General features: G+C 44.2%; 3 protein-coding genes and 1 pseudogene across 5 annotated transcripts; 2 read left to right on the forward strand and 2 right to left on the reverse strand.

Moving 5' to 3' along the window:
- Positions 1-12933: 12933 nt before the first annotated feature.
- LOC311129292 (sortilin-like) lies at positions 12934-31405 on the reverse strand (annotated as a pseudogene). Its single transcript has 21 exons — positions 31021-31405; positions 30627-30689; positions 30031-30107; positions 29789-29891; positions 28897-29064; positions 28259-28332; positions 27790-27836; positions 27537-27673; positions 27153-27236; positions 20899-20959; positions 19271-19426; positions 16842-16942; positions 16622-16721; positions 16113-16287; positions 15541-15734; positions 14814-15006; positions 14309-14425; positions 13919-14045; positions 13389-13495; positions 13116-13236; positions 12934-12948 (listed from the first exon to the last, which is right to left on the reverse strand). The product of its transcript is annotated as a sortilin-like (transcript).
- Positions 31406-62896: 31491 nt separating this feature from the next.
- LOC311129012 (inosine-5'-monophosphate dehydrogenase 1b-like) lies at positions 62897-81710 on the forward strand. Of its 2 annotated transcripts, XM_084161257.1 has the most exons (15): positions 63002-63090; positions 66162-66260; positions 66408-66488; positions 71545-71593; positions 73225-73326; positions 73537-73611; positions 73829-74123; positions 75323-75522; positions 75779-75869; positions 76224-76319; positions 76971-77114; positions 77718-77862; positions 78508-78651; positions 78748-78831; positions 79663-81710. In XM_084161257.1, the coding sequence occupies exons 2-15, from the start codon at positions 66163-66165 to the stop codon at positions 79682-79684; spliced, it is 1626 nt and encodes a 541-aa protein (XP_084017383.1). In that variant the 5' UTR covers positions 63002-63090; position 66162; the 3' UTR covers positions 79685-81710. The 2 variants fall into 2 exon arrangements, with proteins under 2 accessions (XP_084017384.1, XP_084017383.1); XM_084161258.1 differs by lacking the exon at positions 66408-66488 and having other exon boundaries at positions 62897-63090.
- A 2447-nt stretch (positions 81711-84157) lies between these two features.
- Positions 84158-101642, reverse strand: LOC311129182 (proline-rich transmembrane protein 4-like; the record flags this gene model as incomplete). The annotated part of the gene is made up of 2 exons (XM_084161495.1): positions 84158-86208; positions 100436-101642. 2 exons carry the CDS (start codon positions 101640-101642, stop codon positions 84158-84160), a joined length of 3258 nt encoding a protein of 1085 aa, XP_084017621.1.
- A 22357-nt stretch (positions 101643-123999) lies between these two features.
- LOC311129043 (transmembrane protein 53-like) lies at positions 124000-137364 on the forward strand. The gene is made up of 3 exons (XM_084161300.1): positions 124000-124406; positions 135807-136471; positions 136891-137364. Exons 2-3 carry the CDS (start codon positions 135823-135825, stop codon positions 137250-137252), a joined length of 1011 nt encoding a protein of 336 aa, XP_084017426.1. The 5' UTR covers positions 124000-124406; positions 135807-135822; the 3' UTR covers positions 137253-137364.
- Positions 137365-144179: the final 6815 nt, after the last annotated feature.

Raw genomic sequence — 144179 nt, forward strand, 5'->3', positions numbered from 1 at the left:
GAACCCATTTCTGTTGTATGAGACTGACGGAATTGTCAACATTACATTTGAGGGGATAAATTCCTCCGTAACGGTATGAGTTAATTCTGGGGGACTAGTCAAGACTACATATACAGGAAGGGGTGATTCCAATTGTTGTGTGAAACTGTTTTGAATAACTTGTTATATAGAAGAGGTGGCTAAGGGATTTTTAACAGTACCAGCCATGGGAGGCAAATCCTCACAAGAGGTCCCAGAATTTACTGGGGACGAGAAATACATGGAAATTGGAGACAAACTAAATGTGTATTATGGACCTAATTGAAAAAAATAAAAGGCTTTACTGGGCGACTTGATGTAATTAAACTGGAATCCATGATTAAACAGATGCATGTAAATTGTGGTACTGATCTAAATTAAACAGAAAAGAGAGTAATTAAACTAGAGTCCATGATTAAACAAATGCATGTAAATTGTGGTAATGATCTAAAGAAACAGAAAAGAGAAGAACAGGAGGATTCAGAGCTAAGCTCAGGAGGGAGTCAGTATGAGTCAGGAGATGAGAGAGTAGGAGGGGGCCAGTACCCACTGATAGCCTTACCTAATCTATTGGCAGGGGATGAAGGGGCCCCAGCAACCTTAGATGTTAGAGGGCAGGGGGTTTCAGGGGATGCCCAGAGGGCAATTTTGCCATGGGCCGATCACGGAGAGTATGTTGGGAAAATAACTGAATTGTGTAATCGCCTCAGAGAACATTACCATCGTCATGCAGACTTCTCTAAAGTACATGAGTGTAAACAAGATGATAGTGAGACTGTCAGGCAGTACTTAGAGAGGCTTAAAGATGTGTTTAACGCAAACAGTGGCATACCCGAGCCAGACCAGAGACAGGGGAATGATACGCCCTACCATCAGCAATTAAAAATATAGCATTCCTCAGTGGAATGAGACCAGAGATAAGCAGGACCATTAAAAATACTTTGATAGGGTGGAGAACGGCACAGCAACACTGATTGAGGTTAAAAAAGTATGCAGTTTACCAAGAGCAGATTGGGAGAGAAAAAGAGGAGTAAGAGAGACCTTAAGGGAGTGCCAACTCTCGGGGAGATAGTGAGGCCAGAAACAAAGGGGCAGTGTCCTGGAAATCACAGTCAGTTTTTTTTTTTTTCAGTTCTGCTGGGAGTATATTTGATGATGGGGATTTGTGTTGAATGAGAGGCTAGAGACTTCATAAAATAATAATTGGAATAATAATTATATACAGTGGGGGAAAAAAGTATTTAGTCAGCCACCAATTGTGCAAGTTCTCCCACTTAAAAAGATGAGAGAGGCCTGTAATTTTCATCATAGGTACACGTCAACTATGACAGACAAAATGAGGAGAAAAATCCAGAAAATCACATTGTAGGATTTGTAATGAATTTATTTGCAAATTATGGTGGAAAATAAGTATTTGGTCAATAACAAAAGTTTCTCAATACTTTGTTATATACCCTTTGTTGGCAATGACACAGGTCAAACGTTTTCTGTAAGTCTACACAAGATTTTCACACACTGTTGCTGGTATTTTGGCCCATTCCTCCATGCAGATCTCCTCTAGAGCAGTGATGTTTTGGGGCTGTCGCTGGGCAACACAGACTTTCAACTCCCTCCAAAGATTTTCTATGGGGTTGAGATCTGGAGACTGGCTAGGCCACTCCAGGACCTTGAAATGCTTCTTACGAAGCCACTCCTTCGTTGCCCGGGCGGTGTGTTTGGGATCATTGTCATGCTGAAAGACCCAGCCACGTTTCATCTTCAATGCTCTTGCTGATGGAAGGAGGTTTTCACTCAAAATCTCACGATACATGGCCCCATTCATTCTTTCCTTTACGCGGATCAGTCGTCCTGGTCCCTTTGCAGAAAAACACCCCCAAAGCATGATGTTTCCACCCCCATGCTTCACAGTAGGTATGGTGTTCTTTGGATGCAACTCAGCATTCTTTGTCCTCCAAACACGACGAGTTGAGTTTTTACCAAAAAGTTATATTTTGGTTTCATCTGACCATATGACATTCTCCCAATCCTCTTCTGGATCATCCAAATGCACTCTAGCAAACTTCAGACGGGCCTGGACATGTACTGGCTTAAGCAGGGGGACACGTCTGGCACTGCAGGATTTGAGTCCCTGGCGGCGTAGTGTGTTACTGATGGTAGGCTTTGTTACTTTGGTCCCAGCTCTCTGCAGGTCATTCACTAGGTCCCCCCGTGTGGTTGTGGGATTTTTGCTCACCGTTCTTGTGATCATTTTGACCCCACGGGGTGAGATCTTGCGTGGAGCCCCAGATCGAGGGAGATTATCAGTGGTCTTGTATGTCTTCCATTTCCTAATAATTGCTCCCACAGTTGATTTCTTCAAACCAAGCTGCTTACCTATTGCAGATTCAGTCTTCCCAGCCTGGTGCAGGTCTACAATTTTGTTTCTGGTGTCCTTTGACAGCTCTTTGGTCTTGGCCATAGTGGAGTTTGGAGTGTGACTGTTTGAGGTTGTGGACAGGTGTCTTTTATATTGATAACAAGTTCAAACAGGTGCCATTAATACAGGTAACGAGTGGAGGACAGAGGAGCCTCTTAAAGAAGAAGTTACAGGTCTGTGAGAGCCAGAAATCTTGCTTGTTTGTAGGTGACCAAATACTTATTTTCCACCATAATTTGCAAATAAATTCATTAAAAATCCTACAATGTGATTTTCAGGATTTTTTTTTCTCAATTTGTCTGTCATAGTTGACGTGTACCTATGATGAAAATTACAGGCCTCTCTCATCTTTTTAAGTGCGAGAACTTGCACAATTGGTGGCTGACTAAATACTTTTTTCCCCCACTGTATTAACTTGCTCACCCAAACGTAGACATATGTCATGGGTGAGACATAATTAATATAATGTTGTACAAAGCCAATTTAGGGTTTCCATTAAGGAACGTCAATCACTACATTGGATATTAATACTATGGAGATAAATTCAATATATGCTGGTCAACTGCGGCATGTGTTTGGTGTTATTTGTAAGCTACTTAGAAAGGACAGTTACCTATATCTGCTGTATTCTAAACAATGACAGATTGGGGGTTTCATAAGAGGTGGCTATAATTTTAGTTGATAACAGAGGTAATTAGATTTGAGAAATGTTGAAAAGTAATGTTAGATGGAAAGTCATCAATAGAGGATAGAGATTGTACAGGGTTTCCTGTGTGAAAAAAGTAATAGAAATTGGGTGATGAGAAATGTTGAATTGCATTGTTTAAGCAAGAATGGCATTAAATTCATGCTTTCTAGTTATGTGTATGCAAATATGTTATTCGTTTTTGGTGGTGTGTGGATAGAATTTACTAATGCCAGGATTTAGTAAACGAAGCAGAGAGATGTAGTGAGAGCAGTGGAAGGGATACCCCACCCTAAGATGAATCTCCCGAGTGGCGCAGTGGTCTAAGGCTGTGCCACTAGAGATCCTGGTTCGAATCCAGGCTCTGTCATAGCCGGCCGCGACCGGGAGACCAATGGGGCGGCGCGCAATTGGCCCAGCGTCGTCCAGGGTAGGGGAGGGAATGGCCGGCAGGGATGTAGCTCAGTTGATAGAGCATGGCGTTTGCAACGCCAGGGTTGTGGGTTTGATTCCCACAGGGGGTATGAAAAAAAAAAGTATACATATATTTTAAAAAAAAAATGCATTAACTGTAAGTCGCTCTGGATAAGAGTAAATGTGTAAATGACTAAAATGTAAATGTAAGATGGGGGACCACCAGTTCAGAAGAGTTATGGAAGGGCTGACCGCCAGCTTTAAGCTGAATACAGGGGAACTAGAGGGGGCAGTCAGACAGATAGTGTTAAAGGACTGGGCGGCAGTGAGAGGAAACTGGGTTCCCGGAGATGGGAATGTGCTGGTTCTAGAGTGGGCAGAAGGAGGGGTTTATGGAGGTAAATTGGCACAACTCTGTGATAATCTGAGAGAATATTGTCACAGACATGCCGACTTCTCCAAAGTCCACGAGTGTAAGCAGGGAGACAGTGAGACTATTAGTCAATACCTAGAGAGACTGAGATGTGTTCAATACAAACAGTGGATTTATTAAACAATAGGTTTATATTTTAAAAACATCAATGCAACAGGTTGCGATGATTAAATTAATAGAAAGGGGTTATAGGTTTATATTAGAAGGTGTAGTTAACTTAATGAAACGTGGTATTATATAGTGTCTTCCAGGATTGATGGAAGTCTCCTATAGCATTATGTTAAGGGGATGCCTGGGATAAAATATAATGTCTTACTTACACGGAGTATGTGATTGTATTGGCTAATGAATGAAATGACATTTACAGGGGCGACAGGAACAATAGAAGGGGAGACAGATTTTCCTATGGTGTTGATCAAATAATTGATAATGGATCATTTGAGATGAGAACACATGGAGCAGATTTAGGGGTTTAATAATCATTGTGAGATTTAAAGAGGATATGATCTGAAGGGTAATCAATTAAACATAATCATTGTATTCTCGAGGAATTTTGAGTGGTTTTATGGATTAGTTATGAGGAATTAGATTGATACAAACGATTATTGATGAGTTAGGACTGGGGATATCTGTATCATGTTTTGTGTGTACTTACCATCTTTAGATTACTGATGGTAATTGAAGGTTAACAAAATGAATAATTTATCTTCCAGGAGAAAGAGATTTGCTTATCTCATTGGAATGTTGCCCAAGGATAGGGGGAGCAGTTTAGTGGAGTTAGGCAGTATTTAGGTCGTAAAAGTGAGCTACCAAATTAAGTGGGGCCTGGCTATTTTTGGTTGTTGTTTTTCAATTGGGTTTTTCAAATAAAAAACAACACACCTAGTATGATGTTTATAAAGGGTTGTTATTTCAATTTTAGGGGGTTTTCAACAGGTCAAAGGTGATAAGTCTTAAAGGAGCACACACAGTGAATTTTATGGAGTTTTTCTGTTTTGACTGAGTTTAGGGTATACATGATTTCTTATGAGAATAAATGTCATGAGGACTTAATGAACACTTGGGATAAGTAACATTTATGAAATATTTAGAATGATGGTAATGTTTAGTATACTATGGGATGGAACAGTTTGTTGAATGATTTCAATTGCCTCTGAACTCTGTTTTGACTTTCTGGTGTTAATTGATCATCCACACTGGTAAATTCTAAAGGCAGGAGAGGAGGACTTTAAGATAGTTTATTTTACCAAGTTGAGGGTAATTTATAGTACTGTGAAAAGTGTGAAGAAATGTATAATTTGGTAATAATATATATGATTCAAACCATAAAATAACTGAAGAGAGAGAGCTTTCCCTGAATGAGGGATACCTGTTGCTAGTAAATTGTACTAATCTTGGATTACTTTTACGGGATAGAAGTAAGTTGAGGTATTATCAAATGTCGTCAGCAGGGTTAAAACACTTCTCTGGTCCCAGTCAGCTGTCAAAAGAGGAAGTTTCGATAGACAGAGATCTACTTATAGAGAGCTACAGTAGGGCCCAAATTAAGGAAGTTCACAGATGGGTGACGCAAGGCGCAGTAAATAAGGAAGGAATATGGGTCAAAGACAGCTTACCAATTCTCCCGAAATTACTGTTTAGATATGCTGCAATATTGACACACGGGCAGAGCCATGTGTCAACGGGAGGGATGGATGGTAGAGCAGATAGAGAGACAACACTTTGTTGCATATGGGATTACTAATTATAAAAAAAAACTTTTGTTCAAGATGTGTTATCTGTGCTCAAAATAATCACCAGGGCAGACAAAGGGCACCTCAGGGTGAGTATCCTCCAGCTAAGTACCCCTTCCAGCAATTGGAAATTGATTTTATAGAGTTATCACAGAGTGAAGGGAAGACATTTAGAGTAACCCCAGATAAAGATGGGTTATCCCCCTTTGAGAAAGTGTTTGGAAGACCTTACAGAATGCCACAGTTGGCAGGACCAGAACAGGCAGACATAGAACTAGAGAATACACTAGCAGAACACATGGGAAAATTGTTCGTTAACCATACCCGTATGTCTAAGAATTTGTGTCCTACAGAAGAATTAAAGGAGAAGGTGATTCATAGTATATAACCTGGAGACTGGGTGTGGATCCAATCGTTGAGGAAAAAGGATTGAAAGCAGTCACGCTGGGAGGGACCATACCAAGTCCTATTGGTAACTGCCTTCGCTATAAGAATAGCTGAGAGAGCCACTTGGGTCCACGTTACCCACTGCAAAAAGGTAGGCACACATACCAACACCGTTGAACACACACAGAGTTAAAGAGAAGAACTGACCCACTAGGGTTCGGGGGTAAACTCTGTTAACGAAGAAACCCTACTCTGACCTTTCATCACTGTGGGGTGTTTATAGAGGTGTGGGGAAGTACCAGGCAGGTGGGTCAGAGACAGGATTGGGATGGCGGTTTTGGGGATTTTGGGGGACTCATGTTAACCATATTATGGATTAATCCAGGTCAACCTAAACAGGGAAATGATGCACTGATTCGATCTCGTAGAAATACTGAAACCAAAAAGATTATTGGGGGAATTATTATTTTAATAGTTAAAGTCAGTTTAGGACAAGATGGGGGATTCAAGATACCATTCGACTTCTCCCATGAAGAGATAGGAGGTTTTGGGGGCTTTGGTAAGAAGGTGGCGTGTACAAGAAAGTTAGGTCCTAGAAGGTATGGTAAATACATTTGCACTGGGGAACGCTCATGTCCTTGGGCAAGAGTGTTTAAACATACCTGGGGAACATACTATGAGAATGGGATGGACGCAGTACACCGATGGGGAATAAACAAACCCATGATAAATGTAAAACGGAACTGGTGATAACGGTAAAGTCAATTATGCAAGATGACATAGCAAGGAACTATTGGGCCTGTGTTGATGATTTCGGGGCAGATATATGTTTGAGGTTCATTTTTCAGGAGAGAAATGAATCTTCCACCCCCGAGACAGAACAGCAGGTAGATCTAATGTTATCACCAGAGGTACCAAAAACTAGTCTAATACCCCTTGGAAGGCCCTCAGAAGGAATCCTAAATAGCACTAAACCACCAAGGGTAGAATATTTCCTCTTGCAGGAAATGAACCAAGGAGAAGTAGAAGGAATTTCAAATGAGAACTTCTGGTTAAGGTGGATGAACTACACAGCTAGGGTGTTGGGTCAAACTAATTGTTATGCCTGTTCAACAGGTAGGCCAACCCTTCTAACTGCACCTATGCCTCAGACAATGTTCTCTTGTGTGATAGATTTGGGATCAAACCAAACCACACCTAATTGTTCTGATATTAAAATAACCACTCTTAAAAAGGATAATATTAAGGCACCCCAATTCACCATGACCCCCGGAGATTATCAATGTTATAGACACCAAAGTAAAACGAATCACAGATCAAATTGGAGAAGGGTTTACAACAACGTTTTTCTGGTGGGTTACAATTGATAAAAATGTTGACTGGATTAATTACATCTACAAAGGTTTGTTAATTAGACAAGGGATGCAGTGAAGATAATCTCAGGCCAACTATCCACCACCTCACTCATGACCTGCATAATAGTTTGGTTCTCGAAATGCTTTTAGCAGAGAAGGGCGGATTTACAAGATGGTGGGAGGTCATTGTTGTAAGGAATGAAGAATATGACCCACCAGGCTTGGTGGAGGACGACGCGATTCAGATAGTTTGAGACTGGATGTTTTCCTAGAACTATAAATCTCTAGTTTAAAAGTTATTGTAATGATCTTTTGTGTATTAAAGTCTTGTTTTAAGTATGATGTACTAGTTAACCGATGTTGCAGAATTCTAAGCAAATGTTGTTCACTATAGGCTTAGACTGTTGTTTCCAGATAGTGGGTAAACAGGTTAGGTACCATTGCTAAAAAATAACGTTACGCTTTTAATCATGGGGTAACCCTGATCCTGTATTGAATGAGACAATTTGTAATGTGTCCCCTCAATACGGTGCAGTCGTCCTGTCCCCTTTGCAGAAAAGCATCCCCAAAGAATGATGTTTCCACCTCCATGCTTCACGGTTGGGATGGTGTTCTTGGGGTTGTACTCATCCTTCTTCTTCCTCCAAACACGGCGAGTGGAGTTTAGACCAAAAAGCTCTATTTTTGTCTCATCAGACCACGTGACCTTCTCCCATTCCTCCTCTGGATCATCCAGATGGTCATTGGCAAACTTCAGACGGGCCTGGACATGCGCTGGCTTGAGCAGGGGGACCTTGCGTGCGCTGCAGGATTTTAATCCATGACGGCGTAGTGTGTTACTAATGGTTTTCTTTGAGACTGTGGTCCCAGCTCTCTTCAGGTCATTGACCAGGTCCTGCCGTGTAGTTCTGGGCTGATCCCTCACCTTCCTCATGATCATTGATGCCCCACGAGGTGAGATCTTGCATGGAGCCCCAGACCAAGGGTGATTGACCGTCATCTTGAACTTCTTCCATTTTCTAATAATTGCGCCAACAGTTGTTGCCTTCTCACCAAGCTGCTTGCCTATTGTCCTGTAGCCCATCCCAGCCTTGTGCAGGTCTACAATTTTATCCCTGATGTCCTTACACAGCTCTCTGGTGTTGGCCATTGTGGAGAGGTTAGAGTCTGTTTGATTGAGTGTGTGGACAGGTGTCTTTTATACAGGTAACGAGTTCAAACAGGTGCAGTTAATACAGGTAATGAGTGGAGAACAGGAGGGCTTCTTAAAGAAAAACTAACAGGTCTGTGAGAGCCGGAATTCTTACTGGTTGTAGGTGATCAAATACTTATGTCATGCAATAAAATGCAAATTAATTACTTAAAAATCATACAATGTGATTTTCTGGATTTTTGTTTTAGATTCCGTCTCTCACAGTTGAAGTGTAACTAGGATAAAAATTACAGACTTCTACATGCTTTGTAAGTAGGAAAACCTGCAAAATCGGCAGTGTATCAAATACTTGTTCTCCCCACTGTATATGCTTCAATGTGTGTGATTCATTTCTATAACAACATATATTTTGTGAGTATGTGTGTAATATTTAGTCAAAGGGTGGATTGATAGAATAATTATTAATGACTAATTATTACACCCTGAAACTGTGTGAAATGTGTTAGAATGTGTGAGTGTAGGACCAGTAAAGACTATGACATTGAGCTACTATTTAGCAATGTGAGTAAGAGTTAGACCAGACAACAAAGGACAAGGAGAACTGTCTACAGACAACTGAGAAACTAAGATAAAGAGGCCTCCCAATTTAGGGAGGAGAGAAACGGTTAGGCTTTTTAAGGAGTATGAGGACGGCGATAACTAAGGAATGCATGTGTGTGTGTGTGTATGTTTGTGTGTGTGTATGCGTGTGTGTGTGTGTATGTATGTGTGTGTGTATGTGTGTGTGTGTGTGTGTGTGTGTGTGTGTGTGTGTATGAACTGATGGTCAGGAGAGCAGTTTTAAAGTGGAAAACTACAGCCCGCCTAAAGAGGGGAGGGATTTTTGTAAGACGTGTGAGTATAAAAGATGGACTCTGAAATTGTAATGGCAGAATTCTCAATGAATAAATCTCTGACTATGCAGACCGGGACTCTGTCCGTTTCTTGATTTTGGGAGACGCACAGAGACACTGAAATAGTTTGTTAAATAATTTGCATAACATGACCTCCCTTCAACCTAGCATAAGCACCAGGGAAATGGCTTTTAAGCTTCATCCCATCCCATTAAGCTTTTCCATTTGCAGAATCTTCCCTTTCGGAGCCTGGCTACCACAAAATATTAGCAATCTACCTTTTCCAATGAACCGGGCTAGTTTCACTTCACCGATCTCTTTCTCTACAGCATTGGTTAGTCGGATACGGTGTAAATGAGGCCCTATGGTCTCATCAAACACCATCACCACTTTCCACTCCGACACATTATTACTCTTGCTTCCAACCTTGGCCCTCTTTATGCATTCTTTACGAGACACTCCACTGCTATCATTATCATGATCTCTCTTCTTCCTATATATTTCCACTACAGACCATTCAGGTCCATGACCCTCATCCTCCCACTCCATACCATCAGAACTGACACCCATATTGTTCGCATTCCAGCACAGCTGTTGCTTCGCAAACCTTTTCTCCATTTCCTCCATTTCACGGCCTCCCACGGCCTCTCTATTGATCTATTCCTCTTATTTAGCTCTGTGTTTCCACCTACTGTTCCTGAGTGGGAGTTCCATAGCCGCGGGATTTTGTTTTGTTTATCTTTCACAAAATTAGTGGATTAGGCTGTATGTATGAGCAGGGGAAAAATACTCCTCAGTTAAAGTCCCGCAATTAGAGCTAAAAAGCTAATATTTGTGTAAGTTGTAATCTGTTGGTGTCAATTTCATGGACCCAAGATCCATAGGTAAGACTGTACATTGCAATATAAGTATGCCCCAATGCAATTCTGAAGTCTATATACAGTGCATTCGGAAAGTATTCAGACCCCTTGACTTTTTCCACATTTTGTTACATTACAGCCTTATTCTAAAATTGATTAAATATATTTTTTCCCTCATCAATCTACACACAATACCCCATAATGACAAAGCAAAAACAGGTTTTCATACATTTTTGCAAATACAAATAATTTCAGACCCTTTACTCAGTACTTTGTTGAAGCACCTTTGGCAGCGATTACAGCCTTGAGTCTTCTTGGGTATGACGCTACAAGCTTGGCACACCTGTATTTGGGGAGTTTCTCCCATGTTTCTCTGCAGATCCTCTCCAGCTCTGTCAGGTTGAATGGGGAGTGTCGCTGCACAGCTATTTTTAGGTCTCTCCAGAGATGTTCGATCGGGTTCAAGTCCGGACTCTGGCTGGGCCACTCAAAGACATTCAGAGACTTGTCCTGAAGCCACTCCTGCGCTGTCTTGGCTGTGTGCTTAGGGTCGTTGTCCTGTGGGTCCTGAGCGCTCTGGAGCAGGTTTTAATCAAGGATCTCTCTGTACTTTGCGCTGTTCATCTTTTCCTCGATTCTGACTAGTCTCCCAGTCCCTGCTGCTGAAAAACCTCCCCACGGCATGATGCTGCCACCACCATGCTTCACCGTAGGGATGGTGCCAGATGTACTCCAGATGGGTCGCTTGGCATTTAGAATCTTGTTTCTCATGGTCTGAGAGTCTTTAGGTGCCTTTTGGCAAACTCCAAGCGGGCTGTCATGTGCCTTTTACTGAGGAGTGGCTTCCATCTGGCCACTCTACCATAAAGGCCTGATTGGTGGAGTGCTGCAGAGACGGTTGTCCTTCTGGAAGGTTCTCCCATCTCCACAGAGGAACTCTGGAGCTCTGTCAGAGTGACCATCGAGTTCTTGGTCACCTCCCTGACCAAGGCCCTTCCCCCCTGATTGCTCAGTTTGGTCGGGCGGCCAGCTCTAGGAAGAGTCTTGGTGGTTCCAAACTTCTTCCATTTGAGAATGATGGAGGCGACTGACCTTCAATGCTGCAGAAATGTTTTGGTACCCTTCCCCAGATCTGTGCCTCGACACAATCCTGTCTTGGAGCTCTACGGACAATTCCTTCTACCTCATGGCTTGGTTTTTGCTCTGACATGCACTGTCAACTGTGGGACCTTATATAGATAGGTGTGTGCCTTTCCAAATCAGGCGAACAGCCAATTTCACTTTTGTTGCTAGTGCTGTTGTCTATGACACACACGTGAAGTCACATCAGCTCTGATTTTAAAAAAAATAAGAGGGGCAAAGCATAGACACAAGACTTGGGCAAAGACCCTGCAGGAGAGGATATGCTGCACAGCGCCCTCTTGTTTGGGTAGAGTAGTTGAATGAAAAGTGCATCCTTCCTCCTGCATCAGGTAATCATTGATTATTATTACACATGATTGGACAGGTGAATGCAAGGGCACCATCAGATGGCTTTTACCTTTCCAATAATGTATAATGAGTGAGGAAGGAATTATGCACTTTTAAAGAATTGTAACCCACTGGGCGGAGCCCTAGCCCATATAGGAAATTGTACAGGTAAGCAATATGGCAACAACAAAAAAAGAAATAACATAGATACTTTAGGTGAGGTGCTGACTAACAGAAGATAATCTATACAAATAAAAAATAAGTTGCATAGTCATCTCTACTTGCTGTGGATCCGCTCTACATGTCAAATCAATCAACTGTTATTTGTCACATGCTTAAACAACAGGTGTAGACTAACAGTGAAATGCTTACTTATGGGGCCTTTTCCAACAATGCAGAGTTAAAGATAAAGAAATAGTGACGAGGAATAAATGCACAGTGAATAACGAATAACAGTTGATTGTTCGTGCTGAGTAAACACAGAATAATTGAGGTAATCAGGCATTTTATTTCCATTACATCGTTTTTCCAACATTACTGTATTGATTTAATAGGAATGCACATTATTCATGGCCTCATCAAAATACAGACTAGTGAACAGCGGTAATAATAATAGTAACGAATATATGCCATTTAGCAGACGCTTTTATCCAAAGCGACTTACAGTCATGCGTGCATACATTTCACGCACGGGTGGTCCCGGGAATCGAACCCACTATCCATTGTGTTGCAAGCACCATACAAAATCGTGCAAGTTGAAGAAAGTGTTCCACACATAAATCATATCATCAGACGGAGACAAACTGTTCATTCATGAAATACTTAAAAAAACAGACCAGTGAAACTTGAAGTAAACTCAATTCAATGTCTATTCCACGTTGGTTGAACCAGTGTGTGCCCAGTGGGAAGTGTTCTTCGCTCAATAAATAGCTTGGGACATCTGCATACCATCTACATGACATCCGCAATTTGTTCCTTACAAACACATTGCAAACCCTAGACATCTTTCCATTGAGATGCAACAGGTACGTCCGGTGTAATACAACAAGTGGAAGGCCATACATCCAAATGGCCAAGCTCTGGAGTTCATCGTCAAGATATTTAATCTCATGTTGTTCATTCAATAAGATCCTACAAAACGGCGGGGACAAAAGAGGGGTCTTGTAAATGGATCACTGTCATTTCAAACAATTGATGGGCCATAGCGTTGGCCTTAAATGCACAATTTCACACATATTTTGCCTTTTGCTATGCACACAAAATGTCCTAAAAATCATGCTAACGCTAATAACACTCACATCATCTGAATCCACTTGGAAGACTGATGTTCCATTGCTAGTGGTGACGCTTTCTGGGTCGGCGGCAATGGAGCGGTCGTCGTCCTGAAGCTGCAGGAAAGAGAAGCGATACGTTGGCGCCCTGTAGGGGGCGGAGCAGAGCCACAAGGCATGTCAATATTTAGGATCAGAACGGAAGCAGGCATTTGAATGTGCACTTGTACCTGAGCAGTGTGTGTGATTGGGTATGTGCATATGTGCATGCTCGTGCGCATAAACGTGTGTGTGGCTCACCTATTTCCATAGACCATTCTCCTTACAGTATAGACAGCAATGGCAACAGCCACCAGAATGACAATCCCTACTCCAACGCAAACCACGATCAACACCATCTTCTCTCTCTGAAATACAGAGATAGCATTATCATATTTCTGGTCATAATATTCTAAACGCTCAAAAGCTTTATCATTTGACACATTGCATCATCTAATATGTGGGGCTGTATATTCTGATTTAGAAGTACCCAGAGGGTGTGTAGGCTTTTGTTCCAGCACATCGCTGACACAACTGATTCAACTCATCAACCAGTTATCAAGCCATTTATTGATTGAATCAGGTGTGCTAGTACTGGGCTGGAACAAAACCCAGCTCACAATGTGTGTCAATGTGAGATTGAAGAACACTGTTACATTATGCAGAGGTAAGACACACCTTTTACACATTGAGCAATAACAAAAGCACACACTCAAAGGAGACCCACACACGCAGATACACACGCACACTCACACGCACACACACAGGTCACACACACAGGTCACACTCACCGGGGTTTCAGAGTATGGGCTGGCAGTGGGCGGCTGACTGGAGTTCCCACAATGCCTGTTGACTGTTTCCTCTCTACGCAGGGGAGTGAAACCTCCCTCACACCTATCACTGGGAACCTTACGGTACCTACACATGGAGACCACACGGTGAACTGTGTGCGTGTGTTTGGTTTGACTATCCTTGTGGGGACCATATTTCGCCGGTCCCCACAAGGAAAAAGGTTATTTTAGGCTTAGGTGTTAAATGTAGGGTTAGGGTTACAATTAGGGTTAGGGGTTAGGGTTAGGAGTTAGGGTTAGGGTCAGGGTCAGGGGAAATAAGATTTTGAATGGGAATCAATTGTTTGGTCCCCACAAGGATAGTAAAACAAATGTGTGTGTCATAATTACCCTGATGTCCTAAGCTCCTCCTCCTCTCCGTTTAGACACACCTCCTGGGCGTGGTCTGCAGTGTCCAGTTGTCTCATACACTCTGAGCTGTTCTCATGGCGATAGTAACCATAGTCACTGTTTGTAAGGAGAGACACATTAGGCCATTTCAACAACAGACACAGTACAGATGCCTTATTGGCAATGTTATGTTTGACTCTGCCTTTGCCTCAAAGGCACAATTACAGAAAAAAAGCTATTTTGACTAGAAATGAAGTAACCAGGGGCGCAACTTTTGTTTTAGAAGTGGGGGGGACATCACTTATTATTATTTATTTTTTACCCAGTCGGATAAACACTCCAAAGAGCCCACCCGACCGCTCGGAGGCGTCCGCATGGTCCTAGAGCACACCGTTGCCTCATTCCAATGATAAAATTGGGGGGGACACAAATGCAATTTCAGAATGTGGGGGGGGGGGAAAGCCCCCCCCCCCCCCCCCCCCCCCGACCCGACAGTGTTTCTTACCATAGGTAGTCCTCTCTGGTGCAGGGGCAGGGGCTTTTTTGCCTGCTCACTACGTAGTCCCGTCCATTCCTGCAGACGGACAGCTTCCTCAGCCTCCTGAAGATCACCTTGTAGCCCAAGACACACCCTTCTGTGGCCGAGTCCCCACCCTCTGTGGCATGGGCCAACCACTGAACATAGTCCTGGTTACCACCTATAGGAAACCAACGTTAACCAATAGAGAGAGACTAGCGAGACATGCCAATTTGAGTACGTATCGAAATCAGTGTTTTCAATCCTGGTCCCAGTGACCCACAGGGGTGCACACCAGAGAAGGCTGGTGGGAGGGCGAGCTCATTGTAATTGCTGGAATGGAATAAAAGGAACGGTATCAAACACATCAAACATATGGAAACCACATATTTGACGACGCTCTCTGGGTATTCTCACAATAGAAAGCTAGCTACTGTTTCAATCCTTGTGAAATGTCTGTTGTTGGTTTAATGATTATGATCCTTGGGGATATTACATTTGACAACAAACAAATAAGCGTGTGACTCACAGGGGGAATCTCAATCGTCTTTCCTTGATTCCTCATGACCCCTCTCCTCACCTCCTTCTCAAAAAGCATTGGAGGAGAAGATCCAATGTTCCTACCCTCAGACATTCTCTTCCACTGAGTTTTGACAAGTAGACGAGTAGACACAGGATACAAGGAATCAAGGAAATACAATTGAGATTCACCCACACTCTCTGGTGATGAGACTCCGGAAGTCAATGGTGACCACCACCCACATGGGCTGGTCATCGTCCTCGGGCCGGTAACCCCACACGCTGATGTTCATGGTCTTGGTGCCCGGCTCGGACGTCAGGCCAGCGAAGAAGATGGGCTGCTCTGTGAAGTTGTACACCTTCCAACACTGGCCCTCATCTGTGGAGAACCTGGGGTGATGCACAATCACATACAGGGTCGTATTCATTAGTGCACACTGTCACAAAATGCTTTGCAACGGAAAACTAAAACAAGCCTTTCTTATAGGTTGTTTTCTTTCGTTTGGTGCCTAATGAATACGACCCTGTATAAACATCTCCATGTGAACGTGCAAGCACACACACATGAAGTAGACAGACACGTTCACAGCCACAACTTCATAGGGAGAGAAGAGTGGATAAACACAGACACACACAAAACACTCATAGGACGTCGCTTGCATGCCATGGGTGGGGGTGTGAATACAAAGCAACTTCTTTACACCCAATATTTCTACACCCCAACGACTGTGTGTGTGTGTGTGCATGCGTGTGTGTGGTGTTCAGTACTTGATGGTGTTGATTTGGCCGTCCCTGGGGTGGGCCTCCACAGCCACGACGAGCCCCCCAGAGTCCAGGATGCTGTAGTGATGGGCCCCCCTCAGCGCACCCCTCCACTTGTACCCCCCGTCCTCCGACACGTACACATCAGGCCGTGCTGACGAGATGGAGTCCCCCACACTGCCTGGGAGGTCAAAGGGCAGAGGGCCGAGGTCATAGAAAGGTCACACACATTCTGGGACAGCTAGAGGGTGGGGGCTGTGTCCGAAAATATGTTTTATCTGTCAGTCATCCGGTCCCAAATGTCTCCCTACCCCTCCCTTTAGCCCTTACCCTCCAATGTTGACCTATTTTGTAGTGGTGACCAAATTATTACGGGGGGGAAAGAATTTCCTGTATAGTCCAATCAAGATTCCCTACAATGCAAAATGTTGTGCGCAACATCATGTACACTACGGTAATACAGAAGTATCACAATGCAACGTGTCTTTGATATGTATGATTGACAGTTTGGTTACCGTGGGCGATGACAAGGCCAACGGCGGTGGGGTCAGAGAGAGGCAGCATGGGAGTTATGCCGTTGTAGTGACTGTGCTCGCCGTGGATGTGCAGGTTACACTGACACACACACACACACACACAAGAATGCCATTGTTCACACTCATATAATAAGCATCAACACACCCACGACTTGATGTTATTTTCATTGTCAGAGGAGGGAATTAAGTTAGTTCTCACATCATTTCTTGAATCCTCGCCACACTCAACATTCTGGGGCTTGTTGAGGAGTTTCCACTCGCCCCCTCGGTTAAATGAAATGACTGTCCGAATGCGGCCGTCTGTCAAAAACAATACCAAGGAAAAAACTTTAACTTGGATTAATAATTGTCATATTTTTGGAACTAAAAAAGACATGCATTCATGGTTGAAAACCCACCAACAAACTAGAAAAAACACAGAGGGCAGTTCCCAAGATTCATCCTTAAAACCCGCCTACAAACTGGGAAAAACACAGTGGTCAGTTCCCAAGATTCATCCTTAAAACCCGCCTACAAACTAGGAAAAACACAGAGGTCAGTTTCCAAGATTCATCCTTAAAACCCGCCTACAAACTGGGAAAAACACAGAGGTCAGTTCCCAAGATTCATCCTTAAAACCCTACAAACTGGAAAAACACAGAGGTCAATTCCCAAGATTCATCCTTAAAACCCGCCTACAAACTAGGAAAAACACAGAGGTCAGTTTCCAAGATTCAACCTGAATAGAAATACAGTTGCCAGGGTGATATTCATTAGTGCACACTGTAGCAAAACTTTATGCAACCGAAAACAAAAACAAGCATTTCTTAAGTTCATGCATCAATCAATCAAATGTACAGTACCAGTCAAAAGTTTGGACACACCTACTCATTCAAGGGTTTTTCTTTAATTTTACTATTTTGTTCATTGTAGAATAACAGTGAAGACATCAAAACTATGAAATAACACATATGGAATCATGTAGTAACCAAAAAAGTGTTAAACAAATCAAAATATATTTTATATTTGAGATTCTTCAAAGTAGCCACCCTTTGCCTTGATGACAGCTTTGCAAACTCTTGGCATTCTCTCAACCAGCTTCATGAGGTAATCACCTGTAATGCATTTCAATTAACAGGTGTGCCTTGTTAAAAGTTAATTTGTGGAATTTCTTTCCTTCTTAATGCGTTTGAGCCAATCAGTGGTGTTGTGACAAGGTAGGGGTGGTATACAGAAGATAGCCCTATATGGTAAAAGACCAAGTCCATATTATGGCAAGAACAGCTCAAATAAGCAACGAGAAACGACAGTCCATCATTACTTTAAGACATGAAGGTCAGTCAATCTGGAACATTTCAAGAACTTTGAAAGTTTCTTCAAGTGCAGTCGCAAAAACCATAAAGCGCTATGATGAAACTGGCTCTCATGAGGACCACCACAGGATAAATGCTTCAAATAAACCACCCAAATAAATGCTTCAAAGAGTTCAAGTAACAGACACATCTCAACATCAACTGTTCAGAGGAGAAAGTGTGAATCAGGCCTTCATGGTTGAATTACTGCAAAGAAACCAGAGACTTGCTTGGGCCAAGAAACATGAGCAATGGACATAGACCAGTGGAAATCTGTCCTTTGGTCTGATGATTCCAAATTTGAGATTTTTTGTTCCAACCGCAGTGTCTTTGTGAGACGCAGAGTAGGTGAACGGATTATCTCTGCATGTGTGGTTCCCACCGTGAAGCATGGAGGAGGAGGTGTAATGGTGTGGGGGTGCTTTGCTGGTGACACTGTCAGTGATTTATTTAGAATTCAAGGCACACTTAACCAGCATGGCTACCACAGCATTCTGCAGCGATACGCCATCCCATCTGGTTTGCGTTTAGTGGGACTATCATTTGTTTTTCAACAGGACAATGACCCAACACACCTCCAGGCTGTGTAAGGGCTATTTGACCAAGAAGGAGAGTAATGGAGTGCTGCATCAGATGACCTGGCCTCGACAATCACCTTAACCCAATTGAGATGGTTTGGGATGAGTGTGACCGCAGAGTGAAGGAAAAGCAGCCAACAAGTGCTCAGCATATGTGGGAACTCCTTCAAGACTGTTGGAAAAGCATTCCAGGTGAAGCTGGTTGAGAGAATGCCAAGAGTGTGCAAAGCTGTCATCAAGGCAAAGGGTGGATACTTTGAAGAATCTAAAATTTTAAATATATTTTGATTTGTTTAACACTGTTTTGGTTACTACATGATTCCATATGTGTTATTTCATGGTTTTGATGTCTTCACCATTATTCTACAACGTAGAAAATAGTAAAAATAAAGAAAAACCCTTGAATGAGTAGGTGTGTCCAAACTTTTGACTGGTACTGTATTTATAAAGCCCTTTTTACATCAGCAGTTGTCACAAAGTGCTTATACAGAAACCCAGCCTAAAAAAAAAGCAATGCAGATGTAGAAGCACAGTGGCTAGGAAAAACTCCCTAGAAAGGCTGGAACCTAGGAAGAAACCTAGAGAGGAACCAGGCTCTGAGAGGTAGCTAGTCCTCTTCTGGCTGTGCCGGGTGGAGATTATAAGAGTCCCTCCCCGTTTCGGACTGTTTATGTTCCTAATGAATACGACCCAGATTGTGTTGATGCGTAGTTGCGTACCCTCCTCCAGTATGTTGGTGAGGTAGACTCCTCTCATGGAGGTGACATTGGTGAAGTCGCTCTTCCCTTCCCCACCAAACAGGTGGCGTTCCAGAGACTTAGAGTACACGATGCCCCGGTCATCTGACGTGTACACCGTCCCAAAGTAGCTTTCCTCTGGAGAATAGAAGAGAGTGGAGTATGGTAGAATAGAATAAAAAGTCAATAGAATTAAACATTATTATATAGTAGGAATGGTAATTTATCATCTACTCTATCCTGACCCCATGAGACAACACACACACACACACACACGGATGGTAGAAATACAGTGTCTTCTGTAGGCATGGGAACAAACCCAACTGCGCTGACAAAGCCCTCTATGAGTCGGCATAGCAATAAGGGGCTGTCAACATCAATAAATGGTGTGAAGAACACTCCTGACATCAAAGATGTAGAAACAACTTAGGTCAGGACTTAGTGGTAAATAGTATGCATATGATCTTCTGGCCTTAAAATCCCCTTGTAACATGTGCTGCTGTGTGTGCGTGTGTGTGTGTGTGTGTGTGTGTGTGTGTGTGTGTGTGTGTACCCTGATGCCCAGAGCTGTGTCAGCTGTCCTTCTAGCCTAGTCAGGTGTCTGTCTACCTCTTCCCCCTCTCAGATAAAACCCCTCTCTGTTCCTTCTTATCTGCTCCATTCATCTGAATGGGACAAAAGCCTCAGGCCTCTACCCGTACACGCTTACTGTATACACTGACCCAGAAGAGACACACACACAAACACAGCCTGTATGATTGGATGATTTGTCAGCAATACTGAGAACTTGTGAAACCAGTCTTTCCTCTTTCTCTTTAACACACTCAAGCCTTTCCATTGCAGCAAGAAGGGTTAGCAGGGCGGAGACAGACATAGCAGGGTTAGGGTTAGCAGGGCTGAGACAGCCATAGCAGGGTTAGGGTTAGCAGGGCTAAGATAGCCATAGCAGGGTTAGGGTTAGCAGGGCTGAGACAGCCATGGCAGGGTTAGGGTTAGCAGGGCTAAAACAGCCATAGCAGGGTTAGGGTTAGCAAGGCTGAGACAGCCATAGCAGGGTTAGGGTTAGGGTTAGCAGGGCTAAGACAGCCATAACAGGGTTAGGGTTAGCAGGGCTAAGACAGCCATAGCAGGGTTAGGGTTAGCAGGGCTGAGACAGCCATAGCAGGGTTAGGGTTAGCAGGGCTGAGACAGCCATAGCAGGGTTAGGGTTAGCAGGGCTGAGACAACCATAGCAGGGTTAGGATTAGGGTTAGCAGGGTTGAGACAGCCATAGATCTAGATGAGATAGATGTACAATTTCAGACACGATCAGTGCTGAGCAAAATACATGAGTAAACTTAAAAGTTAACTTTAATGTTTAATCTAAAGATGGATCCATGTGGCTCATATGTCCTATGTCTGTACTTGAAAAGCATGTGTGAGTGTGTGAGTTAGAATGTGAGAGAGAGAGAGAGAGAGAGAGAGAGAGAGAGAGAGAGAGAGAGAGAGAGAGAGAGAGAGAGAGAGAGAGAGAGAAACAGAGACTAGAGTGTGTGCGTGTGACAGAGTACGTGTGAGATGTGTGTGTGTGAGTGAGCTGTGATGAAGTTCCCTCCTTTCCCCGAGAGTACCTCCCGGATTGTCCACATGCATGAAGATCATATCCTCATCCCCATCCAGAACAGAGTAGAACTGGAAACACACACACATATATATACAGGTGAAAAAATTAATCATTAAGGCATGTGTGCAACTGTTCGATTCATTGTAATGCCTCCCCCAATTAGGTATATATGTGTGTGTGTGTGTGTGTGTGTGTGTGTGTGTGTGTGTGTGTGTGTGTGTGTGTGTGTGTGTGTGTGTGTGCTCTCCCATTCCTAAGACTTTAATCATCATGAGAGAATATCCTTGTTTCTGTGTCGTCAGCAAGATACAATTTGGGAGAGAGTTGAGGGAGAGAGAGGAGAGCAGGGGGATGGTGTGTGTGGGTGTGTCTTTGTCTGTGGAAAGACCAGTAGTGTGCATCTGTCGTTAAGTTATGTGTTGAAATGGAAAAAAAGTTGCCAAAATATTTGTTCATGATATGTGCGAACGTCTTTCACACCCCTACTTCCTCTTTCAAGAGCTTATAGATAAGACCCTCTGTGACAGTTACTTTATCTTGTAGTTACTTTGTCACAATGTGGTTTTTAATCTGTACTATGTCTTGTCAATTGTTGTGACAGATTATTTACCTTGTACTTGTCTTGTACAGATATGACAGGGGTTCTTAATGACAAAATGATGTCACCCTGACCTGGAATTCTTTGAATTTTTAAAATGAAATAGGGTTCAGGATAAGGAGTAAAATATATATTGATGAGTGGGGGTGGGGGGGGGGGGGGGGTAGGAGTACATGGTTATAGGGGGAGAGGGTAGGGGGACAGTGGGACAGGGGAAGAGGGAGACAGGGAGAGAGAGACAGAGAGAAGGGTACAAGGCAAAACAGAAGGACAGTTGGACAAGGACACAGAGCGACAGACAGAACAGGGGGAACAGAGAGACAGGAGAAGACAGGGACAGGAAGACAACAGTACAGAGAAACAAGAGAGATGGACAGGGGTAGAGCTGTTGCGGTCATGAAATGTTGTCAGCCGGTGATTGTCAAGCAAATAACTGCTGGTCTGATTAACATAAACTCCTGGCTTCTACGCATTGCCTACAAGCCACTGATGCAGACCTTTGGAACATCTACATTTAAAAAAGTCTAAGAAATCAATTTAATATAGCATACACCATCACAATAAATCGATTATTGATTTTAGACAGGTCTAAAGAAACATGATATGAAGAAAATGTAGTCTATTTCAGAAGAACAGAAGAACATACTCTGAATTGTCCTTATGTTAGGCCCTGATCTGACTATGCCATATGGCTGTGGGCTACACTAGTTCATTTAGCAGACAAGATTTTCTTAGAATTCCGTGGCATTATTTTTTATTATTTTATAGTATGAAGAACACAATTGAACATAGCTGAATAAAATAGAAAGGATGTTTTCTCCAAACGATTTCAAAGGAAGTGCGCACATGCAGCTATTGTGTGTTGAACGGTTAAAAAAGAAACTGGTCCTCTTATATGCTTACTTTAGAGTTATTTATGCAACTTTAGTTGTGATATAAACGTTGGGCTATAGGTTTAGATTTTTAATACATTCTAAGGCTGTATGATGCGACTCAAATATTGATTTGAAAAATTGTCGCATGAAAGGCATGAGCTCTGATTTGTTTCTTGTTCAAGCTGCACACACTTCATTAGTCTCTCATTCACAATTTGACAAGCACTTGATAATAATCTCACCAAGCCTCGAATTTCCCACCTCTGACTCACATTGCTCTCTCAGATATCTCAATTCTTATTAGCCAATGCCCGTCACGTGATCGGGTCCTTCTCACAGGCATTTCAGCTAAGAAGTAGGCTACAAGTGAATGAAGACCCACACATCCGGGACGCAACTCTGAATTCCCAGGCGCATATTGTAGATATTAGAACTGTCCACATTTAGCCTACTTTTTGTCAGCCAACAAGATGAGTAGGCCTAACGAACAGCAAAAGTACTAGCCTATGTCAATCTACTATCCCCCATAGTACAAATTAATAGAACCACTCGCGTCAACAAAAAAAAGTTAAAGCAATGAGGCTGATGCAACAGATCAGAACGTTTAGCTTAAAATGTTAATAAACTATTAGGCTATTTCTTCACATTATAAGCACAGCAATGCGCACACGGCAGTAGGCTATAAGTGCGAATGTTCCAAAACGCAATCAATTAGCGGGAAAACACTGTCCTTGAAAGTGACGGCAAATATGATTATGCATGTAATGCTGTATTATAAAGGTGCATTTTTATGGTGAAAATGATCTTCTCCAAACTTGAAACTATGTCACGACCGTCTTCAAAAGGAGCAGACCAAAGCGCAGCGCGTTGAGTGAACATGACTTTATTAGAGTAAAGACACGAACGACAAAACAATAAACAAAGACGGCTAGTGAAGTCCACAGTTACAAATACTGAATACGGAACAAAAACCCACAAACACAAGGTGAAAACACACAGTTTAAATATGGCTCCCAATCAGAGATAACGAGCCGACAGCTGACACTCGTTACCTCCGATTGGGAGTCATATGACTAACAAGAACAACCAAAACCAAGCACACCCAAATACCCAACATAACCAAACCAAACCCAACAAAACGAATACACCCTGGCTCAAATACAAAGTCCCGGAGCCAGAGTGTGACATAACCCCCCCCTTAAGGTGCGAACTCCGGGCGCACCAGCATAAAGTCTAGGGGAGGGTCTGGGAGGGCGTCTGTCCACGGTGGCGGCTCTGGCCCAGGTCGTGGTCCCCACCCCACCATAGTCACTACCCGCTTACGTAGCCTCCTCCCAATGACCACCCTCCAATTTAACCCCACTGGATTAAGGGGCAGCACCGGACTAAGAGGCAGCACCGGACTAAGGGGCAGCACCGGACTAAGGGGCAGCACCAGGATAAGGGGCAGCACCAGGATAAGGGGCAGCACCGGACTAAGGGGCAGCACCGGACTGAATGGCGGATCCTGGCTGGCTGGCTCTGGCGGATCCTGGCTGGCTGGCGGATCCTGGCTGGACGGCTCTGGCGGATCCTGGCTGGACGGCTCATGGCTGGCTGACGGATCTGGCTGCTCATGGCTGGCTGACGGATCTGGCTGCTCATGGCTGGCGGAAGGCTCTGGCTGATCCTGTCTGGCGGAAGGCTCTGGCTGATCCTGTCTGGCGGAAGGCTCTGGCTGATCCTGTCTGGCGGAAGGCTCTGGCTGATCCTGTCTGGCGGAAGGCTCTGGCTGATCCTGTCTGGCGGAAGGCTCTGGCTGATCCTGTCTGGCGGAAGGCTCTGGCTGATCCTGTCTGGCGGAAGGCTCTGGCTGATCCTGTCTGGCGGAAGGCTCTGGCTGCTCCTGTCTGGCGGAAGGCTTCGGCTGCTCCTGTCTGGCGGAAGGCTCTAGCGGCTCCTGTCTGGCGGAAGGCTCTAGCGGCTCCGGTCTAGCGGACGGCTCTGAAGGCTCATGGCAGACGGGCGGCTTTGCAGGCTCAGTACAGACGGGCGGCTTATGCAGCGCTTGGCAGACGGGCAGTTCAGGCGCCGTTGGGCAGACGGGCAGTTCAGGCGCCGTTGGGCAGACGGGCAGTTCAGGCGCCGTTGGGCAGACGGGCAGTTCAGGCGCCGTTGGGCAGACGGCAGACTCTGGCCGGCTGAGACGCACTGGTGGCCGGATGCGTGGTGCCGGAACTGGAGGTACCGGGCTGAGGACACGCATCTCAGGGCTAGTGCGGGGAGCAGGAACAGGACATGCTGGACCCTGGGGACGCACATAAGGCCTAGTGCGTGGTGCCGGAACTGGTGGTCCCGGGCTGAGGACACGCATCTCAGGGCTAGTGCGGGGAGCAGCAACAGGACGCACAGGACTCTGGGGACACACAGGAGGCTTGGTGCGTGGTGTAGGCACTGGTGGTACTGGGCTGGAGCGGGGAGGTGGCGCCGGAAATACCGGACCGTGCAGGCTTACTGGCTCCCTTGAGCACTGAGCCTGCCCAACCTTACCTGGTTGTATGCTCCCCGTCGCCCGACCAGTACGGGGAGGTGGAATAACCCGCACCGGGCTATGTAGGCGAACCGGGGACACCATGCGTAAGGCTGGTGCCATGTAAGCCGGCCCGAGGAGACGCACTGGTGGCCGGATGCGTGGGGCCGGCTTCTTGACATCCGGCTCAACGCTCAATCTAGCCCGGCCGATACGTGGAGCTGGAATGTACCGAACCGGGCTATGCACGCGTACAGGAGACACCATGCGCTCTACTGCGTAACACGGTGTCTGCCCGTACTCTCGCTCTCCACGGTAAGTACAGGGAGTAGGCGCAGGTCTCCTACCTGACTTCGCCACACTCCCTTTAAGCCCCCCCCCAATAAATTTTTGGGTAGTACTCTCGGGCTTCCAGTCTTGCCTCCGTGCTGCCTCCTCATATCGCCTCCTCTCGGCTTTAGCTGCCTCCAGCTCTTCACGAGGACGGCGATATTCTCCCGGTTGTGCCCAAGGACCCTTTCCATCCAGTATCTCCTCCCATGTCCATGAATCCTTTATAGGCGTCCATGAATCCTGTGTATGTGGGTCCTGTTGCCGCTTGACACGCCGCTTGGTCCTAGATTGGTGGGTTTTTCTGTCACGACCGTCTTGAAAGGGAGCAGACCAATACGCAGCGCGTTGAGTGAACATGATGACTTTAATGAGTAAAGCACGTAAATACAAAACAAAAGACGATAGTGAAGTCCAACAGTGACAAAGACTGAACCTGGAACAAAAACCCACAACACCCACAGGACAACATACAGATAAATATGGCTCCCAATCAGAGATAACGAGCCGACAGCTGACACTCGTTACCTCCGATTGGGAGTCATTGAACCCAACAAAGAAATACAACACATAGAACCACCCAACCAAACAAAACACCACGAAACGAACACACCCTGGCTCAACACACAAAGTCCCGGAGCCAGAGCGTGACAAACTATGCCAGTTAGGCTCTACACCGGTTGTAAAGCGGATTAATATGCCACATTTTAAGAAGTTATTTGGCCACTTTAGTTGTGATACAAACATTATCAAAACATATAGGCTTATGGGCTAGGCTACATGAGGTGTGTGACTATGATAAAAAAAAAAAAGCCATGCTCTGTTTCTTGCCTTAAGCTGGGCATCATTCACAAGAGATAATATATAATTCACAAGTGATAGGCTAATATTGTCTCCATCAGACTATTCTTAATTTAATGTTGTCTTTACATACTAAATAATATACACTACCGTTCAAAAGTTTGGGGTCACTTAGAAATGTCAATTTTTTTGTCCATTAAAATAACATCAAATTGATCAGAAATACTGTGTAGACATTGTTAATGTTGTAAATGGCTATTGTAGCTGGAAACGGCTGATTTTTTATGGAATATCTACATAGACGTACAGAGGCCCATTATCAGCAACCATCAGTCCTGTGTTCCAATGGCACGTTGTGTTTGCTAATCCAAGTTTATAATTTTAAAAGGCTAATTGATCATTAGAAAACCCTTTTGCAATTATGTTAGCACAGCTGAAAACTGTTGTGCTGATTAAAGAAGCAATAAAACAGTCTCAACGTCAACAGTGAAGAGGCGACTCCGGGATGCTGATCTTCTAGGCAGAGTTGCAAAGAAAAAGCCATATCTCAGACTGCCCATCTTAATCTTGTACGAGATCTTCAGTTTCTTGGCAATTTCTCACATGGAATAGCCTTCATTTCTCAGAACAAGAATAGACTGACGAGTTTCAGAAGAAAGTTATTTGTTTCTGGCCATTTTGATCCTGTAATCGAACCCACAATTGCTAGTCTCAAGAAGGCCAGTTTTATTGCTTCTTTAATCAGCACAACAGTTTTCAGCTGTGCTAACATAATTGCAAAATGGTTTTCTAATGATCAATTAGCCTTTTAAAATGATAAACATGGATTAGCAAACACTACCTGCCATTGGAACACAGGATTTTCGAGTACATTTGCATTGATGTCAGAGTGATTAGATGGTCAATAGAGTGCTGAGTACCAGGCAGTTAGCAATTTTTGTAGGCTACTAATGACCATCAGCAGCATCAGAGCTTGGAGAAGCCTAATTACCGTGACTAAACGATCACTTGGAATTTGACTGCCGTCATGACCTGTGACCACCGGTGACTGGGGACAATAGAATGAAGTGAGGGCAGAGGGGACATAGTGGGGTACAGAGGGAAATAATGGACAGACAGACAGACAGACAGACAAGAGCCTGTCCTACCTGCTCGGTGGAGGCGGAGGGAAGCTGGGCCTTGTTGAAGTGGTCCCCTTGGTCTGAGGACACATAGATAACACGTGGGGCTCCCTGGGAGAGAATCACTTAGTCACAACACAGATCTAACCAAGGCTCCCTGGGAGAGAATCACTTAGTCACAACACAGATCTAACCAAGCAAGATCCACAATGTGGTGTAGGACTGTTCACTGACTGGACCAATGAAAGGCAGAGTGAGTCTAAATAACACAGATTTTGAGTGATTTCGTGTTTGTAAATTATATGTTGGCTTATATGTTGATATGCGTGTTTGTTTGTTTGTGTGTGTGTGTGTGCATGCATGCGATTGCTTGCATGAGTATGCAGGCTTGCATGTGTGTGTGTGTCTCACCAGTGTCTCTATGACTGAGGTGAAGAGGAAGCCTCCTACATAGCCGAAGGAGAAGATGCTGTGTAGCACGGTGGTGAATGTCTTCCCCAGGTCCTCTGTCCTCTTCAGGAGCAGCTCTCCTCTTCTGTCTGCCTCCACTAACAACACAACACAATAGACCAGCGCCCTATTCATTAGGCACCAAACAGAAGAAAACCGACCAACACAGGGAGGGATATCTGAAGTTGTCGCTCGTTTTTTGGTTTTCTCTCACCTGTTCCTTTGGGACTGAAGCTGAAGAAGAGAGTGATGCCGGAGCCCCTGGCAAAATAAGGGGAGGGAGGGAGGGAGGGAGGGAGGGAGGGAGGGGGGGGGGGGGGAGGAGAGAGAGAGAGAGAGAGAGAGAGAGAGAGAGAGAGAGAGAGAGAGAGAGAGAGAGAGAGAGAGAGAGAGAGAGAGAGAGAGAGAGAGAGAGAGAGAGAGAGAGAGAGAGAGAGACTGAATGAGTTGATTTTCTGCCACACAGAATGTCCAACGAATGGACACTGGGGTTTATTTTGTCTTTGAGACTATTTGGCTGTTCGTGTTGACAAGATGTGCTGTTGGCAATTATGTTCTCTATTCAAAACACTAGAATAGTTTCTAAAGCAGTTTGATAGTTTGGAATTATCATCTGGCTTGTGTGTTCTGTTAATGAAATGCTGTGGATAATGTATGTGTGTGTGTGTACTGTTTGTTCTCACCACGTGAAAGATTGTGTTCCCTCGTGAACCTTTGTCCACACAGCCCCAAAGTCAAGAGAAAGCCACAGGCCGCCCTGTAAGTGACAAAAGCATATGAGAATGTGTATTTAATGCTTCAATATGTAACTTTTTGGGCGACCCAACCAAATGCACATAGAAATGTGAGTTATAGATCTGTCATTCTCATTGAAAGCAAGTCTAAGAAGCGGTACATCTGTTCTATATGCGCTATTTCTATGCTTCCCGTTCTTACGTTTCGTTTTTGCTTCTTTTACTTTCGGTTTTGTACACAAGCTTCAAACAGCTGAAAATACAATATCTTTGGTTATTGAAAATATATTTCACAGTGGTTTAGATGGTACATTGATTATCTACACTATACTTGCTTGTTTGGTCACATAAACTGAAATTAGGCGAACTATTAGAATTTTTGCAACTAGGAAATGGCGGAGTGATTTCTGCATATTGCACCTTTAAGAGCTGAGTTAAAGGTGTGTGTGTGTGTGTGTGTGTGTGTGTGTGTGTGTGTGTGTGTGTGTGTGTGTGTGTGAGGTGAGTGTGAACTTAACAGCTGAATTTAATGTGAAAATTCTATACGATCACAAAGAGATAGAGAGCATGTTTGTTTATTTACTCACATCAATGCTGATGACCACTAAGTATTCGGGATTCAGGAAGTGGAAGGTGATTGGCTGGGCCGGGTGAAAGGGCAGTTGGACAGACTTAAAGGACACTCCGGCGTCAGTCGAGGTAAAGAGGACGCCACCAGGGTTGTCCAAGACCGGTGTGTCTGCAGTCAGAATCACCTGTCAATCAGAACAAGCACCATCGGTGATGGGAGGTTGCCTGAGGGTGCATCTCAATAGTCTAAACTGGCTTCCTCCCTGGGGCGGCAAGTAGCTTAGTGGTTAAGAGCGTTGTGCCAGTAACCGAAAGGTCGCTGGTTCTAATCCCCGAGACCTAGGTGGAAAATCTTTCGATGTGCCCTTGAGCAAGGCACTTAACCTTAATTGCTCCTGTAGGTCGCTCTGTATAAGAGCGTCTGCTAAATGACTAAAATGTAAATGTCTTCTCTATTGTCTTCATATAATTCACCTCCCCAACCCCAAAATAAAACTATGAGGCCTCATCCTGGGGTGTATTCATTAGACGCCAAGCAGACAAAAACAAACTGCAACAGACCTGAATTTGTCCACTAAGAAACGCTTGCTTTCGTTGCTGAACATTTCCCGTTGCAAATTGAATACCACCCTGTTGTGGTTGTTTAGGAGGAAGGGGTTTGGTGGTTTTGTTGTTCTCACTGTCTAGTCTTCACACCAGAGTTCTGAGCAACGTGACCACAGTGGCAAGTGGAGGAGAGTGGTGAAACTGAGATGTGGCAGCTCAAACTGATTGGACAGCAAGAACCAAGACGGCTGATGTGTCTGCACATGCACGCCAGACAGTCACAAACACACACACATATACCCACACACACAGACTGTCATCAGAATGCTTTCCTCCATGTACACTTGTGATCTGGCAGCTTACCTGCTGAGAGTTCCCTGGTCCAGCCTGAAGTCCAAATTCCTTCCTTATGAAGGTGTTGTTGATGAGATGAGAAATATCATGGAAAGACTTGCCATAGTCTGAACTGAGAGGGGAGGATAACAAGCCAAAATGTCAAAACACTGGCTCAGTTAATCTATTCTACACACAGACCGACACAGACAGACAGACAGACAGACAGACAGACCGACAGACAGACAGACAGATTGCCACCATCCACTAACCTGCGGTACAGTCGTGAAGAACCGCCCTCGAAGAAGGAGTCTATAGGAGCACTGACTGTAGACAACACCAAGATTACCTGGTGGGACACAAAATAACACTTGGCTAAACTTCACCATAACTGTACTATTACCAGTTTACGTACAGTTAGCAATGCCCATTTATGCACCCCTGTCATTACAATCACTCAATCACTCACTCACTCACTCAATCAATCAATCAATCAATTAACTAATCACTCACTCAATCAATCACTCACCCAACCAATCATTCACTCACTCAATCAATCAATCAATCAATCAATCATTCAATCAACCAAATGAAAACATTGTTGTCAAAGCCTTAAATGGTTTCCTCTCTCCTCCTCCTCTTTCCTTCCCTTCATCTGCATCGATGTGAGCGAACTGGACAGGTGAAAGCAAATTCCCTGTAGGCATCTATCACGTTGCCTCACTGTCAGGTTATCGCAGATGAAAGAGAGGAAAGAGGGAAGGAAGCTACTCCAGCCTATTGAGCTGCACCCCTTTCAGATGCACCCCATGAATGATGATGACAATGATGCTACATCTATCATCCATTAAGTGAGGACCATACTTACTCCTGTCCCGTCTCCAACCCATGTGACAGTAAAACTGGAGCCATCATCACCATGAAACCCTGTCTGAAGGGAGAGAGAGAAAGAGAGAGAGATAGAGTGAAATCGAGAGAGACTCATCTTACTCACATACAAGCATAACATCACACCTTCAGAGCTGATTAACCTTATGACAACCTAAGTAGCCCTACCCTCAAAACTATCACACACAAAATCATTAATAAAGCAAGCATTAATCATTAACAATCAGTAGGCTAATACAACAATAACAAAATGATGACATATTATGAAAAAAATTGCATTTATTTAGCAATGCCAAATTGCAATAGTAAAATGCGTTGTTGATGCTCTAGCAGTTGATAAAGTAAGTCAAAAACCGCACTGACATAGCTCTCACCTCGTGTGTATTTTGATCCAACACCCTGTGTTCTAATGGTGTAAGACGGAGTTTACAAGCGGTGAAAGTGGGACTTGGAGAAACTATGGTATCCCTTTCTGGCCGTGAGAGGACTTTGCGCTGGTTCGCAAATTGCTGAGTCCGATGGAAAGACACCGTTCTCCGGTTTCGTTGCTCTTTGCACTGACCCCCCACACCCAGAAGAAGCAAGCATGCCCCACCGAGGACCAAAAGTCTCCAAGTCATTTTGATGTGGTGGGCTAGAAATAACGGTAAAGTCCCAAATCCCACAGTTCTGTCACGTATGACAGGCTAGCATTGCCTTCCGTTCAGGCGACAAATGACAAGTGTCGCACTTGAAAGGCAGGGGGGCGGAGAGACACATGTTAAGGGCGGCAGGTAGCTTAGTGGTTAAGAGCGTTGTGCCAGTAACCGAAAGGTCGCTGGTTCTAATCCCCGAGCCTACTAGGTGAAAAATCTGTCGATGTGCCCTTGAGCAAGGCACTTAACCCTAATTGCTCCTGTAAGTCGCTCTGGATAAGAGCGTCTGCTAAATGACTAAAATATAAATGTTATGTTTGACGGGTCATTTACATAACATCTGCTGCCAGCGCGTATATCAACGGTTGTTCGCCCCCATGCCGCATCCAAGTGATGTCCATACAGATATACTCTACAAAACCTCCTTCACATCAGCCACTATAATGCCTTTGCTAAAACTGCAGCATCAGCAGCATATATAGATTGACTCAATGTTAATGCTATAGGCTAAATTCCCTGTAGCATAACAAGTATAATTTATGTATTACAAGTGTGAGAAAAGTATCTCCCACCATAGCATCACATCTACAGTAGTTTGCAAAGTATTACTACATAGAACTAAGCAACCTGCCTAATAGATTTAATGTCATCAGCAACTATGTATGCGCTTCTCCCTTGTTCGGCGCACAGTAAAACAACTGTTCAACAGAAAGGCGCAGTTGGCCTATAAGAGAACACTGTAGCCACTTGCACCAATTCCTTTTGTGATTTTTTTTTACAAGTTCATGGAGACCTGTTGTTTGTGATAAATTGACTTGGCTAGAGAGAGAGGAGACTTAGTAACACATTTAACCCTCCCGTTGTCCTAGGGTCAAAATGACCCGCCACTGTATTGAACCAACTTTATTTAATTTTTATATTTTGGGGATCATTTGTGAGAAGGAGGCAGTGAGACTTTAAAGAAAGTATCACTGCCTCCTTCTCACAAATGATCCAAAAAATATAAAAATTAAATAAAGTTGGTTTAACACAGTGGCGGGTCATTTTGACCCTAGGACAACGGGAGGGTTAAAGCAGAATTATTGTGGGTACATGCATTTACATTCAATGTGTCCCTCAGCTCTCCAGAACATTTTTGAGGAGACCATCATTAGACAGGCCAAAAAGATCATATCGGACTCCACACATGTACTGAACATTGAGTCCCAGCTGATGCCACCAGGGAGGTGTAATGGGGCAATGTTTCTCAAAGTGGGGTCCGTGGACCAATGGCCAAATCTCAAAATACTATATATATATACACACACTACCATTCAAAAGTTTGGGGTCACTTAGACATTTTTTGTCCATTGAACTAACATCAAATTGATCAGAAATACTGTGTAGACATTGTTAATGTTGTAAATGGCTATTGTAGCTGGAAACCAGTTCCATCATAGCATTTGATGGTTTTTGCAACTGCACTTGAAGAAACTTTCAAAGTTCTTCAAATGTTCTGTGTTGACTGACCTTCATGTCTTAAAGTAATGATGGACTGTTGTTTCTCTTTGCTTATTTGAGCTGTTCGTGCCATAACATGGACTTGGTCTTTTACCAAATAGGGCTATCTTCTGTACAGGCTATACCCCCCCTACCTTGTCACAACACAACTGATTGGCTCAAACACATTAAGAAGGTTAAGAAATTCCACAAATTAACTTTTAAGAAGGCACACCTGTTAATTGAAATGCATTCTACCTCATGAAGCTGGTTGAGAGAATACCAAGAGTTTGCAAAGCTGTCATCAAGGCAAAGGGTGGCTATTTGAAGATAAAGATAAAGATAAAATATATTTTGATTTGTTTAACACTTTTTTGGTTACTACATGATTCCATATGTGTTATTTCATAGTTTTGATGTCTTCACTATTATTCTACAATGTAGGAAAAAATAGTAAAAATAAAGAAAAACCCTGGAATGAGTAGGTGTGTCCAAACTTTTGACTGGTACTGTATGTTGTGTCGATTGATTGTATGTATTCATGTGAAATCAGCAGCACTCTTTAATTGTCCAAGTCAAATTTCCCCTCTGGGACAATGAAGTAAACTATCAGTCAAAAGTTTGGACACACCTACTCAAATTTGAGATTTTTGTTTCCAACCGCCGTGTCTTTGTGAGACGCGGTGTGGGTGAATGGATGATCTCTGCATGTGTAGTTCCCACCGTAAAGCATGGAGGAGGAGGTGTTATGGTTTGGGGGTGCTTTGCTGGTGACACTGTCTGTGATTTATTTAGAATTCAAGGCACACTTAACCAGCATGGCTACCACAACATTCTACAGCGATACGCCATCCAATCTGGTTTGGGCTTAGTCACCTGGAATGCATTTCAATTAACAGGTGTGCCTTGTTAAAAGTTAATTTGTGGAATTTCTTTCCTTCTTAATGCGTTTGAGCCAATCAGTGGTGTTGTGACAAGGTAGGGGTGGTATACAGAAGATAGCCCTATATGGTAAAAGACCAAGTCCATATTATGGCAAGAACAGCTCAAATAAGCAACGAGAAACGACAGTCCATCATTACTTTAAGACATGAAGGTCAGTCAATCTGGAACATTTCAAGAACTTTGAAAGTTTCTTCAAGTGCAGTCGCAAAAACCATAAAGCGCTATGATGAAACTGGCTCTCATGAGGACCACCACAGGATAAATGCTTCAAATAAACCACCCAAATAAATGCTTCAAAGAGTTCAAGTAACAGACACATCTCAACATCAACTGTTCAGAGGGGACTGTGTGAATCAGGCCTTCATGGTTGAATTGTTGCAAAGAAACCACTACTAAAGGACACCAATAATAAGAAGAGACCTGCTTGGGCCAAGAAACACAAGCAATGGACATTAGACTGGTGGAAATGTGTCCTTTAGTCTGGAGTCCAAATTTGAGATTTTTGTTTCCAACCGCCGTGTCTTTGTGAGATGCGGTGTGGGTGAAAGGATGATCTCCGCATGTGTAGTTCCCACCGTAAAGCATGGAGGAGGAGGTGTTATGGTGTGGGGGTGCTTTGCTGGTGACACTGTCTGTGATTTATTTAGAATTCAAGGCACACTTAACCAGCATGGCTACCACAGCATTCTACAGCGATACGCCATCCCATCTGGTTTGGGCTTAGAGGGACTATCATTTGTTTTTCAACAGGACAATGACCCACACACCTCCAGGCTGTGTAAGGGCTATTTTACCAAGAAGGAGAGTGATGGAGTGCTGCATCAGATGACCTGGCCTCCACAATCCCCCGACCTCAACCCAATTGAGATGGTTTGGGATGAGTCGGACGGCAGAGTGAAGGAAAAGCAGCCAACAAGTGCTCAGCATATGTGGGAACTCCTACAAGACTGTTGGAAAGGAATGCCAAGAGTGTGCAAAGCTGTCATCAAGGCAAAGGGTGGCTATTTGAAGAATCTCAAATATATTTTGATTTGTTTAACACTTTTTTGGTTACTACATGAATCCATATGTGTTATTTCATAGTTTTGATGTCTTCACTATTATTCTACAATGTAGAAAATATTAAAAATAAAGCAAAACCCTTGGATGAGTACAGTCGTGGTCAAAAGTTTTGAGAATGACACAATTATTGGCCTTTACACAGTTTGCTGCTTCAGTGTTTTTAGATATTTTTGTCAGATGTTACTATGGTATACTGAAGTATAATTACAAGCATTCCATAAGTGTCAAAGGCTTTTATTGACAATTACATTAAGTTTATGCAAAGAGTCAATATTTGCAGTGTTGACCCTTCTTTTTCAAGACCTCTGCAATCCGCCCTGGCATGCTGTCAATTCACTTCTGGGCCACATCCTGACTGATGGCAGCCCATTCTTGCATAATCAATGCTTGGAGTTTGTCAGAATTTGTGGGTTTTTGTTTGTCCACCCGCCTCTTGAGGATTGACCACAAGTTCTCAATGGGATTAAGGTCTGGGGAGTTTCCTGGCCATGGACCCAAAATGTCGATGTTTTTTTTCCACAAGCCACTTAGTTATCACTTTTGCCTTATGGCAAGGTGCTCCATCTGTCACGCCCTGGCTCTGGGGACTCTTATATGTTGAGCCAGGGTGTTAGTTTCTATGTTTAGTGTTCTATGTTTATGTTCTAGTTTATGTGTTTCTATGTTGGCCGGGGTGGTTCCCAATCAGAGGCAGCTGTGGCTTGTTGTCTCTGATTGGGAACCATACTTAGGCAGCCTATTTTGCACTTGTCATTTGTGGGATCTTGTTCCGGAGAGGTTTGTGTTTGTTAACCTTAGGACTTCACGTATCGTTTAGTTGTTTTGTTAATTGTTGTTAAGTACTCATTAAAAGATGTACGCATATCACGCTGCGCCTTGGTCCGTTGCTTATAACGATCGTGACAGAAGATCCCACCATAACAGGACCAAGCAGCGTGTCCAGGAGCAGACATCCTGGACTTGGGAGGAAATCCAGGCCGGAATGGATCGCCGTCCGTGGGAGGAGACTGTGGAGGCGCGCCATAGAGAGGAGCAGCGGCGCCAACCGTGCCGACGTCGGACACGCAAGAGGCAACCCCAATAAAATGTTTTGGGGGGGCACACGGCTTGGACGACGGGGCAGCAGGAGGCAGCTACAGGGCGAATCTGCAGAATAGGAGAGGAGGCCACCAGGTTACGGGGGCTATTGGTCATGAGGGAGCAGGAGTTAGTTGGTCAGAGGGAGGAACTACTGGAGGCGATAAGGGAGAAGGAGAGTGTAGAGGCACGGCGAGAGGAACTGGTTAGGCAGCAGAGGGAGCGGAGGTTTATGAGGAAACCCAGTCCCGCTCCTCGCACCAAGCAAGTGGTGTGTGTCACCAGTCCGGTCCGGCCCGTTCCTGCTCCCCGCACTAAGTTAGTGGTGCGTGTTCCCAGTACGGCCCGACCCGTTCCTGCTTCCCGCACAAGGCCAGTGGTGTGTGTTCCCAGTACGGTCCGGCCCGTTCCTGCTCCCCGCACTAAGTTAGTGGTGCGTGTTCCCAGTACGGCCCAACCCGTTCCTGCTCCCCGCACTAAGTTAGTGGTGCGTGTTCCCAGTCCGGCCCGACCCGTCCTGCTCCCCGCACTAAGTTAGTGGTGCGTGTTCCCAGTACGGCCCAACCCGTACCTGCTCCCCGCACTAAGTTAGTGGTGCGTGTTCCCAGTCCGGCCCAACCCTTCCTGCTCCCGCACTAAGTTAGTGGTGCGTGTTCCCAGTATGGCCCAACCCGTTCCTGCTCCCCGCACCAAGTTAGTGGTGCGTGTTCCCAGTACGGCCCAACCCGTTCCTGCTCTCCGCACTTAGTTAGTGGTGCGTGTTCCCAGTACGGCCCAACCCGTTCCTGCTCCCCGCACTAAGTTAGTGGTGCGTGTTCCCAGTCCGGCCCGGCCTGTTCCTGCCCCTCGCACCAAGCCTGTGGTGCGCGTCGCCAGCCCGGCCCGGCCTGTTCCTGCCCCTCGCACCAAGCCAGTGGTGCTCGTCGCCAGCCCGGCCCAGCCTGTTCCTGCCCCTCGCACCAAGCCTGTGGTGCGCGTCGCCAGCCCGGCCCGGCCTGTTCCTGCCCCTCGCACCAAGCCTGTGGTGCGCGTCGCCAGCCCGGCCCGGTCCATTCCTGCTCCCCGCACCAAGCCAGTGGTGCGCGTCGTCAGTCCGGCACAGCCCGTGCCTGTTCCACCGGTGCCTGGTCAGGTACCGGTCAGCTGCTCCACACCGGAGCCTAAGCAATCCGCTCCACCGATGTCCAGTCCAGCTCCAGCCAGCGGGGCCAGACCAGACCAGGGGCGCTACGGGGGGGTAGCGAGAGAGTGGTGGTCACGCCCGGAGCCGGATCCGCCTCCGAGGCAGAATGCCCACCCGGCCCCTCCCCTGTTGGGTTTAGTTGGCGCGGTCGCAGTCCGCGCCTTTGGGGGGGGGGGGGGGGGTACTGTCACGCCCTGGCTCTGGGGACTCTTATATGTTGAGCCAGGGTGTTAGTTTCTATGTTTAGTGTTCTATGTTTATGTTCTAGTTTATGTGTTTCTATGTTGGCCGGGGTGGTTCCCAATCAGAGGCAGCTGTGGCTTGTTGTCTCTGATTGGGAACCATACTTAGGCAGCCTGTTTTGCACTTGTCATTTGTGGGATCTTGTTCCGGAGAGGTTTGTGTTTGTTAACCTTAGGACTTCATGTATCGTTTAGTTGTTTTGTTAATTGTTGTTAAGTACTCATTAAAAGATGTACGCATATCACGCTGCGCCTTGGTCCGTTGCTTATAACGATCGTGACACCATCATGCTGGAAAAGGCATTGTTCGTCACCAAACTGTTCTTGGACGGTTGGGAGAAGTTGCTCTCGGAGGATGTGTTGGTACCATTCTTTATTCATGGCTGTGTTCTTAGGCAAAATTGTGAGTGAGCCCACTCCCTTGGCTGAGAAGCAACCCCACACATGAATGGTCTCAGGATGCTTTACTGTTGGCATTACACAGGACTGATGGTAGCGCTCACCTTGTCTTCTCCGGACAAGCTTTTTTCCGGATGCCCCAAACAATCGGAGGGGATTCATCAGAGTAAATGACTTTACCCAATTCCTCAGCAGTCCAATCCCTGTACCTTTTGCAGAATATCAGTCTGTCCCTGATGTTTTTCCTGGAGATAAGTGGCTTCCTCGCTGCCCTTCTTGACACCAGGCCATCCTCCAAAAGTCTTCGCCTCACTGTGCGTGCAGATGCACTCACACCTGCCTGCTGCCATTCCTGAGCAAGCTCTGCACTGGTGGTGCCCCGATCCCGCAGCTGAATCAACTTTAGGAGACGGTCCTGGCGCTTGCTGGACTTTCTTGGGCGCCCTGAAGCCTTCTTCACAACAATCAAACCTCTCTCCTTGAAGTTCTTGATTATCCGATAAATGGTTGATTTAGGTGCAATCTTACTAGCAGCAATATCCTTGCCTGTGAAGCCCTTTTTGTGCAAAGCAATGATGACGGCACGTGTTTCCTTGCAGGTAACCATGGTTAACAGAGGAAGAACAATGATTTCAAGCACCACCCTCCTTTTAAAGCTTCCAGTCTGTTATTCTAACTCAATCAGCATGACAGAGTGATCTCCAGCCTTGTCCTCTTCAACACTCTCACCTGTGTTAACGAGAGAATCACTGACATGATGTCAGCTGGTCCTTTTGTGGTAGGGCTGAAATGCAGTGGAAATATTTTTGGGGTATTAAGTTCATTTTCATGGCAAAGAGGGACTTTGCAATGAATTGCAATTCATCTGATCACTTCATAACATTCTGGAGTATATGCAAATTGTCATCAACTGAGGCAGCAGACTTTGTGAAAATTAATATTTGTGTCATTCTCAAAACTTTGACCACGACTGTAGGTGTATCCAAACTTTTGACTGGTACTGTATATCAAATAATATCATATGATATGCAAGATGCAAGAGCAACTTACATCTTAGATGCAAGTGCATAGTACAAAATGATGTGGCTAGTAGCACCAGCGGCTAATAGCCTGGCATAAAAGCGTCGCATTTCTGTCAACAGTCGCATGGCATAATAGTCCTGGTGGCTAAAAGGGCCGACCTAAAGGGTCTCTAGACTATAGTCATTCTGAATTACGTAAAGGCCTACATCATTACAGACGTTGGTCGATATGAAACTGATAAATAAGCTTTCAGTTGAACAAGGAAAGTCATGTTTTTTCTCATCATTTAGCATTTTCAGTTGATTTATTTTCATTCTGTTTCCTGTGTGATGTGATTGAAAACACTTCTACACCCTGTTTTATGTTGCGTGATCAATGAAGCAGGTTACTCATGTTACTGTATATTTGTAAGCAATTATATGTAAGGATATGGCATCCGGCTTGGGTTCTCCCGCATCCTCATTCATTTATGCAAATAAAAAAAGGGAATAGCCAAAAGACAAGCAATAGTGTCAATTCATTTAATTCACAATAGCCTATAAAAAGTGTTTATTTTTTTATAACACAATATTGCAGTGCATGATATACAGCCAATGTGTGCATAATGTAGCTTTCTTCTTTTTTTTTTTTTTTTACCCTGTATGTGATCTTCAATATACAACAAATAGCCTACATGATATAGGCAAAACCATGTATACAGATAAGTACATTTTAGTAATTTAGCAGACGCTGCTATCCAGAGTGACTTAGCGTTTGCTAAATTAAGTAACTTGCTCAAGGGCACACAGTTTTTTTCCCTTAGTCGGCAAGGGGATTCCAACCAGCGATCTTTCTGTTACTGCCCCAACGCTCTACCTGCTGCCTTACCAAGTATTAGTCTAGTATAGTATAGTATAGTATAGAGTTGATAGCGCTACATAGTAATAGCTGTCAATATGACCTAGTACTTTAGTAATAGCCTACTATAAACATAAACTAGGGTGTTCTTCAAACGTGCAAAACAAGTTAAACAACTCATCAAATCCGTAGTGACGTGTATAAATCAAACCACACTGCGCACAGTTCAACGTCTAGTTTTGAATTACACAATTCAACAAAAAAATGTCACCATGTCATTGGATTTCGGTTAAAAGTTGGGGGAACAAAATACAAAATGCTCTTATGTTGCTGACTTTTTGCAAATCCAATCAGTTTTCCACGGTCATTCAACGTCATCACATTGATTTTTGGGGGGGTTGAAATGACGTGGTAACAGCGTTGATTCAACCAGTTTTTGCCCAGTGGGAGTGGGACACCAACTAGTTAAACTGAAAGCGAATCATGTTTTAAGACTCAAGAATGTTATTGTAAAAATCAGTGTACACATTATACAGTGCAAGCAGTAATTGACAAACAAAAACATGACAAGTCAAGCCTGTTCGTGCCCACTCCCTTCCCAAAAAGTCAAGAAATCTATTTAATTCTCCTCCACATGACGTCCTCATCATGATCCAATGCGTTTGTTACTCCCTGAACCTCTCGAATGGTTTGAAGACATCCTTCTGTCAGTACTGCTGTCCAACTGTAAATAGTCTGCAGGATCCGCGTCTTGGAAATACATGAGACCACCAAATGAATCCACCATTCCCATCAGCGCAGCGAGGACAGTGAACGCTGTCCCGATAAAAAACAACTTCAAGACGTCTGTCATCATAGCTCTTCCAATGAAATGGACGTGGTCTTCGGTTGCACAACCGCAGCGTCACCTTCACAAATGTAAATAATATTAATGACATGTGTTTCGTTGTTTATACTCTTTTACATGTAGTTTCCAAAACGTATACTAAATTACTATTACTTCAACTGAAAAGCAACCAGACATTAACCGCGTGGTGAGAAAGAAGACTACCAGAGAGCGCTTCCAGAAACTGTACTTACAATATTCCTGCCGATTTTAAACTTCAACTTGAACAGAGTAATCCAACTCCCGACGCAAGGTCGGCGTGGAAGACAGACTTTCTTTGCCAATGACGACACAGGCTTTAGATATTCCTAAAGTTTTCTTTAAAACGCTTTGAAAACAGTCGAGGTTTAATTTACACTCCTCTTGATATCAGACAGCAATGTGGCAATGGCATACGTCGCAGCGCTCTCGTGTTTAATGACATCATCAAATAGATGGGAATTTCCAATTATTGATACATAGGCCTGCTAATTATTTCATTTTAGTCTCTTTCACAGATAACTCACGCAAGATGGCAGAAAAGTCTGGTTGGACTACTTGCCTGTGTGATTACAAGACCTCTACACATTTTGTCTGTAGCCTATTCCCATAACACCACCAATAAATAAAATGGCATAGCAGTTAAGAACCACCCTAGACTCTTTAGTTGTTTGACAATCCACTCAATAAGCAGCTCTGGAAAGTTAGGAGTTGTTGCACAATGGATTCTTTCCCACAGTTCTGACATATTGCTTTTGGCTACTGTCCATGTGCGTCAAAGAGAGTGATATACAGTTGAAGTCGGAAGTTTACATACTCTTAGGTTGGAGTCATTAAAACTCGTTTTTCAACCACTCCACAAATGTCTTGTTAACAAACTATAGTTTTGGCAAGTCGGTTAGGACATCTACTTTGTGCATGACACAAGTAATTTTTCCAACAATTGTTTACAGACAGATTATTTCACTTATAATTCACTGTATCACAATTCCAGTGGGTCAGAAGTTTACATACACTAAATTGACTGTGCCTTTAAACAGCTTGGAAAATTCCAGAAAATGATGTCATGGCTTTAGAAGCTTCTGATAGGCTAATTGACATCATTTGAGTCAATTGGAGGTGTACCTGTGGATGTATTTCAAGGCCTACCTTCAAACTCAGTGCCTCTTTGCTTGACATCATGGGAAAATCCATAGAAATCAGCCAAGACCTCAGAAAAAAAATTGTAGACCTCCACAAGTCTGGTTCATCCTTGGGAGCAATTTCCAAACGCCTGAAGGTACCACTTTCATCTGTACAAACAATAGTATGCAAGTATAAACACCATGGGACCACGCAGTCGTCATACCGCTCAGGATGGAGACGCGTTCCGTCTCCTAGAGATGAACGTACTTTGGTGCGAAAAGTGCAAATCAATCCCAGAACAACAGCAAAGGATCTTGTGAAGATGCTGGAGGAAACAGGTACAAAAGTATCTATATCCACAGTAAAACGAGTCCTATATCGACATAACCTGAAAGGCCGTTCAGCAAGGAAGAAGCCACTGCTCCAAAACCACCATAAAAAAGCCAGACTACGGTTTGCAACTGCACATGTGGACAAAGATCTTCGTTTTTGGAGAAATGTCCTCTGGTCATGTTTGAGGAAAAAGGGGGTGACTTGCAAGCCGAAGAACACCATCCGAACTGTGACGCATGGGGGTGGCTGCATCATGCTGTGGGGGTGCTTTGCTGTTGGAGGGTCTGGTGCACTTCACAAAAGATGGCATCATGAGGAAGGAAAATGATGTGGATATATTGAAGCAACATCTCAAGACATCATTCAGGAAGTTAAAGCTTGGTTGCAAAGGGGTCATTGTCCATTTGGAAGACCCAGAAGCATACTTCCAAAGTTGTGGCAAAATGGCTTAAGGACAACAAAGTCAAGGTATTGGAGTGACCATCACAAAGCCCTGACCTCAATCCTATATAACATTTGTGAGCAGAACTGAAAAAGCATGTGCGAGCAAGGAGGCCTACAAACCTGACTCAGTTACACCAGCTCTATCAGGAGGAATGGGCCAAAATTCACCCAACTTCTTGTGGGAAGCTTGTGGAAGGCTACCTGAAACGTTTGACCCAAGTTAAACAATTTAAAGGCAATGATACCAAATACTAATTGAGTGTATGTAAACTTCTGACCCACTGGGAATGTGATGAAAGAAATAACTCTCTACTATTATTCTGACATTTCACATTCTTAAAATAAAGTGGTGATCCTAACTGACCTAAGACAGGGAATTTGTACTAGGATTAAAATGTTAGGAATTGTGAAAAACTGAGTTTAAATGTATTTGGCTAAGGTGTATGTAAACTTCCGACTTCAACTGTACATTGGTTCAGCTTCATCCTCTAGTCTCGCTTTTACAGTAATATTATTAACACACCCTCCTCTACCCATTGAGTAACCTTTCGGCTTTGTCACGCCCTGACTTATGGGACTCTAGTATGTTGAGTCAGGGTGTGGATATCTATGTTAGTATTTCTATGTTGCATTCTAGGTTGTGTATTTCTATGTTTGGCCGGGTGTGATTCCCAATCAGAGGCAGCTGTCGCTCGTTGTCTCTGATTGGGGATCATACTTTAGTAGCCTGTTGGCACTCATTAGTTGTGGGATCTTGTTCCGTGTATAGGCGTGTGTTGTGTTTAGCCTGAGGACTTCACGTTACGTAGTTTTGTTGTTTTTGTTCGTGTGTTTATTCTTTGTAATAAACATGTATGCATTTCACACTGCGCCTTGGTCTGACCCATCCTTCAACGTCCGTGACAGAAGATCCCACCAAACACGGACCAAGCAGCGTGCCCAGGAGGACCGTACACCCTGGACACAGGTGGGGAAGATGTGGTCGTGGGAGGAGATATTTGCTGGGAAAGGACCATGGGCGAAGGTAGATGCCCAGGCAGGAGAGGAGCAACAGCAACACAGAGGACGCCGGTCGAAGAGGAAGCCCGAGAAGCAGCCCCAATAAAATGTTTTGAGGGGGCACACGGGGTGGTTGGCGGAGCCTAGTTTCAGAGCAGAGCCAACACCCCGTAATCACGCCAGGAAACGTGTGACTGGGCAGGCTCCATGTTATGCGGAGCTACGTACTATGTCGCCAGTGCGCCGGCACAGTCCTGTACGTTTCAACTAGAGGTTGAAATGACGTGCCCCTGTCTATCCGTAAAAAAAAAGAACACAAATTGTGCCGTCTGGTTTGCTTAATATAAGGAATTAGAAGTTATTTATACTTTTACTTTTGATACTTAAGTATATTTAAAACCAAATACTTTTAGACTTTTACTCTGTTTTACTGGGTTACTTTCATTTTTACTTGAGTCATTTCCTATTGTCAAAGTCGCGTCAATTCAAATCTGGTATCAGGAACAAAAGAGGTCAACACGACTTCTAAGGTATACTAGTTATTTTAATTAATGCAAAAACCTTCAATGGTAAATATGATGTTTCGTATATACGGGCTCTCTGATATGCCTCGCAGGACATTCCAGAGAACTAACTCATTGCTCTAGAAACAATACCCAAATACTCTGACAGAGGAAGTTTCCCACTTCTCTGCTGGCCAATTAGAGTAAAGACTTGAGCAGTTTAAACTTTCTCAGCCAATACGTTGATGCAGGGGGTTGGTCTCATCTCTTTGGCGCCCTTTGTTACACACTCCAAGCAGGCACAAGATTATCATAACAACCTGTCATAGTGAGAAGAGCCAGCTCCCTTAGACATCATTCCCATGTCAAAGGAAGACTCATAGATCACAATGAACCATTATAGTCTTGTATTTGAAGACACAATCCTTATCTTCTCTTCACATCAATCACAGCCTTGCCAGGTGTCACAGCCTACATTAGCCCAGTCAAGAATGCATTATTTCTAAGTTAGTCATCCTATCAGTTTAGAAGAATAATAAATCCCTAATAATCCCCCTTTTCACACCACATAAGGTGTGATTCAAAAATAAGAAAACACAGATCTTCATTCATTATAATACAAAACAAACAAAAAATCACACTTTTATTAATAGGCCATTATGATACTAAAAAATGCAAACGCTCAGTCCATCTACACCCCACTTGCAAATTGTTACCAGTCATCAAGGAACTTCAAACCATCACATAAGAAAAGACAAACATTCACATGGTTAACTTGATTAATAAAGCATAAAACACAGGATTAATAGAACACAAAACATAAGACTATTAAAACATAAAACACAAACAGAGAAGTATATTTTGGCCCCCTTTAGACACCCTCTAGTGTCACTCCACCAAGCCTGGTAGGTCATATCCTCCATTCCTAGGTTGGAGTCCAGGTTTGGGCCTTATCTCACCATCTGTGGGAAATCACCTTCTCCATCTCCTTTCTCACCAAACCTCAGACACAGGAAATAAGACAACATCCACAAAGAACAAGTATACCCATAGAAGCTATAACTTCACCCAGAATAGTTACAACAATAGTTTTCCATTTACCAAATATGTTATCAAACCAACCGTTTATGGAGCTATCAATATCAGATCTCTCAGCCAGTTTGTTTGTCAGTGTAGTTACTCCCATGAAGCTCTTTTGTCACTGACCCGTCCGGTGCTATATTGTTTGAGGATGAAAATACAGCACATAGATCCAAACAGAACACAAACTCCGCCCCTCTCAGCCAAAAGCATATCCAACGCTATTCTATTCTGCTTTGTCATTAAGATAGTTGCCGCTGTCCGCTCATCTAATCCCTTTATTGCATCACAAGTGTGGTTTATAAATCTTTGCTGGTTATAGTAAATATAATTTATCCAATCTAAGTTTTTATTAATTGTTGACCAACAAAAAATACTTGATTCAAACTCAACTGTGGTCTGATTCCTAGCTTTGAATTGTTCTGTAACCTCTCGAGGTACTCCTATCCCATCACAGGATCCTTTCATCAAAGGATCCCAGGAGGAGGTCCTACTTTCTATTTGACAACTCACCAGTCTCTGACACATTTGATTGTTTACATATGTAGTTGAGTTCACAATCAGTTATCACCACACAACCATCAGATGTCAGCACGGGCCTGGTTTTGGGTCCTACAATCCTCTGTCTGCAACAAATAGGAGAGATTAGTCATGTTCTCTTTCAGTTGTGATATTCTCTGTGTAGGAGCAGAGCTAAGATGCCCTACTCTGTATCCTATCTTACTAGTCCTAGAATAACAATTAGAATCCCCTGAGACTTCAAACGTAGGCAACCTAGGTCGGAATGAGTTTGTTATCGGTGGATACTGATAGTTCAAGTTACTACAAGACTCTTTCACCACATTCCCAGGTGGTTTGCATGGGGATAAACCTGTTTTTGCGTACTTCAGACTTTCAGACAGTACCTACCCTTCTATGGGTCGCACTGCCATTTCTGGTAATTCCCTACCCTCACAACACTACACCTGTCCCCAAACTGTATATGGAGATTTACATATCCCCCACGCTCTCGATATGAGCAACTACATAGTCCCAGGATGTACACGGCGACACACATATAGTGATGTCCTCCCCTAAAGTCCTTAATCTTCCCCTTTCCCTACGTCTAGCTGTCTCCTATGCCTTCATAGACTGTGCTCCGGTATTATTCTATCAACTTGTTTTAGGTTAACTACTACTTTTGGCTGATCAGAAGGGTTTGAGTGTGTTAGGAATATGGCCCCCACAATCAGACAGCTACCTACCGTCAGGAGACCTGTGAATCCCCACCCTTGCCCTGAGAACATGTCAGACGCCAACCCATTACTTTACCTTCTACCAAACTCACACAGGGATGATCAGACAGGGTAAGGAAATCTTCGTTAAGGAGGCAACCCCCGGACCATAGTGGTGATCGGATCTTTCTCCTAACTCTGTGTTTGTTCATCAGGTGTAACTGGGTTTACCTTTTTGCAGTGTGTGACATGCACCCAGATTGATCTAATAGGACTTGATAGGGCCCTTCCCAACAGGCCTGCTTCCAGTTTTTCTTCTTTTAGGGACTGGATCCACACCCAGTCTCCTGGTGTGATAGAGTGGGTCACCTTCTCCTTTAGTTCACCTGTGGGGCACAAAACCTCTGACATACGGGTGTGGTTAATAAACTATCTTCACACATACATGTTCAGCTCTCAATTTCTATTGTTGTTTTTTCTTTTTAAGTATTTTTATTTAATTCTATCAATATTATTTAATCCTATCACTCCCCCTTTTTGACACATGATTTGCCCATGTGTCAATATTACCACCTTTCTAAACCATTTCTTATGTAATTTATCATCCTATTGCCATGCCTTTCATTTTTTAGATTATCTTTTGCTCCTTTATTGCTCCTCCCACTTCCTTTGTCTTTTATGGAAGCTAAATTCAACTTTCATCCAGTTCAGAATCAATTAGTAATCCAATCAATCAATCTCTTATCTTATAAAAACACTTATGTTTAGTTCAAACTCTGTTCTACCCAGGCTCTCCCGGGCTTGACCTGAAGACTAATTGTTGGACATGACAAGTCTATTTTTTAAGTCACCTAAATCTTCTGTCTAGCAACAAAGAATAAAAATCTCTATGTTCATGATTAACCCAGTTATATCTAATAGCCCACCAAAAAACCTCATCATCTTTAAATCACTACCAATGTCATATCCCTCGTTACTCTCTACCATTTGGATAACATCCCTGATGTATGTATGCCTCCTTAGAGTTCCAAATTACTTTACCATGGGCTACCATTGCCTTCCCATAGATAAGATCACTTAATTTACCCGTATGCAGTACATAATGGAGTACGCAAACTTTACAGCACTTTATCATTACCAATAAGCTCATCATTTGTTTTTTGTTTTAACGGTTTTGGCGCTCCAAATATAGCAGTTTTTATGGATGAGTTTAACATTCTCCCCTCCTGTGTTATAGTGTGTCCTAGGTAAATGACCTCGATCTACCAAAGTTTAAGTTTCTTTCTGCTCACTTTGTGTCCCTGTTCTTCCAGGAAGGTTAACAATTGGATTGTATCCCTCTTACATCCCTCCTGAGTGGGATTAGCCAATAGAATATCATCTATATAAACTAACATTTGCATCCTTCCCTATGTTCAAACTTTCCCAAATTTTTTGTTATAGCCTGGACAAAGATTGTAAGACTTTCCGAGTAGCCTTGAGGCATCCTAGCCTAAGTCCATTTCCTTCCCTGAAAAGTAAAGCCAAACCACCCCTAACTATCCGGATGAACTTGGATGCTAAAGAAAGCATTAGCTAAATCTATCACTGTAAAATAGGAGTTCTCTGGGTTCAATTGGTTCATCAATGTATGTGGATTTTGTACACATGGAACTCTGGGAATGATATTTATATTAAACTAACTGTGAGTCCATGACCATCCTCCAGTCGGCGCTAGGTGCCTCCTTTCTAACAGGAAATATTGGAGAGTTTCATTGTACCTCATCTCCAGGAATTATCACCTCTCCCTTAAGTAAATGCTCAAATGTAGGTGTTATCCCTTTTATTGCTTCTGGTTTCATAGTATCATTTTTGGTATGGTCTATTATTGAATCGAGGAATCACTTTTACTGGAGCTACCCCCTTTATTAGTCCTACATCTGTTGTCCTTGTGACCATAATTTGAACAGAATTGCTGCTAACTCAGCCTCCTGTTCCTGAGTTAAGAAAATCTCTTCCTGTCATCCGTTAAAACTTATCTCCAGATGGACACTGGGCTGGGTTTTTGCTCTCCCATTCTACTTTATTCTATATCTCCCAGTGGAGTGGCCATACTGATCCCCATTTTGTGTATTCTGCCAGTCAGTAATGTTCTTCCCTTGTTTTATATATTTACCTAGTGATAAACATTCCTCTGAATGTTCTTTCACTAGGACAACATGGGGGCTCCACCTTTCTCTGTACAGCCTCTGGCTCTGTGAACCCATTTTAACCCAATTTGAAAAAAAACTACAATCACAAATAGCCATGCCTCACTCAATTTGATAGCTCGCTTTTATGACCTAAATTCTGCCTAACTGAGATGAGCTAATCTCTTTCTCCTAGTTATATTCTAAAGATGGTAGTACACACAAAACATGATAGATATTCCCAGTCTTAACCCATTAATAATTGTTTGTATCATTCTAATTCCTCCTAACTAATCCATTAAACCACTCAAAATTCCTCGAGTATACTATGATTATTTAATTGATTACCCTATTTCTGCTACATGTGATCTCATCTCAAATGATCCATTTATCAATTATTTATTCAACTCCCTAGGAAAACCTGTCTTCCCTTCCATTGTTCCTGTCCTCCTTGTATATGTCATATTTGAGTTTTTAGCCAATACAATCACAGTTACATCAAATGTTCCCTCATTTAATGGTATTTTCTTCCTAATATAACTTCCCTAAATGAGATTAAATCCCCTGTCTTCCTCTACTATCCTTATATCATTACTGGATCAATGATAATAACCGTAACAACTATCAACAACAATTGTAATAACTAATTTACATTAAATTGAGTCTTTTTTCTGATTATGCTACAATTGTAGCCTATTTTATCACCCCAGTCCAAAATATAAGTTTATGTAACAAATCCATAACCCACTACAGGCTGGCGCCATTCCCCAGCACAACAGCCAATGCATACTTTCATCCTAACCAAAATAAATTATCGTTTCAAAATGGTCCATCTATCTTGTATTTCCCCGCTAACCCATTTCAGTTCGCTATTCAATGTATTTAACTGTTCTCTCTGATTATGCCCTAATTAATAAAACAAATACTTGCTATCGTTGGTCAGCATACGCTTAATGACATTCTTATCATCTGAACTATACTGTCTCTCACCCTCCCCTTGCTCCTTCGGGGAGAGCGCATGGTAACCTTATTACATATTTTCATAGACTTTTCTAGAATAGTTCTATTTAAGCTATCTACTTCAATCTTTCACATTTCTCAATCCACATAGTAATTTAGGTATATAGCCCCATTGCGAAAGCTTTGTCTACTGTCCCTACCTGTGTTCGAACCAGGGACAACGCCAGTCACTTCACACCATCTGCGATGCTCTCAAAGTAACTACTTCCAGTTCATAGAGCAAGTGACGTCACCAAATGAAAATCGCAGTAGCTTTCACCTCAGCAAAAAACTATCTCTCTCTTTGATTCCCTATTGTATAATTTAGTTTTTCTATTTAACCCCTAAACACGCTCGCTACAAATAGTCCATTCAACATTACCAAACCAAATACTCATCGTACCCATTCAATCAACACATCAGCCGTGGAATTTACACTCATAAATGCAGATTGTTACTCCATGCCTTGAAATGATAAATAGATTTCCAGCAATAGCATATTACAATGATTTCTCATTTTACCCTCTGACACAAAATGAAGTTCCCTCACTGTACTACGTTAGCTCTACCATGATAATTAGTTCGATTTAACCCTCTATTTGCTTTGTACTATATTATACATTACGTCTAAAACAACATTACTTATGGTCAGTTTATTCCGCCATCATATTATCCAACAACGCCACAATCTTAAACTCATATGGGGCGACTGGCAGTTTAGTAACCAATAGCGCCGCGCCAACAACCGAGAGGTCGCCGGTTCCAATCCCCGAGCCGACCAGGCGAAAAATCTGCCGATGTGCCCTCGAGCAAGGCACTCAACCCCAATCGCTCCTGTAAGTCGCTCTGGATAAGAGCGTCTGCTAAATGACTCAAATGTAATGTAAAAGAACAACACCTCATAAGGAGTGCCCAGCAGGAGTCCAATTCCTATCAGAAAACATACATACAAACATTCAGACACTCCCAATCTCTCCCAGGGGGAAAAAGTTCTTCTTCACCCTGAGTGAGATTGTTGTTCCCATAAGGGTTTCTTCATTGTGTTGTCAGGATTGGTTCTCGCTGCTCAAATCAGCCCTGACTTCTGTCAGTGATCTAGAAGGAGTGGGGGCTGGTGTGCAATGAGTTAGATGGTGTCAGTGTGCGCCTAATTTACCTCTGACCTGGACTGAGTGTGAAGTAACCTCCTTCACTTCGTACGATCCAGTCCACCTGGGTTCCAGCCACTTTCTCTTGTGGACTTTAACCCTCACCCAGCCTCCCACGTTTACCTTCAGTGTCAGCGTACTTCCCGACAGCTCCCCCTCTTGGGCCTTCTGCGCCTGAGAAGAGAGTGCTGCAGAAAATTCCGTCAATTTCTTCACATAATCAGTCATTTCTATCTGTTGTACATCAAGGGCGGGCATATGACCTCCCTCCCTTGGTGGACCTGGCATTACTCTCCCTGTCATTCGTTGTTCTATGTATTCATTGAATTTGGGTATGTTTATGTTTGGTCCTGCCATCTTGCTTTCTCTATCTTGGATATATTATCGGTAGTAAATACAGACTTATCTCATGTATGACACCCTCGCATATAAAGAGGCTAATTTATATAATTTGTAATGCAATTATTATCATAAGAATCAGAATTCCAGTCACATATACCAATGCAGTAATCTCTACACACAGCACACACCACGCTTTAGTTATCTCACGCTTGTTCTAGAATCATGCACAACTTCAATATCAGTCTCCCCAGTCCCCGGTTCCTGAAACCCTAGGTCAAATTCACTCAATTCCACAGATTGGTGTTCGGTCTCATAAGTCTCACTATAACTTCCCATCATCCATTACACGTTATAATACATAAAAACACAGACACGTTAAAATATAAACACAGCAAAACAAAACTGCCAATTAGAATACAATACCTTAAAAAATTTAGGTTACCAGAGCGTCCTAAAACATAGTCTCAGTTCAACTGCCACCCTTCACACAACCATTTATATGGAACGTTTTAAGTGTGAAATCACAGAGATAACTGGCATCCCCGGGAATTTAATACCTCTGGTCAATTTTCGGTGATTCTCCCCCACCTAATTAGTTAAAGTTGGTGCATGTTTATATTTAAACGATAAACCGAATTATTTCGCTCTAATTGTTTAACCAGTATTTTGCACGGTCAAACATCAAACGTTAAATCAAATAATAAACCAAATAGCCCAAACCAAGCACCTAAAACCAGTATTATTCTATGTCAAACATCAAACCTCAAATCAAATACTAAACCGAATTGTTTCGACACAACTATTCAAAAGCAGTATTATGCTATTTCAAACACCAAACGTTATATTTCAATATATCAATTCAACCGTTTTAGTTCAGTCACACAATTCATCACTTTAGCTTTATGTTCCCAATTGTTTTTAACGGGTTATATGGTTTAAGCAACCACAAATCCAACAGTTATTCCCAAATTATACCGTTTGGACAGCCACAGACGTGTTAATATACAGGTTTATTATTTTTTAATAACACCTATTCACTATTTTATTTCGTCTGTGATCATTCGCGCACTCATGCATACAACACCCAGTGTCCCCCTGACTCTATCCGTATCTAGCCTTTTGATACGTGTCAGTAGCGTAACACTATCTAAAATTTAAGTGGCCATTGTGATCCTAGCCATATCTTCAGTGGATATGTGCCACAACGTTACACTTTAATCAATTAATCCCTGTATCTCACGGTTCCACCATTTGTGGTCCAGAGACTTCAGTATTTTCTCAGAACCTAGCCATATCTCTTCTGGATATGTGTCAAAGAAACAATACTCAACTAAAATTTTGGCGCTCCTCTAATCCTAGCCATATCTCTGATGGATATGTGTCAGCAGTCAACGCCCTTAGCCAATAATTCCCTGTATCTCACAGTTCTCACCCCTGGTGATCCTAGCCTGGAGACTTCAGTATTTTCTCAGAACCTAGCCATATCTCTTCTGGATATGTGTCAAAGAAACAATACTCTACGGTACCAATGTTTTAACATCACATCTACCAAAGGCTTGCATGTCACAATATTGTGCTTGTCTACTCATAATAGTTTCATAATTTAGTTCACTTACATCAGACAGGTGTTTCACAAAATTAATTTGGATAAAGCCAATTTGCAGATCTTTGGTTATTTAACAACAGGTATCTGCTTACCTTTGTAGAAGCCCGGGCAGTTTGTGAAACACACGGTTCGATTAAAGAGTTGACCAAATGGGCCGGACATTTACCCAGCGAAGTCCCTTCTACCAGACCGCGTCGGGTGTCACCAATTGTCAAAGTCGCGTCAATTCAAATCTGGTATCAGGAACAAAAGAGGTCAACACGACTTCTAAGGTATACTAGTTATTTTAATTAATGCAAAAACCTTCAATGGTAAATATGATGTTTCGTATATACGGGCTCTCTGATATGCCTCGCAGGACATTCCAGAGAACTAACTCATTGCTCTAGAAACAATACCCAAATACTCTGACAGAGGAAGTTTCCCACTTCTCTGCTGGCCAATTAGAGTAAAGACTTGAGCAGTTTAAACTTTCTCAGCCAATACGTTGATGCAGGGGGTTGGTCTCATCTCTTTGGCGCCCTTTGTTACACACTCCAAGCAGGCACAAGATTATCATAACAACCTGTCATAGTGAGAAGAGCCAGCTCCCTTAGACATCATTCCCATGTCAAAGGAAGACTCATAGATCACAATGAACCATTATAGTCTTGTATTTGAAGACACAATCCTTATCTTCTCTTCACATCAATCACAGCCTTGCCAGGTGTCACAGCCTACATTAGCCCAGTCAAGAATGCATTATTTCTAAGTTAGTCATCCTATCAGTTTAGAAGAATAATAAATCCCTAATACTATTAAGGTATATTTATTCAAGTATGACAATTGGGTACTTTTTCCACCACTGGGCAATCCCCACCAGACATAATATAGAACCCTACAAACCTCAGTAAACTTAAACTAGTAACTGTATTAGTAGGCCTAACGGTATTTTCTATAGGATAACTCTCCAAAGACGAGTCACACCATATTTCATATTCTTGAAGCTAACAAGGACTAGGGAATCCCCAAACAAATGATTAGTAGCTTGTCCTCAGAAGGAATGTATGGGGGAAATCACGGGGGATATTGCATTAAAAGTCCATGACCACTAGATGGCGATGATTAACAGTAGAACACCAGGGCAGCAACCTGGGCCCGTTTCATAACGTGTCTCAGTGTATTAGGGAAAGGCGAATACATAGTCAGTTGTACAACTGAACACATTCAACCGAAATGTGTGTTCCGCATTTAACCCAACCCTTCTGAATCAGAGACGTGCGGGGGGCTTCCTTAATCGACATCTATAGGAGTGCTGGTCTAGGATCAGGTTCCCCTGTCCATGTAATCTTATTAATTGTGATCTAAAAGTCTAAACTGATCCTAAATCAGCACCCTACACTGAGACACTTGATACGTGGGCCCTTATACACCTACCTGTGTCATCTGATAGAGAGTGTCAAGATGTGAAATGCAGTGCAACATCAGACCAGGGCCTATATTTAACAATGCCTCAGATTAGAAATGCTGATCAAGTATCACTTTTGTCTTTTAGATCACAATGGATCAGATTATTATGGACAGGGATAGAGGATCTGCTCCTAGTGCCACACTCCAACTCTGAGACTTGATAAATACTGGCACAGGGGTGTCAAAGTCATTTTACTCAGATGACTATATTTATGTTCCAGCTAATGCCAGCAGGGAAATAATGATGCACATTGGGGGTCAAACGATGACAACCTAATGGCTGTGAGGTACAAAATAACCCACTGTAACACAATATACATTAAAGCAGTAACTCAACTGTGAATTTGTTTTTCCTCAACAACATATTTTAAATACTGTATTCATTGAGGCTATATTGCAGGGGAGGTCGGTGGGAGGAATGAATGTAATGGGCTCAAACATGTCGTTTCCATATGTTTGATGTGTTTGATACTGTTCCAGTTATTCCATTTCAGCCATTACAATGAACCCGTCCTCCTATAGCGCCTCCCACCAGCCTCCTCTGGTTGAACGCTCATGGCCAAAAGATGGTGGGCCATATTCAATGCCCTACATTAGACAAATCATGGTCAAAGCCGGCAAACATGAGGATCAAGCAGTGAATGTTTGGACAAAATGTTTACGTCTAATGGCGATCCTGCATACTGGTACTTGCGTCAAGTTTATAATTGTGGGGCTGAACATTTGCGTACTTTTCCCAAGCAACATCATTTTGCTTAGCTACTTGTTGTTCTTGCATTGCATAAGTACGGAAATTAGGCTTTGAAAGATTTGAAGGCCAACAGATAGGATAATGTCTAGAGTAAAATATAAAAAAGTGAATTTGGCATAGTAGGCCTAGGGAGTATTCTGTGAAAAGAGAGCTCTGTTCTATCAAAGTGGCTAAATGTGACATGAGTTAGGCAGGGGGACTCTATATTCAGGTCATCTGATGGAGGATGTCCTCAGACTACACACACACACACACACACACACACACACAGCTCTTTTGTAGGGCTCGGTCATCGCTGGGTTGAGGAGTCTCGTGCCCGACGTTTGTCTTAGTTCTGCTCCATGAGTGTCCACACAAAGACTGGTCTCATACACTGAGTATACAAAACATTAAGAACACTTGCTCTTTCCATGACACAGACTTACCAGGTGAATCCAGGTGAAAGCTATGATCCCTTATTGATGTCACTATATTACTTCAATCAGTGTATATGAAGGGGAGAAGATAGGTTAAATAATGTTTTTTAAACCTTGAGACAATCGAGACATAGATTGTGTATGTGTGCCATTCAAAGGGTAAATGGGCAAGACAAAGGATTTAAGTGCCTTTGATTGGGATATAGTAGTATGTGCCAGGTGCACCGGTTTGTGTCAAGAACTGCAATGCTGCTGGGTTTTTCACGCTCAACAGTTTCCTGTGTGTATCAAGAATGGTCCACTACCCAAAGGACATCCAGCCAACTTGACACAACCGTGGGAAGCACTGGAGTCAACATGGGCCAGCATCCCTGTGGAACGCTTTCGACACCTTGTAGAGTCCATGTCCTGACGAATTGAGACTGTTCCGAGGGCAAAAAGGGATTTAACTCAATATTAGGAAGGTGTTCCTAATGTTTGGTATACTCAGTGTAGAGTAGACATAACAGTAAACGTAAATCCGGGACACTCAAATTAGTATGATATGTTACGTTTGGTATGGTTACATAAGATAGAAGGTTACTTAAAAACCTTTTACTATAGTGGGCTAAATCAGGGCCACACAGAGTGACACACACTTTGAAACAAAAGTATACACCTCACACACGTGGTTATTGGCTTAAGAAAAAGAAGACACCCGTACCATGTCAGATATAGAGTTGAAATGTATTTAATTTTGAGTTTGCATCCCAATATTACACTTTATATACAAGACTGAAATATAACAAAACTGCTTGACATAGAAACACTGGATTTTCGTCGTAAAAATTAAATACAATCTTAATTAATTAATGATGAAATTATGAAAAATATGAATAACAGTCCACCCATGAGGCCAAAGAGGGCGCTTTTGGTCATTGACTGCAGGAAAGGGGTACGGCCAAGACCACGTTGCCACACACTGCACATGAGACTCATTATCATTATGGTAATCCAGTGAATGCGGGGGTGGGGGTCACACACATTAGTACATGAGCGGAAGGGTCACAAAGACAGAGTACAAATAATGGACTGAAGTGACCCAAATCCCTATGCCATTGTGTGTGTGTGTGTGTGTGTGCATTTGTCTATATGCTTTCGAGGTAAAACAACACAGAGGGGTAAATCTGATCTCATGTTCCACATAACTTGAATTGACACGCATATCACATTGATAGCAGTGTGTGATTTCCACGAAAGTTCAGAGTAACATTCGTGCAGATCTCACTTTAGGCTTGTGCTCCAGTGTTAACCTAGCTGTGAAAAGGGGATTGCGTGGAGAGGTTGACAGAGGGGTTGACTGCTATGCTCTCCACGTGCAGCATAAGAGGATTTTCCGTCCTCGAGTCTAAGCAACTGTCACAAACACCCAGTCACCTGTTCCTGATCCCATTCAGACACCGGGTCTAGAGGCTGAGAAAGGGGGGATGGGGAGATACCTCTTTCTCAGTCGTACCTATTTCTTTCACTTTCTCAGCCTCTTTGAGAATGCTATTCATTGACTACAGCTCAGCATTCAACACCATAGTGCCCTCAAAGCTCATCACTAAGCTAAGGATCCTGGGACTAAACACCTCCCTCTGCAACTGGATCCTGGACTTCCTGACGGGCCGCCCCCAAGTGGTAAGGGTAGGTAACAACATATCTGCCACACTGATCCTCAACACGGGGGCCCCTCAGGGGTGCGTGCTCAGTCCTCTCCTGTACTCCCTGTTCACCCATGACTGCATGGCCAGGCACGACTCCAACACCATCATTAAGTTTGCCGACGACACAACAGTGGTAGGCCTGATCACCGACAACGATGAGACAGCCTATAGGGAGGAGGTCAGAGACCTGGCCGTGTGGTGCCAGGACAACAACCTCTCCCTCAACGTGACCAAGACAAAGGAGATGATTGTGGACTACAGGAAAAAAAAGAGGACTGAGCACGCCCCCATTCTCATCGACGGGGCTGTAGTGGAACAGGTTGAGAGCTTCAAGTTCCTTGGTGTCCGCATCACCAACGAACTATCATGGTCCAAACACACCAAGACAGTCGTGAAGAGGGCACGACAAAGCCTATTCCCCCTCAGGAGACTGAAAAGATTTGGCATGGGTCCTCAGATCCTCAAAAAATTATACAGCTGCACCATCGAGAGCATCCTGACTGGTTGCATCACCGCCTGGTATGGCAACTGCTTGGCCTCCGATCGCAAGGCACTACAAAGGGTAGTGCGTACGGCCCAGTACATCACTGGGGCCAAGCTTCCTGCCATCCAGGACCTCTATACCAGGCGGTGTCAGAGGAAGGCCCTCAAAATTGTCAAAGACTCCAGCCACCCTAGTCATAGACTGTTCTCTCTGCTACCGCACGGCAAGCGGTACCGGAGTGCCAAGTCTAGGTCCAAAAGACTTCTCAACAGCTTCTACCCCCAAGCCATAAGACTCCTGAACAGCTAATCATGGCTACCCGGACTATTTGCACTGCCCCCCCACCCCATCCTTTTACGCTGCTGCTACTCTGTTAATTATTTATGCATAGTCACTTTAACTCTGCCCACATGTACATATTACTTCAACTACCTCAACTAGCCGGTGCCCCCGCACATTGACTCTGCACCGGTACCCCCCTGTATATATAGCCTCCCTACTGTTATTTTATTTTACTTCTGCTCTTTTTTTCTCAACACTTTTTTTGTTGTTGTTTTATTTTTACTTTTTAGTTAAAAAATAAATGCACTGTTGGTTAAGGGCTGTAAGTAAGCATTTCACTGTAATGTCTGCACCTGTTGTATTCGGCACATGTGGCCAATAAAATTTGATTTGATTTGATTTGATTTCTCTGGCATTGTTAAAAATGAAAATGAAAAGAAGAGCACATTTTAGAGATGTTTTCCCCATAGCAACTTTCAGTCCACATATAGGCCCACATGTATTCACTGTGTGTGGCCCATGCCGGAATTGAACCCACAACTTTGGTTGTTGCTATAGCTAGCTCCATGCTCCAGTCAAATGAGCCTTATGTGCCTTTAACATTCTATTATGTAAGCTTGTAAAACACTGTCAGGAAGATGTTAAGAGTACAGGCCTCAAACTGTCCTATATAAAGGTATATCCATACACACATTGTTTTTGGGAGCAGAATGGTTTGTACTGTGCATATACTATAGATTGTACTGAACATTTGAGGTATATTTCAGGGGTTGTGTAAGAAGCTGTCACCCTTGTGTTAGCTATACTCTCTCCTGTGGTGCAGTGTGCGCACTGTGTACGTCCCTGATCCTGTCTGTGTACAAGGCAAGACAGGCATCCTCCTCAAGGCCATACTTTGGTACTAGTTCAAGCAGTTTGTGGAATTCTTGTATATTATTGTGGGTTTGTCCCACAGCCACACACACACTCACACACACACACATTGGCGACAGTGCTAGTCTGTTTGAAGTGTGTTTAAGTGCCCTCTCTCCCTTCTGCATGTATCTCCTGCCCACTTTATTCTAATTCTCCAATCCTCTTTGTGAAAGTGACGTGTGCCACTGACAGAAAGCAGGTTTAAGCTGTACGCAGGGAGAGATTCATAGAGCACTCAACTGGACAAAAACACACTGAGTATCCCATTCTGCTTCTCCTCTATCCCTGCAGGCATTATCTTTCTTTCTTTCTATCCATCTCTCCCTCCCTCTATTAGTCTGGGCCTTTTCTCTTTCTCTGCCGTCTCACTCCTCCCATTCCCACCACAATCTCCCTTCAGGTCAGGGTGTATTAGTTCTCTCACAGGGACAAGGGGAACGTTGGGACGGCAACGACTCCACGACGACAAGCCTCTCCAGCATCATTTCCACAACAACGCCCTCTCAGCAGGAGCATTACCACGGCGACACCCTCTCCTGACACGCCTAGCGGACGCTGTGGGTTGGTTAGCAGGTGCATCCTGCGCAGAGACGGGGAGGGAAGGAGGAACATAACTATCTTCTTTCTGTCTCTCTCTCATATCTCTATCGTATTTTTGTATCTGAGCTGGGATTCGACAACAAAGTTGATGGTCAAGTCAACACTGGAGCTATGAGACCAGGATAAGAATGTGTTGAACCAGAGAACGTGTTGTGTCTCTCACAAGTAGCTCTGTTTACAAACTTAGGTTCTCAGCTAGCTTGACTCATCTGGTTGGTTGGCTGAGAGCGTTCAAATTCTTTCCGTTCTGTGGGAATCATTTTGAGCTGGTTGGCCGGTCCGGGGACTTGAGTCCACTTGAGGGACATCACCGACAGAAAGGTCAGAGGGCGACGGTGAGGTCACCGACCAGAGTGAGAGACTGGAGCAAGAAATGTTGGCAATTGGACCCAACATGGAGGGGTACGACTACGAACACTTTGGGGTGGATGCAGAGCGGGACAGCCACCAGATGGACTACCGGAGGATCGTAGGGGACACTGAGCTACCCCGGCCCAGCTCCAACCCCAACTCCTCACCCCAAGACGGGGATCACCTCTTCCGCCTCAGCCCCCACGGGCACGGGCACGGGCATGGGCATGGGCATGAGACGGCCGCCCAGCGATACAGCGCCACCCGCATCCAGGCTGGCTTTGGCCCTGAGAGGTGAGTCGGACAAAGACAGATTATATATGGTTACTAGAGTATTACTTAGTGAAATAAACTGCCATCCATTAGAAAAGAACAACATAAGAGTGAAGGGCCAGGCAAAGTAGATTTTTAGATACTTGCTGAAATGTAGAATAGTTTACTTGCGTAGCAACTGTGGAGCTGACGTGCTGAAATAAACTATAGAAAAAAAGGAAGTAAACCAGATTGATAGTACTGGCACACACAAAGATATTCAATTTGTTTGGAGAGGACAAGATAACATTCTTCAACACAAAGCAATACACTGAGTGTACAAAACATTAGGAACACCTTCCTAATATTGAGTTGCATCCCCCCTTTGCCCTCAGAACAGCCTCAATTCCTCGGGGCATGGACTACAAGGTGTCGAAAGCGTTCCACAGGGATGCTGGTCTACGTTGACTCCAATGCTTCCCACAATTCTGTCAAGTTGGCTGGATGTCCTTTGGGTGGTGGACCATTCTTTTTACACATAGGAAACAGTTGAGCGTAAAAACCCAGTAGCGTTGCAGTTCTTGACACACTCAAACCGGTGGCCTCGCACCTACTACCATACCCCGTTCAAAGGTGCTTAAATCTTTTGTCTTGCCCATTCACCCTCTGAATTGCACTCATACACAATCAATGTCTCAATTGTCTCAAGGCTTGAAAATCCATCTTTAACCTGTCTCCTCCCCTTCATCTACACTGATTGAAGCAAATGTAATAGGTGACATCAATAAGAGATCATAGCTTTCACCTGGTCAGTCTATGTCATGGTAAGAGCATATGTTCCGAATGTTTTGTATACTGTGTATATTTGACTTGTGGGGCATACAAGCTTTAGCATTAGTTCCTCCCACTTCTTTTGACTACTTTTCATAACTCTGCTTTCACCATGGTTAAACTATGTAAATACAGCCTATTGACTAGTATCAGTTTACACTGCCACATAGCCCTGTGTTTAGTCTGGCTTGCAAATAACAATGAAGTTAAATCTCCTTGTTAGCCCATAATGAAGCTCTAGGATGCCTGTGTCTTACTGTATATGGAAACATGGTTTATGGCGAGCCATTCCGAGGGCGGCCCCTAAACAAATTGAAAAGCTATGATTCAGTGGCTTACTCTGATGCCAAAACAACAGAAACTGCCTCTCTTGAGTCCTCAAGGCTATTTTCTGAGTGGCAGGTCCCACTTATGCCGTGCAGCTAGGGCAGCAGGTGGAGACCTTAAGGGGATCGGGTTTGAATCAATGCTTGAAATAGCCACTGGCTGGGTATAAAGGAATCTCTGACCCATATTGTGGATGACCCACATTTAATGCGATGAACTCACACACAGACACCGTATCCGCCAGATCACCTTGGTACTTGTCAAGGCTGGGAAGGTCCTCTGTGCTTTCCTTAGTACTGCAGGAGGAGCTCCTAGAATAGTGCCACATGGAGAATAGGCCAGGGGCCTATAGCTTGGGCCAGACTGAGCCCATATACAGTCCCATGATAAGTGTACATGGGGCGAATACAAATTCTGTCTTAATGCAGGGTGGATCACTAGTCACCATTACAAATGCATTCGGTTTTATTTGCTCTGAATATCTGTGTGTTGGTTTAGTGCACACAGTTACAACAGTCTCATGCCATTGCATGCACAGGATCAGGAGTGCATGGGTTAGAATTCCCCACTCTCCAGGAAACGTAAAGACGGTGTGAGAATGAAGAACAAAGCTTGCTTTATTGCGACATTGCTGGCGTGATGGCAGGTTGCAATTGTCTGTCAGTGACTACTGTCAGCCACTGATGGTGTTGACGGCTTGGTGACAAAAATAAAATAAAATAAATGCCATTTAGCAGACGCTTTTATCCAAAGCGACTTACAGTCATGCGTGCATACATTTTTTTTACGTATGGGTGGTCCCAGGGATCGAACCCACTACCCAGGCGTTACAAGCGCCATGCTCTACCAATTGAGCTACAGAGGACCACAAGACAAGAGCTGTGTGCTGTCTGTCCTCCTTTTACAAAAGTGTGTGTTTGTGAGGGAGGTCCACTTCATCTGTGTGTGTGTGTGTGTGCAAGAGAGAGAGAGAAGGTAGACAAGGAGTCTGAGTGTTTATTGAGTGTGTGTGTGTGTGTTTATGTTACTAATTTTGGCTAATGGAGGAAGCCCATTATCCCTTCCATCTTATCATAAACACTGGACTTTTCTCTTCAAAGCCTAGAAGTTTCAATCTGAGCTTTACAACGCTCCTCTTTGGCATGACTTTGCCCTTTAGCAAGATGGCTGCTAGTGTTATAGTGGAGAACGCTCCACTTCCCAACCCACAACCATCACAGAAATGGGCGAGTGGAACTGTTCGGTACGCAATGCTTGTAGATTCACAGGTCAACATACAATACAATAGGCCAGGCCTACATGTGAATTCAGTCTGATTTTCCCAAATCTGTCAGCTTGAACGCCAATGGTCTATTGGCTTTTCTGCTTTTATTATCTGACAGTTTTAAACAGTCTGTTCTATATGTGAAAGTGAAAGTCTGAGACCATGATACATAAGATAAGAGGGAGGGTATGAGGTTCAATTATGGTCAATGTGTAGCCTCACCTACTATAAATGTTTAAAACATTATCTATGCTACTTAAGGAGGTATGTAGCCTGGCTGGCTCTACTGATCAGTTGAGATCAATCTAGACTAGAGAATGCCACTGTTACTAATTTAGTAACTAGTTGCATGTGACTTATAAATCTGACAGTAGTGCTGTTCAATTTAATGCCCCCAAACTTTGCACCTCACTGAACCATCTGAGAATAGTTGATGTGTGAGTTTTGGAAAAATACAAAAGTCACATTAGATTGATAAGTAGATAAGCATTATAAAAGTAGATTACTACACATTTGAATGATTACGATTCTTGCTTGATCCTGATAATAGAAGCCCAAGGACTAATATTCCAAAAACAGATGGTAGGAGGCTTGGGCCTGCTGCCTATGTGGTTATTTGTGGGTTATAAAATGATAATATACGGACATTGGGACTGTCAGACTATAGTGCAGATTTCCCTGAATAGCCTAAATGCATGATTTTCTCCTCTAAAATATGTATGGTCTGCACTCTGCAGTGCAGATATTAGGTATATTACATAAATTACACGGACATAACAATCTCACAAACCTGCAAAATCTGTAATTGAGTTGAGGATTTTACCCTCATGTTTTCGAATTCAACGAGGGCCCCACGTGGGAGGAGAGGGGATGTGACGCATCCATTTTCGATGCTTTTGAAAAAATATTTTTCTTCATACCGCGGATACACTGTAGCAGCGACAGGCTATCAAATTTGGACCAGCCTCGCATCATCACTTGAGTTTGTAGTAGGGAATTAATTTTGGGGTGGTTCCCTCCACGATAGAGAAAGCACACTTTGCTTCCGCTCATTTTGGACTTGCTAGCTAGCTACAGCTGGAAAGTTCGCATTTCCGAACACCTTCAACGTGGTCAGCTTCAAGAGGTAGAAAATGGGTTGGAATAGATTTTTGGTTTCACATTTTCTTAACGTAACTAATATTAGGGAACTGTAAATACGACTAAGAGCGTGGTGAGGTGGCTAATGGCATAGAATACAGATCATCTTCAGTAATGAGTTGAAACATGTTAGCTAGCCGGCTACCGCTAGCTGACACATGCTCCTGCTGAATAGCGCACGCACTCTGATCATTTTGACCTGCGTGGCAAGAAATTAGATGGCTAATATATAGTGCAGCTATTATGACAAAATACATTGCAAACGATATCATGCTAAAGACAAATGATATGATGGATGGAAAACTATAAATACTTAGGCTGCCGACAGTTGGCTAGATTCGTCATGAATAGTTAATATAGCCAGGTTTTATTCTCCCCGCATGTTTTGTGTGCTCAAGGCATTGTAACCATTGTTAGGTGCTCAACGGTACAGTAGCCAGTTAGTAAGAGCTAGCTAACCACTGTAACTAGCTACGGTATTGGCAGGCATTGCTCACCGCTGCTCCAGAACACTGTGTAGGTAGTCTGGATACATATGTGCTTGAAGGAAATGTTTTTGCTTAACGTGTCATTGATTAACATGACATTACTTTTTAGCTCATAGTGCCGCTTGATGGGTGTTTTGTTTGTATGGACAGCCACCACAAGCAATAGAGAGAACGTTAGTGTACTCACTTTTCCTGGTGTTTATCAAATCTTAGGTCACCCGGACAGTAAATTGTAAAAATATTTTTTTTTTCAAGCAACGTGTTTTATTTAAACATGTAGCTAACGTTAGTGCTGTTGCTATTTTTGGCATGGATATTTACACAACAGTACATTACATTTCGTAAGGCAACATTTTGCCAGCATTCCCCCTCTAATATAAATAATTATTATAAATGTTAGTGGGTCATCCACATTTTGAAATCACATAGTCATTAGTGCTCAGCGATTTGTGCTTTTGGGGTCGGTTCGGTTTCAGTTTGATTATTGTGTTTATGTTTTTCGATTTCGGGTTCGATAGTAAAAAATAAAAAAAATAAATCAATGCATTATGTGGGTTGAATGCTGTAACCCAGAATAACACGATTAATACAATTCCCATGATGGTAGTGACTGCCGATTACTGCTTATCACTTATTAACCATAATTTATTCACATTACTTTAGTTACTTAAGTTGTGTATATTACATTTGTTTTATTTGATGACTTTATTAATTCCAAGTCATCTCATCTCTATAGAGCTGCTATCTGACAAAATCACTATTTTAGTAGTTCTTCAATGTAAACAAGGCATACTTTTATGACTGCTGTATACCAACTATCAATCAGTTAGATCATGTATTTTCAGGTAGAGATACACTATATATACAAAAGTATTAGTGGATTCAGATATTTCAGACACACCCGTTGTTGACAGGTGTATAAAATCGAGCACACAGCCATGATAAACATAGATAAACATTGGCAGTAGAATGGCCTTAATGAAGAACTCCGTGACTTTCAACGTGGCACCTTCATAGGATGCCACCTTTCCAACAAGTCAGTTCGTCAAGTTTCTGCCCTGCTAAAGCTGCCCCGGTCAACTGTAAGTGCTGTTATTGTGAAGTGGAAACGTCTAGGAACAACAACAGCTCAGCCGTGAAGTGGTAGGCCACACAAGCTCACAGAACGGGACTGCTGAAGTGCATAGCGAATAAAGATTCTGTCCTCGGTTGCAACACACCCTACCGAGTTCCAAACTGCCTCTGGAAGCAATGTCAGCACAATAACTGTTCGTCAGGGAGATTCATGAAATGGGTTTCCATGGCCGAGCAGCCGCACACAAGCCTTAGATCACCATGCGCAATGCTAAGTGTCGGCTGGAGTGGTGTAAAGCTTGCCGCCATTGGACTCTGGAGCAGTGGAAACATGTTTTCTGGAGTGATGAATCATGCTTCACCATCTGGCAGTCCGACTGACGAATCTGGATTTGGCAGATGCCAGGAGAAAGCTACCTGCCCGAATGCATAGTGCCAACTGTAAAGTTTGGTGGAGGAGGAATAATGGTCTGGGGCTGTTTGTCATGAGTGGAGGCTGTTATAGCAGCAAAGGGGGGGACCAACTCCATATTAATGCCCATGATTTTAGAATGAGATGTTCGACAAGCAGGTGTCCACATACTTTTGGTCATGTAGTGTACCTCGTGAAGCAACTGCTCTCCTTTCAATCGCGTGTTCTTGTCTTATTTTATGTAGCAGGCTAAAAGAAACACAGATGGACAAGTAGGCATGCAATGAATTATGGTCATTATAGGTAATTACCACGTTTTCTGCGCTAAACTATGTAGAATATTGGCCTGTTGGAACTACAACGCCCTACTACATCACACAGTTCAGGCTTGATACGATTTATCGCTAGAGAAACTGCGCATTGATATCACAGAAAAAACCCTGAACAATTTACAATTTAGTCATTTAGCAGACGCTCTTATCCAGAGCGACTTACAGTTAGTGAGTGCATACATTATTATTATATATATATTTTTTCATACTGGCCCCCTGTGGGAATTGAACCCACAACCCTGGCGTTGCAAACGCCATGCTCTACCAACTGAGCTACATCCCTGCCGGCCATTCCCTCCCCTACCCTGGACGACGCTGGGCCAATTCTGCGCCGCCTCATGGGTCTCCCGGTCGCGGCCGGCTACGACAGAGCCTGGATGAACGTAGTGCCTCGTTTAATACAGTCCCGTGTAGTTGGTAGAGCATGGCGCTTGCAACGCCAGGGTTGCGGGTTCGATTCCCACGGGGGGCCAGTATGTAAAATGTATGCACTCACTAACTGTAAGTCGCTCTGGATAAGAGCGTCTGCTAAATGACTAAAATGTAAATGTGAAATGTTTAACAAACGAAAAATAACTGACGTTTGGGTTAATTACTCAGCACAAATAGTCATTCACAGGCTCAAAGCGTCGTCACCCTTTAACCTTTAATTTGTTTATGGCTAATTATATTTGAAAATGCATCGAATGTTACACTTTATGAAGCGATGGCTACAATCTAATGACAGCTTGTCATCCTTTTCATTTGACAGCATGGCTGATTACCTGATCAGTGGTGGTACTGGCTACGTCCCAGAAGATGGACTCTCCGCACAACAGCTTTTCTCCGTCGGAGACGGTCTCACTTACAAGTAAGTTCAGTTCAACCACAATACAAATGCCAAATAGAACCGTGTTGTTCAAGTAAGCTCTCGAACTGTCCAAAACTAAGCGCAAGCGATGATGGACGAGATACGGGCGGCTCATTGTAATGACGGCCAACACGTTTTGAATCGCAGATCTGCTCAACAACAGTCTGTTGTCGCCGACGGTCAAACGGCAGAAGAGCTATGCTCTAAAGGCGACGGGTTGACTTACAAGTGAGTAAAACGGTTGACTTTTCAACCATTTTGACACTATATATACTATACTGTAAAATCCTCTTGTCTCTCCAAATGATGAGTTCATATAGGGGAAGCAAATGGTTGTCCCATAAAAATAACTTGTTGATGAATTTGGCCAAAGTAAACAACACAGTCGCCACCAATTGTATTATTTAATTGAGTTTTTAGCTGGCTGAGAAAAACACTGATCTATATGGATGAATGAGTAGGACAGGGGTGGTGGGGGTTGATTGCTTAACCTGATCTGCACCATAGGATGATATTTGCTTCCGGTAATGATATGACTGCATCTTTAACTGCTCCGAAGAATCATAGTGCATGAACTGCTATTTGATTCTTTGAGACACTCAATCACTATCTAATCTATCTAGTAATGAAATCTGACTGCACTCATATCCTAAGGCGATGCCCTTTCTTCATCTGCTCTACATAACTTTTGAAGATGAACTCATCACTCATTTCATATTGTCTTGTTTTTACTTTAATTGAATATCCCTCAATTCACTTTCACTCTGTGTAAAACTAACTTGATTTCAACAAGCAAAGCATTGGGCTGCCCCAAGATGACAGATGGTCATATTGGTCATTGCATTGGAATGTTACCACAGCGAGCCACTTCACTAATTTCGCCCCTTTGCCCAAGACTGTTGGCCAAAACCCTGTGCATCGTTTTGCATCTTAAACATACCTCTGGCTAGAGGACTTGACAAAAACTGCTATAAAATGCTTTCAGCGCCTACTTGTTAAAATAGAGTAACATTCACATCCTTGTGTTGATGTTGTAGCCTATGTCTTCTGACTATATATGGTTCCGTCCCAAATGGTACCCTGTGCCCTACATAGTGCATTACTTTTAACCATAGGAAATAGGGTGCCATTTTGTACATAATTGATGTTACAGATTAAATGGATACCCTAGGGCGTCCCGAGTGGCGCAGCAGTCTAAGGCACTGCATCGCAGTGCTTGAGGCGTCACTTAGGCCCTGGGTTCGATCCCAGGCTGTCACAGCCGGCTTTGACCAGGAGACCCATGAGGCAGAGCACAATTGGCCCAGCGTCGTCCCGGGTAAGGGACGGTTTGGGCGGCCGGGATTTCCTTTTCCCGTCATGCTCTGGCGACTCCTTGTGGTGGGCCGGGTGCCTGCAAGCTGACTTCGGTCGTCAGTTGGACAGTGTTTCCTCCGACACATTGGTGCGGCTGGCTTCCGGGTTAAGCAAGCAGTGTGTCAAGAAGCAGTGCGGCTTTGCAGGGTCGTGTTTTTGAGGACGCATGGCTCTCAACCTTCGCCTCTCCCGAGTCCGTAGGGGAGTTGCAGCGATGAGATGACTGTAACTACCAATTGGAAATCACGAAATTGGGGCAAGAAAAGGGGGTAAAAATCATAATTTAATGGATACCCTGTTCATTCTAAACTGGTTATGCACCCTCTGTGAGACAACCAATATTTAGACAACAAGCAGATACAACTCAACCATTTGTTTCTTACAGTTTGGGAAGACCATGTTATTTTGTCTTATCCTGGGTAGGTGGTAGTTGGTTTTGATTGAATTGGGGCTTCAAGTCATGGGCTAGTTTATGAAAACAGTTTTTAGCTTTATCTATCCATCCTATTGAATCAATCAGGTTATAGGTGGTTAAGAGCGCTAAGCCAGTAACCGAAAGGACGCTGGTTCGAACCTGAGCGGACTAGGTGAAAAACCTTCAATGTGCCCTTGAGCAAGGCATTTAACCGTAATTGCTCCTGTAAGTTGTGCTGGGAAAGCGCGTCTGCTAAATTTACTAAATGTTAGGTTCACAGACTTATCAACATCCACACAATAAGGGTATTCACTATTTAGACTACACATTTGAATGGAGAGTTAGTCCCAGTTCACAGGGGTTAATTGAGAAGGCAATGTACGTGTGTGTGATACCGGAGCGTCACTCCTTAATGAAGCGCGTCCTCCCTGAAGGCAAGGCAGAGCACATGACTAGCCCGAGGTACTGTCATGTGAGCGTCTCGGAGGACGGTATTAGAGGAAGTGAGGATGCCCTCATTAGCGCCACATCTGGGCCCATATTACCTGTATCATACAGCTGTGTCTCCACCATGGCAACCTCAGACAAATGCCTCACAAACCTGGCAACCCAGGACGGTAGCGACAGTGGCTCAGTCTCAATTAGTCTTTCTCTATATCCTCGGCTCCTTTTTAACCGTATTAAAGGAGAAGGTCCAAAGTCACTCCACTCAGACCTTCTTCTCCAATGTGTTTTGAGAAGGAGGCGAGGGAGCAGATGCAAGGAATCGAAGGCAAGATACATTGAGAAAGAGCCAGTGAGAATACATCTGGCTAAGGCCTACTGGCTGTGAGGTGTTTGCTCACCTGTTGCTGCTGTAATCTGGCAGGCTTACTGCTGGCTTGTACACACCAAAACACCCTGGAGCTGAATACACGCTCCCTTATGAAAGGGTTCACCAGGGTGAGCTGAGATGTTCTGTCGGTGTCAAGGCCATTTCACCAAGCAGGATCAATATTCTTTCAGCAACTCAACATTTTCTAGTACAGCAGACGACTCTGCTGCATGACATTATCATATATTATCTCTGTCGTAAAGAATTAATGAATGCAGTCATTTTCTGTCAATGGCTTCATAGGATGATTTCATGATGATGCTGTCATGATCACAGCCACCTAATCATCCTGTGCTTCTAATTAGCCCCATTCAACCCACTCACCTCCAACGCAATTCTCCCCCAGGACATTGGTGTAGAAGACAATGTATTTTCAATCCACTTACATGGCAAAGGGACGATAAATGAAAAGATTACAATCTTGACATGATTATGCATGTATAGTGCACTGCCTTTGCAGAAGTGTAGCCTAGAACAACATTATGTAGTCGTGTTATCCAGGCTTGTGTCAAAAATAATCTTGCATGAAATGAACACAAGTCAAATCACACCCAGTATTACTAAGGCCTGCAACTTTTGGTGTTTTAATACAGAAATGTCATGCAATAGATACAGTACCAGTCAAAAGTTTGGACACACCTGTCATCAAGCAATGGGTTGCTACTTTGAAGAATCTAAAATATATTTGTTTTGGTTACTACATGATTCCATATGTGTTATTTCATAGTTTTGATGTCTTCACTATTATTCTACAATGTAGAAAATAATAAAAATAAAGAAAAACCCTGGAATGAGTAGGTGTGTCCAAATGTATGACTGGTACTGTATGTAGACATTAATACTATGCAAGAATAGACAGGTAGGTGCACTCTAAATCAGATCTACCCACTTTCTCTACTTAGTGGTTCAAGGGTCATAATAATGTCTAACTCAGGCAGTTTGTCGTTGTCTGCAGCGCTGGTGTGGCCGAATGCATTTGTCCACATTCAACATTCGAATGCAAACCATATTCAAAGGTAGCCAGTGTTGTCTTTGGTATTTAAAAACCTAATGTTTCACGCGTGCCAAGTCTAGCTCTAGTTAGTTCTTCTCGAATGCCGTGTCTCTGTCGGAGATACCAGTATATATGGAGACTAATCGTTTACTCCTGTGGACAAAACATGAAGTTGAACCTGGATGAAAACAATTGCATTGCTTTTAGGTGGAGTGCCATCTCCACAAGGGAAGTCCTAATCAAGGTCTTACTCATCAAGATCCCATTTTACACACATGTTTTACGTTACATTCTGGGTGAACTTGGCCACTTAAGTATAGATTAAAGGTTAAGTATAGGTTACAGGTTGACCACTGTAACTTGTATTCTGTAGTGGAAATTCTAAATAAATAAAATGACTGCTTATCAACTGATCCAGTGACACTTTTTACCATATGGCTCATGCTGGTTAGGGGTAGGTCTGGCTAGAGAGAGCTGATCCAGAATCAGTGGTTGCCTTAAATGCTGGCAGATGTTTTCCCCTCCGCCTCTGTGTCTCTGACTGTGTTGATGTTTGTGAGGTGTCTGGAGGGTGCAGGCGCACCCCTCCCTGTCCCATTTGGTGGACTTATATTAGGCCCGATCTTCTCACCCACACAGGCGGAGGAGACAGGAGAATGGTCTCGACGGATGATAAAGGACAGGGGGCCATTCTCACTCTCTCTTTTAGTTTTTTGCTCGCTCGCTACTCCCGTTCTATCTGACTTAGAGCTGTTCTCTCCTGCTCTCCCCCATCTTATTCTGGTTTTCACTTTTCCCCCATCTCTCTCTGTCACAGACAAATACTCACTTATTAGTCTCTCTACAGTCTGTTCTCACACCCATCTGCCAAACCACCAGATCCACCCATCTGTGAAAAACACACATCATCCTCCTCTCTCTCCGTCTGTCTCGTTCGCTCTCTCCCGCTCCCTCTCTGCCAGTCATTGTGTCCATTCAGTCTAAGAAATGAAGTTAAACCCCAGATGCTTTTGCAAAGTACTGGACTGTTAGGGTGAGACAGTGTTTATTTTTTAGACTAGAGTACAAGGCAAAGAAAAGGGGCAGCTTGGTCAGCCATCACTAGAGGGCCAATTTATGAACATACATTTTTTTGCCATTGAAACACTCATTCAAAAAAACATATGCCTTGTTTGATACCACAAAGGAATGGATACTGACATTTTCTCTTAGTTCTTAAAGCAAACTGACTTGTAGTTTAGTTTATTCAAATTTACATCAAAGGCAACATTTCGGCGCAGACTCCTCAACCATTGCGAGAACTAGTTTTCCCTATATCGTTACCAAGCTCGGTCGAAGTGGTAGTCCGAGGGGCTGATTGGCACATATTCCCTTTTTGGCTTTCAACACTTCCTGCTTTGGACCCAACTCCAACATGGTGGAGGTGCTTGTAAACGTTGAAATTGGGTGGAAAAAAGGGTGAAGGATGGGGGCCTTTTTATTTAAAAAATGTATAGGCCACTTCTGACCCACTGTCACTAGTTGTCTGGCAGTTGCATTGCACTGCACTGTGGGTCTTGTAGTACTCTTGTCTTAAGCCATCTTTCTTTAGCCATGACAACATGTGAACCTTGACCCCTGACCTCTTGTTCTGTCTGTCTTTCAGCGACTTCCTGATTCTGCCGGGCTTCATTGATTTTACCTCAGACGAAGTGGTGAGTAGTCCTCTCTTCTCCTCTATGACTGTCAGACATTCCAGAAAGCTAAGACAATTCAATGTGGGTTTTGAGCGACAGACTACCCGTCAACCTACCTTCAGCCTACTGTTCTGTTCATGGGCTCAATTCCATTTTGTTCTGAGACCCTCTTCCCTAGCCCATTCCTCTTCAGTGTTCGCCTATAGAGTAATGGGTAGGTGCAAGCCATATGATGAAGGCTGCTCTTAGCCTGTTGGAGAACTGGATAGTGAACACCAATCTGGTTCTTCCAGATCTCTGAACACTACAGGTATAATGACTAGGGGTCAAAATGGAAGTCCCTTAGACTCTTGCACCAAGTGGGAGCAGTAAAGCTTCCTACTCATTCCTTACTATTTCAGCAGACACTCCTTGCCACATCCGAAACCAAAGCCTTTTTACAGTACACTGTGTCCACACAGATGCACGAACAACCCTCTGCATTCAAAGCCAAAACCTCATTCTGTAATTGCAGCTTTTCCTAAAATAATTTTTGCTCTCAGCTTCCTTCGTCATCCCTAACCTCCTAGCCACCCTATTTTTACCAAGATGGCCTCCCACGCCTGGTCTCTCTCTGTCTGTGTTTATGGTTGTGCCTGGTTGGTTGGTTGCTCACTCTTCTCTCTCAGGGGATGACGTGAGCGTTAATCTCAGGCTTTATGTGAAATCCCCCTGCCCTTCTCGCTTGTCCATCAGGGTTTTTTCATCTAATTGACATCTCTAATCACCAGTTTTTTCAAATAAAATCCAGACTAGAACACAGCTCTTGTTGCTGTGGAAGGCGCCTGTCTGCGTTGTTGCTGTGGCGTTGTGGGTTGTCTCCATAGGGTTGTAGTCTGGCCTATTTTCTTGACGGTTAGGAAGCGGATTCACACTGATAACTTGGACGAGCCTGTGTTTGCCTCAGTCTCAACTGAATACAGTCAAAGTTCATGCAATAATGTTTGTTCAGACTGTAGTCTAAAATAGATTTCTCCCCCTCCCTTCCGCACAGGGATGTTTTATAAGTGTGAGGTGGGCCTCCGTTTGGTGTTGCAATGGGGAAATTATTCAAATCAAATCAAATTTTGGGAAATTGGGGAAATTATTGTTGGTCACACCATGTGCAGAGGTGGTCTCTCAATTTTAAAGGTTAGCCCTTTGTAGAATGTAGCAGGGTAGTGCAGTTGAGCTGCCAAAGTGTCCAGTCATTTCAGAAACACAACAGTCAGTCTCGGTACGATATGGCAGTTTACATTTGCCACAGATAAGGGAGGAAAGCTCTTGACGTTAGTCATTGAAAGCATGCTTGGACCAAAAGCTGTAATTTTCCAAACCACATAGGACAAACGGGCTTGTTGGTGCATGTCTGCACCCTAGTGGACAACTGCGAAAGCAACCTTTACCATTACAAGCAATGCTGGCCAAGGTTCTCTTTTCTTCATGAAGTAAATTACCTACACTCTGTATTAGAAATGAAACGATATTGAGTATATTTCCTCAGTGTGGACATTTACACTCACTGCAACACTCTAATATTATCTAGTGTGCTGGTTGCATTTTGAATGACTTATTTCCTGAACATTAAGTGGGTTATTGAGCCAAGATGTCCTCCTTCCTCTCTCTACCAGGACCTGACCTCTGCCCTGACCAGGAAGATCACCCTGAAGACGCCTCTCATCTCCTCCCCCATGGACACAGTCACAGAGTCATCGATGGCCATCGCCATGGCGGTAAGACCTTGCCGCCTGACACGCGAGCCCGTAAAAAAATTAATGTATATAATAAATAAAAAGTGTCCACTAAGCTAGAAATTATTGTGCGCTTTCCACATCAGTCACATCCAAAGTGTGTTTTGTTGCTGGGGGAAAAAAGTACCATAAACAGTATTGCGGCTCCCAAAAGTGATTTCTACTTGTCGGGGTGTTTTTTAATGCCTTTAGCTCATGGGAGGCATCGGCCTCATCCACCACAACTGCACTCCTGAATTCCAAGCCAACGAGGTCCGCAAGGTTAAGGTAAGACCCCATAAACACCTATGAAAACATTCTGCCTACTTAATATTTACCTTTTATGGTCTGTCAAGTCATATACCTTTGTAGTTAACCGCATATAGTCATGTATTTACTTGCATAATTTTAAGTTGATTGGTATTAATTAATTTATCAGCTATTGGGTTGCAGTGCACCTATGCCCGTGATAGTGTATTAACCAGTATATTTGCTGTTTGTCCAGAGGTTTGAGCAGGGCTTTATCACAGACCCTCTTGTGATGAGCCCGCGTCACACAGTGGGGGACGTGTTCGAGGCCAAGACACGCCACGGCTTCTCTGGCATCCCTGTCACCGAGACTGGCAAGATGGGCAGCAAGCTGGTGGGCATCGTCACCTCCAGAGACATCGACTTCCTCTCCGAGAAGGACCACAGCCGACCGCTGGAGGAGGCCATGACTAAGAGGGAGGAGCTAGTGGTGGCCCCAGCCGGTGTCACCCTGAAAGAGGCTAACGACATTCTACAGCGAAGCAAGAAAGGTGAGCCAGTCGGTACAGTCCGTCTAGGAGGCTATTGTCGCCTGTTTTCTGGTACAGTGTTCTATTGTATAATCCTCTACTTATTATTGATTTGATGTTCTTTGGTTTGCTGTACAATGTCATTTATGAAACCACCTGTTTTAGGTTATGTGGCAGAATTACTTGGTCACCTGCTTTGGTTTGCTGTACATTACTTGGTCACCTGCTTTGGTTTGCTGTACAATGTCATTTATGAAACCACCTGTTTGAGGTTATGTGGCAGAATTACTTGGTCACCTGCTTTGGTTTGCTTTACAAGGTCATTTATGAAACCACCTGTTTGAGGTTATGTGGCAGAATTACTTGGTCACCTGCTTTGGTTTGCTGTACAAGGTCATTTATGAAACCACCTGTTTGAGGTTATGGGGCAGAATTACTTGGTCACCTGCTTTGGTTTGCTTTACAAGGTCATTTATGAAACCACCTGTTTGAGGTTATGTGGCAGAATTACTTGGTCACCTGCTTTGGTTTGCTGTACAAGGTCATTTATGAAACCACCTGTTTGAGGTTATGGGGCAGAATTACTTGGTCACCTGCTTTGGTTTGCTGTACAAGGTCATTTATGAAACCACCTGTTTGAGGTTATGGGGCAGAATTACTTGGTCACCTGCTTTGGTTTGCTGTACAAGGTCATTTATGAAACCACCTGTTTGAGGTTATGTGGCAGAATTACTTGGTCACCTGCTTTGGTTTGCTGTACAAGGTCATTTATGAAACCACCTGTTTGAGGTTATGGGGCAGAATTACTTGGTCACCTGCTTTGGTTTGCTTTACAAGGTCATTTATGAAACCACCTGTTTGAGGTTATGTGGCAGAATTACTTGGTCACCTGCTTTGGTTTGCTGTACAAGGTCATTTATGAAACCACCTGTTTGAGGTTATGGGGCAGAATTACTTGGTCACCTGCTTTGGTTTGCTGTACAAGGTCATTTATGAAACCACCTGTTTGAGGTTATGGGGCAGAATTACTTGGTCACCTGCTTTGGTTTGCTGTACAAGGTCATTTATGAAACCACCTGTTTGAGGTTATGGGGCAGAATTACTTGGTCACCTGCTTTGGTTTGCTGTACAAGGTCATTTATGAAACCACCTGTTTGAGGTTATGTGGCAGAATTACTTGGTCACCAAAATCCCTTTCTCCACCCCTTTCCTCCCACCAGGCAAGCTGCCCATCGTGAACGACAGTGATGAGCTGGTGGCCATCATCGCCAGAACAGACCTGAAGAAGAACAGGGATTACCCCCTGGCCTCTAAAGACTCTCGCAAACAGCTGCTGTGCGGAGCCGCCATTGGCACCAGGGACGACGACAAGTACAGACTGGACCTGCTGATGCAGGCTGGGGTCGACGTGGTCGTACTGGTGGGTTCGGGGATTGAGGTTGGGGTACGGTTGGGGTTATGGTTAGGATTCAGATGGGGTTTAGGTTGGGATCCGGTTGTGATTGGGGTAGGTGGGACGGTTGGGTTAGGGGTTGACCTGTTCATGCAGTTTAGGTGGACATGGTGGTTAGGGGTCGCGGTTATGGTCGAGTTACAGTTGGGTTACAGTTCTAAATAGCGGTAGACCATGGTACTGCAGTGCAGACATGAATTGTTTTCTCTCTCTGTTTCTGCAGGATTCCTCACAGGGCAACTCTGTGTATCAGGTCAACATGATCAACTACATCAAACAGAAGTACAGCGAGCTGCAGGTGGTGGGAGGGAACGGTGAGAGAGTGTGGAGCGCTGGGAAATGATTTATCACTAAATGGCAATTCCACCCATCCAGTTGTTGTAGATCTTTGAGGGGCTATCAAGATCAGTCTTGGGAAATGTTGTTTATTCAATTGAACGTCTGTGGAAAAATACAGTAGACACTTACACGCTACACCTTTCTTTTCCTGCATCCTGATGATGTGGTCCTCTGTAGCTCAATTGGTAGAGCATGGCGCTTGTAACGCCAAGGTAGTGGGTTCGATCCCCGGGACCAGCCATACGTAAAAATGCGACTGTTAGTCGCTTTGGATAAAAGCGTCTGCTAAATGGCATATTATATTATAAGTTGTGTGTTGTCTCTTGTAGTGGTGACGGCGGCTCAGGCCAAGAACCTGATCGATGCAGGAGTGGATGCTCTGAGAGTGGGCATGGGCTGTGGCTCCATCTGCATCACCCAGGAAGGTAGGTAGTGACCCCACCTCCACACCCTGATACTATCAATGTTACAGGATCAATTCCAATCTGAATGCAAGAGAGGATTGTTGGTGGATTTGCAGAATTGACTGAGTTGAAATGGAATTGACCCAACCCTGAATGCTACACCTTGAGTGCAATGTGCTATTGGAATTGTAGTATTGTGACTAAATCTTATGATATGAGTGTAGTGATATTAAATAGAAATGTGAAAATATGCATAGGATTCCATCTACCCATAGTAGGTGGCTTTGGATCAGTTCTAATTTAAGGTCAACCACTGAAGCTACACAGCAAAACTGGAGAAAGATCAGAGCAGCGAGTAACTAACCAAGATGCTACACTGGTTGCTAGTCTGTGTTGTCGTGGTGATTTATGAAGGCTCTGCTCTCGGTTACCATGGCGATGACTTTCTCCACAGCATTATGTTCAGCAAACGTTTTCAAACGCAATACAAACATACTTATTGGAAGAACTTAGACATATTCAATTATTACATTTTTTAAGTGAACACATCGATTCTGATAATACTACTTCTGTAAAAAATCCATCCATCGTGCACAACCGAACATCGCCTGACTACACCTGTCATAGGATATGATATGATGCATTTCCTGTCTCCGTCTCCGTCTCCTGTAGTGATGGCGTGCGGGCGGCCTCAGGGCACTTCGGTGTATAAGGTGGCAGAGTATGCTAGACGTTTCGGTGTGCCAGTCATCGCCGACGGGGGCATTCAGACCGTGGGCCACGTGGTCAAGGCTCTCTCACTCGGGGCATCGACAGGTACCTTTCATTCACTTATTAATTAATTCACTCTTTCATAGTCATTCATTCATTCTCTTTCATTTTCATGCATACATTGTCATTCATGCTTCCATTGTCATTTATTCACTCACTCACTCATTCATTCATTAACTTACTCCTTCATTCACCCCTTTATAACATGCAGTAGATCCATGTGGTTCATTACATAGGCTAGCATAGGTCTATATCAGGGCTGTTCATCTCCGGTCCTGGAGGGTCCAAACACTTCTGGTTTTCATCCTCTCCTTCTAATCAGGGACTAATCCAGACCTGGGACACCAGGTGAGTGCAATTAACTACCAGGTAGAAACAGAAACCAGAAGTGTTTCAGCCCTCCAGGACCAGAATTGAACAGCCCTGGTCTATAGTCTTACAGTATCTTGATAATGTCTTTACATTAGTTTTCTGTTCAGCACTGTTGAACTCATGTATATTCCTCTAATTCATTCATAGCTGATTGCTGGTAATCAAAGCTAATGTGAAGATATCGATGTAGCAAAACACTAGCTGTACCGAGAATTAGTTGGAGAAATGCTTACCAACCAATGACCTTGAGTTATGACCTCTTCCGCCCCTCCCCAGTGATGATGGGCTCATTGCTAGCGGCGACCACGGAGACTCCGGGGGAGTACTTCTTCTCGGACGGCGTGCGACTGAAGAAGTACCGTGGCATGGGTTCTCTGGACGCCATGGAGAAGAGCACCAGCAGCCAGAAACGCTACTTCAGGTAGGGAGGACATCCCACACTAGTGCTGCATCCCAAATGGCACCCTATTCCCTGGCCTAATATAGTGCACTACTTCTGACCAGGGGCCATAGGGAATAGGGTGCCATTTGGGGTGTAGATTAACTCTTGATCAAACACGACTAGAATTCATAGGAGGGTTGAAATGAAGACCAGGTAATCTGAATGAAGACAGTTGCTGTTAATCGCTGAAGAATCAAATTAATATTTTGTTGATGTTCGAGTCTGATTTATATACATGTATTCATTGGTTTGTCCTTAATTCAGACGGTTCACATTGTGATACAATATATGTCATATGTAAGGGATTTTCCCAAAACAAATGATGCCAATATTCCTGGGTTTAAGCTGTCTGACTGCTCTCAGTGCTCTGGTTGGAGAATTTTCCTGTCCCATCAGCAGTGTCTAAACTGTCTCTGTGTTCCGTCTGGCTGATTCCACAGCAGTGTCTAACCAGTCTCCTCTGTGTTCTGACTGGCTGATTCCACAGCAGTGTCTAACCAGTCTCCTCTGTGTTCCGTCTGGCTGATTCCACAGCAGTGTCTAACCAGTCTCCTCTGTGTTCTGACTGGCTGATTCCATCAGCAGTGCCTAACCCGTCTGTGTTCTGACTGGCTGATTCCACAGTGAAGGGGACAAGGTGAAGGTGGCTCAGGGTGTGTCCGGCTCCATCCAGGACAAGGGCTCCATCCATAAGTTTATCCCCTACCTGATCGCTGGCATCCAACATGGCTGCCAGGACATTGGTGCCAAGAGTCTCACTGTTCTACGGTGAGTTGTGTGTGTGTGTGAGCGAGAGAAAGGTGAGGGCAAGAGGGGACCAGTGTGTGTGTGAGTGAGCTCTGATAGTAATGTGTGTTTCCACAGCTCCATGATGTACTCTGGAGAGCTGAAGTTTGAGAAGAGGACCACGTCCGCTCAGGTGGAAGGAGGAGTCCATGGGCTTCACTCGTAAGTTGGACTCACTCTCTCTCTCACACACACACACACACACACACACACATACACACACACACACACACAGTGTGTGTAACAGTAGTAGATAGTCATGACTTTTCTGCAACTGATAGTGTTGAAACTCTTTCTTAGACATCAGTGTCTTTCTTTCTTTGTGTCTTTCACCATAGATATTATTTTGTTCCATGTAAGTACATGTACATAGCACTGTGAAGTGAAGGGGTGTGGCCTAGGGGAGGGCCCCACATCGCCATTTGCACGTAGCACAATTGTCCACTTGTTTCTAAATGAATGGCAAAGTTTGATCTTTTTGATTAAATTATCCAGGTGGGAAATGTAAAGCTTACCATTTAGATAAGTGCTTCCCATCTTGATGTTTGAATCTGGCAACTTGCCTTTAAGGACGTCTAATATGGCGATGTGACGTTCCCTTTCAGATTATTACCTTGTTAGTGGGAGGAGGGGTGCTCGCCATTACGCAGTTCATCTTTGAATGGGGATGGACTATGGGAAGCTTTGTTAGTCTCCTCTTTCTGTCCACTAGACTCTTTCCCTCCTCTCCTTCCCCAGTTATTCATAGGGCAGATAAGCCTGTAATAAATATACTGGCAGATGATAGGGGATTGAATGGGATTTGTCAATCTTTGTTTTATAATTGAATCAGTATGACATTGCGTAGACAGATTGATAGCTGACGTAGTATGAAAGGGTCATTGATAAGTTCTATCCAGTTATTTTAGAGCAGGTAATAGGAATTGTTGATTTGTCATTGATCACTGATAGATGGTATCATTATTGTGTTTTTACGATGCCCTTTCTCTGCAGTTACGAGAAACGACTTTACTGATGGAGGGGCCAGAAAGAAGCGGACTAGGGCCGCCCCCGACGTCCCCACCCCCGTTGTGACCAAACATAACCGCCACATCTGACACCCACCTCATCACTCTCCCTGCCGAAACCCCACACACCCCACGGGAGAGGTCTGGGGGTGAACACCTGCAAAACAAACACAATCACCTGGGAAACATGGGATTTTGCACTTACGAAGCGGAACATCAGGGTTTTCACCATAACCCCCTCCACCCAGAATACCGGGCCCCTTGGTGTGTGTGTGTGTGTGTTTGTGAGCTTGTTGAAGGAAGTATATGAATGTCTGTGTGTGTAAGAGAGTGTGTGTGCATGGGTGGGGACAAACTCAGTGAAGAAGGCGATGTTGTGCTACCCTCTCCTCTTCCTGGTGAAACTGAGATAGCCATGCTGACACCCCTTTCTATTCTCTGGGATCTGCTCTTACCTGCAGCCTCAAACATCCAAATCAAACTATATGTGGAAATAACACTTGTCTTGCTACTATGTGTGCAAGTGTATTGTGGCAATCCTCCTTTATCTATGTAGTTAGTTCTGTTTAAGCATAAAGATGTTAACTGCTTTGAGAAAAGTATATTGTTCTGTTAAATTTTTGACTGTGATTCAACCGACAGACTCATTGGCTGGGACTATAGACTAGGTGACGTTCCCTCGCTGTAGTGGCCATATCATACCCCCTTAGTCGACGTGAACCAATAAACTAGAGCCCCTCACAATGCTTCTAGTGTGTTGAGAGCACGGTTGGGACCAAAAGCTGGACATCGGCCATAGATCAAGGAACGTTTTTAAAACCACAGTGTCGGTCAACGATAGGTAATACAATAATATTTTAGACTGGAATGAAACGAGTTTAGAGAGAATTGTTTGATTAAAAGCTGTAGAGAAGGGTTCCCCAACTGGCGGCCCAGTGGTTTTATTTGGCCCCCTAATTTAAAATGAATAAATAATAGTAATAATTTTTCATTGTTGGACAAAAGAGTGTAAAAACACCAGGAAATCAGAACCAAGTTATTTTAATTTTGGAAATCTGTTCCATGTAAGCAAGGTTTGAAATTATTATGTTGTAGTCAGATATTATATCGGTTTGGGCTTCTTGCGATCAATTTATAGTCTACAAATTATTTGTAATTATGTTACGGTCCCCCGACCATCCACTGAAGAAAAAAATCGGCCTGTGGCTGAAGCTAGTTGATGTTCCCTGCTGTAGAGACTCCTGGTTGCTCCAACGAGCATGAAGGGTTTTGATATGCATGCTTTTTTTGTTTTTTAAAGCCTCAACACGGCTGTATTTATACTCTTCTGTTTTCTAATTACGTACATACTGCCAAGTGTATCCACATGCTGTCTGTGACACTCTTTGATGTTATTAATATTAAAAGCCAAAATTAAAACTAGGAGTTGCAAGCAATGTAGTCCCTCGCTCCGCCCCTGTCCTGTCTCAGATTGTGGCACCGATTGTTAGCAGCTTTGACCTGTTCCGATTACCAGAGATATGCCTTGAAACGGGGGAGATGAAGACCGCACACGACGGATAGTCTTACAACACAGTTTTTACAGGAATTTATGTGCATGACGCTATACGTCCTTCTCTCACCCCCTTTCTCACTTTTTTGAGATACTGTATCTATATCATTCAGCTTATGTAGGAATAGGTTTTTCTAACGTTTTTCGTAAACGGATGTCCTTTTTGCCAGATGTTTTTTTTTTAGGATGTCTCTAAGCTGTAGGAGTGACTTGCTTTCCATATTGTGCTAAATTACTTTGCCCTTCCGTGACCTCACTTGACTAACGGCACTCTTTCAGTTGACATGAATATTAAGTAAATATGTACATGAAGATGTATGGAGAATTATATACCAGTATCCTGAAATGGTTGTTGCTTGTTTGCCGTCTCCCACCTTAGTTATGAAAATCCTCACTCACTATGAAATAGGCCTTGTTTACAATGGGATCACAACAGAAACCGGTTGCTTATGCTGTAAAAAAAATAAAAGTCTAATAAAATATGTTGACTAATGGGTTGTTATTAAGGCTGGCGAATTGCCAGGGACCTCAGGATTCGATATAACAGGTGTAGTAGACCTTAACGTGAAATGCTTAATTACAATCCCTTAACCACCCATGCATGCAGTTCAAATAAAATGTGATTTGATTTGATCACGATACTTGGGCGCTGATACGATATGTATTACGATTCTATATGAATTACGATTCAATATTGTGATTTTATTGCGATTCGATGTTCCAAAAATATTGCTCACCATATATCTGCTGCAGAGGTATGAGTCATGAGAAAAACGAGTTTTGATCAGTCATGGAAATAAGTGTTTAATACAAATTGTCTACCGATTTTAAAAAGATGGAGATCAAGCTATGAAGGAAAAATACTGGTGTTTTGGTGCAGGTACAGCCAACTAACGCAAAAATAATATTGCGTTATTGTCAAAATGATACGATATACAGTGCTATGAAAAAGTATTTGCCCCCTTTCTAATTTTCTCTACCACCATGCTTGACCTTTGGTATGATGTTCTTACTGTGGAATGCAGTGTTTGGTTTACGCCAGGCATAATGGGACCCATCTCGTCCAAAAAGTTGACTCAAGTTTGCCAAAAAGCACCTGGATGATCATCAATAATCTTGGAAGAACGGTCTATGGACAGATGATTCAAAAGTATAACTTTTTGGACGACATGGTTCCAGTAATGCCTGGTGAAAACCAAACTCTGCACTCCACAGTAAGAATACCAAAGGTCAAGCATGGTGGTGATGGTTTGGGGATGCTTTGCTGTCTCAGGACCTGGACGACTTGCCTTAATAGAAGGAACCATGAATTCTGCTCTGTATCAGATAATTCTACAGGAGAATGTCAGACCATCCGTCTGTGAGCTGAAGCTGAAGCGCAGCTGGGTCATGCAGCAAGACAATGATCCAAAACACACAATCAAGTCTACATGAAAATTGCTAAAAAGCAACAAATTTGAAGTTTTGGAATGGCCTAGTCAAAGTCCAGACCTAATCCCAATTGAGATGTTGTGGCAGGACTTGAAACGAGCAGTTCATGCTTGAAAACCCACACGTCACTGAGTTAAAGCAGTTCTGCATGGAAGAGTGGGCCAAAATTCCTCCACAGCGACGTGAGAGACTGATCAACAACTACAGGAAGCATTTGGTTGGAGTCATTGCAGCTAAAGGTGGCACAACCAGTTAATGAGTGTAAGGGGGCAATTACTTTTTCACACAGGGGAATTGGGTGTTGCATAACTTTGTTCATGAAATAAATATGTAATTGTTTTGTTAAGTGTTCATTTATGTTCCCTTTATCTAATATTAGGTTTTGGTTGAAGATCTGATAACATTCTGTATCACAAATATGCAAAAGTAGAGACAATTAGAAAGGGGGCAAATACTTTTTCATAGCACTGTATCGTCAAAAATAATATCCCCATATGTAACTATAGAAAATACGTTATACATGACCTGAGACTTGGTGAAAACAAAACATGCACACTAAAATGTTGACATTTCTCTTTATTTAATCATGTTTTGAGGAAAGAATTAATGACAGTTTTAACATAAATAAATTAGTAAGCGGTTCATATCAAATGTACTGTGTGTCAGTCGGAAGTTAAAGCACAATTGTATCGGTGGGATCCTACCAGTAGAGGTCACTGCTGCTCTGCTACAATGTTGCTGTTTGTTAAAATCAAGCTTTCCTTTATTGGATGGATCTTAAAGCACACCTCTAACATCTTTAATGCTTGATGTAGAGGCTCACAAACAGAATTACATTTTACTGCATTGAAACAACTTGGCATTTAATAACAATCTTACTCTATGAAAATGTTAAGTACGTTTGTTTTATAAGTCCCATGTAGCTCAGTTGGTAGAGCATGGCCCTTGCAAGGCTGTGGGTTCGATTCCCACGGGGAAACAGTATGGAGAAAAAAAAGTATGAAAATGTATGCACTCACTACAGTAAGTCTCTGGGTAAGAGCATCTGCTAAAATGACAATGTTAAAATAAGATTTCAGTAGTCTTGTTTATTAAGTGCTTATTTCAATCACAGTATTATTTATTTGAATGCAAAATGTTTGTACAAATGTAGTGTGCTTTCCTGTTTCCTTCTTGAAATGCACAGGAAAACCCACAACTTTTATTAACGTATCAAACTTCATCATCCAATAGCATATGTGAAAAAAAAGTCAAAATTTCTCCTTGGCTTGTGGCATTCTGTGGCAATTAAAAGACCCACGTCAACATTCTCAAACAAACGCTCTCAGTTCATTTACTCAAACATTTGGCACTATTTTACCTTTCTTGACAATGAAGGCTAGCCTAATTAATCAAACCGCTTGTTGCTCCTTACAGAACGCGACGCCATCTTGAAATCCTCTTCACAATATTTCAGTCCAGTCCTCAGTCTTTAGCCCTTGACTGTTGAGAGCTCTGCCTACAGGTCAATTGTCTCACTGCAGATGCTCATCGCATCAATCTGTCTGCAGACATTGATGAACTCCTCTTGTACGGACCGGTCCGCTTCAGACTCTAGGTCAAGACTCTCCTGTGAGGCTGACCCTAGTGTGCAATAGTGTATCTGTAGGTGTGAGCCCTGGTGGCTGGAGGCTGTGATGCAGCCTGAGCTGCCGCCTAGGGATGGGGGTTGGGCGTGCCCATCTGGGCTGGAGTAGAGGACCAGAGAGGACCCCCTTAGGGAGGGTCTGTACAGGGAGCAGGAGGAGGAACTTTCCCTCCAGCGATCTGGGGAAGAGCAGCTGGAGTTGGAGGACAGGGAGGGAGATGGTGGAGCACCCAGGATGGTGTCGCCCACCAGGGGGTGGTTTGGTAGAGGGGTTGGGGGCGGGGCAACCATCTCCACACAGGAGGTCGTCCGGTACAGGCCTGGGTCGGCTGAGAGGGTCGCTCGAAGCACCTGGCCACCATTGGGCAGGGTGGACGTGGAGTAGGGGATGTTAAGTGACAGGTCACTACAGCAAAAAGCTATGGACGGGCTGAAGATGCTTATGGGAAAGAGGTCCTCGCTGAAGAGCGCCTCGTCAATACTACGGCGTAGGTTGATGGGCGATGGCGGCCGCAGGTCAGCCGTGGAGTCGCTGGTGAAGGAGGAACCCCCGGACGCCACTCCACCTCCCCTGTCCTCGGGCTTGCTGGAGCCAGGCAGATCCAAATTCAGGTCCAGGTCTCTGTAAGCCAAGGCCCGGTTGCTGTGGTACAGGAGGTCCAGACCTAGCCTTTCATCCACCAGCGTGTAGAGGGGCAGGCACTCAGTCTCCCCGTGCCCAATGTCGCAGATGGCCAGCTTCTCCTGCTGGCTCAGGGTCCACTGGTAGGTTCCCGGCATAATGGGCGACTTGATTGCCAGCAGCTCCGTCCAGCAGCTTCCAGGCTGGGGAAGGTGGTCGGAGCAGTAGATCGGCTGGGACACCACCAGGGCTAGGGTGAGACAAACCCCGGCCTCACAAACCCTGCAGCTGAGCTGGAAGGTCCACCAAGGCCAGGGGCGGAAGACCTCTGCCCCTCCGGCCAGCCCCAGAGCGTGGAGCATGGCGTACAGCTGCAGCCCAGTGCATGCCAGGCAGAACAGAGCCGAAAGGCACACTGTCGCAGCCGCACGGTCCCAGTCCCTGCTCTCAGCAAAGGGACAGCGGTTGTATCGCTCAGCTGGCGTGGGCGAGGTGTTATTCAGGTGGTAAATGTGCTTTGAGTCCGCCCGCACGTAGCAGAAGAACACAAAATAGGCGGCAGATAGAAAAGAAGCCAGTGCCACAAACGCTCCCCGGGAGATAAGTGAGATGAAAAGGCAGAAGGGCGCCCTTCTCTGGTAGAGCCTTAGCAGTGCGACGGGACCGAAAGCTGCAGCGAAGTGCAGCAACACCAGACAGGCCAGGAAACAGGGCCTCTGGAAGGCAGAGTAGGATAGCTGCATCCTGGAGCGCATGGAGAGGAGCAGGAAGACCAGGCCGAAGGCTGCAGTCAGGCAGGGGAACGGGGCTTCGTAGAGCAGCAGGGAGGCCTCGGTGGAGGGCAGCCGGTACTGGTGGCCGTAGGCATCGTAGAGGAGAGAGAAAGCCCTGGTACACCCTGCAGCCAGGAGGAAGACGTTGACCAGGGCGAAGTAGCCACAGCCGGAAGGGCAGCGCAGGGGCAGGCACAGCAGGTTGAGTGCCGAGGCCAGGGTCACCATGGCAAAGATGGAGCCCAGACCATACACGTGGGCATCCCAGGCTAACCCCCAGGTGGCCATGGCGCTGTTCCAGTCAGAGTGCAGGGGAACAAACATGGGCCGGGCCGGAATCAGGAAGGGGTTATTTGATTGGTTGGCGGAGGGGGTGTTGGCGGTGGGGAGGACGTCAGAGGTGGTGGGCAGTGCCCAGGTGTCGGAGACGTTGCAGATTCCTGAACGTTCCTGATTGCAGTCTGGGAGGTAGGTGGCTTCACTGCCTGTTGGGTCGGACAGCCAGTCTTCAGGATCAGGAAGGTTACCTGAAAAAACATGGAAAACTAGAGAATTTAAATTTTGATTCCATAAAATGTTGATCTCTTCCTAAAAAGTGATTTATCATGAGGTTTGAAGTGAAGTCCACCTGTGGCCATCTGACCGTCCCTAATATAGAACTAGGAAAACCCATCAGACAATATATTTAGAATATAGAATGATGCCATACGCAGCAGCATCTATTCAGCACGCTGCTGCACAGCCACATCCGTCCTCAAGATGCTGTTTTCCTATAACAGCATAGTAATACAATTCAACAGCAGAGGGCATCACCCAAGAGAGTCCGTTCTAAACGGGCACACATGAGAATACACAACGTTTACTCAACATCAGAGCCTAGACAACGATTGGCTGACGGCCAAGTCTGCGAAAGCATGATTATCCTGTTAATCCTATATAAAAGGCAAAAGCTGTAAGGAGGCAACTTCCAACTGGGCTGGGCCTAGAAAGGGTGGAAGAGAAAAAGAGGGATCAGTGTGGCCAGAAGACCACAGAGCTGCTTCCTTCTTTCTATGACATAAGCAGCCAGTGAACATCTGTTGTTTCCATACAAACATGGCTAATGATGATTGTGTTTACATGTTATATAGTGCACCGTTGGAGGAAATTCCTGTTCGTGGCTTGGCTCGGACAGACTGGGAGTGTCCCTTTTTAAATGGTACATGTAAGATGAATGCATGGTAGATGACTTGGATGTGTGTACCTAGTAGAGCCATTACACACAAGCCAAATGCATCACAGATGGGCACCAACGACAGTTTTCCTCACACAGTTTTAGGCTCTTCGTTTTCAAAACGAGCTTTACAGACTTCGGCAGCCAACATCATACATGACGTCCATAATAGCCATTAGACAACGCATTATCCTCAATCTATGCCACTTCAGTATAACAGATCAGCTAGAACTTCAAACAGATCAGTGGGTACCCATTTATTTCCGTGCTTCTCCTCACTCCTATAGAAGAGGTGAAAAGAACCGAGAGAAACAGGCCTAATTACATCTTGTATCCAGACACACACACACACAGCCTCATCAGTCATTCAGGCCCAGCCCTAGCAGATATAATCCACAGGAGGTTGGTGGCACCTTAATTGGGGAGGACGGGCTCATGGTAATGGCTGGAGCAGAATCAGTAGAATGGTATCAAATACATCAAACACATTGTTTCGCTCCGTTCCAGCCATTATTATGAGCCGTCCTCCCCTCAGCAACCTCCTGTGGTACAATCGCCTTTTTCTCCCTGTTTAATGCAAGAGTGCTTCCTGTTAACATGGTGTGTGTGTGTCGTAGAAAGGTTGTGTGTGTCGTAGAAAGGTTGTCACTCTCCACCTCGCATCAGCCTTGCAGGCCTCTCATGAGCCGACCAAAGGAACCTCTCCACTCTAATCAGGAAGCCCTAACAATAACACTGACTCCTGAACAGTTCTATCAGACTGACTCGAGTGGCTGATCCTTTTAAAGAGGGGCTTTAACATAAACCTCAGTGCTGTCCTGCAGAGTCTCTCTCTCTCTCTCTCTCTCTCTCTCTCTCTCTCTCTCTCTCTCTCTCTCTCTCTCTCTCTCTACTGATTGTCTTCTTTTGGCACTCATTTAGTCTTCATTCCCTGCTCAGCCCCCGACTCCCGAGTTGAATCTCGGTGTGAGTTGATGATGAAACTGTCAAGCTTGGGGAAATATGAACCTGAGTGAGCGAACTGTCTCGCGGCGCAACATCACCATTTTTATTTTACCTCTGACAGCCAGCTGTGAGCCGGGCGACCGTGGCTTTAATCATGGCGCTAATGCGGTGAAATACTGACTGACAATGTTTTAAGAGGCTTTGTTTTTGCCCTGATGCAGGGTTTTTTCATTAGTCCCGCTGAATCTTTAATGGGCAGAAATGAAAGGCGGTTAAAACGGTTCCACCGCTCACCGTTCCATGATGTTTCTCTATATCTCTCCAGTCCCCTGTAGGATATAGTGTAGCCTAGCACAACATGGTTATTGATAAATTCCCTTTAAGTTTTGCACAGTTGCACATTTAATGAGAGTCCGTTCAGCTGAATATATAGCAGACTCTGCAGTTATGACAGTCTTGTACACGTCTCAATCCACTGAGGTGAATCAGCACACTAACTGCTCTGACATTGCTTATTACACAACTAATGAGTCTGGAGGGTGAAATGAACATTAAATTGTATTTGTTCTGACAGGGTTAGAATTACACTGGCGCCCGGGGTCTGGGCACTCCGATAACAAATCAGTGCCCCTCCCCAAAAGCATTAACATGGCACCCCCATAGAATATTAGTGTTGGTTCAGCCCACTATTTTTCAGCCACCCCTATGAGTCAGTAACTTATTGGAACCATCCCTGATGATGACACCTACAGACAGTAGTTATATTGTAATAATGTTATGACAAGAGGTTGCATATCTGTCACTAAAATATTCCCTTTGAAGATAACTATTATTACAGGAGAGACGAGAACCAGTGTCATAACAATAATGATGTAATTTTGTCACTACAGACCCCCTGGTTCGATTCCAGGCTGTATCACAACCGGCCGTGATTGGGAGTCCCATAGGGCGGCGCACAATTGGCCCAGCGTCGTCCGGGTTTGGCCGGTGTAGGTCGTCATTGTAAATAAGAATTTGTTCTTAACTGACTTGCCTAGTTAAATAAAGGTTAAATAAAAATTAATTTTAAAAAACAGTGTGGGAGATGTGGGAGGGGTTTAACACAAACAGGAAGTGCCAGGCGAGGCGACTGCTACTGATGAGGGCGGTCATGTTGTGGCAGGCCAGTCGCTCGTTCTTCCCGTTCGTTTACTTTCCTGGGCGATGCCCTAGCTGGCCTGGCCCGGCGGGCACAGTGGAAAACATGACCAGGGTTTCTGGACATGGGCCAAGGGTTCCTGTCTGTCTCGCTCGGGTCAATTAATCGCCATCGGAACGTCCAGCCAGTCAGCCAGCTTGGATACCGGCCGTTGGAATACCGGCGGTGTGAAGCGGACAGCCAAGTCCGGTCTGTTCCATCGCGTGTTGCTGCCTAGTCTACATTCCACCTGTGACAAACCCCCTCAGGCTTAGTCAGCCGCATATGGATGTCATGTCACTGCCCGGATTCAATGCCAACAGCCAACGTTCTGTGTATGCCCTTTGTTTTATCCATTAGATAATACGTGAAGCAGACACCATAGTCAATAACAAGCTACTTTGCAGTAGATTGGACAGAGATGAACAGAGATGTTTGTAGATGGGCATACCGTAAAGTTAGAAAATATAGAAAAATATGCAAATCCAATTTATCAGGTGCAGGGCAGAAGAACGGATCAAAGAAAAAGATGACCTGACGAAGATTCAACTCGGATCGAAGCGTTGACTTTTTTTGTGCGTATGATTAAATCATCATGGGAACATACCTGAGTTGCGGAAATACTGTAAGGTTCCCAGAGCTCAACAGAAGTTGCGCGATTAGTATCAGGCTTAAGTCAGACAAACTTTTACTAATTGAAATGGTCTATGGCGACGTATGTCTCCTACCTCAGCTGTTTTTATCTCAATATCAAATAATTTCTGGGCAACAATTAAGTACCATATTGTTTTTTTATTTTTATTAAAATGGTGAAAAATAAACAAATTGCTTCTTAGCAATGAGCAATTTCTTTAGCAATAATTTTGCTAGGACAATGGGAGTCTGAGTGAGGGGCCTAAGCATTATGGGTGGGATATGGAACATCAAAACTAGCTGTTATTGGCAGAGAGGTTGGAAACTCTTTGTTATTGATATATGGGCGGCAGGTGGCCTCGGGGTAGAGTGTTGGGCCAGTAACTGAAAGGTCGCTGGTTCGAGTACTGGAGCCAACAAGGTGAAAAATCTGTCGCTGTGCCCTTGAGAAAGGCACTTAACCCTAATTGCTCCAGGGGCACTGTACAATGATGACCCCACTCCCTGCAGGTGTCGCAGGGGGAGTTGGGATATGCAAGAAACACATTTCCATTACACACTTGTGTGTAACAGGACAAATATAAGCACCCCCCAAATTAGTATTGCATGTCACCAGGCAGGGCAAAACTCCATCCCACCAAAACAGGCAGAAATTGCAGGCGGTCTAGTCAAACAGCATTATGCATTATCAGCATTATCACACTATCATTCCAACCTCATAGTGTGGAAATATAGGTAACTGCCAAAATAAAGGAACCACCACGAGCCGCCAGAACAGCTTCAATGTGCTTTGGCAAGTTGGCATAGATTCTACAAGTGTCTGGAACTCTATTCGAGAGATGCGACACCATTCTTCCATGAGAAATTACATAATTTGGTGTTTTGTTGATGGTGGTGGAAAACGTTGTCTCAGGCGCTGCTGCAGAATCTCCCATAAGTGTTCAATTGGTTGAGATCTGGTGACTGAGACGGCCATGGCATATGGTTTACATCGTTTTCATGCTCATCAAACCATTCAGTGACCACTTGTGCCCTGTGGATGGGGGCACCACTCCCATCGGGATATAAATGATTCACCATAGGTTGAAGGTGATCACTCAGAATGGCTGTGTATTAATTTATGTTTACCTTGCCCTCTAAGAGGTTGAGTGGATCTAAACCATGCTGGGAAAATGCACCCCAGAGAGCCACCAGAACCTTCATTTACTTAAGTGTTTCCTTTATTTTGGCAGTTACTTGTATAAATACGACACAGGAAAATCACGTTTTTGACTGCACTGGGCCTTTAATACTCTTAATATGCCCCCTTTTTATTTATTTTCATCACATCAACTGATAGGTGAAAGATCACATCAGTAGTCATGAAGGAAATAGGACGAAGGGAACCAAATGAAGACTATTTGGCACAGGACCCCAGTGTAAACCTTGACACCTGACATGACTGCAGAACTCAACTCCTACCGACACCCTCCCCTCCATCTTTCTAATTGGTCTCCTGTTGTCCTTGCGTCAGGAAAATCCAAGGCTTCATTTAGCTTTCATCTGTTTCCTTCACTTTCAATTTAGCTATTCTCAGAAAGGCAATTTAGCCAGAACGAGTGTTGGATGAGCTGTCATGCATATTGAAGAGGAGAGAATTGTATTTGGTGGCAAAATGGGTTTAGTGGAAAGATCTGATATGATCCTAAAACTGCTTTACATCAATAGGACCCTAGCCTGCTACAGTCCTACATAGAAACATGTTATGGACTAATTTGACCATTGTTATGATATTTGTTTTGCATGATAAGGAGGCAGCAAATTCTCTCTCTCTCTCACACACACACACACGAGCCTGTGTGGTGACACGTCATCTGCAGTAGCACATTTAACTAGTCTATTTTTACAATTCGGCTGACTAGATCTGCTATTTCTGGGCAGTAATGTGGGTTACATCTGCTGCAGAGAAGTGGGTTTCAAATTAACTTCTTAATTTGTAATCATTCATGGCCAACCATCAGATGTTATTACTTCCTCTCTACCTGGGATGTTCTTCTGAAAAGGGTTGTTACTAATCAAACGAAGAGAGGGAGAGAGGTACTTAGCTAGACTTCGGCTGGTAATTGTTCAACAACACGATTCCAACCAACAGTCTCCTCCCTTTGGAGGCAATTAGAGACTGTAGGAAGAGGGTTGAGGGAAATGTTTCTGCCTGGCTGCTGTGGCTCTCCGACAGATTACAGCTAGTGTGCCAGATTGTAGCACTAATAGGCTGCTTTCCTCTTCAAACTGACAGTGTGTTGAGCTAGATTGGGGAAGTAAGTAAGTGAGGAGTGATTGGAGGGCTTGTGATGTAGTGTGTTCAAGTGTGTGTGTTTCTAAGGGTGTGTGTGTGTGTGTGTTTCTAAGGGTGTGTGTGTGTGTGTGTGCGTGTGTATCTTTGTGTGTCCAGTATCTTATTTGTGTGTTTGTGTGATGTTAAGAGCGGTCCAGTTACCTGTATCAGTGGCTTTGATGTTGTTGTCGTAATGACTCCTGCTGGTATGTGTATTTGTATTTATTATGGATCCCCATTAGCTGCTGCCAAGGCAGCCGCTACTCTTCCTGGGGTCCGGCAAAATTAAGGCAGTTATACATTTCTAAAAACATTACAGTACATTCATACAGATTTCACAGCACACTAAGTGTGTGCCCTCAGGCCCCTACTCCACTACCACATATCTACAACACAAAATTAATGTGTACGTGTTTGTATAGAGCGTATGTTATCATGTGTGTGTATGCATGTGTCTGTGCCTATGTTTGTGTTTCTTCACAGTCCCCGCTGTTCCATAATGTGTATTTTTATCTGTTTTGAAAATCTGATTCTACTGCTTGCATCAGTTTCCTGATGTGGAATAGAGTTCCATGTAGTCATGGTTCTATGTAGTACTGTGTGCCTCCCATAGTCTGTTCTGGACTGGGGACTGTGAAGAGACCTCTGGTGACATGTCTTGTGGGGTATGCATGGGTGTCTGAGCTGTGTGCTAGTTGTTTAAACAGACAGCTCAGTGCTTTCAACATGTCAATACCTCTCACAAATACAAGTAGTGATAAAGTCAATCTCTCCCCCACTTTGAGCCAGGAGAGATTGACACTGTGTACATCCAAGGGCCAGCGGTGCTGCCCTGTTCTGAGCCAATTGCAATTTTCCTAAGTCCCTCTTTGTGGCACCTGACCACACTACTGAACAGTAGTCTAGGTGCGACAAAACGAGAGCCTGTAGGACCTGCCTTGTTGATAGTGCTGTTAAGAAGGTAGAGCAGCGCTTTATTATGGACAGACTTCTCCCCATCTTAGCTACTGTTGTATCAATATGTTTTGACCATGACAGTTTACAATCCAGGGTTACTCCGAGCAGTTTAGTCACCTCAACTTGCTCAATTTCCACATGATTTATTACAATATTTAGTTGAGGTTTAGTGAATGATTTGTCCCAAATACAATGCTTTTAGTTTATATAATATTTAGGATGAACGTATCCTGTGGTGTCCTCTCTTCATACCAATATGTCTCTACGGGATCCACCCCATCCTCAAGGTTACGGGAATACTCTGTCTGTAATCTCGAGGTTGCCGAGAGAAAGTGAGACAGTTTAACCCTGAACTGGCGTGTCTTGGAAGGCAGTTGAGAGATGGGCATGGCAGAATGGGAGGATGATTTCTTAACCTAGATATGTCAAATGCATCCTTCTCTCATCCGTTTAGCCGTAGCCAGCCATCCGTGGTCCAGTAGTCGGGCCTGTGTAGTCTAATCACATTGTATTTTTCCTCTGTGTGTGTGGATATGCATCTTGACCTGTTACGGCCTGACATCAATGTCTCTGCCACATAATCCATTTTACAGATATAACAAGGGAAAAACAACGGCAAACATTTTCCATTTATCTCAAATCAAAACACTCAGACAGAACAGAACAGAGACTGCCTTATTCTAAAGCCACAGAATCTCTCTCTCTCTCTCTCTCTCTCTCTCTCTCTCTCTCTCTCTCTCTCTCTCTCTCTCTCTCTCTCTCTCTCTCTCTCTGTGTGTTTTGGTGCAGGAGAGAGAGAGGAGCAGGGCTATTAGAACTACTCACACTGCTGCTACCATTTTGTCTGGTCATCACAAAGTTACATAAACCACTATATTATACTATACTGGTGATCAGCTAAAGTTTGGGATAATGAGAGAAAGATGGAGGGGAGGGGGGGGGGGGGGGGGGATTGAGGGCTGTTATCTTCTTATCCTGATGAATATATATCACACTGTGCCTACATTATTATAAGCATAGCATGTTGTATCCATATAATTTCCTGCTTAGTTATTACCTTTACCTGAACTGATCTGTTCTTACATTGATTGCCTCTAGGTTCTAATGTCCATCTGTTTGCTAGCAGCGCTAAGGTTTATCCCTCTCTGCACTCTTAGAGGAGATTCCTACTCTTAGAGGAGATTTCTACTCTTAGTGGAGATTCCAACAGTTAGAGGAGATATCTACTGTTAGAGGAGATTCCTACTCTTAGAGGAGATTCCTACTGTTAGAGGACCTTTCTAATGTTAGAGGAGATTTCTGTGGTTTAGAATAGCTGCAGTGCCAGTTCTTCTACCACTCCTGAGACCAAGGAGCTCTCCTAATGATAGCAAGGCAATGGAGTGAATCGTGTGTCTGTGTGTGTCTCTTTGTGTGTTTGTGTGTGTGTGTGTGTGTATATAATGTGTGGCAGCATTATTTATAGATCTTGTTTGTGTACCCTCTTGACTTAGTTCTCTCTGTGTGTGTGTGTGTCAAAGTGCATATTTCTAGGTGTGATTCGCCACAGCTCCAGTATTTAAAGGATCTAGCTCAGTTCCTCTGCTTTGCATGATTGGGGACACACACACACACACACACACACACACACACACATATATAGAGCTTAGAGTGATGAGGAGAAATAGAAGCGGGTAGGATAGGAGGGTGGAGAGAGACAGACAGTCATATTAGGTTTCATTAAAACTGGATATAGCTACAATACCCCATCCTCCAATTTCCTGCCCTCCCCACTCTTGCTCAATGCAATCAGAATATTGCATCACTGTTCACAGGCTTATTGGGTTAGTTGTCTAGACTCATATTAATGGGGTTGCATTGCATTCTCTAAATGAATATTTCAACGAATGACTTGAGTATTAGTAGTAACCTTGGGTGATGAAATGTGTGTGTGAGAGATGTGTGTGTTTGCCTGATCAATAGTCTACTCCCTCAATTCACATTTTAGACCCTAACAAACACGAGCCTAGCGATGCACAGGATGGCAACGGCTAATCAGGGTTACCGTGGTAACGTGGTGGCAGCATGTTAGCCGATGATGTCGGGTCTACCGCTGGGTTCAAGTAATTTCCCCCGACCTGCCGTGCTTCAAAGTAGAAACACAAACAGGCAAAACCAGGCAGTTTATTAAAACACGGGTTAAATCACCTCGGGATCGCTTCGTTTGTGGTGTATTTGCGGTTGAAGAGATTGACCATACTGTACCACATTTCCGACCCCGGCTAACCTCCACGGTCTGATTTGCCATTGGTGCTTTTAAGAGCATCTAAATGAAATCAGCCACGGTTCAAGTCACATGGTTGATGTGAAAATAGATCTAGTTATATATGTGTGTAAAAACACTAATCAATCCAACCATTGAAAATACATGGGTTCTGCTACAGTCCTATGGCTGTGTTGTATGGTATATACAGTGCCACTGTATCATATGCAGATAGTTATGGAATGTGTATGGGTTTAGTCTTGCCACCCCCCATTAGTGTTGATGAATATGCTAATGTAGGGACAGAGGTAACGGGAGAGGGGTAATCTGTTTGGGAAAAAATTAGTGGAGATGGGGATCTGAAGCACTGCCATGATGGGTTTAAAGAGACACATTTTTCATCCCCCACACCTCCTTGGCCACAGCCACCCTTCTCCTCCTTTACTCAATCCTTTCCTTACCCCCTCCTCCTCTTTCCTCCTCTTCTGTCATAAGTGACCTTGCTTTGCTCTCTGCAGCTGGAGTGTTTCTTTGAAAGGGATGAGATAGGGATAGTGTTACCGTATGGTTTGCTTCTCTTCCACACACACACACACACACACACACACACACACACACACACACACACACCCTTCAAGGACGAAGGTGACACAACAAGCGCATTCTGAATCAATGGAAGCTCATCCCAGTCATTTGGTTGTGATTTGCACGTCTCCAACAGTGAAAAGCCTTTCCTTACATACACCTCTCTGAAACAGAAGGCTTTGATGGGTGGACATTCTCCTCCATAACCGAGGGATAGAGGATAATGTATTATAGTACCGGGTGTTGTGCGCTCTTTTCACATTTCAATCTCTGCTAGGGGTGTTTGGCGACGTATGAGGTCCGCTTGTTTTGTCGCTGCAGGATTCTGCACAAGACAAATGTATAGAATGTCTCTGCACTGAAACAGAAGGGATGGAGGACAAAATAGCAGAGTTCTCTCCCTCTCAGTTTTCCTCCCTGCTTTGATAATCACGAGCTTCATCCCTACAGAGACATTTTAGCCCTCCACAACAACCCCAATGACATGGTGTTTGCAGCAAAGAGATTGCAGGAGGAGGGAAGGAGAGGTGGATGGATGGAGGGAGAGGGGGAGACTAAATGACGAGGAGCATGTTTAGCATCCATGAACAATTGATGTCGAGGAGAAAGGAGCGTATGGTCCCATATGATTGGGGGTGGTTTCGCTGAGTTTGCTGTTGGAATACTGATACAGGCCACAGAGTATTCCCTCCCTCCCTCCCTCCCTACACTCTTAGAAAAAAACAGCATCCCTAGACACAACACAGTCATAATACTAGCTGAACAGCATCCCTAGTCACAGTCATAATACTAACTGAACAGCAGCCCTAGACACAGTCATAATACTAGCTGAACAGCATCCCTAGACACAACACATTCATAATACTAACTGAACAGCAGCCCTAGACACAACACAGTCATAATACTAACTGAACAGCAGCCCTAGACACAGTCATAATACTAACTGAACAGCAGCCCTAGACACAACACATTCATAATACTAACTGAACAGCATCCCTAGACACAACACAGTCATAATACTAACTGAACAGCATCCCTAGACACAACACAGTCATAATACTAACTGAACAGCAGCCCTAGACACAGTCATAATACTATCTGAACAGCAGCCCTAGACACAACAGTCATAATACTAACTGAACAGCAGCCCTAGACACAGTCATAATACTAACTGAACAGCAGCCCTAGACACAGTCATAATACTAACTGAACAGCAGCCCTAGACACAACAGTCATAATACTAACTGAACAGCAGCCCTAGACACAGTGTCACGGATTCAGCCGAGGCTGCTCCTCCTCCTTGCTCGGGCAGGCTTCGGTGTTCGTCGTCCCCGGAGTACTAGCTGCTGCCGATCGATGTTTTGGTGTTTGTCTTGTTTGGTCTTTATTGTTTACACCTGTTTCCCATTATGTTTTATTGTGTTCCCTTTATAACCCTCTGTTTCTCATTGTGTATTGTGCGTAATTGTTTTGGTCTTTGCGGCAGTTGCCCATGTGTGCAGGTCTTATTATTTCCTCGCTGTTTGAGGTTGCCTGTGTACTTTGTATTTTGCACTGCATCCAGTAAAGTTTCTGCCAGTAGCTCGGTGTCCTGCTCTTGACTTCGCCTACCGCATACACATCGCTGTGACACACAGTCATAATACTAACTGAACAGCAGCCCTAGACACAACACAGTCATAATACTAACTGAACAGTAGCCCTAGACACAACATAGTCATAATACTAACTGAACAGCAGCCCTAGACACAACACAGTCATAATACTAACTGAACAGTAGCCCTAGACACAGTCATAATACTAACTGAACAGCAGCCCTAGACACAACATAGTCATAATACTAACTGAACAGTAGCCCTAGACACAGTCATAATACTAACTGAACAGCAGCCCTAGACACAACACAGTCATAATACTAACTGAACAGCAGCCCTAGACACAGTCATTGTCACGGATGCCGCCGAGGCTGCTCCTCCTCCTTGCTCGGGCAGGCTTCGGCGTTCGTCGTCCCCGGAGTACTAGCTACTACCGCTTGATGTTTTCGATGTTTGTTTTGTCATGTCTAGTTGGTACACCTGTTTCGCATTCTGTATTGATTATGTCACCTATAAGTTCCCCTGTTTTATGTTTGCCTTTGTATGTTATTGTCCGCTTGTCTTTGATGTATGGTTCGGTATTTGGCTTATCGTGTTTATTACGCACTCCGCGTATTTGTTCTCCTCTTGTGTTTGGAGGCCGTTTATTTTGTGCGTATTTAGTTTGCAAGTAAAGTCGTCTTGACTTATCCTCTGTGTCCTGCGCTTGACTTCACCACCGCATCCACATCAGCATTTTTGACAGTCATAATACTAACTGAACAGCAGCCCTAGACACAGTCATAATACTAACTGAACAGCAGCCCTAGACACAGTCATAATACTAACTGAACAGCAGCCCTAGACACAGTCATAATACTAACTGAACAGCAGCCCTAGACACAACACATTCATAATACTAACTGAACAGCAGCCCTAGACACAACACAGTCATAATACTAACTGAACAGCAGCCCTAGACACAGTCATAATACTAACTGAACAGCAGCCCTAGACACAGTCATAATACTAACTGAACAGCAGCCCTAGACACAGTCATAATACTAACTGAACAGCATCCCTAGACACAACACAGTCATAATACTAACTGAACAGCAGCCCTAGTCACAGTCATAATACTAACTGAACAGCAGCCCTAGACACAGTCATAATACTAACTGAACAGCAGCCCTAGACACAGTCATAATACTAACTGAACAGCAGCCCTAGACACAACACAGTCATAATACTAACTGAACAGCAGCCCTAGACACAGTCATAATACTAACTGAACAGCAGCCCTAGACACAACACAGTCATAATACTAACTGAACAGCAGCCCTAGACACAACACACTGCTGTATTTCACATAGAGGACACCTAGATATAGCAAAACAATGCATCAGTATACTGATTCAAAATAAGAACACAAATACTTACAGATCCAAATATTACACATTACCAAAAATATCCTAAGACACCACATACTACCATAGCTATCCCTAGACAAACCGTAACAAACTAAACGAAAGCTGCCATGGGGATTATCCTCCAAAGTTCTGCTAATGCCCAGACACAACACAGTGTGCTGTGTTGCACTAAACATAACAAAATAAACTATTATTATTCTCACTATCAATCATCTGTACGTTCATCAAAGATAATCAGTCCCTCCAGGTTTTCACTGGGATTTTTTGTGATATTTGCGGGCTAAGATATTTGATTTAGCTGAAGTAATTCTGACATTTTGCAATGCAATATGCAATGATTTTGTCAAATTTATCGCGAAAAAATGCTGACGAGTGAAAATGTTTGTTGACGTGTAGCTCAGCTGGTAGAGCACGGCGCTTGTAACGCCAAGGTAGTGGGTTCGATCCCCGGGACCACCCATACACAAAACATTTATGCACGCATGACTAAGTCGCTTTGGATAAAAGCGTCTGCTAAAATGGTATATTATTATTATTACGTGTGGCTTGATTGAACCATATTATGCAGTAAATGTGCGATGATTGTTTGAAATTGCGTGCCCTCTTTTTGTACTGCGGCGATGGGTCAGTTTTATGCGATAATATTGCGACGATTCAAATGTTTTATGCAGAAAATAGTGCAGTGATTGGTCAAATTTGCAAGCCTTTGCATTATATGCAGGGAATTGTTGATTTTTCAAAAACATTTGCAATCGCGGAATCCTGTAGGGACTGATTGATGGCATGTAAAGTGGCAACATAAAAGGGGTTACGGGGGTTATCCACCAACAATATGCTTATGCTCTCTATTATTATCATACATTGTTTGCTGTTAGTAATGGTGTGCTGAAAGCGACAGAAATGTGTAATAATAATGATAATTGCATAAATTCCAGTGAATAGATATTTGCAATAACATACAGTAGGACCCTGTACCATTCTCCCGTGACACTGCCTTCTGGTTAGCCATAATCGTCTCATCATTGTATCACCTCACCTTTGACCCTCCTATGATTTATGTGCCTGTACAGGGGGGAGGGGCTTCCTGAGGTTCATTATGAATACAGACTCCAGACAGAGCCAGCGTCGCTACAGTGGTGGTGGGGGATGGCGCCAGGCTACGGGTACTCCCTCAATGTCATGTGAAAGTGATACTAACCACCTCCCTTACACTACAGTACCTCTCTCTCCTCCCCCTCCCCTTCAGGCACAGTGGAGCGTTCCAATATTGTCTGTTTATAAAAATAAAACAACCACTGCATCATTTTTAGGGTCTGTTCTAATGCGGTGGAATTGCGTCTTTCCTTCCATCCTTGGAGTGGTCATGTATGATAGGGACATGATAGGGTAGGGGACAGTGTGGTTTCCACTACATTGGTTTCACCAAGTGATTAGGAGAAGAATAGAGATGCAAGTATTTCAACTAGGTCTTGGGCTATATTAGCTAAAGATGAGTTTGTGTCGACTTCAAACCCATGACTACCATTTCAGAGATGCCATCCATCATTCACTGCCTGCCGCCTTTTTCTTGAAAAGACCGAAGACCCACATTTGGCTTGAATGATTGATCACATCCATTGAGTGTCATTTAGCCTGCCATCACTAATACTAAATCAATATGTCTATTGATGTGTTGGAGACTTACCTCCTGGTGTTGGTGAGTTAACCCTTAGGCTTTGAGTTGTGCTTGGTGTTCTATCCTCTGCTCCATCCTCTATTCTCGTGGTGGTGTTCGCTCCCGGTCGTTCCTCCACAGGCCCGGCTTTGGCCTCAGAAAAACCCAGGTCTGGTGAATTCTGAGTTTCGGTGACCGTGGCCTCTTTAGTTCCAATGTCGGTGCTTACGGTCGAGGCCAGCCGTCTTGTGGTGACCCTGGTTTGAGGGGACGTGGGTGGGGTGCCAGAGTCAAAGGGTTGTCTGGTCAGTGTGGTCTCCACCTGTGTTGGATTGACGGTGATCCTTGGTGGAGTTGTGACCAGGGTTGTGGGGACTGTGGTTTGTGGGGACGTCAGGAGTGGGACAGAGGTTGTGAGAGGGTCACTCTTGGAAACTAGTTCATCTTGGATCTTTGTTTCCTTGGGGAAAGGTTTAGTGGTGACACTCCAACTGTCCTTTGGTATTTGGGCCGTTTCTGGTGACATGTGTGTGTGTGTTATTGTCTGTGGCAGTGTGTTTGTGCTGGTGAGACTATCGGAGAATATATCAACGCCCTGTGACATAGAAATAGAGGATATGGAATCTAAGACAGCGGTTATAGAATCTAAGATATCTTTGGTGTTTATTTGTGTGCTCTTGTTAGGAGTGACTGTCTGTGAGTTTGTTACCGTTCTTATCTCAGTCGAGGTGGGGTGATTTTCAGTCCAAGAGGTGATGGTGGAGGATTGAGGGGTTTTAGAAATACTCTCCACCCCAAACCCTGAACGTCCCTGTGAATTCTCAGGCTTCATTCGTCCCTCTGTTGGTCTCTCTGTTGGTCTCTCTGTTGGGTTGTCCATCCTTCTCTTGGGCTTAATCAGTCCCTTTGACGGTCCCTTTGTTGGTCCCTCTGTTGGTGTGGTCCTTTGGGGCCCTTCATTCTTAATCTGTGACTTCCCTCCCCACAGGTTGAGCGAAGAAAACGGAATCGACGGCGCCGCCGGGAGTGATGGGAACATGGACAAGCTGGGCTGCTTTGGCAAGGACCAGCTCATCCCCAAGCCTGTGACTGGCCAATAGGACCATCCCTTACTGGCAGGCGGTCCTGTCGGCTTCGTAAGATCCTCCTCTTTGTCCGCAAACACCGTCGTGTGGAGAAGAATGGCGAGGAGAGAGCACCTTAAGCACAAAGCCATCATCCGGCGAAGACGAAGCATGTTGCCGACAGTGAAGCGGAGCGGTTAGTTAGGCACCGATCACATACTGTCCTCCATTCTCCGAGCCCCCTAGGGCACGTTGGCTCGCTCTCCTGTGAAGTGACCTAAAAGACAGACGCACACAGGACATTGAGTGACATACTTTCACTTTGTCACAGTACAGTTAGTTTGACTTGATACAAGGATATGTGTCGTTGACCCGATATGTCGCTGCTGGATTGTTTTTGTTGTAGAGGTTATTTTTTAGGGGAGTTTTCTGCTCTGTTTCTTTTAGTGCTTGACCTGATTTTTGTCTGTTTTTCCAGAGAATATATTATATCACATGTTGATGAAACTGTGCCACCCATAATAAAGCATGGCAGCCATTAAAATGGACTGCTGAAGTTAGCAGGCTGGAAAAATTGCCACAAGAACGACGGTATTATTGGACACATATACTTAGTGGTTTCATATTCTGCGGTCAGTATTTGTGTTAGGAAGTTATGTGTTATTCATATGTATACTGGGTATGTGTCTTGGGACAACCAAACGTGAAATATACTGCTGACCAATCACAAAAGAGACTAACTGACCAGTTGTCATGTATTTTCTCAGCACTTTAGTTAGTGCTAACTTTTACATAATGGGAGTGACTCTGTGTGTGTGTGTGCGAGAGAGTGTGTGTGTGGGGGGAGAGTAAGGGCCTCCGTCCTCTGTATAGAAATGGAAGGGGAACTCTTTTCTTGGAGGGGAGGAACGGGTGGTTGAAAGTCTTTGCCCAGTTTCCTCAGTGAAGAGATTGGAGCACCGATGGAATTTTCCATTGAGAACAACCTGTGTGCTTTAGTTGTGTTTGAACCCCCACCTCCCTCCAACTCTCCCCTGCTTTCTTTCATTCCCAGTTTGATTTGTTCTTTAAAACAAGGAGAAACCCTCTGTTTAAGTGAGAGTGTGTTTTCCGGTAATGAGAAAATTCTCTCTCTCTCTCTCTCTCTCTCTCTCTCTCTCTCTCTCTCTCTCTCTCTCTCTCTCTCTCTCTCTCTCTCTCTCTCTCTCTCTCTCTCTCTCTCTCTCTCTCTCTCTCTCTCTCTCTCTCTCTCTCTCTCTCTCTCTCTCTCTCTCTCTCTCTCTCTCTCTCTCTCTCTCTCTCTCTCTCTCTCTCCCTCCCTCCCTCCAAAGCCCCCAAGACATTAAACCTTTTTGAGTTTGTTAATTCTTGGTGTGTTACAGAAAGTCAAATAAACGGTACATTCTGTTCTTTAAAAGAAACACATTGCCTTTTTAGTTTCACGCTAAACCATTTAAATTAGCTATTAAGCTTCAGAAAAAACAATGCCTCTGCCCTGATTGTGTTTTTGTTCAATTTGACGTATATTGATCAATTATTTACACAAAGGGGATTATGTATTATTTAGTTTGGCTAACATTCTCCAATTTCACTTCCCTCACTATCAATTACACATGAATGCCAGCGTCCTGTTTCAGTCAGAGGATTAAATGACTAATTACTGTCTATGCCTTTCATAGAGAGCAGTTAAATATACCCCCCCCCCCCCCCCGAAATATTCTCACACATAATCATTAGATTATTATATGATTTTATGTACATGTCTATCATCCTGCCATGTGAAAATGTGAACCGTATACCACTTAAAACACAGGAAATCTAGATTTGAATTTGTTTGCCTCTGTTTAGTCCTCTGTGAGTAATCAACTCAGTTTTAGCGCACTTGTCGTCTGTTGTAGCAATGAAATATATACATCTGTTAGGGAGGCCTTTGTCTTTCCTGACATGCAGCAGAACAAGTGGAAAGAGAGAATGAGAGAGAGTAATAAAATAAGATAAACGTGTCTGTGGGGAAATTTACAAGCCTTCTCTTTCTTCACTGGTGTTTTGTTCCACTGCCCCTGACAAAGACAGGTCCTGGCCCACTGCACTGTGCTCAATGGAGCAGAGAGAGAGAGAGAAAGAGAGCGAGAGAAGGAGAGCGGGTGTGGAGGGTTGGAAGGGGAGAGGGACAGGGGGATATAGATGGAGAGAGAGAAAGAGGGTGAAAGAAATATAGATAGTGGGAGGGAGGAGATATAGAGAGAGACGGACAGACATTGACATGTTGCATTCGGACTTCATGAGAGTCCACTAACTCCTTTCTAATCTCAAATGCTTCACTCAGTCTATTGCTAAATCTCTCGTTTAGTGTGTGCATAAGTGTGTATGTACGTGCTTGTATGTGTGAGTGTGCGGCGTGCACTTCCATATGTGTGCGTTTACCCTCATCCACTCTCTTAACCACCACCCATCACCATGCCAATCACATCCAATCCTTAAACAATTTCTCCATAAGGATTATCATCATTATTCTGCCATCACCCTATCTGTCATTTACATTTACATGAATCTCCAGGACAATGGCTTTAGTGGTCTGCTGTGCGACCGCTGTGGTACTGAGAGGATAGAGATGGATATCTGATTGGAGACCGGGCCTTCAACAGCCTTTTTACATTTTACACTAATGAAGTGATTTTAAATTAAGAATTTTGGTTAGGTTTATATATATATATATATATATATATATATATATATATATATATATATATATATATATGAATGAGAGAGAGAGAGAGAGAGAGAGAGAGAGAGAGAGAGAGAGAGAGAGAGAGAGAGAGAGAGAGAGAGAGAGAGAGAGAGAGAGAGAGAGATAAAGAGTCTGAAGTGTGTCCAGTGAATTAGAGGTGTTGACACTCGTCCTCCCTGAGAGATTTAAATGGATTTCTGCTGGATTTGAGAGGATTCCCAAATGGAGATGGCTTGACTCTGGGCGACACCACTTATATTTAACAGGTTGGCCATAGCCACATGAAGGCACTGGGATCGATGTTTCACGCTCCTTTGTAATGGACTGATTTTCGTGCCCGCAAGTCTCAGATTTTCTGAAGTGTGTGTGTTTGTACAGTGCCTTCAGAAATAATTCACACCCCTTTACTTTTTCCACATTTTGTTGTGTTACAGCCTGAATTTAAAATGGAATACATTGAGATTTTGTGTCACTGATCTACACACAGTCACCATAAAGGCAAAGTGAATTTTGTTTGTAGACATTTTTTGCAATTAATAAAACATTTAAAGCTGAAATGTCTTTAGTCAATAATTATTCAACACCTTTGTTATGGCAAGCCTAAATAAGTTCAGGAGTAAAAATGTGCTTAAATCGCATAATACGTTGCATGGACTCATTCCGTGTTCAATAATATGGTTAACATGATTTTTAAAGACTACCTCCATCTCTGTATCCCACACATACAATTATATTTAAGGTCCCTCAATTGAGTTGTGAATTTCAAGCACAGATTCAACCACAAAGACGGGGGCCTTGCAAAGAAAGGCAACGATTGATAGATGTGTAAAAAAAAAAAGCAGATGTTGAATACCCCTTTTAGCATGATGAAGTTATTAATTAGGCTTTGGATGGTGTATCAATACACCCAGTCACTACAAAGATACAGGAGTCCTTCCTAACTCAGTTACCGGAGAGAAAGGAAACTGCTGAGTGATTTCACCATGAGCCCAATTGTGATTTTAAAACAGTTACAGAGTTTAATGGTTGCGATATGAGAACTGAGGATGGATCAACAACATTGTAATTACTCCACAATACTAAACTAATTGACAGAGTGAAAAGAAGGAAGCCTGTACAGAATAATTTTTTCCCCAAAACATGCATCCTGTTTGCAACAAGGCACTTAAGTAATACTGCAAAAAATGTGGCAAATACATTTTATTTTTGTCCTGAATACAAAGTGTTATGTTTGGGGCAAATCCAACACATCACTGAGTACCACTCTTCATATTTTCAAGCATGGTGGTGGCTGCATCCTGTTATGGGTATGCGGAATACAGCTATATGCACAGGCAAAATCCTAGAGGAAAACCTGGTCCAGTCTGCTTTCCAACAGACACTTGGAGAGAAATTCACCTTTCAGCAGGACAATAACCTAAAATACAAGTCTACACTGGAGTTGCTTACAAAGAAAGTTTTAACTTAAATCGGCTTGAAAAGCTATGGCAAGACTTGCAAATGGCTGTCTAGCAATTATCAACAATCAACTTGACAGAGCTTGAAGAATTTAAAAAAGAATAATGGGCAAATATTGTACAATCCAGGTGTGCAAAGCTTCTTTTGCAGATACTTTTTTAGCAGAGACTTAAGCAAAGCGCATCTCAGCTGTAATTGCCCCCAAAGGTGCTTCTACAAAGTATTGACTTGGGTGTGAATACTTATGTAAATGAGATATTTCTGTATTTTTCAATACATTTGCAAAAATGTCTAAAAACATGTTTTCACTTTGTCATTCTGGGGTATTGTGTGTAGATGGGTGAGAAAAAAATATATTTAACCCATTTTGAATTCAGGCTGTAACACAACAAAATGTGGAATAAATAAAGGAGTATGAATACTTTCTGAAGGCACTGTATGTGTGTGTGTGTGTGTATGTGAGAAAGACCATGAGTGTGTGATTGTGTCTATCTGCCTGTGATTAACTGTAATATAATAATAATAATATTTGGTGGGTGCTTATATTTGTCCTATTTCATAGAAATTTGTTTTTTGCATATCCCAACTCCCGGAGACACCCTCGGAGAGTGGGGTCATGGCCACAGTCTGCCATTATCAACGGCGACCCTGGAGCAATTAGTTAAGTGCATTGCTCAAGGGCACATTGACAGATTTGTCACTGTCCACTCGGGAATTCGAACTAGCAACCTTTCAGTTACTGGTCCCATGCTCTAACCTCTAGGCTACCTGCCGCCCCGTGTGCGTGTGCCTACCTGCATGTGTGTGGGATGAGTGCGAGTTGGAAAGTGAGGAGGGCTATATTTACGAAGCCCTGATACCCCAGTCTCTATGGCTTCATCCTATCTAGCTCACTTCACTGGCCTTGGGTCTGGCCAGGAATGTCAATAAAACAGACTCAATCAAATTGGCCACTTCACCTTGAGCTAGAAAGGATTTATTCAACCATGTGGGTGGCCGACACTTCATTTGAAGATAAAAACATTATTATCTTAAAGTATACTTTATGGGCCAGTTTCCCAGACACAGATCAAGCCTAGTCCTGGACTAGAAAGCACTTTCCCTGGAGAATCTTCATTGCAAGTTATTTTTGGTCCAGGACTAGGCTTGATCTGTGTCTGGGAAACCGTCCCTATGCGTAATACTCTTGGTTTCCTTCTCATCCTGGCGATTGTTGAGAAATTACGAGACATTATTATCCAAATGAGGAAGAATTTAATCCTACGGTTGACTGAATATTAAGATTTGTCCTCAGTATTTCACAGTATAGTATGTCTAATATTTGCATACTGGTACACTTGATTTATTGTATAAGTATTTCATAAGGTAGTAATGATCAAATATATTATTCTAAAAGCTAGACTATTTGAAAACAAAAATGTTCACAATGTTTGCCCTGATCAGTTTAATCGATCAGTGTATCCAAGTATGAAATGGCTTCTTGAGGATCTTGATGTTTTTACAATGTTACTCAGATAATGATTTAGACGTAAAACAAGGGGGTCCACACTAAACTCTGGCAGCCCAGATGTTGTTGACTTAGAGTGAGGAACTGCAACCATCTAATTTCCCACATCACTGCTTGTCTTTCTGAAACCAAGCTAGCCAATGTTTGGCCATCCTTATAGGAAAATACCTGGTGTTATATGTAATTGAAGCTTGAATGCATCATAGTCCGAATTGAGGTCATTTCATTCCAACTTCAAATCCAATCCATGAGTCGGATAAAATCTTCATTGAAAAGAATGGGAAATTCTCCTATTCATACAGGGTCAGTTGAATTGAGTTGAGATGGAGTTGACCGCAACCCAACCGTGGGTCATGTAAATCCCAACCTCGACGCAGGGCAGATACAGTATGTCAGAGAATGGATTTGTCATTGCCGGGCAGTCACGGTCAATAGTCCCCAGTGGTTATTGACCGTGACCACTCCTGTGTCCTGGTTTACCTTCTGGTCAGAACAGCAGCCAACCAACAGGCTAGGATCCAACAGGTTACATCTGAATCAGGACTGACCATGTCCAAAGGAGTCATACTCCTCGCAACTAGAGGAGTCAATACCCCCCTATTTCATCCAGTGGTAGTTAAATCAGTATGGTATACTGTAGGTATCACACTAAAATGAACAACTAAACACCACATCTTGCCATCTGTGTTCTATCAAATGTATTAGGTTAATCTCGGATCATGACTGAAATTTGCTCGATTAACACTAGTATCTATGTAAGAACAGAACCTGTTTATACTCCCCAAAGCATTATATTAAAGCTCAGGTATTCACCTAATCTGAATACCGTTCCCCCATGACGTATTCAACCATTCAACCTGCTTGATCATAGATCCTATGTTCATCCAGCCTTTCTCTGGTATCCCATTTCCCCCCTGTCCTTACTACTGACAGAGTGAACTATAGCCTACCTGCCTGTGAAAACCTAGTTATTAGAACGTCACACTAACGTTTGTTTTAGCCTTTGAGTCAATGAATGTGGCGAACCTGCCTATGACAAACGACACACACTCAGACACCAGCGTTCTACTGACTAGCTTTGCCATGGTGAAAAGACGTCTTGCTAATGGCGTGATGTGAGGGGCTTTACTAGTCTGCTATGCTGCTGTTACCAGAGGGCTGCTACCCCTGATCCTAATGGCAACCCCCCCACACACACACAGACATATGCACACAGCTACACTCGCGCAAAAAACACACACACTCGCAAACGCTTGCCACGGCAACCCCTGTCACATCTGCTTCAGTTCAAAAACACGCTGCCCGCGCACACGCACACACACATACAATCATGCTATAGAGGATGCTTTTTATAGACTGCAATACACACGCGTACAGTATCCACTGGCGCACATGATGACATGAATTTCTACGGTACACATTCATAAATTCATCAGAATGTACACACACCTATGTAGACAAGCAATCCCAGGCATACATTAACACAGGCACACACACACACACACACACACACACACACACACACACACACACACACACACACACACACACACACACACACACACACTGCTGTCTGTGGCTGTGCTGCAGATTTAACCCAGATGGATTCCTTCAGCTCCCTCCACTCCTCCTGATGCTGGTCAACAGCCTCAGCCGCTGCCTCTGTGTGTGTGTGTGTACCTGTGTTAATGTATGCCTGGGATTGTGTTCGTGTGTGTGTTTACCTATAAAGGCTGTAATAGAAGAGTGTGTGTCGTGTCATCTGGAGAGATTGAGCAGCTGAGTCCACACCCACAAATGTGAGCTTGTAGAAATTGTGTTTTTCTGTATGTGTGTGTGAGTGTGTCTACCTATAAAGGCTGTAGATGAAGAGTGTGTTGTCTCTGTGACAGTGTGTGTCATTCTCTAACAGCTCTTTAACCCTTTTCTCTATACATCATAAATTACACAAACACACACACACCATCATAAGTGTTCAGAATTTAAAAAAGAGCCACTCACCCAACCACAAGTGAAGGGAAGAGATTGTGAATCCACGAAAGCCAGCAGGGAGCTGCAGCAGAGAACCGTCTCTCTGTGTGTGTGCCTGTGTGTGAAATTGAGTTCCAGGCACTCACTCTCTCCTATTCTCACTCTCTCCTATTCTCTCTCTCTCTCTCTCTCTCTCTCTCTCTCTCTCTCTCTCTCTCTCTCTCTCTCTCTCTCTCTCTCTCTCTCTCTCTCTCTCTCTCTCTCTCTCTCTCACTCACTCACACTCCCTCTTGTACTCTTGTTGGCTCCCTCTCTCTCATTCTCTCTCACTCTCTCTCTCCATCCATCCTATTCTCTCTCTCTCTCTCCCTCTCGTACTCTTGTTGGCTGCCTCTCTCTCATTCTCTTTCTTCCCCCTCCCTCTCTTCCCCCTAACTCTTTCTCTCCCTCCCGTCTCTCTTTCTGCCACTAACACCCTGCATAAGTAGTCCAGTGTGAAGCTCTGTGACAATGGCTGTGGTCACACCTCACTGAGCAAATTGTTTATTAGCAGAGTCTCTCTACAGTGTGGCCACTGGCCACTAGACAGTTAGACGGGCAAGAATGTCTAGTACACTCAATCCCACACATTTACAAGTACAACAGACACAAATGTATTAGCAAGCTAATGTACATGCACACAAACTTTGACAGTATACTTTATACACACACACACGTTATGTTCTTCTATCCTCGTGGGGACCTAAAATTAATTTCAATTCAAAATCCTATTTTCCCTAACTCCTAACCCTTACCATAACCCCAACCTTAACCTGTAACCCAAACCCTAAACATAACCACTAACTCCTAACCCTAATTGTAACCCTAAACCCCTAAGCTTAAAATAGCCTTTGTCCTAATGGGGACATGGGACATTTTTACATGTTTTACTATCCTTACAGGGATTTTTGTCTGCTATCCAGTTGCAAACACACACACACACACACACACACACACACACACACACACCACACTAAACCCTCACATTATGTCATGCCTCCAGGTTTGTGAAGTTCACCTTTGACATGCTTCAGAGAGGTCCATTTCTCAAATTCTGCCCACCTTATCTTTGATGCCAATCTGAGATGTCCAATCAGAAATGTCATTGTGCTCACAGTGAAGCCCAACATTCCCCAGATGATTGTTCCTGTCCCGTCTATAGATCCCCAGGAATTGACCAAATATAGAAACAATCAGAGAGGTTCCCAGCCAAAGGAAACATAATTTCCTGAACGGCGAGGTCTCGTCCATGCTGAATTCCATCCCGGTTCGTTCCATTGGCCATATTATTGTCTCAATAACGGATTTGACCTTGAGCCTCCTTTCTATTCTTACCACTTGACCTTTGGCCTGGTGTGATATGAGGTGCTAGTTCCATTCTAGTTATGGTAGCGGCTTAGAGTTCTCCTAAAAAAATGGCTATGCTGATATTTATTGTTGAATTATACCCCTTCAAGTTGAAGAGTAAGATGCATTAAATGTGTTCACTAGTTCAGGCTAATTTGTTGTGCCATACAAAAATTATAGGTAATGGTTCAACATGAACTGTTTTAGCTTTTATTAGCTAGTCCTAGTCACTACTGTTGAACAGTTTGAATGAACAATCCAGAATGTTAACGTTAGCTAACGTTCACTGACCTATGCCTTGTTGAACGCACTACTGATGAACATCAAATTAATCGAGCATTCCAAATGGTATATCCAATATGGCCGCCAGCCCACCCACCACTGAACGTCTGTGAGGAGTCGGCCATCTTTGATGTAGCTGTCTATTGAGGTATAAGCATGCATGTGTAGGTAAAAAAATCATACCTGGCTACAGCTCCATCTCTTCGTTAATTCATATCATCCAATTCACTCTAATATTCGTAACAACATAATACGAGTCTGCCTCCCCCAAACTCTCCTTTCTGATAGTGCCGTAACACAAGTACTAAGTACTACAAGCAGCTTCAAAGAGGGTTGATTTTAAACATCACACAGCTGTTTTGCAGACCGCCTGTGCAGACAGAGAATGTTGACGGTAACCAGGGGCTCAGCAATCGGCTCCCAGCCCAGCCTGCGGTCCCTGGTGAGGTGAATATTTAATATTTCCCATGAGGCTGTAGCAGTCTGCGTTGCATGTTTCAGCTTCTGTCTAGAGCAATCTAGTCAAACAAGCATTGATCTCCCTGTGTGTGTGTTTAAATGGCAGTGCTTAGGCCTACACCATGGCTCTAAAAACAGCAACAATCTAAATCTAATCCTAATACACACCAACAGTATGTACAGTATGAAGATGCATTGAGCAGTTGACCAAGGCACTGACTTACTAAAGACAACAACATAACCCATTGACACACAATAACCTTTGCTGAGATATGGATGTCACCCTTTGGCCTACATACAGCTCTGGAAAAAATTAAGAAACCACTGCAAATTTTCCTTAAATCAGCATCTCTACATGTATGACAGCCATTCCATTCCAGTGTCTGTTGAATTCCAACACAGGCACACCTCATTCTACTGAATTAGGTACTGATTTGTTGATCACCTGAACCAAATCTTATTTAACAAGGAAAAGTATAAAAACCACTGCTGTGGTCATCACTATCCTCTTGCAATAGGACCAGCTGGATGGCAAAAACAGTGCTAATAGTACCTCAAAAGTAATATTAATCAAAAAATAACTATTGACCATGCCAAAAGAGTTGAAAAGGTGTCACGCCCTGGCTCTGGGGACTCTTAAATGTTGAGCCAGGGTGTGGATTTGCTATGTTTAGGTTTTCTATGTTTTTGTTCTAGATCGTTTGATCTATGTTGGCCAGGGTGGTTCCCAATCAGAGGCAGCTGTAGCTCGTTGTCTCTGATTGGGGACCATACTTAGGCAGCCTGTTTTGCACTAGTCTTTGTGGGATCTTGATCCGTAAAGGTTTGTTGTGTTATAACCTCAGGACTTAACGTATCGTTTGTTTGTTGTTTTTGTCGTTAAGTACGTTAAATAAAAGTATGTACGCTTATCACGCTGCGCCTTGGTCCGTGTCTTCAGTCAACGATCGTGACAAAAGGAACGTTTTGAGTGAGGAAAAGAAGGGTTCAATTCTGGCTTTACTGGCAGAGGGATACAGTGAGCGTCAGGTTGCTTCCATCCTTAAAATGTCAAACACGGTCAAGCAGCAGACATTGGGGACAACAAAGCTACAGACCGGCAGAGGGCGAAAACGACTCTCTACTGACTGGGATGACCGCCAACTCATTCGAATGTCACTCAACCACCGTAGGATGACATCAAGTGACCTACAAAAAGAATGGCAAACGGCAGCTGGGTTAAAGTGCACGGCGAGGACGGTTCGAAACAGGCTCCTAGGGGCAGGGCTGAAGTCGTGCAAAGCTAGAAAAAAGCCCTTCATCAATGAGAAGCAAAGAAAAGCCAGGCTGAGGTTTGCAAAAGACCATAAGGATTGGACCATAGAGGACTGGAGTAAGGTCATCTTCTCTGATGAGTCCAATTTTTTGCTTTGCCCAACACCTGGTCGTCTAATGGTTAGACGGAGACCTGGAGAGGCCTACAAGCCACAGTGTCTCGCACCCACTGTGAAATTTGGTGGAGGATCGGTGATGATCTGGGGGTGCTTCAGCAAGGCTGGAATTGGGCAGATGTCTTTGTGAAGGACGTATGAATCAAGCCACGTATAAGGTTGTCCTGGAAGAAAACTTGCTTCCTTTTGCTCTGACATTGTTCCCCAACTCTGAGGATTGGTTTTTCCAGCAGGACAATGCGCCATGCCACACAGCCAGGTCAATCAAGGTGTGGATGGAGGACCACCAGATCAAGACCCTGTCATGGCCAGCCCACTCTCCAGACCTGAACCCCATTGAAAACTTCTGGAATGTGATCAAGAGGAAGATGGATGGTCACAAGCCATCAAACAAAGCCGAGCTGCTTGAATTTTTGCGCCAGGAGTGGCATAAAGTCACCCAACATCAATGTGAAAGACTGGTGGAGAGCATGCCAAGACGCATGAAAGCTGTGATTGAAAATCATGGTTATTCCACCAAATACTGATTTCTGAACTCTTCCTAAGTTAAAACATTAGCATTGTATTGTTTAAAAATGAACACGAACTTATTTTCTTTGCATTATTCGAAGTCTGACAACACTGCATCTTTTTTGTTATTTTGACCAGTTGTCATTTTCTGCAACGCTCTAAATGACAATATTTTTTTGGGGGAATTTGGGAGAAATGTTGTCAGTAGTTTATAGAATAAAACAAAAATGTTAATTTCACCCAAACACATACCTATAAATAGTCAAACCAGAGAAACTTATATTTTTGCAGTGGTCTCTTAATTTTTTCCAGAGCTGTATGTGGTATGTTCCATGTGATTGGTATCTGATGAAGTTGGTGTGCGTGTCGGGGTGATTCTACTGCCCGACTCTGACTGGCATCTTTAGGACACGAGGAGGTAGACAGGCGTTTTCCCCAGAGAATAGGCAGTGGATGTGTTTGTGTGTGTGTGTGTGTGTGTTCACTCTCTCTCCGACCCGTACCCTGGCTCCATGCATCCGGACAGTGTAAAACAATGGCAGCCTGTGAGGTTCATAAAGTTGCTTTGTTTGAAGGAAACAATGGAGTCCAACAGTCCATATTAGTTGTGCCATCTATAGCTCACTGCCCGTTCCCTCTGTTCCCTTTCTTACAACTCAAGGCAGGATAACATATGGTTTTGTAATGAAACTATTTTAGTAGTGTTTTGATGCATTTGAAGTAGGCCTGAAGTCTGTTTTGATTATGTAATTATGTTGTTGTTGTCTAAAATGGTAAGGTATGTGTGTGTGTGTGTGTGTTTTACACCTGCATGTTTCAATATTTGCCCTGGTATCTGTGGACATTGTAATGGGATTCTATTCAATATGCAAATATCCTATGAATATTGATGCAGTTCCTTCCTTCACACACACGAATACAAACACAGTCAAATGAAAGGAGAGGGCTTCTTAAATACAGGTGTGTGTCTTCCCTACAGCAATATGTATGCATAATTTTGTACATAATATACATTAATATTATTTGTACATTGTGTGTGTGTGTGTGTGTACTAGTCAACTAAAAAAGGTCAACAGAGGCATATGAAATCAAGCAACTGAGATATGGTACCACTACCACGGTCTAATACAACTGTCACAGTGTAAATGTAACCTTTGCGAAAAATCTATAAGGACGATCTAAGGGAGGAAAATCCAATATGTGTGTGTACTGTGTGTGTTTGTGTGTAATATGTGTGTGTGTGTGTGGTCTCTTAAAATGCACAACAGTGTTCCAGCATACGGCTTATGTCTCATGCAAGGGCAAAGTGCATATGTATCAGTGAGAGTGATTATGCAAGTAGAGGCATATGTACAGTACCAGTCAAACGTTTGGACACACCTACTCATTCAAGGGTGTTTCTTAATTTTTACAATTTTTTACATTGTAGAATAATAGTGAAGACATCAAAACTATAGAATAACACATATGGAATCATGTAGTAACCAAAAAAGTGTTAAACATATCAAAATATATGTTATATTTGAGATTCTTCAAATAGCCACCCTTTGCCTTGATGACAGCTTTGCACACTCTTGGCATTCTCTCAACCAGCTTCACCTGGAATGCTTTTCCAACAGTCTTGAAGGAGTTCCCACATATGCTGAGCACTTGTTGGCTGCTTTTCCTTCACTCTGCCGTCCGACTCATCCCAAACCATCTCAATTGGGTTGAGGTTGGGGGATTGTGGAGGCCAGGTCATCTGATGCAACACTCCATCACTCTCCTTCTAGGTAAAATAGCCCTTACACAGCCTGGAGGTGTGTTGGGTCATTGTCCTGTTGAAAAACAAATGATAGTCCCACTAAACCCAAACCAGATGGGATGGCGTATCGTTGCAGAATGCTGTGGTAGCCATGCTGGTTAAGTGTGCCTTGAATTCTAAAAAAATCACAGACAGTGTCACCAGCAAAGCACCCCCACACCATAACACCTCCTCCTCCATGCTTTATGGTGGGAACTACACATGCGGAGATCATCTGTTCACCCACACCGCATCTCACAAAGACACAGCGCTTTGAACCAAAAATCTCCAATTTGGACTCCAGACAAAATAACAACTTCCCACCAGTCTAATGTCCATTGCTCATGTTTCTTGGCCCAAGCAGGTCTCTTCTTCTTATTGGTGTCCTTTAGTAGTGGTTTCTTTGCAGCCATTTGACCATAAAGGCCTGATTCACACAGTCCCCTCTGAACAGTTGATGTTGAGATGTGTCTGTTACTTGAACTCTGTGAAGCATTTTGTTGGGCTGCAATTTCTAAGGCTGGTAACTCTAATGAACGTATCCTCTGCAGCAGAGGTAACTTTAGGTCTTCCTTTCCTGTGGCGGTCCTCATTAGAGCCAGTTTCATCATAGCGCTTGATGGTTTTTGCGACTGCACTTGAAGACACTTTCAAAGTTCTTGAAATGTTCTGTATTGACTGACCTTCATGTCTTAAAGTAATGATGGACTGTCATTTATCTTTGCTTATTTGAGCTGTTCTTGCCATAATATGAACTTGGTCTTTTACCAAATAGGGCTATCTTCTGTATGGCTATTTGAAGAATCTCAAATATAAAATATATATTTGATTTGTTTAACACTTTTTTGGTTACTACATTATTCTATATGTGTTATTTCATAGCTTTGATGTCATAGTTTTGATTAAAATATCTACTAGCCACTCAGATTTTTACCAACCAGAATTACACCAGAACACAAAAGAACGGATGAACATGCTTTCTAATGTTTCTAAAACAATACATGTATTACTAGTACGAAGTAACTAATGTGGTATATTGTTTAATTAAATGTTTTGTGACCTGAGTCTTTTAACCAAAATATCACATATGCGACAAAAATTTTCACCTGCCCCTTTAAGGGCGGGAGGTTACCGTGGTAGCACGATTACAGTCATGTTTGTGGCTGTGAGATTGAGTCTGACTAGTAGAAGGGTTGTCTTCTCTTACCTAGCAGTTACATCTCAAACAACCTAGCTTGTGAACAAAACAATATAAATAGCCAAGAAACACAAGGACAAAGTCTCACTTCAGTAGACTTTTGTTTCAAGTAAATTAGACCAACTTTTGTACTTGTGTGCAGCGCTTCTAAAAATGATTAATTCACTCAGGTCTTCACGTGCGCACAGCCCCCAGCCATATAGGATTTGTAGTTCTTTGACTTTGTGCGATTAATTTACCAGCTATGAAACAAAACGTCGGAAATACTTTGACAGCAGCATTTATTTTACTATAAATGTGATCATACTTGATATTTTTATTCACAAATACGAGTGAAATGCTCACACTGTGGATCCCTGACCACCCAGTGGCTGGTGAAATAGACATCGTACCCGCCAATGACCAAATCTACCAGCATTTGGCAGGTGGTGGGTGTTAATTTTAAGCCCTGGTTATAATGCATTATAACTCCCATGTGGACAAATAGCAGGTTGCAGATAGCTGGTGGATGCAGTTAGATGGCCAATAGAGATGACCTTGGTGGCCATACTGATTTCCATTGGAGTAACAAGATACAGAGGGATACCTCAGGGGTGTATACTATTACCACTTCAAATGGCTCCGCTTACAGAAAAACTGCAGGGGAAATGTCCTTCACTCATTGAATAACACCGAACATTCTATATTTTAAACCTCAAATCAGGTGATTATGCTCACATTTGAGGATAAAATGACATCTACAGTACATGGATTTTGACTGTGCTTGACTTGGACTGGAATAGGTGCCAGTACTCATGTTGGGTGCCGCTACTGTTTATATTTAGGTGCAGGAGCTCCACAATACTTTTTAGCTAATATTCTATAAGAGGAACAGGAGCTCAAGCAGTAGAATATTTAGGTGCCGGTACTCAGCTCCGGTGAGCTCCTGCCCAAGTCAAGCACTGGATTTAGAGGATGGCATTTGCATAGAATTTAATTAATTGATTAATTGATTGAAACACAAATGACACCCAGTTTTTGACAGTAAAGGAATGCAAGTGTAATGAGTCGATGCCTGTGGGATGTAAGTCTGTGTTGCCTAATCAATGAGTGTTTGTTTAATACATTATGTTGTATACCCCAGGGGGATTAGACACACTGTTCCATATGAATGAGAGGTGATCGACAGAGCAAGAGAGGCGACAGGGTCACAGACTGGAGAAAGAGGGATCTAGTTTTTTGACAAATAGACAAATAGAGAAAGGAAAACAGGTAGAATGTAGCATAGATGAGAGAGATCTGCTCACCAACCAAGAATTCACAAAATGGGACAAACACCAAATTGAGACTCGTCATGCAGATTTCTGCAAAAATATTCTCTATGTTCAAAGTAAAACACCAAATAACGCATGCAGAGCAGAATTAGGCCAATACTCGCTAATTATCAAAATCCAGAAAAGAGCCGTTAAATTCTACAACAACGTAAAAGGAAGTGATTCCCAAACCTTCCATAACAAAGCCATCATCTACAGAGAGATTAACCTGGTTTAGAGTCCCCTAAGCAAGCTGGTCCTGGGGCTCTGTTCACAAACACAAACAGAGCCCCAGGACAGCAACACAATTAGACCCAACCAAATCATGAGAAAACAAAAAGATAATTACTTGACACATTGGAAAGAATTAACAAAAAAACATAGCAAACTAGAATGCTACTTGGCCCTAAACAGAGAGTTCACAGTGGCAGAATACCTGACCACTGTGACAGACCCAAAATTAAGGAAAGCTTTGACTATGCACAGACTCAGTGAGCATGGCTACGCTGCTACTCCTACTGCTCTCTCCTCGTCTGACCATGTGTCCTCGCATAACCCGAGAGCATCTGGTCAGCGGGGTGGTGGCACAGAAATCCTCATCTCTCCCAAGTGGACATTCTCTCTTTTTCCCCTGACCCATCTGTCTATCTCCGCATTTGAATTCCATGCTGTCACAGTCACTAGCCCATTCAAGCTTAACATCCTTGTCATTTATTGCCCTCCAGGTTCCCTTGGAGAGTTCATCAATGAGCTTGACGCCTTGATAAGTTCCTTTCCTGAGGATGGCTCACCCCTCACAGTTCTGGGTGACTTTAACCTCCCTACGTCTACCTTTGACTCATTTCTCTCTGCCTCCTTCTTTCCACTCCTCTCCTCTTTTGACCTCACCCTCTCACCGTCCCCCCCTACTCACAAGGCAGGCAATACGCTTGACCTCATCTTTACTAGATGCTGTTCTTCTACTAATCTCACTGCAACTCCCCTCCATGTCTCCGACCACTACTTTGTATCCTTTTCTCTCTCGCTCTCCTCCAACACTACTCACTCTGCCCCTACTCAGATGGTAATGCGCCGTCGCAACCTTCGCTCTCTCGCTCCCGCTAATCTCTCCTCTTCCATCCTATCATCTCTTCCCTCTGCTCATCCTTCTCCCTCCAATCTCCTGATTCTGCCTCCTCAACCCTCCTCTCCTCCCTTTCTGCATCCTTTGACTCTCTATGTCCCCTATCCTCCCGGCCGGCTCGGTCCTCCCCTCCTGCTCTGTGGCTTGACGACTCATTGCGAGCTCACAGAACAGGGCTCCGGGCAGCCGAGCAGAAATGGAGGAAAACTAGACTCCCTGCGGACCTGGCATCTTTTCACTCCCTCCTCTCTACATTTTCTTCCTCTGTTTCTGCTGCTAAAGCAACTTTCTACCACTCTAAATTACAAGCATCTGCCTCTAACCCTAGGAAGCTCTTTGCCACCTTCTCCTCCCTGCTCCCCCCTCCTCCCTCTCTGTGGATGACTTCGTCAACCATTTTGAAAAGAAGGTTTGACGACATCCGATCCTCGTTTGTTAAGTCAAATGACACTGCTGGTCCTGCTCACACTGCCCTACCCTATGCTTTGACTTCTTTCTCCCCTCTCTCTCCAGATGAAATCATGCGACTTGTGACGGCCGGCCACCCAACAACCTGCCCGCTTGACCCTATCCCCTCCTCTCTTCTCCAGACCGTCTCCGGTGATCTTCTCCCTTACCTCACCTCGCTCATCAACTCATCTTTGACCACTGGCTATGTCCCTTCCGTCTTCAAGAGAGTGAGAGTTGCACCCCTTCTCAAAAAACCTACACTCGATCCCTCCGATGTCAACAACTACAGACCAGTATCCCTTCTTTCTTTTCTCTCCAAAACTCTTGAGCGTGCCGCCTTTAGCCAACTCTCTTGCTATCTCTCTCAGAATTACCTTCTTGATCCAAACCAGTCAGGTTTCAAGACTGGTCATTCAACTGAGACTGCTCTTCTGTGTCACAGAGGCTCTCCGCACTGCTAAAGCTAACTCTCTCTCCTCTGCTCTTGTCCTTCTAGACCTGTCTGCTGCCTTTGATACTGTGAACCATCAGATCCTCCTCTCCACCCTCTCCGAGTTGGGCATCTCGGGCGCGGCTCACTCTTGGATTGCGTCCTACCTGACCAGTCGCTCCTACCAAGTGGCGTGGTGAGAATCTGTCTCCGCACCACGTGCTCTCACCACTGGTGTCCCCCAGGGCTCAGTTCTAGGCCCTCTCCTATTCTCGCTATACACCAAGTCACTTGGCTCTGTCATATCCTCACATGGCCTCTCCTATCATTGCTACGCAGACGACACACAACTAATCTTCTCCTTTCCCCCTTCTGATAACCAGGTGGCGAATCGCATCTCTGCATGTCTGGCAGACATATCAGTGTGGATGACGGATCACCACCTCAAGCTGAACCTCGGCAAGACGGAGCTGCTCTTCCTCCCGGGGAAGGACTGCCCGTTTCATGATCTCGCCATCACGGTTGACAACTCCGTTGTGTCCTCATCCCAGAGTGCAAAGAGCCTTGGCGTGACCCTGGACAACACCCTGTCGTTCTCCGCTAACATCAAGGCGGTGACCAGATCCTGTAGGTTCATGCTCTACAAAATTCGGAGAGTACGACCCTGCCTTACACAGGAAGCGGCACAGGTTCTAATCCAGGCACTTGTCATCTCCCGTCTGGATTACTGCAACTCGCTGTTGGCTGGGCTCACTGCCTGTGCCATTAAACCCCTACAACTCATCCAGAATGCCACAGCCCGTCTGGTGTTCAACCTTCCCAAGTTCTCTCACGTCACCCCGCTCCTCCGCACACTCCACTGGCTTCCAGTTGAAGCTTGCATCTGCTACAAGACCATGATGCTTGCCTACAGAGCTGTGAGGGTACGGCACCTCCGTACCTTCAGGCTCTGATCAGTCCCTACACCCAAACGAGGGCATTGCGTTCATCCACCTCTGGCCTGCTGGCTCCCCTACCTCTGCGGAAGTACAGTTCCCGCTCAGCCCAGTCAAAACTGTTCGCTGCTCTGGCACCCCAATGGTGGAACAAGCTCCCTCACGACGCCAGGACAGCGGAGTCACTCACCACCTTCCGGAGACACTTGAAACCCCACCTCTTTAAGGAATACCTGGGATAGGATAAAGTAATCCTTCTACCCCCCCTTACCCCACCCCAAAGAAAGAAAAAAAAAACATATTGTAAAGTGGTTATCCCACTGGCTATAAGGTGAATGCACCAATTTGTAAGTCGCTCTGGATAAGAGCGTCTGCTAAATGACGTAAATGTAAATGTATAATGTAATGGCCTTGCTATTGAGAGAGGCCACTGTAGGCAGACCTGGCTCTCAAGAAAAGACAGGCTATGTACACACTGCCCACAAAATGAGGTGGAAACTGAGTTGCACTTCCTAACCTCCTGCCAAATGTATGACCATATTAGAGACACCTATCAGATTGCACAGACCCACAAAGAATTTGAAAACAAATCCAATTTTGATAAACTCCCATATCTATTGGGTGAAACACCACAGTGTGCCACCACAGCAGCAAGATTTGTGACCTGTTGCCACAAGAAAAGGGCAACCAGTGAAGAACAAACACCACTGTAAATAAAACCCATATTTATGTTTGTACTTTAAATATTTGCACATCGTTACAACACTGTATATAGCCATAATATGACATTTGAAATGTCTCTATTCCTTTGGAACTATTGTTAATTTTTAATTGTTTATTTCACTTTTGTTTTATTACTATTTCACTTGCTTTGGCAATGTAAACATATGTTTCCCATGCCAATAAAGCCCTTTGAATTGAATTGGAGAGAGAGAGAGGTAGAATCTAGCATAGATGAGAGAGAGAGCGAGAGAGCGAGAGAGCGAGAGCGCGAGAGAGCGAGAGAGCGAGAGAGAGCTCAAGCAAGAGATATGAAGAGAGAGAGAGTTTTGTGAGTGTAATGTTTACTGTTATTTTTTTTGCTTATTTCACTTTTGTTTATTATCTATTTCACTTGCCAATAAAGCCCTTATTTGAATTGAGAGAGAGAGAGATTGAGTGAGAGAGAGAGAGAGAGAGAGAGAGAGAGAGAGAGAGAGAGAGAGAGAGAGAGAGAGAGAGAGAGAGAGAGAGAGAGAGAGAGAGAGAGAGCGAGCGAGAGAATCAAAGGGAGAATGAAAGAGGAAAAGAAAGGGATTGAAATAGAAAGCAGGAAGCCACAGTGGAATCTCCACACCCCTCTGTGGGTGGACCCTCTAGCCATTTTCTACCTCTCCACCACCCATCCCTCTCTCTGTTTCCCTCTCTTTCTGAACAATAGGTTCCATGGAGCAACAATGACTGCTGGAAAAAAAAGTCTGGTTGAATATGCGACAGCAACAGGGGGTGGTCTGGGCTGAAGGGGAAGGGGACATCTTTCCAAACACACCTCAACGCCTCGCAATGACAACACACACAGCCAAACTGAAAACCCACCTACACACACACAGCGCCACTGAAAACAGACACTGACACCTCACACCTCACACTGACAACATACACACAATCAAACTGACAACATACATACACACAGCTCCACTGAAATTATACACTGACAACATACTGTACACACAATCAAACTGGCAAAACACACATGGCCCTGGTGAAAACCCAATGAGTAGAGTAGAGTGATAAAGTGAGAGGGAGGTTTCGAGGTACATGGGACCCTCCTCAGCTAAAGCAAAAAATAAACCTTTAATTAATGGTGATATGATTAGCGCATTACATATTTTATAACCAATTGAAATATATTCTTATAGTAGTTAATAATCTCAAAATGAATTATAGCAATGTATTTCAATGGTTTTAACATAATGGAGCTAATTACATCATCATTGATTAAAGGTTAACCAATCAGAGATTTTCTTTCCTTAGCAACAGTAACTAGAGGCTTGGTGTTTTGATATGGAAACGAAGAGGTTGGGCGTAGCTAGATTTAAAAAAACATTCTATAAGGAGTTCGAATTAATTCAGTTTGACTTGCTTTCAAGGCAACGGAAAGAGTATCGCATTTGGACGTGACCACCAGTGTGCACTTCATTCTGCCGTGAGTGTAGACCACACACACAGACAGTTCAAGTTTTTGATGTCCAGCCAGACCCATTTGTAGCTCCAAGGCCACAGCCTAAATTGTTATGGTTCTTAAAAGAAGCTAAATTCTTTATAGTCCATTTTCACAGAAGCAGATTAGATAAATCCAAGGTAAAATTCTGTCTTAGCCGATGACTAAACATAGGATCCCATTGTGAACATCAGTTAACCTTGGATTATGCCTCTAGCCTCAAATTTCTTCGGCAGTGTATATTTAACTCAAAGAAAATGAATAGCGATGGACGGTGGTAGGCCCGAGTACGCAATGTTAACTTTTATGCCTTTCCCTTAACCTCACTGAAGCCTAACCCTCGCTCTTAAAACTAAGCTTAGTTCGATCCCAATACCTAAGCTTAAGTTGTCACTCTGCCAGTTGAATATGAACTTCCTTCAATTCCAACTTCTTAAACATAGTCCGGGAATAGTTTCAGCCATAGAAAGCATATCCTCTGTGATGCCTCCATTTTTCCATGTTCTTCAGTCCTACATGTGCAGGCTTTTGTTCCAACCCAGCATTAACACAGCTTACGCAACAAAACAACTCATAATCAATCCCCTGATTCATTGAATGATGTGTATTAGTAATGGGCTCAGTCAAAATCCTGCATACCCTGTGGGTCCCTAGGACCAGAACAGAATAACACAACAATTCTACCAATGATGAGACATACAGTACCAGTAAAAAGTTTGGACACACCTACTCATTTAAGTGAATGCTAAGTCTCCAGTCCTCATTACTTTAGGAAAGGAAAGGTGAAATCCGTTCTATATTTAAACTAGGCCTCAACTTCCACTTTGACAATTGACAAAGTAATGCACTTGGTGTCTGGCACCATCATGTGGCAGCACAGGGAACTGCTTTGGTATGCGTCTACAGCAGTACAGGTACTTTTCTACATGTCTGCTAACAATCCTTCATGACCAATAGAATAACATACAGTAACAGCATCATGTACTGCAGTCTGTACATACTGTCGTATTATTAGATACTTTGACGATGAAAGGTCAAATTAGGTGACATGACATAGGCCTACTTTCCCAGTATGACCCCTCAGCACAGATCTGCCATCATGGCCTAAATAACATAGGATAGACACCGACATACTTGGCAGGAAGAGGATGTTATTTCAAATGTGCCTCTGTCGAACAGCCAAGCGAACTCTGCCTGTTCCTATTTTCTCAATAGTTCCTTGTCCACAATGTATGAAGTCAGAGCGTGCGAGAGCAAACATTTGTGAAACTATGATAAATAGGTTATCCATTTACACTTATTTACAATGTAATGATGACAGTTCAAACAGTCCTAAAATGTGACGGAAAGACATGTCATATAATATAATTTATGTCCGTGGATCGCTACCACCGACCTGGGCTCTCATGTGACGTTTAATCGTAAACGGGAGAGCGCATGTGATAACGCAGTTGAGTTCGTTTTTGCGCGCCCACTGCATGAAACCAAGCGCACGAGCAAAACCAGGACACGGAAGCAGACGCGGGGCGGCGCAAAATCGAATAGACTCAGGATCTTGAAAGCTGTGGTTATTTCCCACCCTACTCGTATACCGAGTTCGTTTATAACAGACGGGTCAAATTAATGCTCGAATCTATTTAACGGGTTAATTCACAGAAAGAAGACTGGAGGATGGGTAGATATTCAACCTCTATGACGATTCTCAAATTCTTCATCGGGTACAGTTGCAGAATGCTATGAACGCTGCTTGCTGTGTGTGACGTTGGCTTTGTTTGAAGAAGTTGCATGAAACTGGGTATGTTAAAATGACAGATGCGGGGCTATTTAACCATTTGAGTATTTGCCTAATAAAAGTTGTGGCATGAAGAAGTAGAGCATATTAACAAAGGTCTGTTTCTGATGAAAATGTACCTGTAAGACTGCCACATATCAGCACATAGACAGGCTACACACTTGGTTGTGTTGTTGAACTGTCCAAAGCTTAACACATTTGTGTGAACTGTCCAAAGCTTACAAAGTTCATGGAATTTATTTGCTTCTTTTGGGGTCTAATATGGTCGCTAAATTTATCTGGCCCGGACGTGGCCCACATCGGCCACTTTTGTGTGGCCCACATGTGATTTGGAATTAGGGCCCTGCAGTGGCCCAGATGCGGCAGCCTTAACTCAGCCAGAATTTACCCACCTTGTAACCGCATTTTAGCCAACAACTCAGGAAAGGTTCCCTTATGGCCATACTGCCATAATGAAACCGGAGGTCTGCCATAAGAAAGCTTCATTTGGGCCGCAAATTCCAAGAGACACTTTCTCTGGGCTAGATGCCCTTGTAAAGAAATTCTACAACAATAAAGACAGGGTTGGACTGTGATTTGTACATTTTATTCACAAGCAAAAGATAAGACATACGATGATAAAACTACAATGTGGCTATTCTTGAGCCAAAACCCCACATTTAGTTGGTCCAGACAGGACCAATTAACAATCTGATTCACAAGTTGGGAAATCAAATTACAGCAGTTGAAGGACAATTTCAGTATTTAGGACACTAATCTGTATTTATCATATAAATGCCATGTTATAGAAGGGTGAAGACACATATATATATATATATATACAATATACTGTGTCCTCGGTACAAATCCGCCCCACCTAGTCCAATGGCATTGCCAATGTCTAGTGGGCAGATAACCAGAATATGAGCCATACTAATCTGAACCAGCAGATAGATAACGTCACAATTCCGTCAATACTTTATGACTGGTCTAATAGTAGTGTAACAAAGTTACAAAAACGATTCCCTCATCATTCCGCCCCAACCCAGTAACACTGGTGGGCAGATACATAACATTCCCTCTACTGTACTGAACACTTCCCACTAAAATGAACCGGAGTTACCCTCCAGTGCCTATGCTACCCTCCAGTCCCTCGACTTTTTGGCGCTGACGGAAACATGGATTACCACTGAAAACACTGCTACTCCTACTGCTCTCTCCTCGTCTGACCATGTGTTCTCGCATACCCCGAGAGCATCTGGTCAGCGGGGTGGTGGCACAGGAATCCTCATCTCTCCCAAGTGGACATTCTCTCTTTTTCCCCTGACCCATCTGTCTATCTCCTCATTTGAATTCCATGCTGTCACAGTTACTAGCCCATTCAAGCTTAACATCCTTGTCATTTATCGCCCTCCAGGTTCCCTTGGAGAGTTCATCAATGAGCTTGACGCCTTGATAAGTTCCTTTCTTGAGGATGGCTCACCCTCACAGTTCTGGGTGACTTTAACCTCCCTATGTCTACCTTTGACTCATTTCTCTCTGCCTCCTTCTTTCCACTCCTCTCCTCTTTTGACCTCACCCTCTCACCGTCCCCCCCTACTCACAAGGCAGGCAATACGCTTGACCTCATCTTTACTAGATGCTGTTCTTCTACTAATCTCACTGCAACTCCCCTCCATGTCTCCGACCACTACTTTGTATCCTTTTCTCTCTCGCTCTCCTCCAACACTACTCACTCTGCCCCTACTCAGATTGTAATGCGCCGTCGCAACCTTCGCTCTCTCTCCCCCGCTACTCTCTCCTCTTCCATCCTATCATCTCTTCCCTCTGCTCAATCCTTCTCCCTCCAATCTCCTGATTCTGCCTCCTCAACCCTCCTCTCCTCGCTTTCTGCATCCTTTGACTCTCTATGTCCCCTATCCTCCCGGCCGGCTCGGTCCTCCCCTCCTGCTCCGTGGCTTGACGACTCATTGCGAGCTCACAGAACAGGGCTCCGGGCAGCCGAGCGGAAATGGAGGAAAACTAGACTCCCTGCGGACCTGGCATCTTTTCACTCCCTCCTCTCTACATTTTCTTCCTCTGTTTCTGCTGCTAAAGCCACTTTCTACCACTCTAAATTCCAAGCATCTGCCTCTAACCCTAGGAAGCTCTTTGCCACCTTCTCCTCCCTGCTGAATCCTCCTACCCCTCCCCCCTCCTCCCTCTCTGTGGATGACTTCGTCAACCATTTTGAAAAGAAGGTTGACGACATCCGATCTTCGTTTGTTAAGTCAAATGACACTGCTGGTCCTGCTCACACTGCCCTACCCTATGCTTTGACTTCTTTCTCCCCTCTCTCTCCAGATGGAATCTTGTGACGGCCGGCCGCCCAACAACCTGCCCTCTTGACCCTATCCCCTCCTCTCTTCTCCAGACCATCTCCGGTGACCTTCTCCCTTACCTCACCTCGCTCATCAACTCATCCTTGACTGCTGGCTATGTCCCTTCCGTCTTTAAGAGAGCGAGAGTTGCACCCCTTCTCAAAAAACCTACACTCGATCCCTCCGATGTCAACAACTACAGACCAGTATCCCTTCTTTCTTTTCTCTCCAAAACTCTTGAGCGTGCCGCCTTTAGCCAACTCTCTTGCTATCTCTCTCAGAATGACCGTCTTGATCCAAACCAGTCAGGTTTCAAGACTGGTCATTCAACTGAGACTGCTCTTCTCTGTGTCATGGAGGCTCTCCGCACTGCTAAAGCTAACTCTCTCTCCTCTGCTCTTGTCCTTCTAGACCTGTCTGCTGCCTTTGATACTGTGAACCATCAGATCCTCCTCTCCACCCTCTCCGAGTTGGGCATCTCCGGCGCGGCTCACTCTTGGATTGAGTCCTACCTGACCGGTCGCTCCTACCAAGTGGCGTGGCGAGAATCTGTCTCCACACCACGTGCTCTCACCACTGGTGTCCCCCAGGGCTCAGTTCTAGGCCCTCTCCTATTCTCGCTATACACCAAGTCACTTGGCTCTGTCATATCCTCACATGGCCTCTCCTATCATTGCTACGCAGACGACACACAACTAATCTTCTCCTTTCCCCCTTCTGATAACCAGGTGGCGAATCACATCTCTGCATGTCTGGCAGACATATCAGTGTGGATGACGGATCACCACCTCAAGCTGAACCTCGGCAAGACGGAGCTGCTCTTCCTCCCGGGGAAGGACTGCCCGTTTCATGATCTCGCCATCACGGTTGACAACTCTGTTGTGTCCTCCTCCCAGAGTGCAAAGAGCCTTGGCGTGACCCTGGACAACACCCTGTCGTTCTCCGCTAACATCAAGGCGGTGACCAGATCCTGTAGGTTCATGCTCTACAAAATTCGGAGAGTACGACCCTGCCTTACACAGGAAGCGGCACAGGTCCTAATCCAGGCACTTGTCATCTCCCGTCTGGATTACTGCAGCTCGCTGTTGGCTGGTCTCCCTGCCTGTGCCATTAAACCCCTACAACTCATCCAGAATGCCGCAGCCTGTCTGGTGTTCAACCTTCCCAAGTTCTCTCTAGTCACCCCGCTCCTCCGCACACTCCACTGGCTTCCAGTTGAAGCTCGCATCTGCTACAAGACCATGGTGCTTGCCTACGGAGCTGTGAGGGGAACGGCACCTCCGTACCTTCAGGCTCTGATCAGTCCCTACACCCAAACGAGGGCATTGCATTCATCCACCCCAAAGAAAGAAAAAAAATATATATTGGAAAGTGGTTATCCCACTGGCTATAAGGTGAATGCACCAATTTGTAAGTCGCTCTGGATAAGAGCATCTGCTAAATGACGAAAATGTAAATGTAATGTCAGTCAGGAGTCATGTCATATACTGTATGTCTCCCTCTAAAGGAGCGGACCTGAAAGAGACCTACCTCCTTTAGTCCTGCATTCCTTTCTCCTAGCTCAAGGCCTCCCATCAGCTACGCTGAGTACAGACCGAGCCAAAGAATTAGAAGACATATCCAAGAGATAGAAACGGATAAATGGAGACGGTGACGACCACGACGCTGCTGCACAGATATCCTCTACCCCTGTTCCTCTGAAAAGGGCAGTAGAAGCCGCTACTCCCAGAGTGGAGTGGGCTCTTATACCCTGAGGCAATTGTCGTCCTGCTGCCTCATAAGCTGTCTCAATGCCTTCACAAAGCCAATGAGACAGACGCTGTTTCGAAAGTGGTCTACCTAGTGCAGCCGCACCGTGACACACAAACAGCTGAGGCGATGACCTAATCGCTGCTGTGCGCTCAACGTAACACGCCAAAGCGCGCACTGGGCACAGGCGATGGAGCCTTTCCTCTCTACTCTCCCCATGGGGAGAAAAAGCCCACAGCTCCACGGTCTGTGATCTATATGAGCTCTTAATAATCTTCGGCATAAATGCCGGGTTAGGACGTAACACTGTTCTGCTCAAATCGCCATTAATGGCAAGGCAGTCGGGTCTCGTCGAAAGAGCACACAAATCACTGACACGCTTAGCAGTAGTCAAAGCGAGCAACAGTGCCGTCTTCACAGACAGCATCTTGAGGGGAATTTGGTTCAATTTGTGTTCCCAAAAGGAAATGTTTCACCAGAGGGTGGCTGATGACAGTGTCTCTGCCAAACCCCTCATGACAAGCCTTAATCGCCGCTACAAACACCTTAATGGTGGCGGGCAATCGTTGCTTCTCAAAGAAGAACAACACACGGGGTCCACATTTTCTGTGGCACACCACTGTGAAAACAAGTTCCATTTGCTGGCATAAACCCTGGAAGTGGACCTGGCACGTGAACCCTGTATGGTTCTGATTAAGAATCAGATAACCCACGGCGCTCTAGCCTGTCCCTCTCAGGAGCCAAACCTTCAGTGGTTGGCCGATTATGGGCAACTGCCCTATCACGCCTCCAGCCTGAGACAACGCGTCCCGTTGATGTGGAATTGGCCAAGGTGGCGCAATCAACATCTGAATCATCTCTGCGAACCATGGAGCCCCTGGGCGATTGGGAGCCACCAATATTATTGACAGCCTGCCTGATCTCACCCTGGCTAACAGTGGGAGAATGCAGGACAGCGGTGGGAAAGCATACAGGAGAACTCTCGGCCACGGTCGGTGCGCAAATGCGTCCCTCCCCAGTGGCGGTTCATCCTGAGCTCGAAGAGAGAACCAAAGAGGGCAATGCGTGTTCACGCGTGACGCGAATAGATCCACCTTGGCTCTCCTAAACCGTTCCCAAATCTGGAGAACGATGTTTGGGTGCAGATGCCACTCGTCGTCTCGAGGACCCCCTCGAGACATGATGTCAGCCCCTACGTTCAAGTAGCCTGGAATGTGTGCTGCTCTCAATGAGCGAAGGTGCTCGTGAGCCCACAGCCACAATTCCTCCGCCGCCCGGTGGAGTGCAGGAGACCTGACTCCTCCCTGGCGATTAATGTGAGCTTCTGTGGTTCAGTTGTCTGACCAGACCAGCACATCGCGACCCCGAAGGGTAGACGGGAAGTGGGTCAGAACCAGTAGAACCGTTTCCAACTCTAAGAGGTTGATGTGACGACTCGAAAGAGGCCACACACATCCTATCGCTTGGGTCTGACATGTCCCTCCCCATCCAGTCAGAGAGGCATCTGTAAACACTGGAATGTAGGAGGACACTTTGCCTATTGGGACTCCGTGTGTGAGAACACGCTGGTCTCTCCAATAGTTCAGATCTGCCCTGAGCGGGGAACCACCACCGACGATGTTGACGCACTGGGTCTAGTCGTAGTTGGGCGAACCATCGCTGTATCTTGCGCATGCGCAGGAGTCCCAGGGAACCACGAAATGGGCCGACGACATGAGACCCAAGAGTGACATGACCGAAAGCGCCGTTAACGTGTGATTCGGACGAAACCGTCATAGGGCTAGCAACATAGCAACCCTTCGAGGGTCCGAAATTCGAGCCCTCATCGTCACAGTATCTATCTGTATCCCCAGATAAACAATCTGATGACTGGGCCAGGGTGCGCTCTTTTCTTCTCCTCGACGGCCCTCGCCGCCGCTGTTCCCCAACACTGAAGTGGTGGAACAGCCCAAGGCGGGCCTCCCAAGAAAGGGAGAGGAAACATTAGCGCGCTCTGAGAGAAACGGGGGCGCTGATACGTTGGTTAAACTCGTAACCTCGATATCCCGGCCCTCCGTGAACGCAGCACGGGTCTGATCCGCACTGACTGAGGCGTTAGCCTGAGACAGAGCGCCGTCCCCGAATAGCGATTGCGTCATCATTCCATTACCTGGCTGTGACTGCAGTCTGCTATGTGAGACCTTCACTACAGCACTCCTAGAAGTCTGTAATGTGAGGTCTTTATGAGGTAAAGCAAGGCGGCGCCTTGTTACCTTTTTAACACCCGCCTCATGTGTGTGTTCAACTACGCAACGTTGGTGGGATGAGCTACACTCAGAGTGGTGAGAGAGAGAGAGAGAGAGAGTGAAGGAGCTTGAACGTTCTCGGATGTATCATGGAAAAGGGGCGCTCTTGTGACATAGTCAATTGGAGCCAACTCTTTATTCAACACATCAACAACAACAGTTCCCTCCATACCCTCAACAGAAGGGTGGGGGGGAATAGTGGGCACAGTCGTACCTGCCACTGTGCCATCTCCCATTCTCGCCCCCTCGCCACGTCATAGGTGCCATCTCTTCTGGCCACCCTTCGGGTGCTTCCAAGAAGACGCTCTGACGACCTCTCTCGTCAACGGCACGGTCGGGACCTCTGGCTCCGCCGGAGGGGCGGGGCCCGCTTCTCTGCTGCTGGAAGTCGCTGCATGGCGCCGGGCACGACGCCTCGCTGTAGACCCCTGTCTACTTGAGGCAGTGGAGCTTGACGGTTGTTTTGGTGCAGGGCCGAGTCTTCCTGCCAGTGGCAGGTGTCTGGCCAGCTGCTTCCTCTCCTCGTCAAGCCTCATTAAACACTCCATCGCATCTTTGATGGCAACCCCAAACAGGCTGTCGTCAGAGATAGAGCCGCGTTACTGAACGCCCCCGTCTGTCTCTTTCATGGCTGTCATAGACAGTCAAAGGTGTCGTTCCACCACCACTGAAGTGGCCATGGACCTCCCCGCACACACAGCTGATGCCTGCGTTAAGTGGAGAATAGCGGCAGAAATTCTGGACGCCTCATCCACTTCCTCCCCAGTGAGCTCAGACTTACCCGTTGTTAGGCGGGACAGAGAGGCTGCTAGGAGGGCAATATTATTCGCCGCTGCAACGGCCTGGGCTCCCAACACGAAGGACTTCTCAACCAGCTGTGCTGTGAGTCGGTCCTTCTGTGTGGGTAGAACGGCTTTCTTGGACGAGGGCCAGGGACTCGAACCCGGCACGAGATACGCAGCCAGGGCGCTCTCGAGCCTAGGGATTCCCCTTGAAAAGCCCTGCTGTCTGCCTTATACTCTGGTGAATGGGAGGTATGCCTTAGCCGGCGGACGCGCCTCTAAAGGTGCCTCCCATGAGCCCTCCACATACTTACCAAGCGAGGGCATGGTCGGTCCCAGAGGCTCCGCCGCCCTCCTGGGCCTGGAATAAGGACCGCCCTCCATCATATCCACTTCCGGGTTGGAGGGAATGGGGGGCAGCTTAATCTGCAGGCGCTCGGCAGCCCTCTCGATGAGCCCTGGAAAGTCAGAGCGCAGAGAGGCTGTGGCGTATGATGTGGCTGCTGAATTCTCAGAGCCCGCATCATCATCGCCCAGGGATGAAAAAGACCTCGCCCTTTCCAATGGAAATGGGGTCTTAAAATCATGGGTCAGAGGGATGAATTGTTCTGCTGGAATATCCATCTCTTCCCCAATATCCCTGTCATCTCCTGAGTCAGCGCCCTCAGATGATGCCTCAGAAGCTGAGGCTAACACTGATAAAAAATGCCCAACGCTGCTTCCTCTCTTTCAATGAAAGGAGGGCGCAGCTGGCGCATAGTGGAGGATCTATGAGGCCGTCCCTGGCGTGCTGTGACCCTAGACACACAAAACATAAGTTGTGGGGGTCAGCAGCCACCATAGAAAAACAGCGATATTGAGCTCTGAAAATAGCATTTGGGGGTGGAAAATCTCCTGGTGTGCTCATTTTAAGACGACGTCGATGATCTGGAAAATCGACTGCGTTTTCTTCGTCCTGAGTCTTCGTCTTCTTATCGGCTTCTTCAGTCCAGTCCAGTCGTTGAAGATAATGGGAGGCTGATTGAGGGGAAGCGTCCCCTCTTATAGGGACACCTGTACTCCTATTGGCTGCAGGTGTGTGCATAATTTTGTCTCAGGCTGTTCGCTGCCTAGGCAGCGGGGTAAACCAATAGGAGCAGAGCTCCCCTATGGGGCGGAGCTCCACGATATAGAACAAAAATTGTGTCATTTGAAACTTCATGCGCAAACTTGTATGTCAGATATTGTCTCAAGACTGCAAAACTTACCGACACCTACAGACATGAACCATGATAACGAGAACTTTGCAGCTTGTTTTTGGAGCCTTTGTTACTATTTCCATCTCAGGAAGACAACGGCTGCTGCGGGAAGTTACTCAAAACATAGTGATATTTCAAAAAAAGTGTCTTCACCCTTCTATAACATGGCATTTATATGATTAGGGTCCTAAATATTGAAATTGTCTTTTAATTTGTATAGTACAGTACAGTTAGCACAATACAGCACATTAAATTAGAATACAGTAATGTACACAACGAGTCAAAAGTTTTAGAACACCTACTCATTCAAGGGTTTTTCTTTATTGTTACTATTTTCTACATTGTAGAATAATAGTGAAGACATCAAAACGATGAAATAACACATATGGAATCATGTAGTAACATGTCCTATTGTCAACAGGGGAATGGCATACAACATTATTATGACATGCCCTACTAAAACAGCTATGTTTTTAACAAAAAAAAAGTAAAGAGGGAGACTTTACCTTAAATGTCAAGTGGCACAAACTCTTCCCGCCTTCTCGTCTATACAGTAACGTCAGCTACATGCTAATGTTTGCCAAGCTAACACACATTATTTGGCTAGGTAACTAGCTAGCTAGCTATAATAGAACACTAGCCAAGCACACATATATATCTACATAGCACTGTTACTAGATAGCTACAAACATAAAACGTTTATCAAATAGCGTTAGCTATAGTTAGCTAGCTAGAGTACTCAGTAGTGGCCCCTTGACAGCTAACTCACACAACCTAAAAGAAAAATAAGAACTAGCTAGTGAGTAGCTAGCTACTAGCTAGTACACCTGCTCATTTAACTTGGCAGCTAAGGACATGTTAACTTAGCTAGCTAGCTGGCTATCACAAAGATCAAGCTCCTCGATATAGCTCACAAATGTTAGTCAAATAACCGGACAGCAAATCATTTCAGTTGACAGCCTACTTGCTATAAGTCCAATATAAACCTTGCTAGCTTTTAAGGCTACCTGAGAAGCTAGCTGACGTTTTTGGATAGCTAGCTAGTTGCCAGAAATTCCAAGCTAGCTAACCTAGCCAGATTACCTTGCCTACACTACATTTTGGAGGTCCAATTGCAGTTTCATATGGAAAATATATTATTGATAGCTAGCTAGCTAAGCTATGTAAAGGTCAGGTAGGGAAAAATAGCTAATTTACTGATTTCATTATGTTAGCTAGCTAGCTATTGGATGAAACCGATCCAACAACAGCGTTATTGCTGCATGTAGCTAGCTAGCAATGCTGTAAAGCAGCTCATTCTGAGGGATAAAGTATTTTGCAAAACTATTTTTAACTGGAATAAATGCTGCACTTATTAACAATGACCAACACAATTACAGTCAAAATAGAAGATTGTAAGAAATACTGTAGCCTACTATAATGAACACAACTCCATTTGTTGCCACTATCATGTATCCCAGTGTTTCTCAAACTTTTTGAAAAAGTACATGCGCGCACAATCTCTGCACAGATGTAGCCTGTCATTACAGCCATAAACGGTTGCAAACGGTTATGCATTTTCAAAATGCAAGATAGGCTACAGAAATAAACTGTGTTTTACACCAGCATTTGGACCTGAAAGTCATTCATGTTAGCAGCCAGTATCAACTAGGGATATATCAGGTCACTTCTCTGGAGTCCAGAGCAAGCAGAATCAACTAGGGATATATCATGTCACTTCTCTTGAGTCCAGAGCAAGCAGAATCAACTAGGGATATATCATGTCACTTCTCTGGAGTCCAGAGCAAGCAGAATCACATGGCTTACTTGTAGCAGAGGTTGCAGGATCGGATGTAAAGCATGTTCTGTCTGCACCGCCCCATCACTTTGAAGGGCCGCCTGCCTACAGAATGCTTGTTGCCAGCCGGGTAGCCCTGTTCTTCCTCACAAATATTGTAATACAGTTGCAAGCAGGGGCGCAACTTTGGTTTTAGAAGTGGGGGGGACATATATTTTTTTATCCAGTTGATAAACACTCCAAACAGCCTACCCAAGTGCTGGGAGGCGTCCACATGATCCTAAAGCACACCTTTGACATGTCCCCCCGTCCCCAGTGAAACCCACAATATTGAAGGCAGTGCGATGTTACAGCTGCATATCTTTAGACATATAGCCAGTAGCCAACCAAACTAGGCCTATCTGAAAAATGAAAATAATCAATTAAATCGCCAGGTAGCCTATTGTTCTGGCAAAGATGCGTCCATAGTAGATTGCTAAACTGTATTTTATATGGATGATAAACGTAGGCCTATTCTGTTTTTGCCAGGTAAAACTGGAGGAAATTAAACCGCCTTTGCACACCAAATCTGATGACTGGTCAACAATCAAGATGCACAACTTTTTGGTACTGAAGCATAGATGAGAATTTAAAGACAAATTGCAGGCAGTGGGTTCAGAACAACCACTACAAATTTAAAAAAAAAAAAAAAAAAACATTTTTTGGAAATTATACCACCACCAAAAAGGGCACTTTGGAAGGGCAAAGGTGCATGTGCTTTGCACAGGTAAATTCCCTATCTGTTCACGTGCCTGGACCAATGCAACTTGTCTAGACTGTCTCATGATAGCTTCATTACAACACTGTAACTGCACAACCAACTGAGTCTGTATCTGTAAACTACTATCTATGCTCTAACTGAATGAGTCAGCTGCCAGCCTGATCCCCCTAAGCTGGATCCCACAACCTTGCATGTGTGTCTGTGTGCACATGACTGTGTATGTAGGGTATACATTAATTTCACTTGAGGTATATTGGTTATGCCTCAAGTTAATTTTTAGTATTTTTTGTTTTGCTAATATTTCCTGGCCTGGTCCCTGATCTGTTTGTGGTCTTGCCAACTCCTGTCCTCATCAAGCCAAACATGACAATGAGTGACAAAGTGTTGGCATGATGGCACAGACAGGCAATTTTTCCCCTCTGTAACTAATCTTCCAATCCTGCTCTAATTCTGGCCCTTTTTCCTCCCCACAGTAACTCCCACTCAGACATGTCTACGCTAGTGGGAGAGGGGCGGGTCATAGCCCAGAGAGTCACCAGAAGCATCACCTACTACTACACCAGACGGACACCAGGGGGCGATACCCCCTCCCCCTCTCCTCCCACCATCTCCCCCACCCCCTCCTTATCCTCCCATCTAGACGCTCCTCTTCCCTCCTATTCCCTCTCCACCCCCTTTCTCTCAGACACGCCCTCTCACCCCACCGTTTCCTCAACTCTGACTCCTTCCGCTTCGGATGTACCAACCCTCTCTCCATCCTCGCCCTCCTCCTCCTCCTCCCGTCCCCTCCTCCTGCTCCTCCCTTGGCTTGGCGCCAAACCAGGGGCCATGGCGAAGTACCGGGACCTCTACCTGGAACGCGGCCTGGACATCCTATCTGTGGAGAGTGCTGTGTGGCACTTCCTGTGGCCTCGCTGGGGGCTGGAGTATGGGGCCGAGGTCCTGGAGATCCTGGACGACCCACGTTTCAAAGGGCGCCCCCTTCTGGTCCACACCTTCTCCATTGGCGGGTACACCTTCACCCAGCTGCTTAGCCAGATGGTCAGGGAGCCACACAAGTACCCGGGCCTGGCCCAACAGGTCGTAGGACATGTGTATGACAGCCTGGTGGTTGGGTCGCTGGAGCATATGGCTACAGGTGAGAGAAAGGGGAAGGAAAGGAGGTAGGATTGTCGGTTTGGATTATTACTCTGAGAAAGGAGAGGGATCTGTTACTGAGACGGTGTGTGTGTATATATGTGTGTGTGTATGTGGGTCAGTGTGTGTGTGTGTGTGTGTGTGTGTGGGTGTGTGACAGAGAAAAGGTCTGCACTTTGCATCTGTATTTGTCACAATGTTGCTGTGTGTGTTGAAGACCTAGTAATCATGCTCCCACCTTATCTCCTCTACAATGTTTGATTGGATTCAAATGTATTTGCTGAGTTTTTTTTTTTTTACACGTGTTTACTGTATGGGGAAATGACATAGGTTTATCCAATTGATTTAACAAGAATGTAAATGTAATTAACCTTGATCTGTAAATAAAATAATCTGTGTGTGTGTCTGTGTGTGCCTCAGGCCTGGGCAGGACCCTGTTCCCTCGTATCGAGCCCCTGGTGCGATACACCGCTATGCTATACTTCTGGCTCTTCAAGTCCCAGACGGTGCACTACTACGACAACGCAGTCCAGGTCTTCTACAACAGCCCCGTCACCGCCCCGGCGCTCTTCTTCTTCTGCGAGAATGATGCGCTGTGTGACCCCGTCGCCATGGAGGCGGTCATCGACTTCTGGAGGAAGCGGGGCGTTGCTGTGGAAACCAGGAAGTTGAAGGAGTCTGTGCATGCCGCTCATCTACGCTATCACCCGGAGGAGTACCTCTTGACGTTAGAGACATTTTTGAACTCGCTCAACATCGCCCCCCCCAGGGCTAAGATGTGAACGGCTCATGTGCTAATCACAATGGGGGGGGGGGGGGGGGGGGGGGATAATTCAATAAAGCCTGAATACTGCATGTTTTACTTCCCTGTTGCAATAATAACTACATATCCAATCCTGACTCCTAGCATTTTTGTTACCTATTATTATTATTATACTTGCCAAGGCCATGTGGGGCCATGTACAGATATAGGATCTTAATTTGACCAGCATTGTCGTAGCAAAATAATTCTCCAGCAACAGGATTTGAATGTTTAGTCCATAATGTAGCTTGAGCGGTGGTTAGACTATTAGCTGGACAAAAAAGTGGGTTACATGAAAAGTGCAATGCTATTAATATAACCGTGTGTTAGTGTGGATTTTCAGTGAATCTATGTAAATCACAAAGCTCATCTGCATTTCCTGCGACACAGGAAAATTCTCAGCAACAAAAGAGTGATCAAATTAAGTTCCTACATCTGTATGTTTGCTTACACAATATGGTCTATGACACAGTCCATACGCACCAGATAACAGCAAGGTCACTATGTTTATGGTGAAACACATGAGACACAGCTCACTATTCATTGATTCACAATAGAGATTGATTTAGTATTTGTTGTAAATATCGATTGTAATTGTTTTTACATTAGTATACATTCATTCTCAAGAGCTTGTGATAGGGACTAGGGTGGAAGAGAGAGAGATGAGAAAGAACCGGAGAGGAGGAATACAGAGGGAGTATGAGGGTAAGAAGAAAGGAATGAAATGGAGAGATAAGAAAATAAACGCAGGAGATAGGGAAGAGATAATATGTGAGAGGTGGAAAAATAGAGAGAGGCAAGAAGTCAAGATGAGGTACTGTACATGTAAAACAAGTCTCATTTTGTCCTGTCATCACAGTCCATATATCATGCCATCTGCTTTCCCCTGCTGTTGGTCACTTCTCTGATCCAACCCAAGAGCGTGGAGTTCAAAGTTCATAACAACAGCTTTGCTTTGCTTTATCTTGGCCAGGTTGCAGTTGTAAATGAGAACTTGTTCTCAACTGGCTTACCTGGTTAAATAAAGGTGAATAAAATAAAATAAAACAGTGATACTCAATTCCCAAGCATTGCTGGCTCAGTTGACCTTCACATTGTATGCTTTGTCACACGCATCGGGCTTATTTTATCCAAACCAAGGTGAGCCCTCTTCAGTCACAGAGGACCACAACCAGGCCCTGTCCTGGAAGTAGTTCATGCCTATCAACGCAATGAGTAGTGACAAACAGAATCTGTGGGATATTTTTTTTATAATGCATTTCCAGCATCTGTTGCATATAATTGATAAAATTGTGGACAACAATTCTATGTAGCAGGATTTTCCCCCCTCTGCAATTCAATCTAGTTTGTATTAAACTTTTTTGTCTAGACAGTACATGTTTTTTTTTGTCTCACAAAACAGAGTTATTTATGAGGAGGTAAAGGGTTAACTTATGGTGAAGTATCTTGGCCAAAGGTACAATCTGAACTACCATCCCCATGTGGTCTTGCCTGTAGACACCCCAGTTGGCATGGCTTTACAGTTGAGGAACGACCTGTACCTAACCTCTGGCACCGGCACAAAGAATCACACACACGCACACTCATGCACGCACACACATTCTCTCCCTCTCTCTCTCTCTCTCCCTCTCTCTCTCCCTCTCTCTCTCTTCCTCTCTCTCTCCCTCTCTCTGTTCCTCTCTCTCTCCCTCTCCCTCTCTCTCTCTTCCTCTCTCTCTCCCTCTCTCTGTTCCTCTCTCTCTCTCTCCCTCTCTCTCTCTCTCTCTCTCTTCCTCTCTCTATTCCTCTCTCTCCCTCCCTCTCTCTCTCCCTCTCTCTTTTATAACAATTCATATGAATGACTGGCGTGATCTGTACAGAATGATTTTTATTAATTATATTTTGTCTTAGCTACAGTGGGGAAAAAAGTATTTAGTCAGCCACCAATTGTGCAAGTTCTCCCACTTAAAAAGAGAGAGAGGCCTGTAATTTTCTTCATAGGTACACGTCAACTATGACAGAAAAAATGAGAAAAACAATCCAGAAAATCACATTGTAGGATTTTTAATGAATTTATTTGCAAATTATGGTGGAAAATAAGTATTTGGTCAATAACAAAAGTTTCTCAATACTTTGTTATATACCCTTTGTTGGCAATGACACAGGTCAAACGTTTTCTGTAAGTCTTCACAAGGTTTTCACACACTGTTGCTGGTATTTTGGCCCATTCCTCCATGCAGATCTCCTCTAGAGCAGTGATGTTTTGGGGCTGTCGCTGGGCAACACGGACTTTCAACTCCCTCCAAAGATTTTCTATGGGGTTGAGATCTGGAGACTGGCTAGGCCACTCCAGGACCTTGAAATGCTTCTTACGAAGCCACTCCTTCGTTGCCCGGGCGGTGTGTTTGGGATCATTGTCATGCTGAAAGACCCAGCCACGTTTCATCTTCAATGCCCTTGCTGATGGAAGGAGGTTTTCACTCAAAATCTCACGATACATGGCCCCATTCATTCTTTCCTTTACACGGATCAGTCGTCCTGGTCCCTTTGCAGAAAAACAGCCCAAAAGCATGATGTTTCCACCCCCATGCTTCACAGTAGGTATGGTGTTCTTTGGATGCAACTCAGCATTCTTTGTCCTCCAAACACGACAAGTTGAGTTTTTACCCTAAAGTTATATTTTGGTTTCATCTGACCATATGACATTCTCCCAATCCTCTTCTGGATCATCCAAATGCACTCTAGCAAACTTCAGACGGGCCTGGACATGTACTGGCTTAAGCAGGGGGACACGTCTGGCACTGCAGGATTTGATTCCCTGACGGCGTAGTGTGTTACTGATGGTAGGCTTTGTTACTTTGGTCCCAGCTCTCTGCAGGTCATTCACTAGGTCCCCCGTGTGGTTCTGGGATTTTTGCTCACCGTTCTTGTGATCATTTTGACCCCACGGGGTGAGATCTTGCGTGGAGCCCCAGATCGAGGGAGATTATCAGTGGTCTTGTATGTCTTCCATTTCCTAATAATTGCTCCCACAGTTGATTTCTTCAAACCAAGCTGCTTACCTATTGCAGATTCAGTCTTCCCAGCCTGGTGCAGGTCTACAATTTTGTTTCTGGTGTCCTTTGACAGCTCTTTGGTCTTGGCCATAGTGGAGTTTGGAGTGTGACTGTTTGAGGTTGTGGACAGGTGTCTTTTATACTGATAACAAGTTCAAACAGGTGCCTTCAATACAGGTAACGAGTGGAGGACAGAGGAGCCTCTTAAAGAAGAAGTTACAGGTCTGTGAGAGCCAGAAATCTTGCTTGTTTGTAGGTGACCAAATACTTATTTTCCACCATAATTTGCAAATAAATTCATTAAAAATCCTACAATGTGATTACCTATGATGAAAATTACAGGCCTCTCTCATCGTTTTAAGTGGGAGAACATGCACAATTGGTGGCTGACTAAATACTTTTTTTCCCCACTGTATGTATTTACTTTTAGCTTGGATACGTTCCGTAATGAAGCAGTGTTGGTGCTCTCACTGTGTATAATATAGCCTACTAAATGAGCACGAGAGGGAGGGAAGGCTGAAAGGAGAGGTGAATAAAGATAAAAAATAAGTAAATAAATAATTAGACCGTTAGATGCATGAACACTGCTATTCAAATCACATTTTTGGTCACGTACACATATTTTGCAGATGTTATCGCAGGTGCAGCCCAATGCTTATGTTTCTAGCTCCAACATTGCAGTAATACCTAATAATAATACACACAAATTAGTATTTGGTAGCATTGCCTTTAAATTGTTTAACTTGGGTCAAACGTTTCAGGTAGCCTTCCACAAGCTTCCCACAATAAGTTGGGTGAATTTTGGCCCATTCCTCCTGACAGAGCTGGTGTAACTGAGTCAGGTTTGTAGGCCTCCTTGCTCGCACACGCTTTTTCAGTTCTGCCCACACATTTTCAATAGGATTGAGGTCAGGGCTTTGTGATGGCCACTCCAATACCTTGACTTTGTTGTCCTTAAGCCATTTTGTCATAACTTTGGAAGTATGCTTGAGGTCATTGTCCATTTGGAAGATCCATTTGCGACCAAGCTTGGTCATGCACAAAGTAGAAAAACTATAGTTTGTTAACAAGAAATGTGTGGAGTGGTTGAAAAACGAGTTTTAGTGACTCCAACCTAAGTGTATGTAAACTTCCGACTTCAACTGTATATTTGTCTATGATGGGGTGTATAGACAGTATGGACAGTATGTGAATAGAAAAGGTGTGTACAGCAGTAGTTATATAGGATGAGTCATGACCGGAATACAGTATATACATATGAAGTGAGTAAAACAATATGTAATCATTATTAAAGTGACCAGTGTTCAATGACACAATGTACAGTGGCTTGCGAAAGTATTCACCCCCCTTGGCATACTTCCTATTTTGTTGCCTTACAACCTGGAATTAAAATAGATTTTTTGGGGGGTTTGTATCCTTTGATTTACTCAATATGCCTACAACTTTGAAGATGCAAAATATTTGTTATTGAGAAACCAAAAAACTGAAATTGAGCGTATATAACTATTCACCTCCCCAACGTCAATACTTTATAGAGCCACATTTTGCAGCAATTACAGCTGCAAGTCTCTTGGGGTATGTCTCTATAAGCTTGGCACATCTAGCCACTGGGTTTTTTGCCCATTTATCAAGGCAAAACTGCTCCAGCTCCTTCAAGTTGGATGGGTTCCGCTGGTGTACAGCAATCTTTAAGTCATTCCACAGATTCTCAATTGGATTGAGGTCTGGGCTTTGACTAGGCCATTTCAAGACATTTCAATGTTTCCCCTTAAACTACTCAAGTGTTGCTTTAGCAGTATGCTTAGGGTCATTGTCCTGCTGGAAGGTGAACCTCCGTCCCAGTCTCAAATCTCTGGAAGACTGAAACAGGTTTCCCTCAAGAATGTCCCTGTTTTTAGCGCCATCCATCATTCCTTCAATTCTGACCAGTTTCCCAGTCCCTGTCGATGAAAAACATGGTGGTGTTCTCAGGGTGATGAGAGGTGTTGGGTTTGCGCCAGACATAGCGTTTTGCTTGATGGCCACAAAGCTAAATTTCAGTCTCATCTGACCAGAGTACCTTCTTCCATATGTTTGGGGAGTCTCCCACATGCCTTTTGGCGAACACCAAACGTGTTTGCTTATTATTTTCTTTAAGCAATGGCTTTTTTCTGGCCACTCTTCCGTAAAGCCCAGCTCTGTGGAGTGTACGGCTTAAAGTGGTCCTATGGACAGATACTCCAATCTCTGCTGTGTAGCTTTGCAGCTCCTTCAGGGTTATCTTTGGTCTCTTTGTTGCCTCTCTGATTACTGCCCTCCTTGCCTGGTCCGTGAGTTTTGGTGGGCGGCCCTCTCTTGGCATGTTTGTTGTGGTGCCATATTCTTTCCATTTTTTTTATAATGGATTTAATGGTGCTCTCTGGGATGTTCAAAGTTTCTGATCTTTTTTTATAACCCAACCCTGATCTGTACTTCTCCACAACTTTGTCCCTGACCTGTTTGGAGATCTCCTTGGTCTTCATGGTGCCGCTTGCTTGGTGGTGCCCCTTGCTTAGTGGTGTTGCAGACTCTGGGGCCTTTCAGAACAGGTGTATATACACTGAGATCATGTGACAGATCATGTGACACTTAGATTGCACACAGGTGGACTTTATTTAACTAATTATGTGACTTCAGAAGGTAATTAGTTGCACCAGATCTTATTTAGGGGCTTCATAGCAAAAGGGGTGAATTCATATGCACACACCACTTTTCCTTACATTAAGTTATTTTTTTCATTTCACTTCACCAATTTGGACTATTTTGTGTATGTCCATTACATGAAATCCAAATAAAGATCCATTTAAATTACAGGTTGTAATGCAACAAAATAGGAAAAACGCCAACGGGGATGAATACTTTTGCAAGGCACTGTACGTATACTGAACAAAAATATAAAAGCGACATGCAACAATTTCAAAGATTTTACTGAGTTACAGTTCATATAAGGAAATCAGTTAATTGAAATAAATAAATTAGGCCCTAATCTATGGATTTCACATGACTGGGAATACAGATATGCGTCTGTTGGTCACAGATACCTTAAAAAAAAGGTTGTGGATCAGAAAACCAGTCAGTATCTGGTGTGACCACCATTTGCCTCATGCAGCGCGGCACATCTCCTTCGCATATAGTTGATCAGGCTGTTGATTGTGGCCCGTGGAATGTTGTTCCACTGCTCTTCAATGGCTGTGCGAAGTTGCTGAATATTGAACTGGAACACGCTGTCATACACGTTGATCGAGAGCATCCCAAACAAGCTCAATTGGTGACATGTCTGGTGAGTATGCAGGCCATGGAAGAACTGGGACATTTTCAGCTTCCAGGAATTGTGTACAGATCCTTGTGACATGGGGCAGTGCATTATCATGCTGAAACATGAGGTGATGGCGGCGGATGAATGGCACGACAATGGGCCTCAGGATCTCGTCACGGTATCTCTGTGCATTCAAATTGCCATCGATAAAATGCAATTGTGTTCAATGTCCGTAGCTTATGCCTGCCCGTACCGTAACCCCACCGCCACCATTGGGCACTCATTGACATCAGCAAACTGCTCGCCCACACAACGCCATACACTTTGTCTGCGGTTGTGAGGCTGGTTGGACGTACTGCCAAATTCTCTAAAACAACGTTGGAGGCGGCTTATGGTAGAGAAATGAACATTCAATTATCTGTCAACAGCTCTGGTGGACATTCCTGCAGTCAGCATGCCAATTACACGCTCCCTCAAAGACCCATCTGTGGCATTATGTTGTGTGACAAAACTGCACATTTTAGAGTGGCCTTTAATTGTCTTCAGCACAAGGTGCACCTGTGTAATGATCATGTTGTTTAATCAGCTTCTTGATATG

The sequence above is a fragment of the Coregonus lavaretus genome, assembly GCF_964263955.1.
Source record: "Coregonus lavaretus genome assembly, chromosome: 5".
Classification (NCBI taxonomy): domain Eukaryota; kingdom Metazoa; phylum Chordata; class Actinopteri; order Salmoniformes; family Salmonidae; genus Coregonus; species Coregonus lavaretus.

Bases quoted from the DNA above. Each gene is read 5' to 3' on its own strand.
- LOC311129012 (XM_084161257.1), top strand. From the start codon at position 66,163: ATGGCTGATTACCTGATCAGTGGTGGTACTGGCTACGTCCCAGAAGAT. The intron at 77,863-78,507 runs GTAGGGAGGACA...CTGATTCCACAG, and splicing joins AGCCAGAAACGCTACTTCAG to TGAAGGGGACAAGGTGAAGG. The intron at 78,832-79,662 runs GTAAGTTGGACT...CTTTCTCTGCAG, and splicing joins GGAGTCCATGGGCTTCACTC to TTACGAGAAACGACTTTACT.
- LOC311129043 (XM_084161300.1), top strand. From the start codon at position 135,823: ATGTCTACGCTAGTGGGAGAGGGGCGGGTCATAGCCCAGAGAGTCACC. The intron at 136,472-136,890 runs GTGAGAGAAAGG...TGTGTGCCTCAG, and splicing joins GCTGGAGCATATGGCTACAG to GCCTGGGCAGGACCCTGTTC.